This window comes from Phyllobates terribilis, unplaced genomic scaffold (genome assembly GCF_046119375.1).
Source record: "Phyllobates terribilis strain yellow unplaced genomic scaffold, ASM4611937v1 Scaffold_1__5_contigs__length_1240528914, whole genome shotgun sequence".
NCBI classification, from domain to species: domain Eukaryota; kingdom Metazoa; phylum Chordata; class Amphibia; order Anura; family Dendrobatidae; genus Phyllobates; species Phyllobates terribilis.
Window position 1 is genome coordinate 541,747,176 of NW_027362761.1, and position 144,179 is coordinate 541,891,354.

The window sequence follows — 144,179 nt, forward strand, 5'->3', positions numbered from 1 at the left end:
TGTCGTGCATTTGTGGAGCAATGCATGCTACACTTTAAGGCCTACCCTCTCTATTTTCCTTCCGATTGGGCTAAAGTGGCCTTTATGATTGACTACCTAGCGGGTGATGCCTTGAAATGGGTCACCCCCCTATGGGAAGCATGGGATCCTGTCGTCCTTGACCTGCAGGCCTTCCTGGTGGCCTTTCGTATGGTCTTCGAGGACCCCAACCTTGAAGTCCCTACTGAAGCTTCATCTCCCTGTATCCCGGAGAAGCCCCAATGGGTAATGTGCGTGGGTAGTGCACCAGTTCTCCTGCCCGAAGAGACTTCTGCCCATCCAGACTCCACACAGGAGAACTTCCTGCACCCGGCATCAGATGCTTCACCCACTTTAACTGGTGTGCATGTCCAAGGATGCTCCAAAGCTGTGGTTATCTCAGAGTCTGTGCACCTCTACTACCTGGTGGAGGACCCCCTGTTGCCTCCTGAATCCTCCGGGATACCACTCGATGACAAATGGAGAGAGACTTCTCTACACCCGGTACTCGATACTTTGTCCGCTTCGTCCTGTGAGCCTGACAATGGGTACCCCAAAGTGGTAGTTACCCCCGAGTCTCTACACCCCTCCGACCAGGCGGAGGACCTCCAGTTGTCTCCTGAACCCTTCGGGGTGCTACCTGGTAGCGAAAGGACAGAGACTCTCCTATACTCTGTACCTGATACCTCGCTCGCTTCGTCCAGTGAGTCCAACCTAGTGTACTCCGAAGCAGAGGTTACTCCCGAGTCTCTACACCCCTCCGACCAGGCGGAGGACCTCCAGTTGTCTCCAGAACCCTTCGGGGTGCTACCTGGTAGCGAAAGGACAGAGACTCTCCTATACTCTGTACCTGATACCTCGCTCGCTTCGTCCACTGAGTCCAACCTAGTGTACTCCGAAGCAGTGGTTACTCCCGAGTCTCTACACCCCTCCGACCAGGCGGAGGACCTCCAGTTGTCTCCAGAACCCTTCTGGGTGCCACCTGGTGGTGAATGGACAGAGACTTTCCTATACTCGGTACCCGATACCTCGCCTGCTTCGTCCAGTGAGTCCGACCTAGTGTACTCTGAAGCAGATGTTTTCTCTGAGCCTCTGCACTCTTCTGACCCGGCGGAGGACCTCCAGTTGTTTCCTGAATCCTCCGGGGTACCACCAGATAACAAAGAGACAGTGACTTTTCCTCATTATGTACCTGATAACCCGTCTATTTCTTCCTGTGAGCTTGACAAGATGTACCTCGAAGCAGAGATTACCCCCAAGTCTCTGTCCCCCTCCAACCCGGTGAAGGACTTCCAGTTGTCTCCTGTACCCTCTGGGGTGCCACCTGAAAATATGTGGAGAGAGACTTCCTTGTGTGCTGTTCCTGGTACTCCACCCGTTTCGTCTGTTGCTGAGGATGGCTGGATAGGAGGTAGCATCCTAGCTAACCAGATGAGATCAGTTTTTCCTGTGGACAGTGGAAGTGATCTCCTTGAAGTGAACGACTGGTCCTCGAATTCCCTGCGGAAGATTCTGGCAGGCCTGAAGAAGAGGGGGCGTAAGGGGGGGGTACTGTAACATACCTGGCGGCGTTCTTGCATGGTGGTCCATCTCCCACTGTGCAAGAGCGCGCACTTGATCTCCAGTCCAGAATGTCTCTCTGGCTTCCCTCCATGCTGTCTGTTTGTGTCTGTTTCTGCTGCTTAAGGGCGGCGCCCGATCACTTCCTGCTTTTTGTACCTGCTGTGGGTCACACCCCTTGTGCGTCCTCAGCCTATTGCTGTCTGTCACCTGGTATATAGCTCAGCTGCTCCCATCTATCCCTGCCTGAGCATAGTGTTTCATTCAGTGTGTGCTTGCACTCTGAAGGTGCCAGGTCCCGTTCTTTGTCTCCTGCCTTGCGGTATCAGTTCCCGTGTCTGAGCTGAGTCCTGTCTATGTCTCCTGCCTTGCGGTATCAGTTCCCGTGTCTGAACTGAGTCCTGTCTATGTCTCCTGCCTTGTGGTATCAGTTCCCGTGTCTGAACTGAGTCCTGTCTATGTCTCCTGCCTTGCGGTATCAGTTCCCGTGTCTGAACTGAGTCCTTTCTGTGTTCTCTTGTCTGCCTATCCTGGAGGCTGTATTTCCAGGCCTGTCTGAACTCGCTCCTAGCCTGTTCCTCCCGCCTTCTAGGGGCCGATTACCTAGACCTGTTCCTGTATCTTGTCTGTCCTGTCTGAACACGCTCCTTGCCTGTTCGTCCCGCCTCTCTGGGGGCCGTATTCCCAGACCCGCTCCTGTATCCTGCTGCAGTGTCGGTCTCCTCCGTACACTCAGTTCCAGTCTGAACTCTTTCCTATCCTTTACCTGTTTTGCCTCTATGTCCGTTCCCTTCCTTTTTCTGCAGAGTCTGAACTCGTACCTAACTCCTGCTTGTTGTCTCTGTACTCCCGTTTGTGAGTTTGTGGTCCACTCGCTACTTCACTGCAAGTATCCTGTGGGTATCTGGCTCTGCCTTTCTCTTCCTGTCTGTTCCGTGTGAACAGAGCCCTGTCCCCCCTGCTCTGCCTTGCTTACCGCTCCGGTGGTTCTAGCCTGCTCCTACTCCTTTGTTCACCGCTCTGGCGGTTCTAGCCTGCTCTGACTCCTTTGCTCACCGCTCCGGCGGTTCTAGCCTGCTCTGACTCCTTTGCTCACCGCTCCGGCGGTTCTAGCCTGCTCTGACTCCTTTGCTCACCGCTCCGGCGGTTCTAGCCTGCTCGGACTCCTTTGCTCGCTGCTCCGGCAGCCTTGCTCCGCTCGGACCCTTTTGCTCGCTGCTCCGGCAGTCTCGCTCCGCTCTTATCCTTTTGCTCACTGCTCCGGCAGTCTTGCTCCACTCTTGCTCACCGCTCCAGGCGGCCTCGTCCTGCTTTACTCTTGCTCACTGCTCCGGCAGTCTCGCTCAGCTCTGACCCTTTGTTCACCGCTCCTGGCGGCCTTGTCCTGCTCTACTCTTGCTCACCGCTCCAGGCGGCCTTGTCCTGCCCTGTTCTCGCTCACCTCTCTGGGCGGCCTCACTCTGCTCTGTTTGTCCGCCACATCTGTGGTTCTGTTCCTGAGTCCCAGTGTGTACTGGGTCCTATCCCGCCAGTGTCCCTACCTGCTAGTGCCTCCCTGTCTGCACTCTAGCTGTGCTTGCCTGTACCCCTCTGCCTGTATTGTTCCTGAGTCCCAGTGTGTACTGGGTCCTATCCCGCCTGTGTTCCTACCTGCTAGTGCCTCCCTGTCTGCACTCTAGCTGTGCTTGCCTGTACCCGCCTGCCTGCATACCAGTCGTGCCTGCCTATACCCACCAGTCTGTGTGCCAGCCTACCAGTCTGTTCCTGTATTCCCCTGTGTGGGTCAACAGCCGTGTCCGGGGTCTGTCCTGGAGTAGCACCTGGTCCCTCTGCTCGGTTCCTCCTTGGTGCACTGGCGTCGTATGCCGTCGTGCGACCCTGGTCGGATCGGGTGAATACCTAGTTACCCCCCTCCAGGCATTCACTCTCCGGCACGGTCCAGTGGAATCACTACAATCACACGCACACGTCGCTCAGCCCGGGCGTGTGCATTACAATGAGTTTCACTTTTTGTATTGAAGAACTGAAATAAATAAACTTTTTGATGGTATTCTAATTTAGTGAGATGCACCTGTATATAACTATGTGAACATAGCCTTAGATATAATTTGGATTGCCATTATAATAGGAAGGAAGATACTTTGCCCCCGGGTATGAGAGAAGCTTTGTGACCATAACAATAAGATATTACCTTGTCTGGCAGAACAAGCAATAAGAAAACCCATCATTCTTTATTTTAAATCCTGTTGCTTAGCAACCAACTGAGCCTTTTCCCATTGTGTCAAATGATTTAATAAAAGATCTAAATTTTTCTTGATAAATATTTTAAAGGTGATGTACTGACCCTATCCTGACTGAACAAGATTCTGGCTGCCACCCTTATGCGGGATGTTGGAAGGATGAGGCTCTTTGTAAGTGGGTTATTGTGTCGGCCCGCAGGTGATTTATCATCAACTTATCGGAAGATACATCTGAATGGAGTTGTTTCTGCAGTATCTGTGTGGCTTCCTGCAAACACCATATAGATGAATGGGACAGAAGCAGAAATCTCTGCCAGAAATCTGATGCATATACATTCAGCTAATGAGAAACACACAATGCAGAGCACAGTAACCAATGAGTAATATAAAATGTGGCCGTCAATAACATAATAAACTACAAAATGTGACGCATCAGTGGCGGATCTCATGATCGCTCACCAATAAGGCGCCGCTGCCATCACATCCTTCATTGCTGACCCAGATTTGCAGAAGCATCCCATTCATTTTGTTGATTGGTACTGTAGGTCGGAAAGGTTGGACCTCAGATGATCGAAGAATAATGTTAAAGTCCCAGAAAACCTCTTTAACCTCTAAAGAACTCTTCTTTAGGTTTTTTTTTTAAAAAAAATCTGTTTTCAGGAGCAGTTTGTTTAAAAAATAAAGTCCTTTTTCACCCTCCCTGGGTCCAGCATGGCTACTTGTGTGTTATTGTCTGCCGGGCTGACACCACCATCAAACGGTCGAAACGTTGTAATCTGGCTGAATAAACTACAATTTTGATACCTTGAACACCCTGGATTGGACGCTGTTTTTCCTTTTATATGCTGCAATTTTGCCAAGTTGGTTCCTTGGAGTTAACGGGTGTTTGTTTTGCTGACTGCTGTCGGTTCCTTCTCCAATGGACGCCACAGCGCTGCAGGCAATCAGTGAGCACAATGGCTCTTGCTGTTTACTCGGGCAGATTCGCTGAGCTCACCGATTGGCTGCGGCACTGTCAACCTGACATTAGCGTTGTAGACAATAACTGTCCCCAGGAGCAGCAGAACAAGAGAAAAGCACATTTCATTATTTTTTTTTTTTTTCAAAAAACTATGTCTGTCCACAGGGGTTTTCTGAAAAAGGAAACCCCTTATAAAGGACCTGTTTTTTTTTTTCTTGCTCATCCTTGCATTTCAGGAGCAATAACTTTATTATGTTTTCATCAAAGTACAGTAGATATAGTATAAGCAAGCATGTTTTTTTTCTTTTGCAGGATAAATTGTATTTTTCAATTACATAATTTTAAGGTACATATAATTTATTGAAGGGAGCCTGAACCACAAGCAGCGCGCGTCAGAGACCGGTTCCATGATTATGAATATCCATATTTTAATCTGAAATGCTCCAGCTTTAAAAAAAAAAATTAAACAAAAAAAACCTACAATTTTAACAAGGAGCTAGTAACAACGTGACTGAGATCACTATTCATGGCTTCTTACCACCTGCCTCTGCTTGACTGTCAGGTCACTCCCTATATACGTATAGAGCCAGGGAGAAGTTAACAAGGACCATCCTCCATGACGGGTCCACTTTTTTAGCTTGTTCCCAGCTCCCTGGTAAAAGTTTTTGTTTCCCCTTCTCACTTTTATAGATGTAACAACCATAACTTTTCATGTAATTCGGATTTGTAAGTCTCCTAAGGGTTGTTACGATTACAGGAATATAAAGTATATGCATGTTTATGGTTTGTGACTTTTATTAAAAAAAAGTGAATTACAAAAATGTGACTATTAATTGATTTTCTGCCCAAATCTCTGGCTTTTACTTTTTATCCATAAATAGTCAAGTGTGTAATAAACATGTGCTGATATATAGAAATACAGTGGTGTGAAAAAGTGTTTGCCCCCTTCCTGATTTCTTATTCTTTTGCATGTTTGTCACATTTAAATGTTTCAGATCACAAAACAAATTAAAATATTAGACAAAGATAACACAAATAAGCACAAAATGCAGTTTTTAAATGAAGGTCTTTATTATTAAGGGAAAAAGAAATCCAAACCTACAGGGTCCTGTGTGAAAAAAGAGTTGCTGCCCCCCCCCTAAAACATAAATTATCTGCGGTTTATCACATCTTTGGGAAGCTGAGTTCAAGCCACACACAGGCCTGTTTACTGCCACACATGTTCTCCATCAAGACATCACTTAAATAGGACCTGCCTGACAAAGTGAAGTAGACCAAAAGATCCTCAAAAGCTAGACATCATACTGCGATCCAATGAGACACAAAGTAATTGAGATATATCAGTCTGGAAAAGGTTATAAAGTCACAGTGAGAGCCATTATCCACAAATGGCGAAAACATAGAACAGTGGTGAACCTTCCCAGGCGTGGCCGGACAACCAAAATTACCTCAAGAGTGCAGCGACTACTCATCCAAGAGGTTACAAAAGAGCCCACGACAACATCCAAAGAACTGCAGGCCTCATTTGCCTCAGTTAAGATCACTGTTGATGACTCCACCATAAGAAAAAGACTGGGCAAAAATGGCATGCTTGGCAGAGTTTCAAGACGAAAACCACTGCTGAGCAAAAAGAACATAAAGGCTCGTCTCAGTTTTGCCAGGAAACATCTTGATGATCTCCAAGATTTTTGGGAGAATACTCTGTGGACTGACGAGACAAAAGTTGAACCCTTTGGAAGGTGTATGTCCCATTACATCTGGTGTAGAAGTAACACAGCATTTCAGAAAAGGAATATCATACCAACAGGTAAACATTGTGGTGGCAGTGTTATGGTCTGGGGCTGTTTTGCTGCTTCAGGACCCAGAAAACTTGCTGTGGTAAATGGAACCATGAATTCTGCTGTCTACCAAAAAATCCTGAAGGAGAATGTTCGGCCATCTGTTCATGACCTCAAGCTGAAGCAGCTTGACAATGCAGCAGGACAATGATCCAAAACACACCAGCAAGTCCACCTCTGAATGGCTCAAGAAAAACAAAATTAAGACTTTGAGTGGCCTAGTCAAAGTCCTGCCCTTAATTGGAATGAGATGCTATGGCATGACCTTAAAACGCGATTCATGCTCGGAAACCCTCCAATGTGGCTGAATTACAACAATTTAGAAAGTTTCACAATTTGAATTTTTATGCCCTTAGACCAGAGTTATGTTGCACAAAATAGTTAATAAATAAGATTTCCCACATGTCTACTTTACATCAGTGTAATTTTTGAATCATAATTTTTTTTTGTTAGGAAGAAAAAATTAAAATTTTACTTTTTCCAACAAAAATAATGCCCCAAATTTTTCATTTTCACAAGGGCAACAAGAGAAAATGGACCATACAATTTGTTGTGTAATTTCTCCTAGGTACACTGATACGTCACATTGGCAGAGCCCCTGAGGTGCCAGAACAGCGGAACCCCCCATACGTGATCCTATTTTACAGACTACACCTCTCAATGAATTCATCTAGGGGTGCAGTGAGCAGGTTTACACCACATGTGCCTCACAGAATTTTATACCACTGGGCGATGAAGAAATAATAATTACATTTTTACCACTACTATGTTGTTTTAACTCCAAATTTTTATAAGGGCTAATAGGAAAAATGGACCTCACAGTTGTTGTGCAATTTCTCCTGAGTACGCCAGTGCATTGTAGTGCCCGTAAATTATGCCCAGCTCGTGCTTCTGGAGACATGCACCCAAAAATTAAGCAGGCTCTCATTGCTACAGAATGCCAAACATGTGCATGATAAATGAAGTTTAGGCACACTGGGGCTCAGAAAGGAGGGAAGGACATTTGGATTTGGAAGCACAAAATTTGGTGGATTTCTTTTGAGGGGTGAGGAGCCATAGCGCATTTCCAGCGCCTTTGTGTTACCAGTAACGTGGAAACCCCTATATTTCCACTGACATATGATGGACCTGAGTGGAGATTATTTTTATGGATTGAGTTGAAGCTTTTATTGGGAACATTTTACATAACATTTTGGATCACATTTATCCTGTGGCGGACCACGCTTTTATGTACGCTTAAAAAGACGGACACTGCCGAATCACAGGCCAGACGGTGTCCACAGTGCCTCCATCTGACTCATTATTGGGAGTCTCCTGCTGGGGGTTCCGTTTGAACCACGTATTTCAGATATTTACACAGAAACCCCGGTGCAAGCGCTCAGTGCAGGATAAATGTGCGCCGAGCCATACTGCAATGTTTGGGAGGCAGAATGAACAAATCAACAGCAGGTGAAGAATTGGTTTTATTTATTTTTTACGCCGTTCCTCATGCAGTATAAGTGATTAGATGACTTTATTCTTCGGGTCGGTGCGATTACAGCGATACCAGATGTATATCGGGTTTTATGTTTGGCAGCTGTCACACACTAAAAGACACTTTTTTTTGCAAAAACTAGTCTTTGCATCACCATATTTTGATGGCTTTAATTTTTCTATATTTCGGCCGACTGTCATGTGAGGGCTTGTGTTTTGCGGAATGAGTCGTTTTTCTTGGTATCATTTTCGGGCACATAATATTTTTTGATCGCTTTCTATTCTGACTTTTGGGAGGCAGAATAAACAAAAACCAGCAATTCAGGAATTGTTTATTTTATACCATTCACTGTGTGGTAAAAGTGATAAGGCAACTTTATTCTTCAGTATGATTACAGTGATACCATATTCATATAATTTTTTTTTATGTTTTGGTGCTTTTATAGATTAAAAACAATTTTATATAAAAAAAGAATTGTTTTTGCATCGCTGTATTCTGACAACTGTAGCTTTTTTTATTTCTCTGCTGACTGAGCTGGAACCAGTAAGCAAAAAACGGATCAGTTACAAATTAAAGAAAAACGGATGGCTGATTAACGGATTCATTTTCCATAGACTTCAATGTTAAGGAAACGGATCCAGCAGAGATCAGTTATTTAAAAATGGACTAAAAAGTTGTGTCTGCTCAATTTTTTTGCCAACAGATTGCTGCTGGATCTGTTCAGATCACTACTGGACATGTGAACATAGCCTAAGAAATATCCAAATATATGTGCGCTGTTCAGTCTGGTTTCTGGGCAATCCACTCCTCTGTGCACAGATAAGGCTTGTGAGGTATCAAGCAGCTCTGTTCAAAGTGATGATAAAGGTTTTTTCTATCCAGAAAAGCAAATCAAAAGCAAAAATTAATTTATTTTAATTAGTAGCATGGGCATATAATAATATGTAACGCGTTTTGTGTCTAGCTGACTCTTAATAAAGTATTTATCTTTAAGTACTTTACGATTAAGAATCAGCTAGGCACGAAACGTGTCAGTATTTTTTCTATGCTTGTGCTACTATTTTAATGGAGTCACAATAAAAAAATGTTTGCTTTTAATTCGCTGTGCTGGATTGAAAAGTCTTTATCATCACTTTGAATAGCGCAATACCGTATTAATAATAATATTTTTATTGATATAGCGCCAACATATTCCGCAGCGCGTTACAATTCAGACAATTTTACAGACATTATCCGCACTGTCCCCATTGGGGCTCACAATCTACATTCCCTATCAGTAAGTCTTTGGAGTGTGGAGGGAAACCGGAGAACCCGGAGGAAACCCACGCAAACACGGGGAGAACATACAAACTCCTTGCATATGTTATCCTTGGTGGGATTTGAATCCGGTACCCCAGCACTGCAAGGCTGCAATGCTAACCACTGAGCCACCGTGCTGCCCATGGTATATGGAACAAGTGAGCAAATGATTACAGGTTAATGTCCACTATGGAGACTAAAAATAAAAAATGACAAAAAATATAAAAATAAATAAATAAAATAAAATAAAAATTCAAATCACCCTACTTTTTCTCATCTAAAATATAAGGAAATAATAAAAAATACCCTAACTAGTATTGCTACATTTGCAAAAGTCTGACCTACCAAAATATAAAATGAATTAAAGGGATTGTCCGGCTACAAGTCGGCAGTCACTCTATGTGATTGCAGACTTGTGAATTCTCACGTCATGCACACTGTGTACTGTGAGGATTCTCCGGTGCTGGTGGCGCGAGTGTGTGACCCCAAGTATGTGATTTGCATACATGCAGTCAAGTGCCGCCTACATGGATGCGGTCTCGCTCAATGCAAGTGTATTGAGCGAGGCTGGACACAGTCTAGTCAGAATGTGGCCGACAGTAGGCACACCAGTCACACGACCGTCCCGCACCCTTTGTGCATGACGTGAGGGTTCACAAGTGTGCAATCACATGCAGTGACTGCTGACTTTAAGCCTAAGGCCGGACAACCCCTTTAACCCATATGGTAAATGTCGGAACACACAAAAAAAAATCAGAGCCAGAATTGCCTTTTTTTTTAGTTGCCGCACCCAGCCCCAAAAATGCAATAGAAAGCTATCAAAATGTATGTTCCTCAAAATGGTCAGCTCGCCACATAAAATAACACCCCATCACACATCTCCATCCACAGGAAAAAAAAAAAAGGTACGTACCTTGGAAACTGGCAACACAAACCAAAAAAAAACAAAACTGATTTTGTTTTTTTTACCAGTTTCTGAATTTTTTTTTCACAACTTAAAAGTGTTGTCCAGGCTTGAAGCTCAAGTCTGAAGTCACTCTATGTCGGAATTCTCAGGGTCGGGCAGTCATGTGACCGCAAGGATGCTATTTGCATACTTCCAGCCAGATGTGTGCAGCCTTGCTCAATTCTTTTGTATTGCATGTCTAGTTGGCAGGTGACCGTATATATGCAAATCACATACTTGGGGTCACACGCCTGCTTGATCACAGCACCGGAGTCCTGACAGTGCATGTGATGTGAGGATTCACAAGTCTCGTCACATAGAGAGACTGCACACGAGCCCCAAACTTGGACAACCCCTTAACGTAAAAAATCTATACGTTTGGTATGGCAGTGACCTGAAGCATCATGTTTAGGGTCACTTTTGCTACACATTCAATGCCGTGAAAACAAACCTCCGAAAAACAATAGTGAAATTGCCTATTTTTTTTCCATTTTACCACACTTGGAATCTGTTTCTAGTTTGTCAGTGCATTGTATGATAAAGTGAATGCTGTAATTCAAAACGACAACTTGTCCCCCAAAAAACAAGCCCTCATGCAGCCATGTGGTGGAAAGATAAAAAAAAGATACAAAGAGGAGGAATAACAGGCAAGTGCGGCACTGCGTATATTATAGTTTACATTTACATGACTATTTATACTCCTAAAACAAGGAAATCCCTTCACATAGTCAGTCTGGGTGAACTAAAAGTCCCAGCACACTGAACTAGTCAGCCAGGACGTGCTGGGACCTCTGGTTCCACTGCAGGAGGAGGAGCATAGCATTGTGTTGTGCAGGGACACAAAGGGAGGAGGCAGACACTCTCCTTTATCACTCTCAGGCCGGCTCCCTGCACGGTCACCCCTAGCAACCAGCACAGCGCATTGCTGACGTCATCAGGACGCGCCTACCCCCTTCCCTCAGTGGAGACACAGATAGGAAGGGGCGGAGCGCTGTTTTCTTGTTGGTGAGGGGAGGGTGAGGACGTGGAGGCCCGGGCTCGGTGAGTAATACTCGGGGATCGGTAGTGTTGTCTGGCTATAGGGCGGTTGTCGCATGAGGATGACGTCACGGCGGGGAAAGATGTCGGCGCTGCCGGGTGACGCTGGGGGAGGAGTCAGGTGACGGCGCCCGTTGCTGCTGCTGCTTTGTGAGGCGCATTGTGCTGCAGGTAAGAGGCGGAGGCGACGGAGGGGGACGGCAAGTAACCGGGGACGTCGTGTACGGGGTCAGCTGTCAGTGATCTCATCGCCGGGCACCGTGCTTACCGAGTCCGCGCTCTCCCGATATTCTCCCGGTAATACCGGGCCCCGGGCTGCACCGGTGGGGGGCGCATTATGTGAGGCCCGCAGTGGGGTGGGTGGTCTGCGGCCTAGTGATGGCGGCGGCTCCTCCCTCTCCGGTCACTGGACAAAGAGAGCAGGCCGGGCCGGCGCCGTGTGGTCTCCGGAGGGTGGGGAGCCCCGCATTGTGCCGCAGTCCTGCCCGCCGGCTTCATGGCCCTGATCGAGGGGAGAAGACCCCTGTACAGTGCACGGGGCCCCGGAATGTGAGCCGGCTTACTGCAGGGGCCCCAGGTCACCGGGCAGGGGGCCGCCTTGTACCCCAGGTCACCGGGCAGGGGGCCCTAATATTGCGCAGGGGCCACATTATAGCCAAGGTCACTATAGGGTGGTCCCTCGTAAATTTCACCAGGGTCTTCTCTGCTTTGTATATGAAGCCACTGGTAATTCTCCGCTTAATGGTGTCCTCTTTATAGGGGCCCCATAAGCGTTGTGTAGCTAGTAAGTAGGAGCCCCTTAATTATTTCACACACAAGTATATGGAGCCCCTATTTATCTGTGTGTAACCGTTATTGGGGCCCTATATTTACTGGTGTCTTATTACATCGTTACCACTGTTACTGATGACTCCCAGATTGGGTTTTGTGTAATGATTGAATCCTATAAGAGCCCATGTTCTAATGCCCACACGGCTCCTGTAAGGGCTTTTTACAGAGGCCCCTGAGGTAATTATATCTCACAATCTTAATTCAATCATAGCAGAGGGCGGCCCCTTGTAACTTTATACCCAGGTACAAGGACCCCCAGGAAAGAGTGCCATGTAAAGCACATTTTCGTACACAGCTTGGTGTTAGAGAGTTTATTCGGCGCCATCCAGAGCCGCTTTTATCTTAGGAGGGAGTAATGACGATCACGTTACAACCTGCACACCTGCCGAAATACGTACACGATTGTCTGGAGTCGTGCGGGCATCATGTTAGCTAGAATAGGGCGGCTGGTAAAGTGAGCAGCTCTGGATGACACCGGATAAATACTTTAAAGGGTTGTTCCCAAGATAGGCATTTGATAGGGGGGGGAGACCCTCGGCGATCCTGGAACCCAGGAAACGAGCTCTGCATGGAGAGGCAGTACGCATGCTCTACCTCCCCTCCATTCATTGTCTATAGTACTGCCAGAAATAGCAGAGCGCTGCACTCGGTTATGGATAGAGGATAGCTTACTATCTTGCGGATAACCATTTAAAGGGGTTGTCCACTACTTGGACAACTTCTTGTTAAACAAATCAGTGCCCCATGTAGAATAAAAACAAATCAGTGCCCCATGTAGAATAAAAACGACATACTCGCCTCTCTGACCGACATCGCTAGAAGGGCGCTGGTCCGGGAAGTGAGTATATGCTGTTTAATTTAAAGACAGCCAGTCATGTAAAATAATGCTATTAACCTGCAGATATGGGGTTAATCTGCAGGTTAATAGCGTTTTGACACCATGCGGCGCCCGCACTGAGAGCCCTGCTGCTGGTAGGAAATCAACTTTAGTCCCCCCAGGCAGCCTTGCTCTTTCAGGCACAGGGGTGGCACCGGCACGTTTCAGTCATCGCTCAGTGTATAGAGAGCAGTGGCTGTTACCGCGCCCTCAGCACTGACTGACAGCAGCTCAGCATTAGAGCTGGCTGTCAGTCAGTGCAGGGGTGCGGTGACTGAACGCCGAACACTGTCGGGGGAATAAAGTTAATTTCCTACCTGCAGTGGGGCTGTCGGTACAGGCGCTGCACAGTGTCACAACGTTACTAACCTGTAGATTAACCCCATATCTGCGGAATAACAGCATTATTTTACATGACAGGTTCCCTTTAAAAAATTGTTCATGTAATAGTTGTCCACCTCTTTAAGATAAAAAAAATAATAATAATTAACTTCTATACTCTTGGTAAATGCCCTGTCGCCCCAATTTTCTCATTGATCTTGTTGACTTGTCCTGCTGAGATGTGTGGACCATGAGCACACGTGACCGCTGCAGCCAATCGCTGGTCTTAGCAGTACTGAACATGCAGTCATCACTTTACAACGGAGGCCAGTGAGTGATGTGCTGACTATGCACACACCAGGACAAGTCTACAAGACCAGAGGCACCCCGGGGTCTGCAAGGGGGAACGATCAGGGGAGTATAATTTTATTTCTTACAGTGGAAAGCAAGAAATGTTGCAAGGTAAGGCTATATGCAAACAACATCTTTTTAAGGTGAATTCCACCTGAGAAAGCACTATTAAAAAGAATTAGCATATGCACTGCAATGTCAAAACCTCTTGCTGTGTTGTGTTCTGTCTTTTTGAGCTTCTTTTAACTGCTTCAGGCTTCGAAAGCTGTGTAGCTGCTAAAGAAAGGACCTGACTGTTCTTCGGGCGACTTCCACTTGGAATCAGCTCACTAGTTTATATATACAGTTAAAAGATGCTGCAGAAACTGCGAACAGACGTCAACGAAGATGATGCTTCAAAAATAACACCGGCGTTTTCCTGTAACATCTACAAAAACTAAATGGGTACACTGGTGTCTAAATGATGCTGTGTGCACATACCTTAAAGTGATTTTCTAGGCTAAACCCACATTTTTGCAGTGCTTCTCTTGCGCTGTAGATTAGTGTATTTTGATAGTGTGCAGCATTGTCACCTTCAGGATTCTGCTCTGTTGGCAACTTGAGCGTTTGTCACAGAAGACCGAAAAGATAGTTGAGATGATAACGCAAGTATGCAAATTGCATACTACCTGCAGTCATGTGATGACCGCTGGAGCAGGCAGCAAAGCTAAATCATGATAATGTGCATATTGCACACTGTCAACATCGATCAGTCAGAAGTGCCATAGATGTACTACAGAAATGTAGGTTTAGCTGGAAAAAATAAATCCCCTTTCCATTACTTTGATTGGCTTAAGGTCACTTCTTAGCACCACCTTTCCCTTGCTCATTCCACCGCCATGAATGGAGAGAGGTTGACTTCAGTTCTATGGGAATTCTGAAAATAGCCGTTGTGCTGGGCTGGACTATTTATGGAACTCCCATAGAGATATCCACCCTTCGCGGCCGTTCACGGTGGCATAAGACAAAACCGTTCTGGAGATGGATGCAGGGCCGAGACCTGCATCTTTCAGACAATCGTGGCTATTCCATAATTGTCTCAGATGCGAATACCTCTGTAACCATCACATGTCCTTTTGGTGTTACCTGTAGCCCAGGAGTGCACAACGTTTCCTGATTTCAGTGGCCACTTTTTAGATCATACCACTCAAGGGTCGCAATAAAATTGGACATATTCCCATCTCAGACATGCACAGCAAATCAAAGGTATATGCTGTAAAACCTGATAGGTAGGAGCCTCAAAAATGACCCCTACCTGTTTGGAGAATGGGGTGGGCTTGCGGAGTTACTTGTTCAGCATGGCATCAGACTTCCTCTTAGGGCTCATTCAGATGTCCGTTATAATAGGTGTGCGCTCGGACTGCAATGCACAGACTGGCCGCGGGTCTCCAGACCCAAACTCTGCAACTTCATATATGGCTATAAGGCTGCTGGGTTCGGGTCAGGGGACCTGAAAGCCAGTCCGAGCGCCGACTGTTGTTTTTTACGGACATCTGAATAAGCTCCTTATAAAGAGAGGTTTGGTTACTGCTGAGCCAGAATAGGCGGTGTACAGAGCATAATTACACAGCAATCCACACACGTCTGATAAGTGCTAGTCATGCTGTGCTCTACTGCCCACCAACATTGCCAAGCCTGATGTTTGGCGGGCTGAACGCAATGGCTCTGCGGGCTGCAGGATGTGCACTTTTCCAATGTTAGTATATCTTTAACTTTAGTTGAAGGAATACTAAAAGGGGTTGTAATCCACGGAAAAAAAATGATAAATGTTCGTTTGATGGATCAGACTACAAAGACCACCTCTGAATCCAGAGAGACAACTCTTTTTATCAGTGATAATCTGTCTCATCCTCTGTCCTACTGACAGTTGTGTTAGCCACAATTACATTTTAAGGTGGTGTTCTGGCCAGAAGCATCTACCCCCTATGACCCGGATAGATGGTAAATGACAGATCAGTGGGGGTCCCTCAGACTTTGAATGGAGCAGCATTGAACTTCTAGTCGTGGTCTTGTAGATGGGGGGGATGATCGATGGGGGGAGGCCCTTTGTACTACCGTTATTACCTACCCAGTGGATAGGCTATAGATGCTTCTTTCTAGAACACCGCTTTAAAGGGAATGTGTCCCGCCCCCCCCCCCCCCCGATATTAGACCTCTACCATAGAAAAGTAAATCTATACCTGTATAGTCTGTTTTCCAGAGGCTTGGCATCCAGGGGACGCCAAGCAAACCCCTCCTATCTGCTTACTATTCCCCTAAATTGCCGCCCCTGTGCTAAATTCATGTATTACATCAGTGGTCTTCAAGCTGCGGCTCACCAGCTTTCGCAAAACTGCCACTACCCGCATGCACGGACTTTCAGGGGATATTGGGCTTTGTAGTCTTGTTTTTGTTCATTGTAATAGCTACATTGAGTCCTCTAAGGGGACCTCTCTCCTATGTCTATATACACTAAAAAGGCAATAAAAAAAGATGTCTCTGTAATGTTTTCCCCCTACACGCTCTTAATTATGCACGTTATGTAGTGCAAATGTATTAAAATACTTAGTGATTGCTGGTCTCCAGCGCAGCTCCGGTTCTCCTCGTGACAGGTCTTCAGATTTGGCGGCACTTCTTTTCAAATGTAAGTCTATGAGAACCAAAACAAACATTATAGACTTACAATAAAGTGCACTCTGGGACTTTAAAAGAAAAAATAAGTGTTCCTAAGCACTAACAGGGATCTAGTTGCTAACAGAGGCAACTACCTGCCTGTTGTACCACTCCTGCCAGAGATTCTGCAGCTCCCTGTCAACAGAGCAGTGTTTTTTCAGGGTGAGACAGCCGGCGCCGTGCCTGCTTTCCCCAATTAGGGAGCCGGCTGTCAATCAGCATGACTCCAGTAGTCCTGCCCTGTCAGCAGGAAAATAATTCGCTGCTCTATTGATGTGACGTCAGCAGAAGTCTGTGAATGCTTTGTGCCGGCGGAGAATGGCGCTGGGCACAATAGGCAGGTAGGTAGCAACCACCTACCTGTTAGTACTTAGGCACTTTTTTTTTTTTTTTTCCTTTTTAAGAAAGCGATTTCTGCTCCACATACAAAACCCTGCGTGAGCCGCCTTGTCTGTGTTCAGGTCACGTGGGCTACAAGTGGACTTGTGCTGCGCTGGAAACTAGGGAAGTCTGCGATCGCCAAGTATTTTAATACTCTTGCACTACATCACGTACATAATTAGGAGAGTTTACGGGGGAAAAAAGTTTACTGCAACTTCCTGAAGCTTGTTGGATGCCCAAAAGAGAATAGTAAAGTTTCTGCAATTATCTTGTACTTTTTCATCTTGGTAACGTACCCCTCTTCCATAAACAGAATGTCACCTCGGCTGCTGGCTGCTGTGGTAATGTCACAACACTTTGGACATTGTCATTGGGTCAGAGTGAGGCTTACACTTTTTTTCTTGTGTGTAAATTTCTGAAAATACCCATAATGTGTGCACATCTCATCTATATAGCCTTAGCTATGTAATGTTGTAGCTGATCTTTTATCATATTTCACAATATAAACTGCATACATTGATGTTAGACCCGATGAGGCTGATGCACTGACACTAAAAATCCACCCCAGAATTACTGCATAATCCATTATTAAAGTTTACACCCTGTCTCCCTCCACCTAGCCTGATTGACAGCTCCTCAGGGTCCCTTCTCCCTCCTGCTGCTGAGATCTCTCACTGCTTAGTACAAGCTGCACCGGTCAGTCATGCTTAGACTGAATGCACTTGGACACATGAGCTCTCCCTCTCTTTATATGGTCATTTTAATATCCGGATTACGCAGTCATTTTGACATGAATTTTCAAAGTAAGTACACCAGCCTTATCAGATCTAGGAGACCTGTGTAATAATCTATGCAGTATTTATTGTGAAATCTGTTATCAGTTAAATCTACTATTAAAAAAACATCTGCTGCACCAGTTCCGACGCTTTACTGATGTACTACTGACACATTAAAAAGCACCATTCGACCAATCGTTGGCCATAGTGATGACCTGTCTCAGGCAGTGATTGGCTGCAGCTGATCATAAGTCCCTTTGTCATGTCATTCTGATTCTCTTGAAAAAATGTTTTTTTTTTAAGTAGACCGCCCCTTTTGTTATAATTACTTCACTGCAAATCAGTGTGGTGCCATGTGAATGCCCCCCCCCCCCCACCTGTAGCTCAGATGCGATGGTTGATAGGGCTGGGGATCCCTGTACATCTGGGGAGAGGCCTGTCAATTTCAGAGAGCGGGGCAGTCATCCCAGTCACCACTTCCTTGTCCCCTTTTTTAAAGTATCGAACGTGGTCTCTGATTCATGCTTCTCATGGTTCAGGCGCATGAATCATCGGTCGAGTTGACTATAAGCACGTTGGTGCATTTTCTGTAAAGGTTTGGCTTATATTTCTGACTTTGTTGCTGTAATCAATTTGAGTTGCTCCCAGTAGTAGCTTACATTCTTGTCATCAGTGGTGTGGGCAGGGTTATACGGAGCTAAGCATTCAGAGCACTGCTAGATCTGCAGCAGAGAAAACCGGGATTTTATCACAACTACAGCATGCAGCCCAGTAAGTGATACATATCTGGAATCGGGGTCTCTGACCCTACATTATTCTGCTCTCTTAAACCTAGTGACAGATTCCCTTTAAGGATAGGTCATGAATACCAGATCAGTGTCTGTCTCCCCCCATTGAACAGCTGTTCTTGATGCTGGGGTCGACCGGACGTTAGCAGGTGCTGAACAGCTCAGCAACTCTATGTAGCGGCCACTACCGTTACTGCAGAACTGCCCCTGTTCGAAGGAATGGACCTGCAGTACCCGGCAGCAGCTGCTACATAATTGACGGAGCTGTGCAGTTCATGTCAGCAACTGCTAACATCCAGCCCGCGATGGCACCGAGAACAGGTCGTTGGTGGAAGCGGTAGGTGTCGGACCCCCACCAATCTGATATCGATGACCTAACGTTAGGATGGGTCAGCAATGTAAAAGTATTAGGGCAAGCTTTTAATTGAGAATCCGTTAATGAGCTTGTTTTCTACAGAGTGTATAACCCTTGGTTTTTAGGCCGGATTCACACACTTGACTGCGATGCACAGACCATTCGAGGGTCCACTGACCCAAAATATCCAGCCTTCACTATGGTCCGAACATGGCAATTAGAGTCGGGAGACCCCTGCATGCTGGCCACATACTCCGATCCAGGCACTGACCATGTGAAACTGGACTAAGGCCACGGCCCCACTATCAGTATTCGATCAGTATTTTTTCTCAGGAGTGGGAGCAAAAACCAGGTGAGGAATAATCAGAGGAAAGGTATAATAGAAACAAGTCACCAATTTTGCATTTATCAGCCACTCCTGGTTTTGGCTCCCACTTCTGAGAAAAAATACTGACCAAATACTGATAGTGGGGCCATGGCCTAAAAGTTAAACTGTTGCGACACAACAAGCTCACTGACTCATTCTCTGGAAACTCGCTCTACATCCAACTATCGACTAAAGAAGACAAACAGCTCAAAACTTATTGTAAAAAAAAAACCCCTGTATTTAGCAAAAAATAGCCTAGCCCCGATGTCTTCAAGCGCACTTTAAAAACCCATCTCTTTAAACAAGCCTACCATCTCAAATACCCAGTAAACTAACTTTCCCCCGTTCCCTCCTGAATACTACTCAGAATCTGCCCCCTACTGTTCATCTGTTTCTACACCCTCCATGCACACGATAACTGCACTCGGTAATTGAGTATTGCACTTTAACATACAGGCTGATGACCGGATCATACAGCTTTATATGATAATCCCAACTTATTATAATTGCCTGACCTGAAATAACAAGCACTTTCCACCTATTGTGTCCACCCATTTCCTTGTAGAATGTAAGCTTGCGAGCAGGGACCTCACTCCTGATGTAACTGTTAAACTGTCTCACCTTGTATTGAATTTATTGTTTGTACATGTCCCTGCTTAATTGTAAAGTGCTGCGGAATATGTTGGCGCTATATAAATAAAAATTATTATTATTATTATTAAAGAAAATAAATTGCCCCTTCCCCAAAGATGTATATATCATGTAACATATTTAGACAATTGTTTCCCCTGATTAGTATGTATATGTTTACAATCGTTGGAGGGGAATGATCCCCTGGGACAAAGAATTGGGCACGTAAAATCCATCATGGCTGGTCCTTCATTCCCCCAGCGTCCACCATTGGAGGAGAATTTGGCACCTCCTTAAAGAAACACTCCTCCCATCAAAGTTTTTATCTTCTTAATCTATTGCAGTCATCTTATTTTAGAGCACCGCGTGTGTACTATTGCTCATTCTGCCTTTCTACTCAGATAATTCTCTGCTCTGTGTAGAAACAGGAAGTCTCTTATCCCTGCAGGACTCTTTCCCAGCTGCTCCCTCCTCCCCCTGCCATACACTTTTGCAGTGACTCTTGACTTGTGCAGAGAAAATTGACCTCATGTTTCTACATAGAGCTTAGGATTTTAGGATTCAGCTAGTCAGTTTTGTTTTTTTTTAATTAAGAAAACTTTTATTAAAAGCAATTGTCAAACATTAACAGCCGAATAGTTGGTAATAACTGTTAATTTGCAATACGCACAAATGAATTACACAGAGAAAAAGAATCCGCTGATCACAAACAAATTTGGAGGTGAAGTTGATGTAAACGCTCTGCCGAGGATCCTAAATATATGATCACAAGCCAGATGCAGTATGGATGCGGTTTTATTTTGTCAACGCGTTTCAAAGTAATCATACAAACCACAACTTGCAAAACATGTGGGATTAAGTAGACAACACATTAAAAAAAAAAATAGGCATGTCCAGGTTTCTAAAGGAGTCCAGTATCCAGTCCAAAAAAACCTATAAACCAGAAGTCAAAATTCTTTCAACTTATTCCAACATAAACTCTCAAGGTTCATTCTCTTCCAGTATTTCTATCTTGCCAAATCTGCCGCTCATGAGTCTAGCCATCTAAGCACATCCTTCTGAGAATCAAAAATGCTGTAGTGCACAGAGCCACCACTCTCAATTTAGCTGGAAAAATCATGGAATATTGTAATCCCATCGCTCTCATTCTTCTTTTAATGTCCAAGAATATAGCCCTTTTGCGTTGAACATCCGCTGGGAAAAAAGGACCCCTTTTGCCCACCAAGCCTAATGCCATGTTTCTCCCGGGCTTTCCTTAGTATAATGTCCCGGTCCTTGTAGTGAAGGAATATAATCAACATGGGTTTGGGAGGTCTGCCTGTCGGCCCTGGCCTCAAAGGAACTGTGTGCCCTCTCTACTGCAACAAAGGCATGAGAGATTCTTTACTAAAGGTGTCTAGGAGTCATTTCTCAAAGAAGCTGTCTGGGTCTCCACCTTCTCCGGTACTCCGACCCAGGGCTGTGGAGTCGGTAAGCCAAACCTCCGACTAGTCAATTTCCATGACACTGACTCCATGACTCGACTCCCTCATACATGGTTCATATTTAAGTGATAAATTTACTGTAGTACAATGGTAAAATTAGACTTTTAATCATTATGATACAATAATCAAGCCCTTTAGATAGAACATAAAATATATTTGTGAGCTAAGAGGAAAAACAAACTAAAACATCAAGCGTACAGAGACAACATATACTGGACTATTGATTTATGCACAGTTTATTGAAAGTTTAGATATGCTTTAAGAAGTACTTACCTTAATCCTGCTTTCCTGTTCACTCCAGCAGTTCTGAGATGAGTGCAGGCATTCCTTTGTTTGTTTATTCTCTTTATCTGTAGAGGAGGAGCTTCACTACTTATCATGTACATAAACTGCAGCACAGATTCATCTCAGCTGAAGGTCTAGACCCTTAGATCAGAAATAGGACAGACATTTATAGGACATTTCTTATCTTTCCCAAATTCTTATGAAAAAAAATTCCCCCAAACTGTATTGAACTACTGTACCCAATTTATTATATATTTTTGGAGTCGGTCCATTTTATTCAGACTCCACCAAAATGGACACAGACTCCACGACTCCGACTCCACAGCTCTGTTACAGAGACTGACAAGCGGCTGCTCTAGGACCCAGGGGAGCACTCACTGTTACACTGGACTCCGGCTGAGAAACTTATAAGCCAATGCTTCGAACGGACCACCAACCCTGAGGCGTCTGACGCAGGAGGATGTGCAGCACTGCCGCTAAGTATGTTCTCCACACACCTGGTCTGTGCCTCTATACTCGGTGTCAGAGCGCCCAAGATGGCTGCCTCCTCCTCATACAGCGTGCGACAGGCCGAGTTCTTCCCGCTCTTTCCGGAGAGACCACAGGCACCACAACAGCCCCAAACAAACAATGTAGGCTTCTCTCACCACGGAGGAAGCAAAATAGGTTTTTTGAAGGACAATTTCTCAGGATTCCAGGAGCTCAACACAAACAGGTCCTCTCATCACACAAGCATGGATAAGCCCCCCCCCCCCCCAGCTAGTATTTAACCACGTGGTGTCATAGATCTAATGGAAAAGAGAATTATCTGGGTAGAAAGGCAAAATGAGCAATTGTAAGTACACAGTGCTGTATAATATGATGACTGCATTATATTAAGAGGATGAAAACTTAGATGGGAGGAGGAGGAGAGCTTCTTTAAATATATTATATGTTCAGCTGGTGCTGCTGAAATTGGTGTTTTTGTTTCCCTTTTATCTGTGTAGAGCCACCTACTGTATTAGGGAGAAGTACAACAACCGCTTTGTGTCCATCTTGTGACAAGTTTTTGGTGTCTTTTCTTCAGCTGTATTTTTTGTTTGTCTGCTGTTTTATGTACTTTTCTGCTATTGTCCAGTAATGGAGAATACTTAAAGGGGTTGTCTGGGACTTTAACATTGATGGCCCATCATTAGGATAGGTCATCAATGTGTGATCGGTGGGAGTGCGCCGTACTTGGCTGCTACTCCTCAACTGAGCATTTCCATCCGCCGCCAACATTGGGAACAGTTGATCGGCGGAAGGGCCGGGTGTCACACCCCCACCAATCAGACATTGATGACCTATTCTAAGGAGAGGCCATCAAAGTTAAAGTCCCAGACAACCCCTTTAATAATCCGGTTCTTGTTCAGCCCCATGAATACCAGGACCTTCACAGGTGTCTTGGTATAGTTGAGTATACTTTGATTTTGCAGGCTCACGTCATCGTTCCATGGGTAGATGGACCGACATGACTTCATGTGTCTGACAAGTATTTATTGAGATTTTCTTCCCTGATAATTATCTGCGGTGGGACGAGTCTACTAACGGATAAATTCTGATGACAGTGTCATGGTTTTGACAGTGACCTGGATGTGTATGAGAAGTAAGTTAGAAATGAGTTTTATAAAGACCAGTGTAAGTACGTTATCACCTATCCGCTGTTAGAACGGTCTGGGTGCCGCTACTGATCATTTCGCCAGCAGCTATCTAAAGTGTTTGGGGCTTTTAAACTGGAATGACCCTTTAAATGGGTTGTGCCCTGAACAAATTGTAATGTATGGACACCTCCCTATAGACTTGCAGTATACATGTAGCACCCAGTATAAACGTCTAGTGCGTCTTCAGATCTTGCATTGTTGGCGCAGAGCTCACGTTGCAGGACGGCTCGTGTCTATTGCAGCAGGCCCAAACAAAGGGAATTCCAGGATCCAGATTTGTGAGGGCCCCACTTCCCTGTGTTCTGCCCCACTTCCCACCTCACTGATAATGGATTAACCTGCACTTATGCCATGCATTGTGCTGTAATTTGTTGCTCATGTGGGGGGATTGAGATCAGCCTAGGTGGGGAAAACAGCTGCTGCTTTTAGAGGAGAAATTAGAGCTGAGCGGCAGCAGCGAGGAGGACTTTTTTCCGTTTAAACATATGTGAACAGTCACTTATGAAACCCACGCTCAGATTTCTGCCTTCCGGGTAGGTGGGGGGGTTGGGTATTCCCTGCTTTTTAGAGGAACTACAGTCCCATGTGCAATGAGGTATGTTCCCTCTTCCCAAACTGACTGTATTACTGTTTGTGCACAGTTTTTTTCCCGTAACAAGTGTTCTAGTGGAGATCGCTTTAAGGAGTGCTCGTTTTTTCTTCTTGAGTTTCTGAAAGCTTTTTTTTTTTCTGAAGCGGTATATTTGCAGCTTTCTAAATGCGTAGTTTGGTAGTCGTTTCCATGCACTTTTTTTTTCTCCCTCCAGGCTTTTTTTTTTTTGAACCTCAAGCGGGGAAAAAAAACGCTTAAAAAACCAAACATGAGCAACAAACTGTTTTTGCAATAGAAATAAATAGGAAGGGCCTATTAAACTGTTTTTGACAATTTTTCAGGTGATCTTTGGCGTGAACCCGCTCCAAAAAATAAAACAACAACAAAAAAATCTTGGTGTGCACGTACCCTTAGAAACCTGAATGTACAATACATGATTTTTATGTCCGGTGCTGTAGCGTGGTGCCGGACAAATGCAGCTTTTGGAAGTAGTAGAATTGCCTGCTAATGTCTACAGCATTGTCTTCCTCCTGCCTTCAAGTTTACTCCCCCCCCCACACCCCAGCACCAAGGGTGGTCTCTTATAAACTTCCCATTACCATCTCCAAATGTGCTGGGGAGGAGGGGCATCAATACAAGTGAATGGTAAAACCAAGCCTTGCTGCAGACCAGGTCCATGTATTTGGTCAGTATTTTCCATCCGTATTTGTAAGCCAAAACCAGGAGTGGAACAATCGGAGGAAAAGTATAATAGAAACATGTCACCACTTCTGTATTTATCACCCTCCTGGTTTTGACTTACAAATACTGATGTAAAAGACTGTCAAGAGACCGGTCAATCACCTAGAGCAGCGAAGGGAGAAGCTGGCCAGGGCCACCGCCGGACTAGTCTAGTCTCTGCCTGTGGTGCCCGGCCTGATCCTCTCTATATATTTTATATAATCTATACCCTAACCCGCTGCTTGGGCAGCATGAATTGGCTGACCGTTTCCTTTCCTACAGAAACAGCACCACCACTGATTATGGGTTGTGTCTGGTATTACGTCTCAAACCCATTAAAGTGTATGTAGCGGAACTGCAATGCCTCATATAACCTCTGGTCAATGGTGGGGCTGTTTCTGTTTTTCTATTCCTGGACCACCCCTTATTAAAGCCATTGATTTATTCTGAGACTCTTTGATGTTACCGGATGCTGGCACATTTGCCAATGACGGCTGTGGTGATGGATACCGGACCCTCTCCCCTGTGCACCAGTTATGTTTGCATTATTTCTGGGCACACTTGGCGCTAGGCTACATTTCAAAGTTGGTCTATGGCACTGCCAGAAGAAAAATGCTTCTTAAGTACCGATTTATTTTCCCCTTTAAGCAGTGAATATCATAAGAGCCAGGGCCGTCCTTTAGTTCAGAGACTGCCGGCTCAACGCTCAGGGCTTGGGATGTGCAAGGACCCTCTTGGTACATTTACCGGAGACCTATAAAAACTGTGAGGTCAAAAAAGCACATTTCAAAACTGCATCTGGAAATGACCGATGTAAATTCCCCTTTATGATACATGACTATGATTACCAGCCAATTGTCCTGGAGAAATTACGGGCCGTGCTTTAGAGCTATTGATTTGGAAAAAAAAAAAGCTGTGCCTGGATGGGAGTCATGTGTGCACCCGGCTGCATCTGTGCCGGTTGTAGGAAGCCATTGGGTGGGTTATTTTGGGATGTCTCCTGCGTGACACTGATCCGAGCCTTTCATTTCCTGCCTGTGCTGGGGACAGAGGATCTGAGCAGCCGGCAGTCACGTGTCACCCCGGAGAATGTGTGGTTTACGCTGGTTATATACTTTTCTAGAGAAATGCACAGTGTGCTTATAAATCGTTGCAATGTTTTGGCTTTGTATCATATATATATATTTTTTTAATGGCAAAGTTTGCCAGCGCTTCTAGCAATCTTTAGTGATTTAGGCTATGCTTTTTTTTTTTTTTTTCAACAGACAAAACCTGATCTCTTGGCAAAAAAAAAAATACACTGTTGCAAATGTAAAACCAGCGGGGGGAGTTGAATCTGTCGGGCATAGTTTACTTAACACATTGGCAGAATAAACTGGTAGGGCATTGAGTTGGTCGGGCATTGTTTGCTCTCACACTTTTGATGAATGTAATTAATCTGTTCTAACACTTACTGCCTGGCTCATGTGAGGATACCAACACCATATGGTTTAAATGTGGTTAAATCACAAAATCAATGGGTTTCACATCCTGCTGTACCTGCGTTTTCTTAACCAAAAACACAGTAAACATTGATGGCAACGTTTTTCTGCTTTTTTGCACTTGCGCATCACTTACTGTGGGTGAAAAAGACGCTGCTTTTTTCCAGGGGAAAAAAGGTGTATCAAAAATGCATAGTTTAGCAGTTTTTCAATGTCCCCATGGCCAGGAGCTTTCATGAAATCGCATCCACTTAAAGCAGCAGATTTTCTGCCCACAAAAAATGCAGCTGAAAAAACGCAGAATTTACACCACGTGGGAACATGGGCTGATAGAATTGACATGCTGTATTTTTTTTTTTTTAATTTCTTTTTGCGCTGCATTGACCACAGGTCAAAAAATGCAGAAGAAAAAGATTTAAGTTTTGCTACTACTGATGTGCATAAAAAAAAATAAACGCTGTGTGTGAACAAGCCCTTAAACATATGATGTGTATATATGTAAAATATTTATTCTAGCTTTCACCCTATCACCATGTTCACACAATACTTAGCCCACTAATTGTAATTTAGCAGCAGTTCTTCTGTCTGCCGCTCTGGCCCCCTGTTCACACCCTTCTCTCGGTGTCCTCAGCAGCCTTCTCCCCTTCTGTTGTCTGGATGATTTCTGCGCCCTCCCTCTGTTTGGTTATTGACTCCCATGTTGTCAGGATGGAGCGGTTGATGAAATGTGATCCCGGTGTTGCGTTGTGGCCGCTCACCTGATTTCCCTGGCTGAGATTAGTAAGAGGAGGGTGGTGTCTCAGGCTTTCGTTTGCCATGCTGAGGGTCTGTCAGTGAGTGATGCAGTCGCGATGATCTGCTCTGTGGCCTATGGAGATCTGCATGGTGTAGAGCTCAGACAGCCGGACTGATGACTCTGGTATCGATACTGTGAAGGTCTTACTGGGGCCAGAGAAATCAAGACAGTTGCCCAATGCTTCCAAAAAAAAACTGTCTTTGTATCACTGCGTTCTGGCAGCCATAACTTTTTTTTTTCCTTTCTACTCTCCTGCTCTTGTCGCTATATGATGTCCCTTTTTTGCAGGATGATCTGTAGTTTCTACTACTTTTGGGCATGTGGACTCAAGTTGTTCCTTTTTTTTTGGAGGATGATACAGGAAAAATCACTTATTCAAACTTCATTTGCATAAGGTGAACCGGCGTTCATAAAAATGTTCGTTAATTTTAATAATCAGCCTATGTAAACATGATACCAATGAATGAGAGAAATGCTCATTCACAGACTCATTGATTGTATCTTACATATGTGTCGTGCCGTTTGGGTACAGAATAAATGATATCAACCATCGGTCTGTCCCATAAGGTCCACCGTACACTAATGTTGGCTGAACCCACCGATATCGACGGGTTTGGACGACTGTCTATTGTGTATGGGGAAGCCGGCTGTGTCGATCGTGTGTGTCTGATTTTGGACTGGTGAGCACTTTGTTATTCTGGAGACCAGATTTCCCATAGAGCACACAAAAACCCTCGGCTGAGCGAGCACTATGGGAGAGTCGGCTGAGATGTCTTTTGGCCAATCGCTTGGCCGACAGACATCTATTGTGTATGGTCGGCTTTAGAGTATTTTTACAAGAACCTTTTCGATGTGGATTTTCCTTGTTGTATAACCAATATGTAGGAATGTTTGGGCTGAAATCTCTGGACTCCCAGTGGTCCGGCCGGGTCGTGTTTCACGGATGTGTGACAGCGGCCTCAGAGTTCTGCATCTTTGTAAGATTGCTTTACGCTGCGTTTTTGTTACTGATCCTTAGGATAATGTTCCGCCTTATTCTTTCTTGCAGATTTTCTATTTTGTACATACATTGTTTTGTATATACTGTATATGATGACTTCGGTGGGAAATGAACGCACCCGGGGCACTCGGGAAAAAACACAGATAACAACTCCACAGACACAACCACAGAAACAGGTACAGGTAAGTGTCCTCTGTCACATGGGTTAATTTCTGTTTTTGTTTTTTCCATTAGTTTATTCTTTAACATTCTTTAATCCGGCTTCATTGGGACTGCTCAATATTATACATTTTCAGACCATTATTTAAAAAAGAAAAAAATTATGGCTCCAAAACACCAAACCAGTTGTCTTCCGCTAATTTCATATTTTAATTTGGCGAAAGGTAGTGCAAAAGTAGAAAAATATATTCTAACTTGATCTTTGCAACACTGGCCATGGTCCCTGCTACTCTTTTAGAGGTCATGTGACCACTACAGCTAATCAATAACCAATATTTTGCTTCCATGGTGACATTTCATTGTAGTTGGAAGTGAGTATTAAAAAATTTTTAGTGGACAACCCCTTTAATTCCTGATCTGGTGTCTGTATATGGAGCGGGCTCCATACACGGAGGGTTCCTACTGTGTTTTACAGTCGGCACCTGCTTCTTACAGCAGCAACCGAAGCTGGCTCTGATCAGTGCTGTTTAACCGCTTAGATGCCGCTGACAATCGGACAGTGGCATTTAAATGTTTTGCCTGGTCACTTTTTGTTACCCCTCCCATGATACAACCGATGGGGGGAGGGGGGGGGGCTTCATACGAAATTGTTGATTTTTCTATATATTGCAGTACTGAAGAGTTGCAATATATAAGACAAGAGTCCATTGATTGCAGGTTCAAGTTTCCTTGGGTGACTAGAAGTTTTGTATTTTTTTTTTTTTTTTTGTTTGTTTGTTCTTTTTTTTAATTATGAAAATGGGCTCTCATACAAATCCATGGATGGAAAAAATAAAGTTGTGGGACTCAAAAAAAGGGGGGGGGAGTGAGACTGTAACCAATTTTTTTTTTTTTTTTATTATTATTAATGTACTGATTAAAAAAAATATTTTATATATATATATATATATATATATATATATATATATATATATATATATATATATATATATATATATATATATATATATATATATAATCTCTGTAATCATTTTGACTTATAGAATCACATTGCCTGGTAAATTTTATTGGATAATTAATGCTGTTATTCGTCCACAAAAAAAAAATCTCATTTGATTATGTAGATGGAAAAGTAAGAAATTTATGGGCATTGGAGGAAGACAGGAAATTGGTGCAAAAATGAGAAATTGCTGCATTAAAAATGAATTAAGAAGGAGCCTGAGATTGGAAATCGGCTTTTAGTCTTCTGGTCTGATTCCACATTACGTTATGTTGGATCTTTGGAGGCCACTTTAGAACAATTTCATTAATAATCATGAATGGATAATGTAATATTTCTTCTTATTTTCTCTTCTGTAATGTTACTTTCACAGCTGTCCGGCCGGCGTGGTGCGGCAGCAGTGTGACCGTGCGTCTGCCACACATTATACAGTTTTCTATCTTTAGCCGCTATACTGAAGCTCTATAACGTGCCCCTGTTGACTTCTCTGTCCCATTCCTGCTGACAGCTGAGATATTTCCGGCCTGTTGTGGCGTCAGCCATGCTTGTAGAGAGGCTGCTAATCTTCCTTCGCCTTCGGGGTAACTTTGCACGTTTTCTGTTTTGCAGGCAACAGCTGAGCAGATACGCCTCGCACAGATGATCTACGACAAAAACGATGCAGACTTTGAGGATAAGGTGAAACAAGTACGTTGAGTGGTTTCTTCACTTGTAGACCCATTTTAGGAAGAGAAGGTTTGTCCAGCTGAACAGACCTACTTGGACGGCAGGTGGTGATCTGCATGTGTCAGGCTGCATGGCTGGGCGGAGAACAGCTGCCCGGGCTTTATGGAAGGAGCCGTGTAAGCTGTCCTCTCTCCCTACAGCTAAAAAATTGGTCATGTCAGTCTGAAACCATGTGCTCTGACGTAAGGTTGGCCTCCAGGGGCTCCAGCACGCTGCTCATAAGGTGTCATTCAGACGTACGTGTTAGTTTTTTGATGGATAGTACACATATATATATTATCTATGGTTCTATTCAAACACCCATGTTTTTTCACTGGGACATGCCCATTTTTCTCCAGTATCATGGATGAAAAGTGCCAATACAGGTCCGTGAAAAACACGTACAGTGGCATCAATGTACAGTTCGTGTGCTGCCCATATTTAAAGGGTTTAGCCAGGACTTTTTTTTCCTCCTTCTTTAACATTGACTTAAAAGCTAGCGAGCAGGTAGTTGTTCATTGATCGCTTCTGCCGGCGATTCAGCTGCGCAGCATCGACAGAGCAGCTTTTCTTTCTGCCGACTTGGCGTGACTGCCGACGTCCTGCGGATTGACAGCTGGTTTCCCGCAGTTAGGCAGCGGGGAGCCGGCCGTCAAATCAGGATGACATCAGCACTTACGCCCCATCAGCAGAGCGGGAAGGAAACCTCTGAAATGCTGGCAGTAGGGGTCTGTGAGCACTCTGTGCTGGCAGAAAGTGGTGCTGGCCACAACTACCTACCTATAATATAATATTATTATTATAACTACCTACCTGGCTGTCAATTTTTAGGCCCATAGTAAAAAAAAAGTCTTGGTTAGGTCTCAGTCATGACTTTTCAAAAGGATTTCACAATGGGTCGGGTACAAAATGTATCACATTAAATAGTAGATTTAGTCTTTGCTAAAACTTGTTTTCCTGTTCTTGCAGCTAATGGAAGTGACAGGAAAGAACCAGGATGAGTGTATAGTGGCGCTTCATGACTGCAATGGAGACGTGAACAGGGCCATTAATATACTTCTGGAAGGAAACTCTGACACGGTGAGACAACCGCCTTTTATATTGGCTGACTGTACTCTGGATTGTTGCATCAATTATGGCAGTGAATAAAACAAGTCTGTGTACGGTGCTAGCACTTTCCTGTGTGGTTGGTTGGTCTGAGAGTGGTTGTCCTGTGTTTGTCACCATAGACTTCCTGGGAGACCGTCGGCGGCAAAAAGAAGAGCATTGGAAAAGAGAGCTCTGAAAACAAAGAGAACCGGGAGAAGAGGGGAGACAGAGAAACAAGTCGTGGCCGTGGCACTACCAACAGACGTGGCCGAGGAGGAAGCCGTGGTAGAGAGTGTAAGCCGCCTGTTATGGTCGTTCTGTACGGTATGGTGGAACTGTAGATAAAGTCTCACGAGGTTTTCTTTTATGCAGTTAGAGTAGAAGAAAATGGAGTAGACAATGGCCCTGGGGACAGACCTGCTGACCGTGGAAGACGGGGACGTGGAAGAGGTGCTGTAATTTTTGTTTGCTGATGTCAGTGGAAATCCAATTGATTATTTCGTGCAAAATAATAATGCAACCCTTAGGGCAGAATCTGCTACCGTACAGAATTGTCTGGGTCACGTGCCACCATTGTAGGCTGGAGGGGATTCTGGTGCCGTCATTTTAAAATGGAAATACTCCGCTCCAAGCAACCAATATTAAAAAAATATATAATTGTCACTTATTGGATTGATACAACCACAGCTTATTTGCCATGCAGGCCCCTCTAGTTGTCCATGCGTTTGTTTAGCCAAAAGCTTTTTTGTTTGGTTTCCAGGATTTGGAGGCCGTGGACGAGGGAGAGGAGCAGGAAGGTTTTCAGCACAGGGCATGGGGTAGGTAATGGACACACACCTTGTGATGTGAACGGCTGCCATTGGCGTTGATGATTTGCTGAGAACAATTTTATTCCTTGTTGCAGGACGTTCAACCCTGCAGACTACACCGAGCCCAGCACTAATGATGGCTTCGGTGTAAAAGCAGAGGTGTGGGAGACGGGGCAGAGCGATGGAGACGACGGGACTGGTAGCGTTTTGTTTAATCTCGGGGTTTTCTCTGGTTAATATCTTGTTGCCATCAATTAATTTCAACACTTCAACGTTTTGTATTAGCAGAGATATTTTTTACGTCACTTTTTAAATGTGAGATTAGCAGGAGGCGACGGATCTTTTCGTCTTGTGTTTTCTGCATTTTAGATTTGAGATTTGTCTTTGTGCTTTCCTTTATTTTTTTTTTCTCCTGTTTGAAAATGTTATTAGTCCCTAAATGTATCATACGTTACTTAGGACTTTCATTTACTGCTTTTTACAAGGAGCATGGAGAAATTCAATTGAAGAGTGGACAGCCGAAGACTGGAATGAAGATGTGAGTGCTGCATGTATTGCTATGGTTTGAGGGGCTCTGATTTATATATATTATATTTGTAGGCCTTAAAATCCCTACAGATCGGTGGTTGGAATCTGGGCCACAAGACCAAACCAATAGTTCAGTAAACTGCTAAGAAGTGCAAGCAGGAGAGTGTCGCCGAGGGGTAGGGGTGGGCCTGAGTGTCGCCGGGGGAAGGGTGGTGGGCAGGTTCCTGAGTGTCGTCGGGGTGGTGGTCCTGACTGTCGCCGGGGGATGGGGGGGGGGGGGGTGTTTGTGTGTGTGTTCTCCTGAGTGTTTGGTTGGGCCTGAGTGTCACCGGGGAGGAGGGGTGGGGTGGGCCTGATTTGCGCTGGCGATAGGTCTTGTAGTCCAATCAGGCAGGAGCTGAGAGCTGGCTCCTGAGCTACACCCTTTTGAGCTATTGGTCTCAAGACTTGGACCCCCACCAATTTGCAAGTAATTTTAAAGGTCTGCAAAATGCTCCAAAGTTAAATTTTGCTTTAAGGGGTACATTCACGGGCAGTTAACAAAAATTTAGGACTTGTCCCTGCAGATCTGCCACTTATTTGCAGGTTGGACACAAACCCCAGTGACTTACTATCTACCGTGTAGAAAATCACAAGTGGAAACTGCTTCAATAAAGTGAGATAAACGGCAATGTGAGCTTCAGTTACAAACAATAAAAATACTTTTTTGGGGCAGATTTTGGCAGAGAGTTTATCCCAAAACACGTGAAAAAAAAAAAGTTTGATGGTATAAACTACTTTAATAATTCCATATTTCTGGCTAGTCCAGCTCCAGTCTGCACAGTCCAGAGATCACAACTGCGGGCTTCACAGCTGAACTCCCCCAGCATGTCCTGCTCGTTTAGTCTGTGCACAACGCTCGCCCTAATATTCTGAGCGGGTTTAATCTTTAGTAATGAAGGATAAAGTTACGATTAAGGTTTTAGGGGGTTGTCAACAAACTTCCTAATGTTTCTTATAATACACAGCAGAATTGAGAATGCAGCTCTGGATTAGTCTACAACTCTGGATCTTGTATTTACAAAGTAACTCTTTAGGTAAATATCTATTGAAGTTGTATGATAATTTTTGTGTTCTCTTGCAGCTTTCTGAAACAAAGGTCTTCACTGCATCTTCTGTACCCACCGAAAACCACATTACACCCGGGCAGAGGTATGTGACGTAGCAGCTGAGGGTTTTCGCCCCTCATCCACCGGTAGTGATTAGCATTGGACATGAATCTACTAATAACTTCTGTCGTTTTTTATTTGTAGTGTTTTGACTTCTTTACTTTTTGTTTTCAGCATTGACCTGGTAGCCCTGCTCCAGAAACCGCAGCAAAACAATGAGGCCGGTTCTGTAGGGTTTGAGTCTACCCAGCAGCAGAATTTCGGGCAGGCGCTGGTGTTCACGAATTCTCAGCACAGCTCTCAGATCACGCCTGCGGCCACCAGCGCCGGCGCGATCAGCAGCTTCACGCCACCCAGTCTGGTACGTCACATCCCAATCCACTAGTGTGAGAGCAGATGTTGGGGGGAACTCATTTATTGTCCTCTATGAAGCTTTTACCCCAACTTGATCCTTGGCTGCTCCAGCTCGACAGTGTTGGAACCAGTTGGTAAAGGGTTTGAGCATTTGCAACTTTTTAAGAAGTTGCTTTTTATTTTATATTTTTTATATTTAATAGTTATTAGCTAGTCCACAACACAGGGAGGGGGGATACTTTGATACATTATTAACCGCTTGTCAGTCTACTTTTACCTTCTGTCCTTTAATTGTAGCAAGTGTATCCCATAGAAAAGTGGCATCACATATATTCATTCTATGATAAATTCTCCCCTACAGATGTATAATAAAAAAGTTTTTCGGGTTTCGAAAAGTCTTTGTCTATTTGCAGTTTGTTTAAACAAAATGCTGCTCTCGGTGTCTATTATTGCCTGCAGCACTGACATGTCAGCAACACTGCAGCCAATCATTGAGATTGGCGCCTTTGCCCGGGTTGACTGTTAGAGCCGCTGAGTTCACTGACTGCAGACAATTATAGACATCGGGAGCCGCGGCGGAGATTTTGCACTGGACCTGAGGACATTGAGTAAAGCACCGTTTGTGTGTTTGTTTGTTTTTTGTTTAACTGCTTTGGGGGTGAACAGTTTTCTAAGAACCCATTTAACGGTGGTACTGACAGCTTGCGCACCTGTATAACTGTGTTTCTATCTTGACTTTTGTATAGTCCTCTGTCCTCGGATCTGGGTTTGGTGAGATCGGCTCTACAAAACTGACAAATTCTGCTGGGGCCCAGATACTGGAGCAGCTGAAGAACCCGGGTCTGGGGCAATTCCCAACCCCAAGCTCTCAACAGAGTGGCAGTACCACGGCCTCCTCTTCTTGGGACATAAAGCCCGTGCCGCAGCAATCGGTCCTCTCTCAGTTTGGTAAGAGCAACCTCGAAGCTCCGACATATATCCTCTTGTTACCGCCCCCGTTACTGACCGTCAGATATTATTACCACCTGTGAGCTCATGAAGAGATCTGAAAGGCAAGTTAATTGGTGCCCTGTTGTAGTTCTCTTTGGCAATCCTTTACGTTGGGTTCAATACTTTACTCGTACCTGAACATCTTCTGTCTGTGCTTTGATTGACCCTTGCAATCTGCAGCCGTTTTGCTGTTTCATGCAGTCCAGTCCTTCAAGTACTTGCCATCACGGCCATTGTTTAAAGAGGGCTTGTATCATTCGGCTTCTAATACCAGCTGGATAGTAAGGCACTGGTGGTCTACTCAGAACGCAATGATGTCAATTTTTCCAAGCACACGTCTGAACTGTGTCTGAGGAGAACAATAATTCTGAGTGATCTGGATACCACCTTTCGGACGCCATGTCACATGGGTGTGAGTTACAGCCGGTGTTATAATACAGAGCTGCATTCACTTTTCTGTAGTCTTCAGAGCAGGCATCGCCCAGCATACCTTGCTTGTTCAGTGCTTGCTTTGGACATTTGCATTCATCCTTTACATTAGGCAATGTCTGAAAATAACTGTGCTATGTATCGCGGGTGTCTGGTTATTGGAGAGGTCCAAAAATGGCAAACAACATTGCTTACAGCTCTGGAGCATAATGCAGTGTGTAATTCAGGCATGGTGCAAAATATAAGTGCTTCTCACAAAATTAGAATATCATCAAAAAGTTAATTTATTTCAGTTCTTCAATACAAAAAGTGAAACTCGTATATTATATAGAGTCATTACAAACAGAGGGATCTATTTCAAGTGTTTATTTCTGTTAATGTTGATGATTGTGGCTTACAGCCAATGAAAACACAAAAGGCATTTTCTTTATCGCTTCATTGGGGGACACAGGACCATGGGTGTATGCTGTTGTCACTAGGAGGTTGACACTAGGCAAAAAAGAAAAAAAAGCTCCTCCTCCGCAGTATGCACCCGCCTACAGGCATCAAGCTCACCAGTTTAAGCTTAGTGTCTGTAGGAGGTAGACCTGGATCTTCTCAGATCCACCCCTGTTGTGTTTATTAACATTTCTTCTTTATTTTTCAGATACAGCTCTTCAGGCTAACAGGCCACATAGCGTCCCCTGTTAACCCACTAGCGACCGAGAGAGCAGTGTGGCTACCCCCACATCGCCCACTCTCGGACCCGCTGGGTAGGACTTATCCCCTGTCACCTTAGGGTGTCTCAGGGTGATTCTTGGTAGCCAGTCCTTGCCCATTCCCCACCCCAGCACCCTCCTCGGAGCGGCCTGGGAGGGAGACGGTGGTCACTACGGTGACCTTCCCCCAGATTCTGGGGTCGACACAGTCTCCTGCACTGTCCAGGACCGGTCAGTGCGGGAAGGAGGAAAAGCCAGGATCCCCCCTATCCACGGAGGACCTCCTGTGTACATCCTCAGAGGGAAGGAGCAAGAACAGTCATCGGGAAAGGTACAATCCATCCCTGCTGCTCCCTCAGCCCTCTCATCTCAGCTATGCACGGGCCCCACAAATCATGGGTTAATAGGGAAGCTTCTCTTTTCCCCGCCGACACTTACCTACTGCAGCGCTTGGCCACGCCCCCTCTCCTCAGACATCGGATAGACGGACCGAGGGCCTCATACTCAATGGCGTTCCCCAGCATGGTGTCCCTCACAGAACAACAAACCCCCCCCCCGTTTCTCTCTCCCTCTTTTGCGCGGCAATTCTGCCCACGCTTTCTCTCGGGGGGCGGGTTCGGGTGGGCGTTTCTCTTTCGGGCGGGTACACGCCCCTCCTGGAAAACGGCCAATCAGGACTGTGGAGCGTTATGACGCTTCCGTCACACCCACTTTTATCCCGGGGGCCTTTCAGCGGCCAAGTTCTTAAGCCCGCCCCCATCTCCTCTACGTATCAGAGCTTTAGCTCGCTCAGAACAACACGGCTCCGCCCCTCTATGCTGCTCTCGGTCTGGCTCCGGCAGCAGCATTCTATCTCCCTGCCTCATCACCGCAGCCCCGCTCCTGTCTCCGCGGCTCCGGACTTTCTGACGGGGGATACAGGACCGTGCACATTCCAGACCGGGTAGGACCTACTCTGGCACCACACAGGCTCCCTCCTCTGCAGTATTTCTGGTCAGGCACATATGCTCAAACCCAGGGAGCTTTCTGTCCGTCCCACTCACACAGTCACATATTACGCCTGTGCTCTTTGCAGTACTAAGTGGCCCGCGGGTCTGACAACGGCTTTCTGCTCGACCTGCAAGCCTCCCACCATGCTGGCACCCCAAGACCCCCCTGCTGCCCAGGACGAGGTAACTCCCCCTCCTCCGGAGTGGGCTGTTGCTATGTCCCAGTCTGTCTCTGACCTCACCAAGGTATCTCAATCTCTGGTGCAGGTCCTAGAACGTTTGCCCATGCTATCCACGGCCACCAGTGCTCCGAACGTTCCAACGGACGATTCGCAGGCACCCCTGCCCCCTCCATCTAAGGGCAGACCGAGGGCACGTTCTCAGAAACGGACTCACACAAGCTCATCCTCCAGCTCTCCAGACTCCAAATTGCTCCCTGCATCTCACACCTCTTCCCAAGAGGCCGCTCCGGGATCTGACACTGAATCAGATTCTGACTCTGGATCCGACACCGTCCAATATTCTAAAGTCCAGGACATGGTTGACGGCCTTATATCGGCCGTCAATCACACTCTGCATGTTAAAGAGGACGAGAGCCCTTCTCAGGACTACGCCGTTTCCTTCAAGAGAATTAAGCACCCGGTATGCATCTTCTCTAACCATTCAGAATTTGACGGTGTCTTTCAAAAACAATGGGAGCATCCAGAGAAACGCTTCACTGGAAAGAAGCAGTTAGACATGCTATACCCATTTAACCATGACCTCGTCAGCAAATGGACGGAGTCCCCTTCTGTGGATCCTCCTGTCTGTCATCTTTCGGCTAAGACGGTACTGTCCCTCCCAGATGGTTCTTCCCCCAAGGACACTACAGATAGACAGGTTGAGGCCTTGGCTAAGTCAGCCTTCGAGGCTGCTGGCACCTCCTTTTGTCCTTCCTTCGCCTCAACTTTGGTATTAAAGGCAGTCTCCGCATGGGCCAAACAGCTTAGGCAGGGCATCCTTTCCGGGGCTTCCCCAGACGATCTGGCTGACCTAGCGGATCAGATTGCCCATGCAGGGAAATATCTCCTCACGGCATCCCCCGACGCCGCTACCTGTTCAGCACGCGTCTCCAGCAATATCATCGCTATACGTAGGATTCTTTGGCTGAAGGCTTGGAACGCCTACCCGGCTTCCAAGAAATCACTAACAAATCTCCCTTTTCATGGCTCCAGACTGTTTGGGTCTAAATTAGACCAGATCATCTCTGATGCCACTGGGGGCAAGAGCACTTCCCTTCCTCAGCCGAGACCTAATCGCCCTTTTCCTAGAAAACGTTACCTTCAGTTCCGGTCCTTTCGTCGGTTCTCTCAACCAGGACCCTCCTCTCAACAGGACCGTACCCCAGCACAGCAAGACAAACGTAAGCCTACCTTTAGGCCCACTCCCAGCTGGCGCGCAAAGGGTCGCTCTGCCAAGTCCTCTGGATCCCGATCTCAATCCAACAGGTTTTCCTCAGCATGACGGGTCACTCCCAGCTGGGATTTCTCCCAGGGTGGGCGGCCGTCTTCTTCTGTTCCGAGACCCCTGGGTATCGGCAATAGAGGATGCCTGGGTCAAGGAGATAGTGACCTCAGGCTACAAAATCGAGTTCAACACCATGCCAAGAACACGATTTCTCAGGTCCCGCCACCCGCATTCATCTCTACTTCCCGGTTTCCTTCAGGCCATTGCCTCCCTTCTGCACTCAGGAGTTATAGTTCCAGTCCCCCTTCAAGAAAGGTGTTCAGGTTTCTACTCAAATGTTTTCGTCGTTCCAAAAAAGGACGGCTCACTACTTCCGATCCTAGACTTCAAACAACTAAACCGACAGGTACGCGTACAGCACTTCAGAATGGAGTCCCTCAGGTCGGTAATCGCCTCGATGGAGGCCGGGGAATACCTATGTTCAGTGGATATTCAGGATGCATATCTTCACATTCCAATTTACGCACCACATCAGAAGTTCCTTCGATTTGCCTCCCAGAACACACATTACCAATTCACTTCTCTCCCCTTCGGGCTTACCTCCGCCCCGAGGGTTTTCACAAAGGTAATGGCGACGGTCATGGCCATTCTACGAGCCAGGGGGATTGTAATTATCCCCTACCTCGACGACCTAATGATCAAGGGTCCCACGTTCAGGGACTGTCTCCACAGTCTCCAGATCACCCTGGACACGCTTTCTCGGTTAGGCTGGTTGATCAACACAGACAAATCCTCCCTGGTCCCATCTCAGCGCTTAACCTTTCTAGGGATGCAGTTTGACACGACCCATGCCCGGGTCCTTCTCCCAAGGGAGAAGATAGACTCTATCCGTCGGGGGATTCACCTTCTCTCCGACCCGAGTCCACGCCGCCTTCGCCTGTGCATGAGTGTCTTGTGAAAAATGGTGGCAGCCATGGAAGCAGTCCCGTTTGCCTAGTTCCATACCCGGCCTCTTCAACTGGCCCTTCTGTCGGCATGGGACAAGAACCCGTCGTCTCTAGATCGACGCATCAGGTTACCTCCTCATGTCAGATGGTCACTAATATGGTGGACTCGTCCTTCTTCCTTCAGACCCGGGAGGTCATTCCTGCTGCTTCGCTGGCAGGTAGTCACAACTGATGCCAGCCTCATAGGTTGGGGGGCAGTCTTCCTCCACCACACAGTGCAGGGCCGTTGGAGTCTCCACGAAGTCTCCCTGCCGATCAATATATTGGAGATAAGGGCAGGACATTCTTGCAGGATTCCCAGTCCGCGTACAATCGGACAACGCCACGGCGGTGGCGTACATAAACCGTCAGGGAGGAGCACGCAGCAAATCCGTCTTCAAAGAGGTGGCAAGAGTGCTAGTTTGGGCCGAGAACACTGTTCCGGCAATCTCTGCAGTGCACATTCCGGGGGTCGACAATTGGGCGGCCGACTTACTCAGTCGGCAGGGCCTTGCCTCAGGAGAATGGTTTCTCCATCCCGAGGTGTTCCATCAGATATGCTTACGATGGGGCAAGCCGGACGTCGACCTCATGGCATCTCGCTTAAACCACAAGGTTTCATCCTTCGTAGCCCGGTCCCGCGATCCCCTTGCGATCGCTCAAGACGTGCTAGTCATCTCATGGTCTCAGTTCCAGCTCCCTTATCTTTTTCCCCCTCTACCATTGATCCCTCGGGTCGTCAAAAAGATCAAGACAGATGGAGTACCGGTAATTCTAAGAGCCCCGGATTGGCCAAGATGCATCTGGTACGCAGATCTGGTAAACCTGCTCGTCGACTCCCCCTGGAGACTGCCGGACCGTCCAGACCTCCTCTCTCAGGGACCTATTCTTCATCAGAGTTCTCGGTCTCTGAATTTAATGGCATGGCTATTGAGGCCGCAGTGTTAAGGAAAGCTGGTTTTGCGGACAACGTTATCCAGACCCTAATTAGTGCCAAGAAACCCGCAACCTCGCGCATATACCACAGAACCTGGAGAGCTTTCTTTCGTCACTGTGAAAAGGATCAGCTAGCTCCCATGTCCTTTTCGCTACCGGTCATTTTGGCCTTCCTTCAGTCTGGCCTGGAAGCGGGACTCTCTAAGCACTCTCAAAGGCCAAGTTTCGGCCTTGTCTATTCTATACCAGCGAAACTTTGCTTTCCGTCCTCGGGTCAAGACGTTTCTGCAAGGGGTGGCTCACCTAGCGCCGCCTTATCGCCCCCCGGTGGTTCCATGGGACCTTAATATGGTCCTGAGCGTCCTTCAACAGCCCCCATTTGAACCCATTCAGGACATCTCAGCCTCTCTTCTCTCCTGGAAGGTGGCTTTTCTGGTGACTATTACCTCTATTAGGAGGGTTGCAGAACTTGCAGCCCTCTCTTGTCGGTCACCTTTTCTGGTATTCCATCAAGACAAGGTAGTGCTCAGGCCGGTGCCTTCCTTTTTGCCAAAAGTAGTCTCCTCTTTCCACATCAATGAGGACATTGTTTTGCCTTCCTTCTGCCCGGCCCCAGTGCACCCTCGGGAGAAATCCCTGCACAAACTAGATCTGGTCAGAGCTCTGCGTGTGTACCTTTCTAGAACGGCTCCCCTTCGGCGTTCGGACGCCCTGTTTGTCGTTCCTGAGGGGTTTCGCAAAGGTCTCCCTGCTTCCAAGTCAACAATCGCCCGTTGGATACGTTCTACCATTTTGGAAGCATATCGCGTCTCGGACAAATCTCCCCCTCCGGGGGTAAGGGCTCACTCCACCCGGGCGGTGGGGGCCTCTTGGGCTGTTCGCCATCAGGCTTCAGCTTCTCAGGTTTGTAAGGCCGCAACATGGTCTTCACTCCACACCTTTTCAAGGTTTTACAAGGTCCACACTTATTCCTCGGCTGATGCCAGTCTTGGACGGAAGGTTCTGCAGGCAGCAATTGCCGGCAGTCAGACCTAGTCTGTGGCTACCTTTTTCTGTTCTCCCACCCTAGGGACTGCTTTAGGACGTCCCATGGTCCTGTGTCCCCCAATGAAGCGATAAAGAAAGAGGGATTTTTGGTACCGTAAAATCTTTCTTGGAGCCTTTATTGGGGGACACAGCACCCTCCCTGATTTTGGGCATAGCTACAGTGGGCCCTGTCGGGCATCTAATATAGTTTCGCGGTTGTGCCACGTTGGGCATTGCATAGTTAATTGTTTAAGTTCCTCCTACTGCTTTAGCCACTAACTGGTGAGCTTGATGCCTGTAGGCGGGTGTATACTGCGGAGGAGGAGCTCTTTTCTTTTTTGCCTAGTGTCAGCCTCCTAGTGACAACAGCATACACCCATGGTCCTGTGTCCCCCAATGAAGGCTCCAAGAAAGAGATTTTACGGTGAGTACCAAAAATCCCTCTATCTCAGTAAATTAGAATAATTAACAAAAAACACCTGCAAAGGCTTCCTAAACGTTTAAAAAGGTCCCTTAGTCTGTTTCAGTAGGCTCCACAATCATGGAGAAGACTGCTGACTTGACAGATGTCCAGAAGGCAGTCATTGACACACTCCACAAGGAGGGTAAGCCACAAAAGGTCATTGCTAAAGAAGCTGGCTGTTCAGAGTGCTGTATCCAAGCATATTAATGTAAAGTTGAGTGGAAGGAAAAAGTGTGGTAGAAAAAGGTGCACAAGCAACCGGGATAACCGCAGCCTTGAATGGATTGTTAAGAAAAGGCCATTCAAAAATTTGGGGGAGATTCACAAGGAGTGGACTGCTGCTGGAGTCATTGCTTCAAGAGCCACCACACGCAGACGTATCCAGGACATGGGCTACAAGTGTCGTATTCCTTGTGTCAAGCCACTCATGACCAATAGACAACGCCAGAAGTGTCTTACCTGGGCCAAGGAGAAAAAGACCTGGACTGTGGCTCAGTGGTCCAAGGTGTTGTTTTCAGATGAAAGTAAATTTTGCATTTCATTTGGAAATCAAGGTCCTAGAGTCTGGAGGGAGAGTGGAGAGGCCACAATCCAAGCTGCTGGAGGTCTCGTGTGAAGTTTCCACAATCAGTGATGGTTTGGGGAGCCATGTCATCTGCTGGTGTAGGTCCACTGTGTTTTATCAAGACCAAAGTCAGCACAGCCGTCTACCAGGAAATTTTAGAGCACTTCATGCTTCTCTCTGCTGAAAGGCTTTTTGTAGATGGAAATGTCATTCTCCAGCAGGACTTGGCCCCTGTCCACACTGCCAAAAGTACCAATACCTGGTTTACACACAACAGTATCACTGTGCTTCATTAGCAGCAAACTCGCCTGACCTTAATCCCATAGAGAATCTATTATAGAGAATCTATGGGGTATTGTCAAGAGGAAGATGAGCGACATCAGACCCAACAATGCAGACGAGCTGAAGGCTGCTATCAAAGCCACCAGGGCTTCCATAACACCTCAGCAGTGCCACAGGCTGATCGCCTCCATGCCACATTGCCGCATTGATGCAGTAATTGATGCGAAGGAGCCCCGACCAAGTATTGAGTGCATTTACTGAACGTACATTTCAGATTTAAAAAACAGTTTTCAAGCTGTTATAAAGTATTCTAATTTACTGAGATAATGACTTTTGTGTTTTCATTGGCTGTAAGCCATAATCATCAACATTAACAGAAATAAACACTTGAAATAGATCACTGTGTTTGTAATGACTCTCTATAATATGAGTTTCACTTTTTGTATTGAAGAACTGAAATAAATTAACGTGTTGATGATATTCTTATTTAGTGAGATGCACCTGTAAGTAATAGTGTTTTTTAACTAAAGTAGTGGCAATGAGTCTCTGCAATAAACCATGTCAACACCGGACTACTAATACCAAGAAGCTGTGTGACTGCTGGTTACAGTCTGTGGTCATAAAGGCCACATTATTTCTTACGGCTGATCTATTCAGGTATGACAAGTATTCCTTTCACACTATAATACAATGTGTTACCCTTAGGTTTTTTCTAAGAGTATCTGTACCATTTCTGCATCTCTTGACAGGAAAACTCAGCCTCAAAAATGTTGCGTTTTTGCCACATTTCTTTGCCTGTGTTTTTTTTCAGTGCATCCAATGGGTGAAAAACGCAGAGAATTGATATTCTGCAGATTATTTTCTGCACCAAATCTACAAGTCAAAAATGCTCAACGTGTGCATGAGACTTCAGGTTCCTCATTCACTTTGCTGACATCAGGTTTTGCTAGCAAATCTGCAATGTGTGCACACAGCCTAGCGCTTCTCCTATAAGCCTGTTCTTCATGTACACAGCGGAGGAATCGTGTTGCGATGGGAAGGATTGTCTGAGATTATCCCTCATGAAGGAGTGTTTTTTGCGTCATTCGTCCAGTCAGACGACTATATTAATGGGACCACATTGCACAGACTGACCGGCGGTTCGATGAAGCTGTCGCTCAGTCTACACATTGGAGCCTGACCTTGGTCTGATTTATACGGTCGTCTGACTGCGCCCTTAGTGGTGCTGTCTGCTTAGAACACTTGAAGATTGATATCAGAGAAAGACCACACGGATGTATTTTTCATTTTTCCTTTTTATCTTTGGATAGATTAGTTTGGCAACCACATCTACTGGAAGTTTTACTCCCAAGCACACACCACACCTTCTGTAAGATTATATCCTGTTCTCCCCTATTCGACTCATTACAGATTTTATGTAAACTTTTAACATATTTAAAGGGGTTGTCCACTACTGGAATAACCCCTTCTTGATCTAAATGTTCGGCCCCGATAAAATAAAACCACTTATACTCGCCTCCCATGCCGGCGTCGTTCCAGCAGTGTTGGCATTCGCGGTCCCGGGGCTCCTCTGCGGCTGTTGTGACACGAAAGCCAGGAGCCCAATCAGTGCCGGCGTCACACTCTCCGCCTTCTGTCAAATTGTACATTAAGAGGGAGTCCGGGGCCAGTGACACCAGCGCTGATTGGCTGCCCGGCTCACGTGTCACAACAGCCACACAGGAGCCCCGGGACCACGAGTGCCGACACCGCGGGAATAGTGCCTGCACGGTAGGGGAGTATAAGCTTTTAGTATTTTATCGAGGCCTAGCGTGGGGGATGAGAAGGAGTTGTCCAAGTAGTGGATCACTTCTTTAAATGCGTATTCCTAACATTATCACCTGTCCAACATCCGACTGCTGGGACCCCCACTAACCCTGAGAAAAGGACCCCTTAGCTCTGTTCATTACCTATGGCGTTGCCTAAGAGAGTTGTGTACTACATCGGTTGTTCAGCAGACTATGGATAGGACTGTGCGGAGCACACATGCCACCACCAAGTCATTCCCACAGAGAATTTGAGTTAGTCCCGTTAAAGTATGGATAGAATCCCCCTTAAAGCGACTGTTAATAAGACCCTCAGAGCTGCATATGTTGGCATGTGCAGGTCTTTGAAATGTAAACCCATCAACACCTGTTTATGTCTTCTTTATGTTGCTGCCTTCCCGAGAAATTAGCGTTTTCAGTTATATGCAAATGAGGCATGAAGTGCTGTGGGCGTGGCAGAGCAATTAACAAGCCTCTGTTTTACAAGATTGTTTCCTGCTCGGCATCAGTCTCCTTAGCTCGATGGCTCACGATCGGAATTCCTTGCTTGACTTTGCACAGAGCGTTGCGCTATCAATCAAGCTGAAGAGCCTGGTAATATGTGGGGAATCCAGCACAGGAGGCATGGACGTGCTCTGTCACACCCAGAGCACTTATCGTCTCGTTTTGCATAAAACACTGATTTCTCGGGAATACAGCAGCAGATAAAAGATTGAAAGGTGCTGATGGTTTCCTGCGTTCTCATATGTGTGGTTTCGGGTGGAAGGATTTGATCTTACTGACAGTTTCTGTTGTGCTTTGTGGGTTTTTCTTTTATTTCCCAAGTGCATGTGAAGCTAGCGTTTTAAACTTTCTTCCTCTCTCAATTCAGACTTCAAATCGCAGCCGGAGCCGTCCCCCGTTCTGAGTCAGCTCGCACAGCGGCAGCAGCATCAAGTACAGCCGGTCACAGCGCCTCCTCCTGGCCTGGAGACCTTCTCACAGGCGAAACTGCGGGAGACGTCTCCAGTGGACACCTCCTCCAACGTCAGCAAAATGATTCAGCTCCCCAACCTGTCCCTGGACTCCCCCCAGGCGATGTCTGTACAGCAGACCCAGCAGCAGAAACACATCAAACCCCAGAAACGGAGGATACCCCCCACCTCAAAGGTCAGCATCCTGAAGAGCACTCCTTTATATTCATTGGTCAGCGCATGGTTTATAACTTTTATTTTATTTTCCATTTTTGTACACTTTTTAGTTAAAAAATGTTTCTCCAATAAGATATCATTAGTTATGTCCAGTTTTCTACGTTTCCAGGGTCTTAGCAGAGCACAATGATGATCGTTTTTCCAAGCACACGACTGAATTCTGTTTGTGAAGAGCAACAAATCTGAGTGATCTGTTAGACTGCATTTTATTATGGGATTATTCCATTGTATACAATTTGTGGCTTTGGGCCTGGATGATGCATAACTACGGCCATGTTCCCACTTGTACCGGCCTGTCCTCAGACTTGTCCCATCCTCTGTTAGGCCACGTTCAGTATTTGTAAGCCAAAACTAGGAGTGGAACAATCAGAGGAAAAGTGTATAATAGAAACACGTCACCACTTCTGTATTTATCACCCACTCCTGGGTTTGTCTTACAAATACTGATGTAAAATACTGACCAAATACTGAACGTGTGAATGTGGCCTCACACTCAGATTTCTCACTTGATGGGAGTTTGGGTGCTTGCCTATGACAAATGGTGCAGAACTCCCTACTCCCATCCAACTTTTAGCAAAAGGGGTTTTCTTCTTTCCGGAAAGTGGACCACCAGCACTCAAAAAAAATAAGAGCAGATACTCTGCCTCCCGGGTTTAGCACTGTTTACCCACCACTGCTTGGCTGCTGACATCTCGTGGACAGCGCTTATCATCTCTGTAGCCAATTACTGAGCTCAGCTGCACTTTCCGTCTTCCTCGGCACGGCCGCCGAGCTCAGTGATCGCCTACAACGGTGATGTGCGCTGTCGAAGTGACGTCACCGCTGCAGCCAAGACCCGTGTTGCAGCGGGGAGCTGTTGCTGAACCCCGGGTGGGTGAGTACCTACTGTATTAATTTTAGGTATTTTAAAGCATTTGGGGTCCAGTCTTCTGAAAGTGCCAAAGCCCTTTTTAATTATAGACAGATCCACTAATCTAGTTTTAATGCCATGCAGACCACGCTTTCTGAAATCTCTTTAATAAGTGTCATGGAGATTAACACTGCGCAGCCAGCATGCCATCCTAAATGCTTTTGCAACAGCTCTGGGGTGTCTTTTTCCCTCTTGCCAGCTTTACTCTGGAACATGGTAAGCATGGTCTGTTGGCGATGAGACAGAACATTTTAGGAGGAGGTCTCCTGTAAGGAATGATCTTGAGGAGTGAATTTCTTGGCTACACACAGTGCTGACCCACTGTTGCCCTCAGGATTAATGCATGCGATTTCCCCTCAGATCCCCTCATCTGCAGTCGAGATGCCAGGATCAGCCGACGTCACAGGATTAAATGTTCAGTTTGGAGCCCTGGAGTTCGGATCAGAGCCATCCTTACCGGAGTTCGGCTCTAACACAAGTCCTGATATTGCAAGCCAGACACCAAACAACTTGTATTCAAAAAGTACAAGGTGAGGAAAATGTCTCCAGCTCCACCGCATCTCAATCTGCCCCTATTACTCATAAGAATTAAGACCCCCATCAAATGGGCTTGGTGCAATACCCCTTTATTTAGAATCTGAATTTTGGCAGCATAAAATTCTTACAAATTTTCCACTGTGGATATTCGGCAGCGCCTCTTCAAAATCCAAATGTCTTACAATATGGATTTAAATATGTAAATATTCACTTCAGAGCAGGCAAGGAATAGAACTCTAGCACTACCTATTCGATGTAGCAATCCTAAAAGTCTATATTAACTTTTACCAAGCTTTGCCACATGACTTGGGCTAAAAAGCCAAACCAGACACTCCTTTTTGTAGGCACATGTTTCGGGGTGTTTGCCCCTGATCAGTGCAAAGCGGGAGGTCTGATTTGGCTAGGTGAGTCCTCTGACATTGTGTTTTGGGGGATTGTTTCTCCTTTTATCCTAAGTCATGTGGCACAGCTCGTTAAAGGGTCAATATTGACTTTCAGGGTTGCTACAAACAATAGGTATCACTAGAGTTCCTGTCCTCTTCCTCACTGAAGAGGATATTTGCATATTAAAATTCCCAGAGGAGCATTGCATGGCCTATGAGTCTCATTACGCCAGCTCGGCACTTTCCACTAGAAGAAACATTTCCCCTTAGACCCCATGTCAGAGGCCTCTCCCACAACTAAATCAGACTTCCTGCTTTGTACTGATGAGGCATGCGCCCTGAAACACGTGTCTGCAAATGGAGTGTCTGGTCTTGCTTTTTAGTAGATTGGCTGGAGAAAAAATAGCGCAATAGTGTCTTATCCGATAAACATTCAGAATTAAGAATAGCAGATTCTAACCGGATGCATAGAATTGTGCGTTTTAGACTGTTGTTCAGCTGCTGCAGATACACGGGTCGTCAAACCAATTGCAATAGAAACCATGGAGGATTTGTGGACTTGTTAGTGCTGCTGATTATTAAGGGGGCCAATTTCAGAAAATGATTTGATGTATGGTTTTCTTCTACGCATTTAATACACTTCTTCCTCAGGAGAAAAAAAAGCATACAGGAAGACATGGACAGCTTTTACATCTGTAAATTTTAAACAAAAGGCGCAAAAGCAGCTTAATATAATAATTTTTTTTTTATAATGTATTTTCAATACAAATTGTGAAATTTTGCTTTTAAGTGAAATAAGTGTTATCTTTCTAGTGACTCCCTGAATACCTCTCTGCCAATATCCAGTACTGTGCAGGAGCCCAGCTACACCTCTCCAGTAATCACCACGTCCAGCCACAGCAGCTCCACGCAGAGCCCCAGTCCGGTCACCATCTCCTCTTCCTCCTCCTCTTCTTACGACCAGACGTCTGTGCACAACAGAATAGGATACCAAAGCTCCATGTCAGCCTCTGAGGTGGTACCTGTCACTGTAAGCTCCTAATTTATACATTTAGGGAGAATTTCTGATGAGCCCCAAAAAACTTGACGCTGCAAAAAATTGTTATTGAAGCTCGTTGTCCTGGAACCAAGCCCTAGATTAATACCTGACACTTCAGTGTTCCCCAGCAACACCTACCAGTGTATGGGTCCTATTTTGATATTGTGCTGTAGTATGGGATTATAATAAATTACAGGGTTTATACCAAAATTGAAAGTTATACCCTGGATAAGGGAAACTTTCGTGCTTATTTGGAGGACCCCCACCAATCCAGAGAACAGGGTTCTGTAGGCGGAGGTCCATCATGCGCACCACTGTTCATTCTCAATGGGAGTGCTGGAGATCGCTGTATGAATGGAGTGGAGGTGCGCACGATGGACCTCTGCTAAAGTCAGACGTGGCTCTTCATGGTCCTGTTATCTGGATCAGGCAGTAGTTGCAGCATTCAGGACATTAACCCCAATCTTGTGGGGCTGGGGGCGGGCTGGAAATGTATTTAAAAGGTAAAACCATTACTCGCCTATTGCCGTGCTGGCGCTTGAACGATAGTTTAGGTGAGCGTTCCAGCCGATCGCCATCCTCAGCAGTGACACTTGCATGTACGGCATGTGATTAGCTGCATAAGTCGTATAAATCATCAGTATTGGGGGACTGAATAGATGAGTAATTTTATAAGTATTTTATAATTTAACCTGGTTATTATATATTTTTTTAATATATATCTGAAGAGAACCTGACAAAAGATTCAAGCTGCCTGAACCAGACACTGGCTGCATTATTAGTCCGCATTGGACCATGCAGCATCTACCATGCGGCATCTACCATTCCCTCTCCCCAGAAGTGACAGGTCTCTCCTTATGTGTACGTTTAGGAGCGACCGGTCAGTCTAGGGGGGCATGGAGTGGCATGCTTCCCGGACGGCTTTTAAAAGTGTTTTCTTTGAATTTTCTGAATAAAAACTGCACAGCTGCAGTAACACAGCCAGTGTCTGACTATTGAATCTTGTTAATTCCCTGACAACCCAGTTAGGCTGGTTCCCTCAGTTGATCAGCATGCACATTACCTCCCCCTATACGTATTGATCACACACAGACTTGGGGATCTGACGTTGTGTTGAGCTCTTATTTTTTGTCTCTATTCTAGAACGGACACAATGGGATTCGGGCACAAGTGTCGTTGAACAGTAAGTACCTGCTTAGTGACCATCACAGACTTGTTTCCTCCTGAATACATGCAACATAACAAGGCAATGATGGATCTTTCCAAGCACACGTCCTAATTATTGTGCGGACATCAACTTACTGAGTCTTGTGCCCATCCTCACTGACATTATCGTCTCCTAATCCTTAGCAGTCTTTGTTATATTAGTCTTCAGCCCGCAGCTGGCACATGTCATTGGAGACTCGGCCAAGTTCTTAATTTCTTAATTCATTTTTTTTTACACCCTGGTACTCTGAACATGCCCCAGAATAGAGACTGTTTGTTATAAGCAGGGATGTCTTAAGAAACGCACCTTTTATGTAGAGACTGGGAATCTGACTCGGACATAACTGAAGATCTTCTAAATCATTTTCTGAACTGTGTTTTCTCTTGAGTTCCCGTAGTTGAGGACATTGCTTTTCAGGCTCATCTGTGATAAGTTATCCCTTCATTCTCTAGTGACCTTAGGGCTCGCCTAGGCAAACGTGAAGAAAAGGAATCACCCGAACTGGGAGCTTTGTCTGAGATCCACCGCCCGTGAGCGGGGAGACCTGACCTGGCACGTCCCCAGCTAATGTCATACTTTTGCGTGAAGCATCTCCTCTTCCACATTGTGGTGGTATCAGGTTCCTAGTTACACCTGGAGCTGTTACCATAGCCATACTTTCACTGTACCGTCATTTTGTCTACTCCTTAATCTACTTTCCAAATGGTTGCAGGGAAGCAAACCACCGAAGAGTTTTCAGTACATATTACCAGGTGTTTATCAGCCTGGATTATGTTTTTTTTTTTGTTCTGCATTCAATTTTAGTAGCCATGCAAAACCCTGAATAGTATAGTAAGCTCCGCTCCCTAGGACGCATTGCTATTAGTATTTGGTTTCTTACCCCACTTCCTATTGACCGTTATCATTCAGGATACATTACTGAGAAGTGAAGTCATTAAATGCCGTAGGTAATGGTAATGAGTCCCTTTTATTCCAGAATTTTAAAAAAATAATAATAATTATTTACCTGTAGGCACAGAGGTAATCTGCAGGTTTGGCTGTCTAACCAGAAGAGCGGCTGCAGGCAGAAAATGTAGTTTTTTTTCTCCCTCGCACGCTGCACATTCTCACCCCGGGAAGCCGCGACATTCTGACCACCAGTACTAGGATTCTGCAGCCAATCAGTGGCCGCAGCATTCAGGTGACTGGTGGTCTGGACATCATTTGCAATCTGGCAGAGATCATCGGACTGCCAGAGCCAAATCGGATTTCTGGAGCAAGTATAGAGTGTTTTTTTTCTTATCTGGACAGCTCCCTAATGCAACATTTTAAAGAAGGCTGGAAAACTCCTTAAAAAAGGAGCCAAGCGGGTAAAAAAAAAAAAAAAAAAAAAAGGAGATTTGTGTGTACTCACCGTAAAATCTCTTTCTCTTAGCCTCTAATTGGGAGACACAGGACCTTGGATGTTATGCTGCTGTCCACTAGGAGGCGACACTATGCTTATCTGAAAAAGATTAAGCGTGGCTCCTCCTCTGCAGTATACACCCCCGGACGCCATCAGCCTACTCCAGTTTTTGCTTAGTGTCGCAAGGAGGCACACCTCAGACCTTCACTCGTCCCTCGCTTCAGCACGGTATTACAGATGAAGAAAAGAGGGTCTCTTAAGAGACCCCCAGCATGGCTCCTTCCTCTGCTCCCTACTATGGGGTGCACAGTTGAAGTTGAGATGGCGTAGCCACCATGCTGCTCCTTCTCCTGCCCCTCGAAGTTGAGAACCCCCCTCCTTCCCCAATTTCCTCGGTCTTGGTCCGAAGTTGAGGCGAGGACAAAGCCCCCTGACAGGTGACAGCGGCACCCTCCCTAATCCTCCCTGGGGGTATTAGGTTGAGACACCATCAGGTAGGGCCTGGACGGCAGCATCTGCAGCTCTCACCAGCCAGCACACTGCAGCCGAGGACCAGCAGCAATACAGGAACCCCAGTCTGTCTGTGGGACCCTGTAGGAGCCGGGGGGAGTGCAGGCAACCATGGCACATACAGGCACAGGCCCTGCACATGCGGCAGCTTTTCATCTTAAGCGCCTAAGGGGGACTCTATTCAGAGACCCCCTTCCACTTATGTCCCCACCGCCATTCCGCCTTTCAATCCGGGGGGGGGGGGGTCCTTTTCTGATCCGACACCCCCCCCCGGACTACCGCGCTGGCCTGGAGCCCTTTTGGGCATAGAAAATAGCCGAAGCCGCCGCCCATTTTCCCATTTTCCACCCCCGGCCCGCCCCCCGGATGACTATTTTTACTCTCTGCGGTGTCACACAGGGGGCGGATCTAGGCTGCAGGGCGCGCATCTCCTTAGCAACTGCCGCCCTTGCAGCGTTCCGCCCCCCTTCTCCTTCATCTCTGCAAGCAGGAGAAGAGCTACAGCGGCCATCATAAGCTGCAGGACGCATACAGGCCTGCCAAGTCTCCAGGGAGGCACAGGACCAGGCTCTTTCAGCGCTGTTCACAGGGGCACATTGCTGGGGTAAGTTCACAGTCTGAGTTACCCCTCAGCTGTGAACTTTATTACACTGTATCCTCCTCTGCACAGATAGCCCCCTGCATAGCCACTCCAGGTGCACTATGCCGGGCTCAAAGTCTAAGAAAACCAGGCAGGACTGCTTTTACGCTTTCTGTACAGCCTGCAGTAATGCTCTTCCCAGCGGCAGCACATATCCGCATTGCAAGGATTGTACTCAGACTACTGTGCCGGAGTCCCAAGCAGCCCCTACCAACCCTTCAGTGTCTAATCCTACGCCTGAATGGGTCACTCAAATGTCACAATCTATGACACAGTCCATAGATAACATGACCTCCAAATTGCTTCAGGTTCTGCAAAGCCATACCTCGACTATGAATGCTACCCAACAAAGGGAAAGCCGGACTCAGTCACATACTGACCCAAGCACATCCATGTCAGGGTCAGGACGCAAGCACACCCATAGGTCATGCTCATCTGCGTCATCCCTGTCTAGGGAGAGATACCGTAGTCACAGGTCATCTACACAGTCCCCTACCAGGGACAGACATGATATTTCTCCGCACCAATCTCCGTCCAGAGAAATCCCTCATTCTGGGTCACCTACGACACACCTTAGTGATACACAGGAGTCAGAAGGCGTCTGCGATTCTGACTCACACAAGGAAACTGATGGATCCCTAACTCCAATCCCACCTAGCAATGCAGCGCTAGTTGAGGACATAATCTCGTCCACACATCGGGTGCTGGACATCTCTGATCCGATCCCGGACGCACCACAAAATAAGATTTCATTTGAAGGAGCTCTGAAACCACCTAAGGTTTTCTTGGATCATCCAGAATTTAAATCTATCCTCTCTAAACAATTCTCACCGCCTCACAAGAAGCTTAACAATCGCAAGTTTCTGGAGGCCCGTTACTCCTTTCCAAAGGAAACCACCAAAGAATGGGCCGACCCACCAGCAGTGGACCCCCCAGTCTCCAGGCTGGCAGCACAGACATTTCTTTCACTGCCAGATAGTTCAACCCTTAGGGATTCAGCAGACCGGCAGGTAGAAAGTATGGCTCGCTCAATTTGCGAAACCACAGGGGCCTCCCTAGCCCCCGCGTTCACGTCAGTCTGTGCAGCCAAGGCCATACTGGCTTGGGCAAAAAATCTACAAACTGGCCTCCAAGCTTCTGCCCCTGAGCTGTCGGACCAAGCAGTTCAGATAGCAGTTGTGGCAGATTACATGCTTCATGAAGCTCTGGATTCTGCAAGGGGTGCAGCGGGCACAATTTCACACGCCATCACAATTCGGCGTATCCTTTGGCTGCGTGAATGGAAAGCGGACGCAGCCTCAAAGAAGTCCCTCACGCACCTTCCATACCTCAGCGGTCGACTTTTCGGTGAAAGCTTGGACACGATGATATCCAATGCCACAGGGGGTAAGAGTATCTCTCTTCCCCAACTGAAACCTAGGCGCAATTATAACAAGCGTAACCAAGCTCGCTTCCGATCCCTTCGGAACTCTTCCGGCTGGTCCGTTTCACGGCCACCACAAAATAACAGCCGCTTCACACGCAGGGAAGACTCGAGGCCGACACAAAAGTCGGACAAATCCTAGCAGTCAAAGGCAGGCCACTCAAAATCAAAAGGAGGAAAATCTAAGAATTTCTCCTCATCATGACTCAGGAAGACACTCCACCTGTAGGAGGCCGACTTTTACTCTTTCATCAAGTCTGGCTACCTATTACAGAAGACAAGTGGGTCAGGGAACTAGTGTCTTCAGGATACAAAATAGAGTTCACTTCCAACCCACCAAACAGACTCCTTATATCTGTTCTCCCAAAATCGCCAGTAAAAGCTCGCGCCTTCCACCAAGCGGTCTCATCGCTTGTTCAAGCGCGAGTCATAATACCTGTTCCCGCAGCCGAGCGCTTCCAGGGGTTCTACTCCAATCTTTTCGTAGTCCCCAAGAAAGGAGGGGTACGCCCCATACTAGACCTAAAACAACTCAACAAATATGTACGAGTACGTCACTTCCGTATGGAGTCCCTCCAGTCAATCATTGCATCCATGGAAAAAGGAGAATATCTCGCCTCCATAGACATACAAGATGCATACCTGCATAGACCGATTGCACCTGCCCATCAGAGATTTCTCAGGTTCGCAATCGACCAGGACCACTACCAGTTCGTGGCTCTCCCGTTCGGACTCGCCACGGCTCCCAGAGTGTTTACCAAAGTCATGGCAGCCACCATGCACGTCCTACACTCCAGAGGCATAGTAGTCTTTCCATACCTGGACGATCTTCTCGTCAAGGCTTCTACCTTCAAGGACTGCGAGCTCAGTGTCTCAATCACAATCGACACCCTGAGTCGCCGGGGTTGGTTAGTCAACCTACAAAAGTCATCACCAACCCCAAACCAGTCTCTGACATTCCTGGGAATGCTATTCAATAACTCCAAGGGCCTAGTGCTTCTCCTCAAAGACAAGGCACTGCCTCTCCGTCTAGGAGTTCGCACCCTTCTCAGCAAACCCCCCTCGATCTCTCCGGTTTGCAATGAGAGTCCTTGGCAGGATGGTGGCGGCAATAGAAGGGGTTCCATTTGCCCAGTTTCACCTCAGGCCTCTCCAACTAGACGTTCTCAAGTCATGGGACAGGAACCCTTCTTCTCTCGACAGGAAGTTCCAGCTGATGTCGTCAACCAGGAAGTCCCTTCACTGGTGGCTCAACCGGACCTCTCTAACAAAAGGGAAATCTTTTCTCACAGGTCAATGGAAGGTCTTGACCACCGACGCTAGCCTAACGGGTTGGGGTGCAGTACACCTACACCACAGAGCACAGGGCAAGTGGTCCCCAGCGGAAGCAACCTTGCCCATCAACATCCTGGAGATTCGTGCCATCCTCCTGGCGTTGAGAGCCTTCCATCACTTACTGGCAGCCTCTCACATCAGAGTACAATCGGACAATGCCACAGCCGTGGCATATGTCAATCACCAAGGGGGAACCCGCAGTGCCAGAGCGATGCTAGAGGTGACACGCATCCTTCACTGGGCGGAGAAAACGAGCGCCATTATCTCTGCGGTCCTCATTCCGGGTGTAGACAACTGGGAAGCAGACTTTCTCAGCCGACAAGGAATAGACTCGGGAGAGTGGGCTCTCCATCCCGAAATCTTCCAACAAATCTGCCATCATTGGGGCACTCCGGACATGGACATAATGGCGTCTCACCTCAATGCCAAAGTCTCCAACTTCATGGCCAGAACACGCGACCCGAGAGCTCTAGCGGCGGACGCCCTGGTTCAGGACTGGACCCAGTTCCAGCTCCTGTACATTTTTCCACCTCTCCCCCTGATTTCCAGAGTGGTGAGAAAGATCAAACAGGAGGGAGTTCCAACCATCCTAATCGCACCGGACTGGCCCAGGCGTACATGGTACGCCGACATCGTACGACTCACAGCAGACGTTCCCTGGCGTCTTCCCGACCGCCCGGATCTTCTGTCACAAGGCCCGTTCTACCACCAGAACTTAGAGGCCCTCAATTTGACGGCGTGGCCATTGAGACCTGGGTTCTAACCCAGGCAGGGTTTTCGCCAGACGTCATTAAAACCATGATCAGAGCACGAAAACCAACCTCTGCCAAGATTTACTACCGTACCTGGAAAACTTTCTTTACCTGGTGCGAATCTCGTAACCAGACCCCACTCCCTTATTCCCTACCCAGGGTACTCGGTTTTCTCCAATCGGGTCTGGAAGCCAGACTATCCCTGGCCTCCCTTAAGAGTCAGGTGTCAGCTCTTTCAGTGCTTTTTCAAAAATGTATTGCTCATAAACCGCAAGTAAGAACATTTCTCCAGGGGGTTTCCCGATTGGTTCCCCCCTACAGACGACCTCTAGATGCGTGGGACCTCAACCTGGTGCTGACAGCATTACAGGAAACACCATTTCAACCCCTTAGGGAAGTCCCACTCCGTCTTCTATCCCAGAAAGTGGTTTTCCTCGTGGCAATCACTTCGCTACGCAGGGTGTCTGAACTCTCACAGCACTCTCCTGCACACAGCCTTTCCTGATTTTTTTTCCAGGACAAGGTAGTCCTTCGTACGGTTCCATCCTTCCTTCCGAAGGTTGTATCCAGCTTTCATCTCAATGAAGAAATTTCACTACCATCCCTCTGTCCGGTTCCGGTTCATAGAGTGGAAAAGGCTTTGCATACGCTTGACCTTGTCAGGGCATTGCGTATCTATGTGTCTAGGACTACGCCCTTCCAGAAGTCTGATTCTCTTTTCCTTCTTCTGGAAGGCGGCCGCAAGTGTCTACCAGCTTCCAAAGCTACCCTTGCCAGGTGGATCAAATCCACCATACAAGAGGCTTACCGCCTCAAAAATTCTCCTATTCCAGCAGGTATTACGGCACATTCTACACGTGCGGTAGGGGCCTCCTGGGCCCTTCGGCACCAGGCTTCAGCACAACAAGTGTGTAAGGCAGCCACCTGGACTAGCCTACACACGTTTACAAAACACTACAACGTTCATACCCAGTCCTCAGCAGATGCGAGCCTGGGCAGAAGTGTTCTGCAGGCGGCGGTGCCCCAATTGTAGGGACCCGTCTACACAATATTCGTCCATTGCTTCCCACCCAGGGACTGCTTTGGGACGTCCCAAGGTCCTGTGTCCCCCAATGAGGCGACAGAGTAAAGGAGATTTTTGTGTACTCACCGTAAAATCTTTCTCTTAGCCTCTAATTGGGGGACACAGCACCCACCCTTTGCCCGTTCCGGGCTGTTAAGTTGAGTTCTCATATTGGTTTTCCTTTGAGTTCTTACATAGTTGCCTTCTTATAGGCATGGTTATGTTATCTATGTTACGTTCCTTCTACTGCTTTTGCACAAAACTGGAGTAGGCTGATGGCGTCCGGGGGTGTATACTGCAGAGGAGGAGCCACGCTTAATCTTTTTCAGATAAGCATAGTGTCGCCTCCTAGTGGACAGCAGCATAACACCCAAGGTCCTGTGTCCCCCAATTAGAGGCTATGAGAGAGATTTTACGGTGAGTACACACATCTCCTTTTTTTTTTATTATTTTTACCTGCTCGGCCCCTTTTTTAAGGAGTTTTCCAGCCTTCTTTAAAATGTTGCATTAGGGAGCTGTCCAGATAAGAAAGAAACACTCTATACTTGCTCCAGAAATCCGATTTGGCTCTGGCAGTCCGATGATCTCTGCCAGATTGCAAATGATGTCCAGACCACCAGTCACCTGAATGCTGCGGCCACTGATTGGCTGCAGAATCCTAGTACTGGTGGTCAGAACGTCGCGGCTTCCCGGGGTGAGTATAACCAACTTTCTTTTAACTGGATGGCGCTTGTATGTAAATGTAAAATTTCCCATATGCCTGGGAGGGATTAGCTGTCTGGATAAATAAAGCCGCCATCTTAAGTGTGTCCTCTTGTTGCAGCAACTTCTTCTGTGCCATCCTTGAAGTCTGAGAACTCGCAGAGCTTGTCTTCTGTAGTGTCTCTGTCCAGTCCGGCCTCCACCGCCTCCTCTCTCCTTCCAGCAGTGTCTCAGCAGCACACGTCGGCTGTGTCGCTCTCCAGCTTACCGCAGCCCAGCGACCTGTCAAGCAGCTCTCTATCCCAACTCAACAGGTATGAGACCCAATAAGCTCGTCCGGCAGTAAGAGCAGCAGACGGTGATGGTAACCAAGCACACATCTGACCTTGCATTTGGAGATCTTTATGACTGAGTCTTGCACAAACTGTTCACTTGACGCTTTTCACTGCTGCAGTTTGTCATTGTAACACGGTGTCTATAATTCTCCCCTTAGCACTTTGTCCGGGCACCAGAACAGCCTTCCAGCAGCGTCTGTATTGTCCGCGGCCGTTTCCCACACAGTACGGTCTCTCATTTTCTCACATTTTCAGTGACATTGCTGTGTAATTATTCCAGTAATATAAACTTTCTACACTTTACAGCATACAAGTGTGGAGAACACAGTGTCGCTCCAGCCCAGCACAACGTTCTCTACGGCCCCCACATCTGCGACGAGCACCACTTCTTCTGTCGTCAGCCTGGCCAGTAGTATGAACACTACAAACAGCTTGGGCCTGAGTGTCCCCAGTGTCAGTGTGCCAGCGGCCGCCGCCAGCGCCAGAACTGCTCCCCTCGTCTCTTCAGGTAAGAAGCTGTGGCCTTGTACAATAGAGTGCACCCCCACCTGCCACTGCCGTAGCGTGCACCCCCACCTGCCACTGCCGTAGCGTGCACCCCCACCTGCCACTGCCGTAGCGTGCACCCCCACCTGCCACTGCCGTAGCGTGCACCCCCACCTGCCACTGCCGTAGCGTGCACCTGCCACTGCTGTAGCGTGCACCCCCCACCTGCCACTGCTGTAGCGTGCACCCCCCACCTGCCACTGCTGTAGCGTGCACCCCCCACCTGCCACTGCTGTAGCGTGCACCCCCCACCTGCCACTGCTGTAGTGTGCACCCCCCACCTGCCACTGCTGTAGTGTGCACCCCCCACCTGCCACTGCCGTAGCGTGCACCCCCCACCTGTCACTGCCGTAGCGTGCACCCCCCACCTGCCACTTTGACCTGCTACCTGCCCAACAAAGCAATATCAATCAATATGGTATTAGGGTTGTGGTTGGTGCAGACACTGCGTACAGTGTCAGTGCAGAAAGAAGCAGCTAGGGTGACTACATGAGTCTTGCATCATGATGCACCACGTCTTCAGCTCAACCTTCTTGCCGTTGCAATGAACCTCATCTTTATCAGATGTCAAGACACTTTCCAGCAAGGAATTGTATCTGTGTGAGTACCGGGACATGTAAACTGCAATGGAAATTGCATCCATTAAAATGCTCATTGGTTCTACATGTTTATAGAAGTCAGTAGACATTTCAAGTCCTTGTTTTGTAGAGGTTTCATCACACATGACATCAGCTACTATTGCAATAGATATTCCAAATTATATATATATTTTTTTTCTTTACCAGGAAAAGCTCCCCCCAACCTGCCACAGGGTGTGCCCCCTTTGTTACACAATCAGTACATAGTAGGACCTGGAGGTCTCCTGCCTGCGTACCCAGTAAGCCCAGTCGTTGTGTGTCGTGATGAGAAGTTTACTGTTGTGGCACAGATGTCGTACTTTTTGGGATGTGATGGATGTAGATGCCGTATGTGTGCTTGTGCTTTGTCTTTTTTGTTTCTCATATCCAACTTCTGTGCCTAAAAAAACAAACAAAAAATAAAACAGGGTTGTGGAGTCGGTAAGCCAAACCTCCGACTCCTCAATTTCCATGACACCGACTCCAACTCCGACTCCCTCATACACGGCTCATGTTTAAGTGATAAATTTACTGTAACACAGATTAATCTCAGCTAAAAGTCTAGACCCTTAGATCAGGAATAGGACAGAGATTTATAGGACATTTCACAACTTTCCCAAATTCTTATCAAAAAAATATTCCCCACAAACTGCATTGAACTACTGTACCCAATTGATTATATATTTTAGGAGTTGGAGTTGGTCCATTTTATACCGACTCCGATTCCACCAAAATGGACACAGACTCCGACTCTGACTCCACAGCCCTGGAAAAAAATCCAAATCTTTGTGTTTTATTTTTTTTTCTTCGTTAAATGACTTGTCGCCCCCATTATTCCCACTCTTGATGATAATCCTTTCCTGTTACCTTTAAGCAGATCTATGGATATGATGATCTCCAGATGCTTCAATCCAGATTGCCAATGGTGAGTAGTGCTGTCGAGTGTGGTGCCGTCCACATAACATTTATATAAAAGTAATGGAGGTCCTACAAGGACACCTCTTACCCATATGCTCTTTTAGGGAAAAGTACAGACTTGAGACCTTTTGCTGACTATGTTGGAGAGCTGCATAGAAGAGCGCTTTCCTAGTGTAAGGTTGTCTGATGGAGCACTCCTTTAAATACTCTACACTTGTCCTGTTTCCTGTAGGACTACTACGGAATCACATTCCCTGCCCCTGCAACACTTACTGGTAGAGATGGAGGACTCGCAAGCAACCCATACTCAGGTTGGTTGGCAGCAAAAAATGAGAATCCGCTCTCACCTTCCTCTACGTGCTGCCTCTCACCATTGTACAGTTCCTCAACCTTTTGTCCTTTGTCGTAAACTTGGAAGCATGTAATTATTCAGAGTGAGGGCTTCATGCAATGAAATCCACTGAATTTTCTTGGTGTTCTTTCATTGTCGGCCAGAATCCTGACAAAATTGGTACATGTCAGGGATCACCACAGGTACGATGCCGGGAAGATAACGCAATATCTCACCGTTGCCGTCACTCTGTCAGCATTTCGTCCGGAATCGCGAGCACACGATCCAGACTACTCACTCCTTGGGCATCGTCAAGCTCGCAGAAAGCGTATGGTGTCACACCTCCAAATTCCAGCTCCAGGAACATGTGTATTCGCCCCGTACGGTTGCTGCCGGCTGCACGATATCCCTATTATTATTATTCTCTGCCACCACCGTCCAGCTTTGAAATATAATACAGGCCTGGGCAAACGCCTGCATTTTGGTAGCATATATGGCTTCGGGGAAGGGAACGATTACAGGACAAAAGAAACAGAACTATTAAATTTTATATTTAATCCAAAAGGGAGTCAGTGTTTAGGAAAAATATATACAAGGATGTTACAAAGAAGACCTTAAATATAAAGCAGTTACACAAATAAAACGATTAAAGAAGAAAATTTACGCTATACAGTTTGCAATGACGAATCAGCATGGATGGAGAAGGGGCTCCCCAGTTGGATTTGAACGTTATTAAATGTGACCCATTTCTTATAGTCCTTATACCCCCCTGGTAATGAGTGCTCCTCTATTCTCCATGGGTTCTCTTATACCTAAGGGGAGATCTGTCCACACACCCCTTGTGGTGACATCATGTGGGCTGGTCTCCAGCCTGCACACTTTTATTAAAAACACAAACTTCTGCGATAACTCATCACTCGTTGATTGCAGAAGCTTGCAAACGATGCCATTTTTTGCGTTATGATTTTATCTGCATTTAGAGACCACACATCGCATAGTTGCAGTCTGCTAATCTGGTGTTTTTGCAATACAGCTCCCTGATCTTGCTTACAGCTATGAAAAACTATGGATACATTCGTGGGCTGATTCTGCCACTAAAAATATAGGTCCCATTATTGCCGGACATATGGAACTCACAATACTTCATATTTCATATCGGAGTCGGCGTGTCTGTAGATTTCTTCTTCGAAGCTTGGGAAGCAAGCTCACAGTTGCACGCAAATTATTGCAATCCTGCCACTAATTACCCCCTGCGTCTTTCAGGGACAAGATGCTCGCAGTCTAAGTAGCTTGGTGGCATCTCTTGGCTGCCATTTGTTTGTGTAAGCTCTTAAGGCCCCATCACACTAAGCGAGATCACTAGCGAGATCGCTGCCGAGTCACAAATTTTGTGACGCAACAGCGACCTCAGTAGCGATCTCGCTACGTTTGACACTTGGCAGCGACCAGGCCCCTGCTGTGAGATCGCTGGTCGTGTCGGAATGGTCTGGACATTTTCTCTTTCGCTTCATTGGGGGACACAGGACCATGGGTGTATGCTGCTGTCGCTAGGAGGTTGACACTAGGCAAAAAAAGGAAAATAGCTCCTCCTCCGCAGTATACACCCGCCTACAGGCATCAAGCTCACCAGTTTAAGCTTAGTGTCTGTAGGAGGCAGACCTGGATCTTCACAGATCCAACCTTGTTGTGTTTAGTAATCCTTGTTTTTTCTCTTTCAGATGCAGCTCTTCAGGCTAACAGGGAACACTGCGTCCCCTGTTAACCCACATGCGACCAAGAGCGCAGTGTGGCTACCCCCACATCGCCCACTCTCGGACCGGCTGGGCAGGACTTATCCCCTGTCACCTTAGGGTGTCTCAGGGTGATTTCGGTGGCCAGTCCTAGCCTGTTCCCCACCCCAGCCCCCTCCTCGGAGCGGCCTGGGAGGGAGACGGTGGTCCCTGCGGGTGATGCCGCGCTTTTTTCCGTCGGGGATCGTGGGTTGTACTTCCTCCTTCTTCTTCATTATGTATGCGAGGCAAATCTGCCGCGCTTTTCTCCGTTGGGGGGCGTGTCCGGTGGGCGGTACGACTCCGACAGCTATACGCCCCCTCCTATTTAACCAACCAGGGCCGAGGAACATAGTGACGCTTCAGTCACGCCCTCGAGCCCTCCGCGGACCTATCAAGGGGGTCTTTCAAGCCACGCCCCCCTTCCCATCCGCCTATCGGAGCCTTGACGCGCTCCGTCATCAACGCAGCGTCCCCTGCTCCTCCCCCTACACCATCACTCTGCCGCACGCAGCTCCCTACTCCGTCGGCACCTACTGTGACCCGCTCCAGCCTAACCTTCGGAGTCTGTCACGGGGACTTGGGACCGCTTCTCTGCAGGATCGGGTAGGCTCTGTCCTGACACCGACCCCCACCCTTCCCTGCCCACAACGCCCTCCTCTGCAGTATCCCTGGTCAGGCACATATGCCCAAACCCAGGGAGCTCTCAGTCCGTTCACATTGTCACATACTACGCCTGTGCTCTTTGCGGTACTAAGTGGCCCGCGGGTCTCACTACGGCCTTCTGCTCGACCTGCAAACCTCCCGCCATGCTGGCACCCTAAGATCCCCCCGCCGCTCAGGGCGTGGTAACCCCCTCCCCTCCGGAGTGGGCTGTTGCTATGTCACAGTCTGTCTCTGACCTCACCAAGGTTTCTCAATCTCTGGTGCAGGTCTTAGAACGCTTACCAGAACGCTTGCCTATGTTATCCACGGCCACCAGCGCTCCGAACGTCCCCGCAGACGAGACGATTCGCAGGCACTCCTGCCCCCTCCTCACAGGGGCAGACTGACGGCACGTTCTCAGAAACGGACTCGCACAAGCTCATCCTCCAGCTCTCCAGACTCCAAGGTGCTCCCTGCGTCTCACACCTCTTCCCCGGAGGTCGCCCCGGGATCTGACACAGCATCAGATTCAGACTCTGGTTCTGACACAGACCAGTATTCCAAGATCCAGGACATGATAGACAGCCTTATAACGGCTGTCAATCAGACTCTGCATGTTACAGAAGACGAGAGCCCTTCCCGGGACTATTCAGTTTCCTTCAAAAAGATTAAGCGTCCTGCACTCACTTTTTCTAACCATGCAGAATTTGACAGTGTTTTTCAGAAGCAGTGGGAGCATCCAGAAAAGCGCTTTACAGGAAAGAAACAGTTAAACGTCCTATACCCCTTTAACCATGACCTTGTCCGCAAATGGACGGAGTCCCCATCTGTGGACCCTCCCGTCTCTCGCCTTTCCGCCAAGACGGTACTGTCTCTTCCGGACGGTTCCTCTCTTAACCCTTTCGCAACCTTGGGTTTTGTCGTTTTTGCTTTTTTGTTTTTTGATCCCCTTGTTCCCAGAGCCATAGCGTTTTTATTTTTTGGACAATATGGCCGTGTGAGGGATTATTTTTTGCGGGACGAGTTGTACTTTTCAACGCCATTACTAGTTTTACCATATCGTGTACGGGAAAAAAAATTCCAAGTGCGGTAAAATTGCAAAAAAATGTGCAATACCACAGTTGTTTATTTTTTTTTTTTACCACATTCACTGAATGCTAAAACTGACCTGCCATTCTTATTCTCCAGGTCATTACGAGTTCATAGACACCAAACATGTATAGGTTCTTTTATATTTAAGTGGTGAAAAAAAAATCCAAAATTTGGTAAAAAAAAAAAAAATAGCGCCATTTTCCGTGATCTGGGGCTGGGTGAGGGCTTATTTTTTGCGCGCCGGGCTGACGTTTTTATTGATAACATTTTGGGGTAGATCCGATATTTTGATCGCCCGTTATTGCATTTTATTGCAATTTTGCGGCGACCAAAAAACGTAGTTCTGGCGTTTAGAATTTTTTTTCCTCGTTACACCGTTTACCGATCGGATTAATTCTTTTTTTAGATTGATAGATCGGGCGATTCTGAACGCGGCGATACCAAATATGTCTATGTAGGAGTTTTTTTTTAATATTTTATTTTGAATGGGGTGAAAGGGGGGTGATTTAAACTTTTATATTTTTTTTATATTTTTAAAAACTTTTTTTTTTCACTTACTGCATGCTTCAATAGTCTTCATAGGTGACTAGAAGCAGCAGTTGTCTGATCGGCTCTGCTACATACAGGGGACCAGCAGATCCCCTGCATGCAGCAGAAATGGCCTGTGCTATGAGTGCCGACCACTAGGTGGCCCTCATAGCGACTAGATCATGACAAACACAGGCGTCTGCTGCAGGCCCTGGGTTGTCATGCCCACCCATCGGTGACCCGCGATCACGTGACGGGGTCGCCGATGGGTGGGGCTCATGACGCGCAACCCGGAAGCGCACGTTAAATGCCGCTGTCGGAGATTGACAGCTGCATTTAACATGTTAGCAGCCACGGGTGGATCGCGATTCCACCCGTGGCTGTTGCGGGCACATGTCGGCTGTAAGAATCAGCTGACATGTGCTCGGTTCAGTGAGGGCTCAGCGCAGCAGCCCTCACTGAACGGGGGGTACGCAAATGTGCGTACTAAGACGTCATGGGTTGTAAAGGGGTTAAGGATACCACGGATAGACAGGTTGAGGCCCTCACTAAGTCAGCCTTTGAGGCTGCGGGCACCTCCCTTTGCCCTTCCTTCGCCTCAACTTGGGTATCAAAAGCGGTGTCTGCATGGGCCAAACTGCTCACACAGGGCATCCTAGCAGGGGCCTCCCCGGACGATCTGGCCGACTTAGCTGATCAAATCGGCCACGCTGGAAAATATTTACTTGCGGCGTCCCTCGACTCCGCTGCATGCTCAGCCCAGGTTTCCAGCAATCTCGTTGCCTTACGTAGAATTCTTTGGCTTAAAGCCTGGAACGCCGACCCGGCTTCCAAAAGATCTCTAACTAATCTTCCTTTTCAAGGTTCCAGGCTGTTTGGATCCAAGCTAGACCAGATCATCTCTGATGCTACTAGGGGTAAGAGTACCTCTCTCCCCCAGCCCAGACCCAAACGCCCTTTTTCCTAGGAGACGTCCCCTTCAGTTCCGGTCCTTTCGTCAGATCGCTCAGAACCCCTCCTCTCAACAGGACCGTACTCCAGCACAGCGGGACAGTCGTAAGCCCTCCTTTAGGCCCACGCCTAACTGGCGCCCAAAGAGTCGCTCCTCCAACTCCTCTGGATCACGATCTCGATCAACAGGTTTTCCTCAGCATGACGGGTCACTCCCACCTAGGACTCCCCCAGGGTGGGCGGCTGTCTCCTTCTGTTCACAGATTCTTGGCTCTTGGCAATAGAAGCTGCCTGGGTCAAAGAAATCGTGACTTCCGGCTACAAAATCGAGTTTGATTCCAGTCCACGATCACGTTTTCTCAAGTCGCGCCCCCGCAACCATCTCTGCTTCCCGGTTTCCTTCAAGCCATCACCTCCCTTCTGCACTCAGGAGTCATAGTCCCGGTTCCCTTTCAGGAAAGGTTTTCCGGTTTTTACTCCAATATTTTCGTCGTCCCTAAAAAGGACGGCTTACTTATGGCCATTCTTCGAACAAGGGGAATTGTAACATCGGTTGGGGGGGCAGTTTTTTTCTACAACACACGGTCCAGGGCCGGTGGAGTCCCCACGAAGTCTCCCTTACCATCAAGATTCTGGAGATGAGGGCGATTTACCTGGCATTGCGTCACTAGCTGAAGATCCTGCCAGGGTTCCCAGTCCGTGTACAATCGGACAATGCCACGGCCGTGGCATACATAAACCATCAGGGAGAAACTCGCAGCAAGCCCGTTTTAAAAGAGGTGACAAGAGTGCTACTTTGGGCCGAGAAGACAGTCCCGGCAATCTCAGCAGTCCACATCCCAGGGGTCGACAATTGGGCGGCCGACTTCCTCAGTCGGCAGGGCCTCGCCTCAGGAGAATGGTCTCTCCATCCCGAGGTGTTTCACCAAATCTGCTTACGGTGGGGCACGCCGGACGTCGACCTCATGGCGTCCTGGTTAAACCACAAGGTTCCATCCTTTGTAGCTCGGTCCCGCGATCATGGTCACGGTTCCAACTGCCCTATCTCTTTCCACCTCTACCTTTGATCCCTAGAATCATCAAAAGGGTCAAGACAGAGGGAGTACCAGTTCTCCTAGTAGCCCCAGATTGGCCCAGACGAGTCTGGTACGCAGATCTGGTAAATCTGCTTGTCAACTCCCCCTGGAGACTACCAGACCGCCCGGACCTCCTCTCTCAGGATCCTATTCTTCATCAGAGTTCGAGTTCTCTAAATTTAATGGTATAGTCGTTGAAGACGGCGAGCTTTTGTGACAATGTCATTCAGACCCTAATTAACCCCAGAAAACCCGCTACCTCGAGCATATACCACAGAACTTGGAGAGCCTTTTTTCGTCACTGCGAACAGGATCAGCTAACTCCTATGTCCTTTTCTTTGCCAGTCATTTTGGCTTTTCTTTAGTCTGGCCTAGAGGCGGGACTCTCTCTCAGCACTCTCAAGGGCCAAGTTTCGGCCTTGTCCATTGTATTCCAACGTAACTTAGCTGGTCGTCCTCAGGTCAGGACGTTTCTACAAGGGGTGGCCCATCTAGCGCCCCCCTATCGCCCTCCAGTGGAACCATGTGACCTTAATATGGTCCTAAGGCTGCGTGCCCACGATGCGTTTTTCATGCTTTTCCGCTGCGCAATTTCCGCAGCGGAAACGCATCAAAAACGCATGGTAATCTGCACCCCATGGTCCCCAATGGCATTCCGCAATGTCAATGCACATGCTGCGGATTTTTCCGCAGCGTTTCTGCAGCGCTTATAAATCTGCAGCATGTTCATTAATTTTGCGGAAGCGCAGCGGAAGCGCCGCCATTGACTTGCATTGAGATGCATAATATCCGTGTCTGTACATTTGTACACGCGGATAATATGCGTTTCTATGTGCGGATGGTACCCAGTTCTGGAGGAGAGGAGACTCTCCTCCAGACCTGGGTACCATTGTACCTGTAAAAAAAAAAATAAAATAATAAATAAAGTTTATATTCACCTGTCCAGCGGCCCCTGCAGCGCTTCTCCTTCCAGGACCTGAGATGACGTCGCGGTCATGTGACCGCAGGCTGTCTCGCGATGTGCCGGCAACCCGGAAGAAGCCCGGACGAGTGCGACAGCACACGCGGCAGCATCGGAGGTAAGTATAGCTTTATTTTTTAATTTTTACGGTCACACTATATAAATCCATGCTGTTTGCATGGATTTATACAGTGTGACCTAGTTGTCAAGCACTTTCCAAGTGATGCTATAGCCTGGAAAGTGCTTGTGAGTCCACATGCGGAAACACATGCGTTAATGCATGTGAATCCGCATGTATTCTGCAGGAAAAACGCATGCACAATCTGCATGCTTTTTTTCTGCCAGGGAGATGCAGAAATGCTGCAGAAATTTTCTGCATCGTGGGCACATAGCCTAAGTGTCCTACAACAGCCTCCGTTTGAACGCATTCAGGACATTCCAGCCTCTTTCCTTTCCTGGAAGGTGGCTTTTCTGGTGGCTGTTACCTCTATTAGAAGGGTCGCAGAACTCGCAGCCCTCTCTTGTCGGTCGCCTTTTCTGGTATTCCATCAAGACAAAGTAGTGCTCAGGCCGGTTGCTTTCCTTCTTGCCAAAGGTGTTTTCCGCTTTTCACATTAATGAGGACATCGTTTTGCCTTCCTTTTGCCCTGCTCCTGTGCATCCATGGGAGAAGTCCCCGCACAAACTGGAGCTGGTCAGAGCTCTACGTGTGTACCTTTCTAGAACGGCCTCCCTTCAGCGCTCTGATGCCCTTTTTGTCATCCCTGAGGGGCACCGCAAGGGTCTCCCTGCTTCCAAGTCAACCATCGCCCGTTGGATACGTTCGACCATTTTGGAGGCACATCGCATCTCGGGCAAATCTCCCCCTCCCGGAGTAAGGGCTCACTCCACCAGGGCAGTGGGGGCCTTTTAGGCGGTCCGCCATCAGGCTTTGGCCTCTCAAATCTGTAAGGCCGCAACGTGGTCTTCTCTACTCACCTTTTCAAGGTTTTACAAGGTCCACACTTATTCTTCTGCTGATGCCAGTCTTGGACGGAAGGTTCTGCAGGCGGCAGTTGCCGCAGTCTGACCTACTCTGTGACTATCTTCGGTTCTCCCACCCAGGGGACTGCTTTGGGACGTCCCATGGTCCTGTGTCCCCCAATGAAGCGATAAAGAAAGAGGGATTTTTGGTACCGTAAAATCTTTCTTGGAGCCTTTATTGGGGGACACAGCACCCTCCCTGATTTTGGGCATAGCTACAGTGGGCCCTGTCGGGCATCTAATATAGTTTCGCGGTTGTGCCACGTTGGGCATTGCATAGTTAATTGTTTAAGTTCCTCCACCGTAAAATCTTTCTTGGAGCCTTCATATGTCCAGTTGGCCCTGTTGGGCATCTCAGTTGGCGCTGTTGGGCATCTCATTTAGTTTTCATGGTTGTGCCCCGTTGGGCATTGCATAGTGGTTATTTTATGCTTCTCCTACTGCTCTAGCCACTAACTGGTGAGCTTGGTGCATGTAGGCGGGTGCATACTGCGGAGGAGGAGCTATTTTCCTTTTTTTGCCTAGTGTCAACCTCCTAGCGACAGCAGCATACACCCATGGTCCTGTGTCCCCCAATGAAGGCTCTAAGAAAGAGATTTTACGGTGAGTACCAAAAATCCCTCTTCTTTGATCATTGAGGTCCCGCTGGGTAGCATGCATCGCTGTGTTTGACACCTTACCAACAACCTTGTTGACGACTCAGACACAGAAACACATAGGCGTGCATCGTTATGCAGATCGTTACGGGTCGCCGCATCGTTGGGAAGATCTGACTGTTTGACATCTCACCAGCGACCACATAGCGACGCAGCAACGATCCCTGACAGGTCGTATCGTTGTCGGGATCTCTGTAGCGTCGCTTAGTGTGACCGGACCTTTACTCATGGCTGTGTTAATTGGGGCTTTGTGCTGAGATTTTTATGGAGACAGCTTTGTACTGACCAAAAGGGGAATAAGGGAGAATTGGTCATTATCTATGACAGACTTTCAATATTCCTCAATATTTCCCTGACAGTACAAGTAATTATACTTTTTTTGATCGCCTGGACCATGAGAAGGGGGCTGTGAAGTGCCGTGTTGGCCGTGCGTGCACACCATTATTCCTCATTTCATGCGCTATGGGACCAGCAGTCCCATGGACAATGAATAGAGCGCATGCTTCATTCACACAGGACACTTAAGGACCTTCCCCTTGTTGGAATCGGTGATTGTCCCAGCAATAGCAATTTATCACCTATTCTGTGGATAAGTGATAACTTGTAAGTTGGGACTACTCCTTTTAAGATCTCTTCTATTGATACAGTGTTGCATGTATGGATTTCCTTTACGACATATTCTCTGTACTTTAGGGGTCCGCTGATGGTACATCAGGTGCTACTACCCAGCTCCCACTTCTCTTCACATTAATTACTACCCAAACTATTTAAGATTCAGTGGGAAGATCCTTTCTTCAGTATGTGCCTTGATAATTCTGATACCGTGCATTATTATTTTATTTTTTTTTTAATTGCAGGTGATGTAGCAAAGTTTGGCCGAGCTGACTCCGCTTCTCCTGCGCCTGCAACAACGTTAGCCCAACCTCAACAAAATCAGACGCAAACGCACCACACGGCCCAGCAGCCGTTCCTGAACCCCACGCTCCCACCTGGCTACAGCTACACAGGATTACCTTATTACGCCGGCGTACCAGGAGTGCCGAGTGCTTTCCAGTACGGCCCCACCATGTTTGTAAGTATCGGCATAAGTTGTGGACACAGTGCACCTTTTGATTGATGAGCTAGGGAGGCATGGGGTGCTAATACGCTTTTTTTTTTCCGTCATTTTGTCTTCCTTAGGTGCCTCCTGCATCAGCCAAGCAACATGGGGTTAATCTAAACACAGCGTCCACGCCTTTTCAACAGGCCGGAGGGTACGGTCAACACAGCTACAGTGCAGGTAATGATCAATCGGTCGTCCGGCCCAGGCTTGTGTTTCTTACTGATCCTTACACATTATGTGTATGTGATTAGTCCATTTTCCAACAGGTTATGACGACCTGGCCCAGGGAACGACAGCCGGAGATTACAGCAAAGGTGGTTACAGTGCGTCAGCGCAAGCACAAAGCAAGGCTGCAGGAGCTGGCCCAGGAAAAGGTTAGTAACTCTTTGCAGAGGAGTAAGAAGGGGTATTCCCCGCTCCATAATCCTATCCCAATATGTAGTAGGTGTAATAATATTAGCAAATATTTCAAATTAAAATGTAGTATAGTTCTTCTGATTAACTCATGTGCAGGGCATTGCAGTAGCTTAGATGTACATGGTTACGACCACTCATGGTGACAATTTGCGGTTAGTGGTTGTAACCATGGATACCTAAGCTACTGCAATGCCCTGCACATGGGTTAAGCGACATATAGCGAATCAGAAGCACTACAATACATTTTTAATTTGATTTATTTGCAAATATTATTATTACACCTACATATTGGGATAGGATGTTGGAGATGTGAATACCCCTTTATAGGCTATGTACAGGGGAAAATCTGCTAAAAATTACTGATTAACTCATCCTTGCGTTATGGTCTAAGTGCGGTCCACGATTCGTGGACTGGCCGTGGATCCCCGGACACAAACTTAGCAGCCTCATACATGCCTATGAAGCTGTAGAGTTTGGGTCTGTAGACCTGCAGACCTTCCATGAATTACCGATGTGTGAATGCGGCATAACACAAGGAGCTTGCATTACCGGATACAGCCTCTGGGTGTTTGTCAGAGAGAAGCTAAATGGGCCCCGGCCCTTACTTAGTACAGGGGCCTCGTGTGTTCTAGGTATTTGGGGTCTCTGAGGTCAGATAGGTCATTGACCAGTGATGCGCCAGCATTAACCATTTTGCTCTCTGATGCAGGTGTCTCTGTGAGCTCCAGTAACAGCGGCGTGCCCGATATCAGCGGCTCTGTCTATAACAAGACTCAGGTGAGTGTCTGTCAGTCTCTCGGACTCGTGCTTGTGGGGTACGGACACTATTGACCACACTTTGTATTTCACAGACGTTTGACAAGCAGGGATTCCATGCAGCCACACCACCTCCCTTCAGTCTCCCGTCTGCTCTTGGATCAACTGGGCCCTTAAACCCTGGAGCCGCTGCAGGTTACGCGCCAGCCCCTTTCCTGCATATTCTCCCTGCTCATCAACAGCCGCACTCCCAGCTGCTCCATCACCACCTCCAGCAGGATGGACAGGTGAGAAGTCCTCCCAGCAGTTACCAGATCCTGTTGTCTCAGAACGCTCCGGTACGTGCTGCTCCCCACACATGCTCCTTTTGTTAAAAAAATGGGAAAAAAATCATCTGCATTTAACAGCAGTTCAAGCAAAATGATGCGATTTCATGAAAACTCATGCCCTTTGCGTTTAGAGATGCGACCGAACTGCAGTGTTTTTTGGTACATGCCTGAAAAAAGCATGTAGTATCGCAGTTGCATCTTTGAATACAAAATTGCGCTTAAATGTTAAAATAAAAAAAATTGCTTGAAAACTGCCACAAAATTGTTTTTAATCAGCAGATTGCAATTGTATCTTTTGTGCCGGACACCTGCGGGGAGGGATTGGGGGGAATGCAGCATTTTCACTCTATTTTCTGGTGCAGATGAGACCTTGACACCCCTACATAGTGCAAATATTAATCATAAAGTCATTATATGTAAATTCTAAGACTCTTCTTGCAATACATACCATGTATGGGGGGGGGGGGGGGCACCTAATTATCCTCACCAGGGGAGATGGCCAAGCTAATTAACCTGAACCATCCATGGCCAGATTGTGGACCTAGTTTGACGGGAGACATAGTACAGATTTAGCCCCGGCTTCTGCTTGCATGTCTCACTAAATGTCTGCTTTGACTGCTTTGTGATCTTCGAGGGGATGAAACATTGTCTGTGTGTATATAGTTGTATTATACGTTATTGTTATTACTTATATCCACCAGGGTGGGTCTGGCCAACGCAGCCAACCAAACTCCATGCAGCAGAAGACTCAGGCAAACAAGACGGCCTACACCAGTTCCCCATACTGGACAAACTGACGCGTTTCACGGCAGCCCAGAGGAAGAGTATGCTACTGCGCATTCCTGGACCCCACCATTAATTTGAATACTTTACAGAAAAGACAACTGTGATCAGCCCAAATACCTGTGCGGGAGCGGTCCGCGAACACGTCCGTAGTGCGACACTTACCCGCTTTATTTTTGGTTTGCTGGTGTATGTAATATATTTATGTATGTATTTGTAAATGTAATAGAGCCTAAATGTGGTTTTCTGCATTTTGCAGTCGTCCTTTTTTTTTTTTTTTTTTTTTTTTTTTTTTCTCTCCTTTCTTTTTTAGGGGGCATTCAATTAACATCTGCATCTGTGCAAAAAATCTATAATATAATATATATCTATTTTTTGTTTTGTTTTGTTTTAAGCTCATTGGTTTGTAAGAAAAGTGCCATTTTTAAAAGAAAAAAAAAACTGAACGGCCCCCACTTATTTAAGTCTGATAAATGTTATTGTTCTGACGAAAAAGACGAATCTCTACGTTTCTGTCTCATATTTCCATTTCCCTCTGCCACTCTTGAGATTTTGTTTTTTTTTAATTATTATTCATCTTTCATCAGCTAAAAAAACAATTCGGAACCATGTTTATATTAAAAAAAAAAAAAATGGTGGACTCCATACAGTTCTGTTGGTTATCACTATCATGACATCTTATTATTTTTTTATTTTAATAAAACCTAAGCATCATCTGCAGCTCCTCTGTACGTCTTAATGTTGGTGCCGATCTCTGCATGAACTTTGCACTTTGTTGTTTATAGACGAGGCAACGCTGTTCCCCCTACCCAGACGTTTTTTTTTTTTTTTAGGTCATTATCGTCACCCCGCCGTCCTTTTTTTTTTTTTTTTTAAGGGCCCCTTACATTGTCTTGTTTTAATGTATTTTTTTAATGTATTTATTTTTATCAACCCCCCCCTTAACACCCAAACTGTAAAATAATGATCCGGAATACACAGTCAAGCAAAAGTAGAAAGATCCCAGATAGCGGCAAGAAAAAAACAACAAAAACATTTGTATAAGTTTTACAACTTTCTTCTGTCACAACAGAACCGGAGTTTACTGTCTAGAGGACTTGTTATTAGAAGTTTCGACTGTATATCAGTTTCTTAAATAAAGTCTATGCTGTGTCTTGCACCTCTACCCTCCTGTTCTTACATAGGCGAGCCAGCAGTGTCTGATTGTAAAAATTGGTGAAGCTGAAGCGGACAAGTGAGAACGCTTAATAACCATGCAGGTATTAAGCCAAAGTGACCCCATCCACCACTGTCCCTATAGACTGGCTGTGTTATCGCAAAAGCTCTTTAATGGGCTGCATAGGTTTATTCCCTCATTAATCTATCAAGGAGGTAAAAGGTCTGGAGCTGATTCCAGATATGGCATTTGCATTTGGAAGCTGTTGCTGTGAACCCACAACACGCAGTCAAAGGAGCTCTCAATTGAAGAGAAACTCAATCATTAGGCTGAAAAAAAGCGCACTGATGAGCTTGGGAACTCAAAAAGGCTTAAATTTCCATGGAATACAACAGTGGTGGATGATCGCAGAATCCTTTCCAAGAAAAACCCCTTCACAACATCCACCCAAATGAAGAACACTCTCCAGGAAGTATGTATTTCAGTATCTAAGTCATAAAGAGTAGACTTCAGGAGAGCAAATACAGAGGGTTCACCACAAGGTGCAAACCATTAATCAGCCTTAAAAATAGGTCAGATTGGATTTTGCCAAAAATAATCTAAAGATCCCAGCCCAGTTCTGGAAAAGCATTCACAGGATAGATGAGACAAAGATCAACCTGTACCAGAATGATGTGAAGAAGAAAGTATGGAGAAGGCTTGGAACGGCTCATGATCCTCGGCACAGCACATCCTCTGTAACACATGGTGGAGGCAGTGTGATGGTGCAGATATGCTTGGCTTCCAATGGCACTGATCACTAGTGTTTATTGATGATGTGACTAAAGACAAGCAGCTGGATGAATTCTGAAGTGTACAGGACGATACTTTCTGCTTAATTTAACCTAATGCTGCAAGGATGATTGGACGACGCTTCACAGTACAGATGGACATTGACCCAAAACTTAGTGCGAAAGCAAAGAAGTGGAATATTCTGCAATGGCCGAGTCAATCATCAGATCTCAACTTAAGGCAAAAAGACCCCACAAACAAGCAACAACTGAAGTCACTGCAGTAAAGGCGGCAAAGCATCATAAAGGAGGAAACCCAGCTTTTGGTGACATCAATGCCTTCCAGACTTCAGGCAGTCATTGCCTGCACAGGATTCTCTACAAAGTGTTAAAAATGAACATTTTATTTATAGTAAAATTAATTTGTCCACTTACTTTTAAGCCCCTAAAATGGGGAGGCTTTGTACAAAAATGGTTGCTATTCCTAAACGTTTCACAGGATATTTTCGTTGAATCCCTTAAGGACCAAGCCACTTTGTACGTTGATGACAGCACCTCATTTTTAAATCTAATCAGTGTCACTTTATGAGGTGTAAGGCAGCACTAGTCATCATAATGGGGGATACTCGCTGCACCGGGTAAATCAAAGCACACCAGCAATGTCCTTCCGGTATTTCACAATGCTGCAGTTTATTGCACTTCATAAACCACAGTTCACCGGGTCCAACTCAGTGGCATGCCGACACATATATATATATATATATATATATATATATATATATATATATGTAATGTTAACGAGCCAAGTGGCAGACCGGCCCACTTGCTCCAGGTACAGCCTTCAGCAAGGTAATAACATAGCAATGTCCATATTAATGTCCATATAACACAGTGTATTACCTTTACCGGGTTTAGCTGCTGCAGTCCATTAGGCTTGCCACCACTGTGGCTTTGCGGCTTCCCAGGTGGGGGTCTCCAGCCGTCGTTCCCTCAAAGGCCACTGACATCCACACAGGATCCAGGCTCTGCCTTTCAGGACTCTTCATCAAGCCTCTGCCTTCCAAGGCCACTAGCATCCACACAGGATCCAGTCTCGACCTTTCAGGCACCAGGCCTCACACGGTCGGTGTCCCACACACACGGGAACAGGCCTTACGCCTCTCTCACTGAACACCTGTCTCCCATCAAGCAGGGTTTATATATGCATCCCGTGCGCGCACACACACACACTCTGACAGGACCTTGCTGATGTCACAGTCATGTGATCAGACAGACATTCTGTGCGCGCAGGACCTGTGCTATGTCACAGTCATGTGACCAGTCACCTGAGGGGGAAGGTACATGGTCAGGAAAAACACATCCTGGACCATTACCGTAATGCCAGCAAGTCGCTGCATTACAGAGGTAATCACTCTGGAACGCTTCAACATCCCACTGATTCTGAGATTTTTTAGTGACACATTGTACTTCATGTTAGTGGAAAATTTTGGTAGATATGATTTACATTTATGAAAATATCAAAAATTTGACATTTAGAAAATTTTGCAATTTTGAAACATTTACATTTTTTGCCCTTAAATCAGATAATTCTATAACACAAAATAAGTAAAAAATAACATTTCATATAGCTCTACATCAGCATCATTTTTTAAATATAATTTTTTTGTTAGAAAGTTAGAAGGGTTAAAAGTTTATCGTCATTTTTTCATCACGTACAAAGTGACTTTGTGAAGCCTATGTGGCAGAAAATACCCAAAAGTGACACCATTCTAAAAACTTCATCCTTCAAAGTGCTCAAAACCATATTCAAGAAGTTTATTAACCCTTTAGGTGCTTCATAGGAATTAAAGCACTTTGAAAGGAGAAAATGAAAAATTTTCCCACAAAAATGTTGCTTTTTCACAAGGGTAACAGGAGAAAATGGATCCCAAAATTTTTTTGCAATGTCTCCGTAGTACACAGATACTCCATATGTGGTGGAAAACTACTGTTTGGGTGCATGGTAGGGCTTGAAGAGGAAAAAGTGCAAAAGTGTCTGAAATAGTCACGTTTGCTGAGCCCCTGATATACCTAATCATTAGAAACCCTCCACTAGTAATCCCATTTTGTAAACTACTCCCCTAAAGAGGTGTACTGAGCATTTTAAATCAATAGTTATTTCACAGAAAATGTGAAAATGCCCACTAAAATGTTGTTTTAGCCCATATGTGGTCGGAACCTACTTTTCAGCCACAGTGCAAAGCAAAGACTGGAAGAAGCGCCATATTGGAGTGCAGATTTGACTGGAATGGTTTGTGGGTGCTATGTCACATTGGCAGAACTTCTGAGGTGTCAGGACAGCAGAACCTCCATAAGAGACCCCATTTTACAAACTACATCTCTTAATGAAATCATCTAGTGGTGCAGTGAGCATGTTGACACCACATGTGTTCCACAAAATGTTATACCACTGGGTGGTGAAAAAAAGACAATTACATTTTTTTCCATTAAAATGTTGTTTTAGCCCCCGGGAAAATAGGTAAAATTGATCAGGAACGTAGCAATACCTCACATGCGGCTGTACAGTACTGATGGCCACACAGCAAGACTCTGGAGGGAAGGAGCGCTATTTGCCTCCTGGAGCGCAGATTTTTCTAGAATAGTTTGTGGACTCCATATACAGAGACCCTTAAGTGCCAGAAGAGCAGAAGCCCCCCTCAAGTGACCCCAATTTGGAAACTATACCCCTCTGGGAATTCATCTACAAGTGTAGTGACAATTTTGGGTGTTTTCCCAGAAACAACCCGCAATGGATGTTTCAAACTGAAAAAAAAGGCAAACCTGCCATTGTAATGCCCGTACGTTGTGCCCACCATGTGACTGGAGATAAATTAAGTGGGCTCTTCTCACTACAGCAATGTCAAACCTGGAAGCTAACTGTGGTTTAGACACACCATGGGACTCAGAAGGAAGGATTTGGGAGCAGATTTAGCTGGATTTCTTTTGGTGGGAGCCACGTCCCTTTTCCAGAGCCTTTGTGCTACCAGTCATGTGGAAACCCCCTATATTTACAGTTATATGAAAAAGTTTGGGCACCCCTATTAATCTTAAGCTTAATGTTTTATAAAAATTGGTGTTTTTGCAACAGCTATTTCAGTTTGATATATGTAATAACTGTTGGACACAGTAATGTTTCTGCCTTGAAATGAGGTTTATTGTACTAACAGAAAATGTGCAATCTGCATTCAAACAAAATTTGATAGGTGCATAAGTATGGGCACCTCACCAGAAAAGTGACATTAATATTTAGTAGATCCTCCTTTTGCAAAAATAACAGCCTCTAGTCGCTTCCTGTAGCTTTTTTAATGATTTCCTGGATCCTGGATGAAGGTATTTTTGACCATTCCTCTTTACAAAACAATTCCAGTTCAGTTAAGTTTGATGGTCGCCGAGCATGGACAGCCCTCTTCAAATGATCCCACAGATGTTCAATGATATTCAGGTCTGGGGACTGGGATGGCCATTCCAGAACATTGTAATTGTTCCTCTGCATGAATGCCTGAGTAGATTTGGAGCGGTGTTTTGGATCATTGTCTTGCTGAAAGATCCATCCCCTGCGTAACTTCAACTTTGTCACTGATTCTTTAACATTATTGTCAAGAATCTGCTGATACTGAGTGGAATCCATGCGTCCCTCAACTTTAACAAGATTCCCGGTGCCGGCATTGGCCACACAGCCCCAAAGCATGATGGAGCCTCCACCAAATTTTACTGTGGGTAGCAAGTGTTTTTCTTGGAATGCTGTGTTTTTTTGCCGCCATGCATAACACCTTTTTGTATGACCAAACAACTTAATCTTGGTTTCATCAGTCCACAGGACCTTCTTCCAAAAAGAAATTGGCTTCTCTAAATGTGCTTTTGCATACCTCAGCCGACTCTGTTTGTGGCGTGCTTGCAGAAACGGCTTCTTTCGCATCACTCTCCCATACAGCTTCTCCTTGTGCAAAGTGCATTGTATAGTTGACCGATGCACAGTGACACCATCTGCAGCAAGTTGATGCTGCAGCTCTCTGGAGGTGGTCTGAGGATTGTCCTTGACTGATCTCACCATTCTTCTTCTCTGCCTTTCTGATGTTTTTCTTGGCCTGCCACTTCTGGCCTTAACAAGAACTGTCCCTGTGTTCTTCCATTTCCTTACTATGTTCCTCACAATGGAAACTGACAGGTTAAATCTCTGAGACAGCTTTTTGTATCCTTCCCCTGAACAACTATGTTGAATAATCTTTGTTTTCAGATCATTTGACAGTTGTTTTGAGGAGCCCATGATGCCACTCTTCAGATGAGATTCAAACAGGAGAACAACTTGCAAGTGGCCACTTTAAGTAGCTTTTCTCATGATTGCATACACCTGACTATGAAGTTCAAAGCTCAATGAGGTTACAAAACCAAAAAAAGTGCTTTAGTAAGTCAGTAAAAAGTAGGTAGGAGTATTTAAAACAAGAAAATGATAAGGGTGCCCATACTTATGCACCTGTCAAATTTTGTTTGAATGCAGATTGCACATTTTCTGTTAGTAAAATAAACCTCATTTCAAGGCAGAAACATTACCGTGTCCAACAGTTATTACATATATCAAACTGAAATAGCTGGTGCAAAAACACCAATTTTTATAAAACATTAAGCTTAAGATTAATAGGGGTGCCCAAACTTTTTCATATAACTGTATATTAACAGATGACGGACCTGAGTGGGGACTTGTATTTTGTGGATTAAATAGAAGCTTTTATTGCTGTCATTTTGGGGTACAGAACATTTTGTATCAGTTCACTTTTCTCCTGCACTCTATGATCAGCGCTTACTTAGGGTTTCCATCTAAATCTACAAAATATGTGATTCACATGAAACCCCCAAGTGATCCATTCACTAATAAGGCAGCAAAGTTACTCTGGACTATGTGTGAGTTCTGTTTGGCTGTATCCGGCTTTTAAGAGATGCACGAAATTGTGGCTGACCACACTTTTATGCACACCTAAAAAGATAGACACTGCCAGATCAAAGGCCAGACGGCATCCACAGCGCCTCCATCTGCCTCATAATAGGGAATCTTCCGCCGGTGGTTCCATCTGAACCACGTATTTAATATATCTACACGGAAACCCCGGTGTAAGCACTCAGCGTGGAGCGCAGGATAAAGGTGCGCCGAACCATACTGCAATCTTTGTGAGGCAGAATGAACAAATCAACAGCCGGTGAAGAATTGGTTTTATTGATTTTTTTACGCCATTCCTTGTGCGGTATAAGTAATTAGACGACTTCAGGTCGGTGTGATACCAGATTTATATATAGTTTTTTTTATGTTTTGCTGCTGTCACACACTAAAAGACACTTATTTTTATTCCAAAAAAAGTTTTGCATCACCTTTGAGCGCTATAATTTTTCTATATTTCTGCCGACAGTCATGTGAGGGCTTGTTTTTTGCAGGACAAATTGACGTTTTAATTGGTACCACTTTTCAAGCACAAGATTTCGCTTTCTATTCAGATTTTTGGGAGTCAGAACAGAATGAACAAAAATCAGCAATGCTGAATTTTAGTTTTTAATGCCGTTCCGCGTGTGGTAAAATTGATTAGACAGCTTTATTCTTCATGTCAGTACAATTACAGCTATACCATATTTATATAGTTTTTTCTGTTTTGCCGCTTTTACACAATAAAATTTTTTTACAGAAAAAAATCATTTTTGCATCGCTATATTCTGAGAGCTATAACTTTTTTATTTTTCTACTGATGGAGCTATATGTGACTTGTTTTTTGCGGCACATGATGTTTTCAGCGATACCATCTTTATTTACATTTGTCTTTTTGATCGCATTTTATTCGACTTGTTTCAGCAGTATGATGACAAAGCATAATTTTTTCACCACTTTTTTTTTTTTTTACGGTGTTCACCGAAGGGGTTAAATATTGTGACAGTTTTAAGGATCAGGTCGTTCTGGGTGTGATGATACCAAATATGTGTAATTTATATATGTTTTTACATAAATAAGCGTTTTTCTTTGTGTAATATTTTTTGTTCTTTATTTTTTTGATAATTCTTGCAATTTTTTTCAGACCCCTTTTTTACTTTTACACTTAGTCCGTCTATGGGACTTTAACTTTTAACCCTCGGGTGGCATGACAACCATCAGCTCACCGTGATTTTGTCAAGGTGGTGCCAATGGGAATGAGAGAGGGAGCCCCCTCCCTCTCACAACCATCTAAATGCCGCGATCACTATCGATTGCTGCATCTGGAGGATTACTCAGCCAGGTGCGGTGATCGTGCAAGGAAGTGCTGATATTTCACGCTGTAACTGGTCCCGCATCCCTAGCCGTGCCAGTCAGCTGTTTGTGACTGCCGAGGAGCTGTCGCTGCGTGTTTTTACACAGTAACAGTTTAAATCCATGATGGGTATAGCAGGAACTGACACCTTCTTATGACGTACTATGATTTGGTCACAGTCCAAATTTTTTGAGCCTAACTGTATGTATGTGTCACGGGTGTGTCAGATGTGACAGACAGTCGCCCTGCAGTTGGTTGATGAAGATCTCTTCGTTTGGCATTACAGACACCTTCTTAGATACTGTATGTCTCACTCTAGGACCCAGCGGCTACCTACCTCCTGCTACTTGACACCCAGGCCTGGGTGATTAAATACTTTGTTTGCTACAGGGATGTGCCGGTGATATTCACATGTTCCCTTGTGAAGGCTTGGAGCTATTGCAGTCTGCTTACTTCCTCACTGGTGCTAAGAAAACGTGTTGTGTAATCTCTCTGAAGTCAGCTCAGACTAAGTTACTTTCCCCCGTGTTTGTCTCCCTTGTTGTCTTTAATTGTTAGTGCTCATCCCCCCTTCCCTACCCAAGATCAAGCTCTACGGAAATACAGGGGTTAGGTTCCTGTGGATTGATGAGGAAGCAATATAGGGACGATAGTTGAGACAGGGTGATATCAGATCAGCCTAGGAGGTCTCATCATCCCCCCCGTTCCCTAGTGTCTGGGCTCCCTTCCTCTCTTCCCTTCGTGTTGCACTTAATCTTTCCTACACCTCACGTGACATCACCAGCCGTGTACATTTAGAAAAAAAAAACCTGACACCTGGGTTTGTTATTTTTTTTCGGGCGTGTTTTTTTTTTTCTTGTGGTATGGGTTCAGTTGCAGAGCTCACAGAGCAGCTGCACTTTCTGTCTCTGGAGGTGACTGACCTCTGCTGTGAGGTTCAGCAATAACATCAGCGGCTACAGGTCGCTAATGTGGGGGTCTCTGCAGGTAGGCACATCCAGGTTGCCCTCCCGGACAGGTTTTCAGGAGGTAGGGACAAATTTTTTGTGTTCAAGAAGGCCTGCAAACTGTACTTTAAACTTCGTCCTTACTCGTCCGGAAGTGAGGAGCAACGGGTGGGAATTGTGATCTCACTGCTGCTGGGAGACCCTCAATCCTGGGCGTTTTCTTTACCGCAGGATTCGGTTTGTCTCCAGTCTGTGGAGGTTTTTTATAGTGACCCTGACCGAGTCGCCTTGGCTGAGTCTAGGCTACATTTCCTTCATCAGGGAAATCGGCCAGTGGAGACGTACAGCTCTGAATTCCGTAGATGGGCGACGGATTCAAACAGGAATGACTCTGCTCTTAGAAGCCAATTTTGTGAGGGGATTACTGAAAGGTTGAAAGATGCTTTGTCAGTATATGAAACCCCTGAGTCCTTGGAGGCTGCCATGTCAGTGGCTATACGTCTTGATAGACGCCTTCAGGATAGGTGGGTGAGACCACCTTCCCCGGGGCCTTCTTGTCGGGGTTATGCACCTTCGCCGGGGGAGCGGTCTGGCGATGAACCACTGCTGGGGAGGTGGAGGAACCCATACAGTTAGGGGGTACCTATGCATCATACATTTCCCCGGAGATTCACAAGAAAAAAGGTGTATGCTTGTTTTTTTTGTTTGAAAAAGGGATATTTTATTGGGGCTTGTCCTTCGATTCCTAAGCAAAAGGAAACTCTATTAACCCTTGGTAGTCTGGAGTTGGATAAGCAAGGAGTGCATTTTTCACCAACCTGTAGTTCCCAGTTTGTCCTAACAGCAGAGGTGGTGCTAGAGAGCAAAACCGAGAAAATTTCTGTGTTTGTTGACAGTGGAGCTGGAGTCAGCATGGTTAATGCTGAGTTGGTGAAAACTCATGGTCTTGCTTGCTGTACTTTAGCTAAGCCTATTGCCATCTTCGCCATCGACTCAGCGCCACTTGCACAGAAAGCACTAACTCAGATTGTACATAATGCAAAACTGAGGGTGGGGTCGGTTCATTGTAAGATAATCCCTTGCTATGTCCTGGACAGTCTTCCCATCCCAATTGTTTCGGGTCTTCCCTGCAGTGGCGTACCGCCAATGGCGGCAGACCACGCCACTGCTATGGGGCCCGTGGCCGGAGGGGGCCCGTGAGGGCCCCAAGCAGCGTGGGAACGAGGAGGATAGATGAGTAAGAGGTTGCGGCGGGCGGCAGAGGAGCGGGTTGCGGCAGTGCAGGAGCGGGGCACACGCTGTAGCCTCTGCTGCAGCTATCACGTGTCCCCGCTGCTAAAGGGACATGAATATTCCCTCTTCTCCACTCCCATGGGCGTGGAGAAGACGGAATATTCATTCTCTTTAGTAGCGGGCACGGAGGAGCGCTGAGCCCCGGCTCCTGCTGTCAGTGCAGAGGAGTGAATGTGCCGGCAGCAGCTCACCTCTGTGTCTGAGAGCGCCCGCAGCTCAGATGCCGACATGAGCTGCTGCAGACAGGACTCAGCTCTGGAGCAGAGGTGAGGAAGGAAGGTGAGCATAAGTGTTTATTGTTTTATGTGTGCAGTGATTGGGGGGATGAGGAAGCCACACATACCAGGAATGGGGGATTGAGAAGGCCACACATACCAGGAATGGGGGATTGAGGAGGCCACACATACCAGGAATGGGGGATTGTGGAGGCCACACATACCAGGAATGGGGGATTGAGGAGGCCACACGTACCAGGAATGGGGGATTGTGGAGGCCACACATACCAGGAATGGGGGATTGAGAAGGCCACACATACCAGGAATGGGGGATTGAGGAGGCCACACATACCAGGAATGGGGGATTGTGGAGGCCACACATACCAGGAATGGGGGATTGAGGAGGCCACACGTACCAGGAATGGGGGATTGTGGAGGCCACACATACCAGGAATGGGGGATTGTGGAGGCCACACATACCAGGAATGGGGGATTGAGGAGGCCACACATACCAGGAATGGGGGATTGTGGAGGCCACACGTACCAGGAATGGGGGATTGAGGAGGCCACACGTACCAGGAATGGGGGATTGTGGAGGCCACACATACCAGGAATGGGGGATTGTGGAGGCCACACATACCAGGAATGGGGGATTGAGGAGGCCACACATACCAGGAATGGGGGATTGAGGAGGCCACACGTACCAGGATTGGGGGATTGAGGAGGCCACACGTACCAGGATTTGGGGATTGAGGAGGCCACACGTACCAGGATTTGGGGATTGAGGAGGCCACACGTACCAGGATTTGGGGATTGAGGAGGCCACACGTACCAGGATTTGGGGATTGAGGAGGCCACACGTACCAGGATTGTGGGATTGAGGAGGCCACACGTACCAGGATTGGGGGATTGAGGAGGCCACACGTACCAGGATTGGGGGATTGAGGAGGCCACACGTACCAGGATTGGGGGATCGAGGAGGCCACACGTACCAGGATTTGGGGATCGAGGAGGCCACACGTACCAGGATTTGGGGATCGAGGAGGCCACACGTACCAGGATTTGGGGATCGAGGAGGCCACACGTACCAGGATTTGGGGATCGAGGAGGCCACACGTACCAGGATTGGGGGATCGAGGAGGCCACACGTACCAGGATTGGGGGATCGAGGAGGCCACACGTACCAGGATTGGGGGATCGAGGAGGCCACACGTACCAGGAATGGGGGATTGTGGAGGCCACACGTACCAGGAATGGGGGATTGAGGAGGCCACACATACCAGGAATGGGGGATTGTGGAGGCCACACGTACCAGGAATGGGGGATTGAGGAGGCCACACGTACCAGGAATGGGGGATTGTGGAGGCCACACATACCAGGAATGGGGGATTGTGGAGGCCACACGTACCAGGAATGGGGGATTGAGGAGGCCACACGTACCAGGAATGGGGGATCGAGGAGGCCACACATACCAGGATTGGGGGATCGAGGAGGCCACACGTACCAGGATTGGGGGATCGAGGAGGCCACACGTACCAGGATTGGGGGATTGAGGAGGCCACACGTGCCAGGGATTGGGGGATTGAGGAGGCCACACGTGCCAGGGATTGGGGGATTGAGGAGGCCACACGTGCCAGGGATTGGGGGATTGAGGAGGCCACACGTACCAGGATTGGGGGATTGAGGAGGCCACACGTACCAGGATTTGGGGATTGAGGAGGCCACACGTACCAGGATTGGGGGATTGAGGAGGCCACACGTGCCAGGGATTGGGGGATTGAGGAGGCCACACGTGCCAGGGATTGGGGGATTGAGGAGGCCACACGTGCCAGGGATTGGGGGATTGAGGAGGCCACACGTACCAGGATTGGGGGATTGAGGAGGCCACACGTACCAGGATTGGGGGATTGTGGGATTGAGGAGGCCACACATACCAGGGATTGTGGGATTGAGGGGGCCACACATACCAGGGATTGTGGGGGGCACACATACTAGGGATTGTGGGGGCCACACATACAAGGGATTGAGGAGGCTACACATACCAGGGATTGTGGGGGCCACACATACCAGGGATTGTGGGATTGAGGGGGCCACACATACGAGGATGGGGAAATTTACCAGTAGCTGCTGCATTTCCCACCCTAGGCTTATACTCAAGTCAATAGGTTTTCCCATTTTTATGTGGTAAAATTAGGGGCCTCGGCTTATATTCGGGTCGGCTTATTTAATATATACTGTATTTTAAAATCAGTGAGTACGTGGTGCCCATAATACTGCAGGACTGTGGCGTGCATTATACTATATGGGGGCTGCATTTTACCCTATGGGGTGTGTAATATACTGTATGGAGGACTATGGGGAGTGCATTATATTCTATGGAGGACCATGGGAAGTTCATCATACTATATGGAGGATTATGGGGGCGCATTATACTATATGGAAGATTATTGGTGGTGCATTATACTATATGGAAGGCTATGGGGGGGGCCATTATAATATTTTGAGGGCTATGTGGGGGGCCATTATACTGTATGAAAGCAATTATACAGTGTGAAGGTTTGTGTGGGTCATTATACTGTTTGGAGGGCTATGTGGGGGCCATTATACTGTTTGGAGGGCTGTGTGGGGGCCATGAGAGTGTATGGAGGGCTCTGTGGGTTTCACAGTTGGGGGATTATACTGTGTTAGGGTCACCATACTTTGCCGTGGGAGTTGAAGTGGGGTACAATAGGGTCATTATACTGTGCATGTGGAGGAATGCACCATAGGAGTATCATACTGTTTGAGGGGGGAACTTTTGTTGGCATCATACTTTATGGGGGCAATGAAGGAGGAATCTACGACTTCAGAAGGAGGAAAATTACTATGTAAAGGCTGGAAAGTTATGAGATCTGCTCTTCTGTGACACAGACAAATATTTATTTTTTGTAGGAGGGGGGCCCAATTAGAGCTTCTGCTATGGGGCCCCATGGCTTCTATGTACGCCCCTGCTCCCCTGGTTGGTGAAACATAATCCGTTGGTGGATTGGCAAGCCAGGGAGATCATTGAATGGGGAGATTACTACCTTGAGAACTGTTTAGATATTCCCCTTGCTACAGTCTCTACGGAAATTTTACCTGCTTTTCTGTCTGTTTTTGAGGACGTTTTTTCTGTGAGGGAGTGTCAGGATTTGCTTCCTCATCGTGCTCATGACTGTCCTATTAACCTGACCCCCGGAGCTAAACTACCAAAGTCCAGACTGTATAATCTTTCTGGCCCTGAGAGACAAGCCATGAAGGATTTCATGGCGGAAAGTTTGGAGAAGGGACATAACATCTTTGCCCAAGGCGGCAGGCTTCTTCTCCATTAAGAAAAAAGATGGCTGTCTACGTCCCTGTTTAGATTTCCGGGAATTAAATCAAATTACCATCCGAGATCCATACCCTCTTCCTCTGATTCCAGATTTGTTCAGCCAGGTTGTTGGATCTAAGGTATTCTCCGAGTTGGATTTAAGGGGAGCCTACAATCTGGTTAGTATCAGAGAAGGGGATGAATAGAAAACAGCGTTTAATACCCCTGAAGGGCATTTCAAGAGTCTGGTTATGCCTTTCGGTTTGACCAATGCACCTGCGGTATTCCAGCATTTTATAAATGATATTTTCCATCATTTGGTGGGGAGGTTTGTGGTGGTCTATCTGGACGATATTTTGGTTTACTCACCTAATATTGAGACACATCGGGGGCATGTTAAACAGGTGCTCCAGATATTAAGAGATAACAAACTATATGCCAAACTAGAAAAATGTGTTTTCGCCGTTTTGGAGGTGCAGTTTTTGGGGTACTTTTTGTCATCTTCGGGTTTTCGGATGGATCTGGAGAAAATCCGTGCAGTCCTTGATTGGGACCGTCCCGAGAACCTGAAGGGTCTACAACGTTTTCTGGGCTTTACTAATTTTTACTGGAAATTCATCCAAAATTACTCAGTAATCGTGAAACTCCTCACTGACATGACCAGGAAGGGGTCTGATTTTTCCAAATGGTCGGATGCCTCCCTCCAGGCTTTTTCTTCCTTAAATAATTATTTTGCCTCAGCACCCATACTCAGTCAACCTGATGTTTCCCAACCCTTTATTGTGGAAGTTGATACATCGGATATGGGGGGTAGGGGCTGTGTTGTCTCAGGGTTCGTCCTCTGGTAAATAGCGTCTATGCGCCTTCTTTTCTAAAAAAATTGTCTTTGGCTGAGAGAAATTATGACGTGGGTAATAGGGAACGTTTGGCGACCAAATTGACGTTCGAAGAATGGCAACATTGGTTGGAGGGGGCTGTCCATCCTATTACTGTTATTACTAACCATAAGAACCTGTCATATTTCCAGTCAGCTAAAAGTCTCACCCTAGGCAAGCCAAATGGTCCCTGTTTTTTACTAGGTTAAATTTTGTTGTCACTTTTCGTCCAGGGGTCAAAAATGTCAAGGCTGATGCTTTTTCCTGGAGCTTCCCTGGAGGCGGTGACAATGAGAATCCTGCCCCAATATTACAGAAGGGGATAGTCATTTCGGCATTGTATCCTAACCTGAAGGGAGAGGTGTTGGAGGCTCAGGGGGATGCCCCTGCCTCCTGCCCTTCAGGAAGGTTATTTGTACCATCTAATCTGCGCCACAAAGTAATTAAGGAACATCATAACTCTGTGCTTGCTGGTCATCCAGGTGGTAAGGCAGCCACGGGCCTCCTCTCTCGTCGTTTTTGTGGCCGGGGTTGCATGGGGATGTGATTGAACACGTGTCTGCTTGTAGTATTTGCGCGCGTTCTAAGGTTTTGCATACCCGTCCGTCTGGTACTCTTCTTCCACTGCCTATCCCTAGTAGGCCATGGACACACTTGTCCATGGATTTTATTACTGACCTGCCAGTTTCTGCAGGCAAAACGGTGGTTTTGGTGGTTGTAGATAGGTTCAGTAAAATGATTCACTTCATCGCATTACCTGCACTTCCAAATGCCAAGACACTAGCTCAGGTGTTTATAAATGAGATTGTGAAGCTTCACGGGGTTCCTTCCGATGTGGTGTCAGATCGGAGGAGCCAGTTTGTTTCCAAGTTCTGGAAGGCATTCTGTTCTCTACTGGGGGAGCAGCTGTCCTTTTCCTCTGCCTTCCACCATTTGTCGAATGGACAAACCGAGCGTGTCAATCAGAATTTGGAGACCTACCTCAGGTGGTTCGTCTCCGAAAATAAGGAGGATTGAGCATCCTACTTACCGCTGGCTGAATTTGCCATTAATAATCATCGTCAAGAATCCGCTGGCAGGTCACCGTTCTTTGGTGCATACGGTTACTGTAACATCCCTGGTGGCGTGCTGACATGGCTTACCACCTCCCACCATGCAAGACCGCCATCTTACCTATCAGTCCAGGCTGCACACTTTGCTCCAGTACCTGCTGTGTCTCTTGTCTGATTGCTTAGGGCGGCGGTGCGGTTACTGCCTGATTCTTATAGTTACTGTGTGCGCACTCCTAATGCCTCCCCAGCCTATTGCTGTGAGTCACTGGATACTAAAAACCCCCTCCACCCAGTAGGAGGTGCCTGAGAAACACTTTCTTACAGTTTTTTCTGTGCAACTGAGTTGCCAGGTCCTGTCCTGTATCTTGACTGTTTCTGCCACCCTGGGGGCTGTATACCCAGGCCTGTTACCTGTATCTGTGACTTCTAGTCTGTTCCGCCACCGTGGGGGCTGTATACCCAGGCCTGTTGCCTGTATCTGTGACTTCTAGTCTGTTCCCAGGATCGTTCCTGTTTCTTGTTCCTGGTTCAGTCCCCGTCTGAACTGTGTCCTAGCCCATTACCTGTTTGTCTCTATGTCAGAACCTTCCCTTTTCCTGCAGTGTCTGAACCTGCACCTAACTCCAACTCATTGTCTCTGTACTTCTGTTTGTGAGTTTTGTGTCCACTCGCTACTTCATAGTAAGTACCTTGTGTGTATCTGGTTCTGCTTGTCCCGTTTTCCTGCCTCCGTATCTACCTCCTGTGTTCTAACTATCCTATTTATGTATTTTCCAGTCTGTTCCATGTGAACAGAGCCCTGTCCTGTCTGCCTGCACCTTCTGCTCTGTTCTGCTCTGCTTGTCCACCGCATCTGTGGTTTCGCTCTGCTCTGCTTGTTCACCGTACCTGCGGTTTCGCTCTGTTCTGCTTGTTCACCGCACCTGCGGTTTCACTCTGCTCTGCTTGTTCACCGCACCTGCGGTTTCGCTCTGCTGTGCTTGTCCACCGCACCTGCGGTTTTGTTCTGCTCTGCCCCGCTTGTCCTCTGCGCCTGTGGTTCTGCTCTGCTAGTCCACCGCACCCGCGGCTCTGTTCCTGTATCCCAGTCTGTACTGGTCCCTATCCAGCCTGCGTTCATACCTGCCAGTATCTGCCTGTCTGCATACCAGCCGTGCCTGTCAGCACCCGCCTGTCTATATACCAGCCGTGCCTGCCAGTACCCGCCTGTCTGCATACCAGCTGTGCCTGCCCGTTCCTGCTTTCCCCGATGTGGGTCAACAGCTGTGACCGGGGTCTGACCTGGAGTAGCACCTGGTCCCTCTGCTCGGTTCCTCCCTGGTTCACGGAGTCGACTGAGCCGCTGTGCGACCTTGGTCGGACCCGAGTTGATACTTAGTCACGCCCCTCCTGGCACTCCTCGGTTCATAGTCCAGTGGGATCACTAACCACGCTCACGCCAGTCAGTCCGGACGTGAGCGTAACAGTTTGCTCAGGCCATGGTCCCCGTTGAGCCCCACGGCCCTTCGCTCTCGGAGACATTTGTATCCTTGTCTGGCGAATACATGCACCAAGGAAAAAAAATTCTCAAGCTGAAATCCAGGCGATTTACGCAACAGCCCAAATGGAACTATTAGCACTCGTCCCTGCGGATCCACCACGGTACTATGGGGATCCAAAACAAAGCCGTGCATTTGTGGAACAATGCATGCTGCATTACAAATTCTATGCTCACTATTTTCCCACTGATCGGGTTAAAATAGCATTTCTGATGTCCTACCTAGCGGGTGATGCCTTGAATTGGATCACCCCCCTATGGGAAGCATGGGATCCTATCGTCTCTGACCTGCAGGCCTTCCTGGTGGCCTTTCTAATGGTTTCGATGACCCTAACCCTGAAGCTTCTGCTAAAGCTTCCCTTCCTAATATCCTGGAGCAGTCCCAATGGGTGATGCGTATAAGTAGCCCACCAGTTCACCAGCCAGAAGAGGCTGTTCCCCACACAGAATCCACAAAGGATGACAATGCTCCACAGAATACTTCTCTTCCCAACCTCAAGAGGCAGTCCAGACGTGTAAGGCGTAGAGGTAAACCGTCACGCCATGTTCTGTCCTCCCAAAGACCTCCTGTTCCCCAGCCTGTAAAGTCAGCTACCCGCACAGAATCCATGAAGGATGATCATGTTCGTCAGGCAAAGCAGAGGCCGGAACTCAGTCACAAAATCGGATTGCGGTCCCGCTGCGGTTGTTTGGGACACCCTGACGGTCTTTGTCCAGCGAAGGTTGGAGAATCCCAAGACATTAGGCCTGTAGGAGAGGCTGCCCTTGGCGTTAGTGTTTTCTCTCCACAGATGACCATGACTGTCTCCGTGGCAAGTGAAGGCCTCGGATTAACCGGAAGTTTCGGGCATAAAGCCTTGAAGAGTCGGTGCTGATTCCCGTCCGACAACTCCAGAATCCGGTTTGGGCATTGTCAGCGGAAGGACGAGCCCTACTCAGAAACAGTCAAAATATGTCTGTACAAATTAAGCTCCAGATTGGAGCATTACACATGAAGAAGTTCACATTCCTGGTGCTGTCTGGTTTACCCACAGGTCATCCAGAGCCGAGAGATCTAGTGCCCCTCTCAGGTCTGGAGATCCTGCATGGTGTTTCCTGGGGGACTGCTAAGGTACAAGGGATGTCCAGTCCCCATATCTTCAGGACAATCAGCAGTGTCTTCTTCACCAGATCAGCTAGTCGCTGACTCGCTGTGCGCTGAAGTCTTCGAAGGAAGGGAAGTGGAGACATTGTCCCCACTCAGTCTCGACGATTGTACCAATGATCTGGCTTCAGGTACCACCCCGCCTTGCAGACGTGTCATCTCAGAAACCAGACTGAAGTTGGTCCCTGAGCAAGGATCCTCCATCTCTAATAAATCTGGCAATAAGTCCATCAAGGCGGTGGCTACCTCCGAGTCTCTGCACCCCTCCAACCAGGCGGAGGACCTCCAGTTGTCTCCTGAATCCTCCGGGGTGCTACCTGATAACAAATGGAGAGAGACTTTTCTGCACCCTGTACCTGGTACTTCGCCCACTTCATCCAGTAAGCTTGGCAAAGTGTACGTCAAGGCGGTGGTTACCCCCGAGTCTCTGCACCCCTCCAACCCGGTGGAGGATCCAGTTGTCCCGTGAATCCTTTGGGGTGCTACACGATATTAACAAATGGAGAGAGACTTTCCTGTGTCCTGTTCCTGGTACTTCATTCACTTCATCTGTTGATGAGGATGGCTCAATGGGAGGAAGCATCCCAGTCACCAAGATGGTGAGACCAGTTTCGTTCTCTCTAGTGGACAGAAGAGGTAATCTTCTTGAAGAGAAGGATCGGCCTCCAAATTCTCTGCTCTTGCAGGCTTGAAGAAGAGGGGGCGTAAAGGGGGGGGGTACTGTAACATCCTTGGCGGCGTGCTGGTATGGCTTACCACCTCCCACCATGCAAGACCGCCATCTTACCTATCAGTCCAGGCTGCACACTTTGCTCCAGTACCTGCTGTGTCTCTTGTCTGATTGCTTAGGGCGGCGGCGCGGTTACTGCCTGATTCTTATAGTTACTGTGTGCGCACTCCTAATGCCTCCCCAGCCTATTGCTGTGAGTCACTGGATACTTAAACCCCCTCCACCCAGTAGGAGGTGCCTGAGCAACACTTTCTTACAGTGTGTTCTGTGCAACTGAGTTGCCAGGTCCTGTCCTGTATCTTGTCTGTTTCCGCCACCCTGGGGGCTGTATACCCAGGCCTGTTACCTGTATCTGTGACTTCTAGTCTGTTCCGCCACCCTGGGGGCTGTATACCCAGGCCTGTTGCCTGTATCTGTGACTTCTAGTCTGTTCCGCCACCGTGGGGGCTGAGTTCCCAGGCTCGTTCCTGTATCTTGTTCCTGGTTCAGTTCCTGTCTGAACTGTGTCCTAGCCCATTACCTGTTTGTCTCTATGTCAGAACCTTCCCTTTTCCTGCAGTGTCTGAACCTGCACCTAACTCCAACTCGTTGTCTCTGTACTTCTGTTTGTGAGTTTTGTGTCCACTCGCTACTTCATAGTAAGTACCTTGTGTGTATCTGGTTCTGCTTGTCCCGTTTCCCTGCCTCCGTATCTACCTCCTGTGTTCTAACTATCTTCCTGTATTTTCCAGTCTGTTCCATGTGAACAGAGCCCTGTCCTGTCTGTGTGCAACTTCTGCTCTGTTCTGCTCTGCTTGTCCACCGCATCTGTGGTTTCACTCTGCTCTGCTTGTTCACCGCACCTGCGGTTTCGCTCTGCTCTGCTTGTTCACTGCACCTGCGGTTTCGCTTTGCTCTGCTTGTCCACCGCACCTGCGGTTTTGCTCTGCTCTGCTTGTCCACCGCACCTGCGGTTTCGCTCCTCTCTGCTTGTTCACAGCATCTGCGGTTTCGCTCTGCTCTGCTTGTTCACCGCATCTGCAGTTTCGCTCTGCTCTGCTTGTCCACCGCACCTGCAGTTTCGCTCTGCTCTTCCCCGCTTGTCCTCCGCGCCTGCGGTTCTGCCCTGCTAGTCCACCGCACCCACGGCTCTGTTCCTGTATCCCAGTCTGTACTGGTCCCTATCCAGCCTGCGTTCATACCTGCCAGTATCTGCCTGTCTGCATACCAGCCGTGCCTTTCAGCACCCGCCTGTCTGTATACCAGCCGTGCCTGCCAGCACCCGCCTGTCTGCATACCAGCCGTGCCTGCCAGTACCCGCCTGTCTGCATACCCGCCTGTCTGCATACCAGCCATTCCTGCCAGTACCCACCTGTCTGCATACCAGCTGTGCGCTGCCCGTTCCTGCTTTCTGTGGGTCAACAGCTGTGACCGGGGTCTGACCTGGAGTAGCACCTGGTCCCTCTGCTCGGTTCCTCCCTGGTTCACGGAGTCGACTGAGCCGCCGTGCGACCTTGGTCGGACCGAGTTGATACTTAGTCACGCCCCTCCTGGCTCTCCTCGGTTCATGGTCCAGTGGGACCACTAACCATGCTCACGTCAGTCAGTCCAGGCGTGAGCGTAACAGTTACCATCCACGGTTTGGTAGTGGGGGAGGAGCTTCAGGAGTTCCTAAGGAGGAACGTTTTGCTTCGTCGCTCTCCTCTGTGTGGCTGGGGGTTCTGAGTAATTTAAAGAGAGACAGGTATAAATGTATGGCTGACAGAAAACGCTTGCCAGATCCGGACCTGAATGTGAATGGCTTTGTGTGGTTGTCTACCAGGAATATCAAGTTGAAAGTCCCTTCTTGGGAGCTGGGTTTATTGGTCCCTATAAAATAACCACTGTCATTAACCCAGCAGCATTTTGTCTTGAGCTTCCTCAGGCCCTTAAGGTCCACAATGTTTTCCACAGGTCCTTATTCAAGAAATATGTAGAACCTCTTGAGCCCTCACCTGTACCGCCGCCCCCAATAATGGTTGATGGTAATCTGGAGTTTCAGATTTCAAGGATTATAGATGATCGTCTCCAACATCGTTCTCTACAGTACTTGGTGCACTGGAAGGGTTATGGTCCAGAAGAGAGGATGTGGGTTTCAGCATCAGAGGTGAACGCTCCTAGGTTAGTTGATTCATTCCACACCTCTTATCCTGAGAAACCTGGTCCTGAGCGTCTGGAGGCCACTCGTGGGGGGGTGAGGTGTTGTCACGGGTGTGTCAGATGTTAGAGACAGTCGCCCTGCAGTTGGTTGCAGATGATCTCTTCATTTGGCATTACAGACACCTTCTTAGATCTGTCTCACTCTAGGACCCAGCGGCTACCTCCCTTCTGCTAATTGACACCCAAGCTTGGGTGTTTAAATACTTTGTTTGCTACAGGGAGGTGCCGGTGATATTCACATGTTCCCTTGTGAAGGCTTGGAGCTATTGCAGTCTGCTTACTTCCTCTCTGGTGCTAAGAAAATGTGTTGTGTAATCTCTCTGAAGTCAGCTCAGGCTAAGTTACTTTCCCTCTTGTTTGTCTCCGTTGTTGTCTTTAGTTGTTAGTGGGGACTGACTAGTGCTCATCCCCCCTTCCCTATCCAGGGCCAAGCTCTAGGGAAATACAGGGGTTAGGTGTCTCTGCAGCGATTGGTGAGGAGCCAATATAGGGATGATAGGGGAGACAGGGTGATATCAGATCAGCCTAAGAGGTCTCCACTCCACCGTTCCCTGTTGTCTGGGCTCACTTCCCCTCTTCCCTTTTTGTTGCACTTAGTCTTTCCTACACCTCAACCTCACATGGCAGTATGTATATGTACATGCTTATATCAGATGTTAAGCTTTATTTTTCCAACTTGTTGCAGCAGTCAGTTTTTTACGAGTGATGAAATGCAGTGATATCTGTTAACGTCTCAGAAACTGAAGATCAACTACAATTGTGGGTTCGTCTGGCCTCCGCTTCCTGCACCTCCTCACCTTCTGGGCAAGTGGGTGTTTAGACAGAGTTGTGTCGGGTGTATGTTGATGCTTCTGTGATCTCCTCCCTCTTTCTTGGGGTATAGTGTCCAGGATATGATCTGACAGATGTACCGGGCTCTAATGATGTCACTGGACCTGTGACTGATTACTGGGCTGGGTGCAATAGCATATTCAGTGAAAGGGCGATGCATTTAAATCATGGCTTTTGTTTTCTGTCTGCCACACTCAAATCTGCAAAACATTTGATTTGTTAAAGGATTATTTTCCTTTTTAGTCTGATCCATTGTTTATTTTGTGCTAGTTTCACTAATGATGTGAATTTTTGGCTAGACTTCTGAGCGGAGAAAAAGTACTCCCCAGCCCATATCCTGTGTTTCTCATCTGTGTCATTGGAGGACACAGACTGGGTTATAGCTGCTGCTATAAGGAGGCGAACATCTCCCTCCATCTATTCTATATTCTTCCTGCAGACACTGAGTTTATCGGTTTTAGTTTAGTCACCAGGTTATGTGGCATCGGTAAGTTGAACTTTTATGCCCTGATGATCACAACTAACATTTTGCACACCTGTCTCGATCAACGGTGCACTGGAGTAAGCTATGTGTGGTTCTTAATTAATTTGGTGCATCTTTCTGCATTATATCTCCATGCAATGCTCTGCAGCCTATCAATTTCTGGTATATATTTTTCACTGCTTGTGTGATCTGTCCTGAAAACTGCATTATATCTCCATGCAATGCTCTGCAGCCTATCAATTTCTGGTATATATTTTTTCACTCCTCTAGCTTTTTTATTCCATGATACTTAAAGGTCATCACACTTACTTTAAGAGTTTATGATCCATGCCGAGTTTACTAGTCTGTTTTTTTTTTTTTTTTTTTTTTCCCTGCACTTTATGGTCTCCTGTTGTCTTTTAAGCTAGTGATTGATTGTTAATGAGTTAAATCTGTGCAGATCTAAGCAGATACGTCCCTATATATTGAGACTTAGTTAAGGGGAGGCATTTATGCGGGGGCATTTATGCATATAGCATTTATGCATACTTTATCGAAGTGCCATAATTTAGCAAAGTGCCCTGGCAGTTAGAAAATGGCAGTTGGACAGGGCAGGAGACAGGTAAGACATGCAAGACAATTAAACAAACTTGCTTACAGGTCATCTTTTTGGCAAACAGTATTCACCATTTGTATCTGTGCCATTTATACTCTGGTTGCTACAATCATCCACATTCACCGTTCACCCACAAATGCGGCACACTTCATCCATATTAATCCCTCACTCCTCTCTTCTCCTATGTACAGTTGTCATGCTCTCTTCACAATGTTATACCACGCAGATCCATTCATTCCCACCATACAACGCAGGAAACGCTCTCACAAATCACTCAATCATCTGCTCACTCTCTGTATCTTCCTTCTATTAGTCGCAGGTGATATTTCTCCCAACCCAGGACCCTCCAGTAATAATAACACTAACTCTTTCCCTGTTACATTCAGAAACCCTGCTAATCTCATTAATATTCCCTGCATATCTTCTGTCTCATTCAACTGTGCCCTTTGGAATGCACGCTCAGCTTGTAATAAACTCTCTTACATCCATGACTTTTTCCTCTCTAATTCCCTCAACCTTCTGGCTCTCACTGAAACCTGGATCCAGCAGTCGGACACCACCGCCGCTGCAGCTCTCTCCTATGGTGGCCTACATTTCTCTCATACCCCACGACCTGACAACAGATCAGGTGGAGGTGTTGGTCTGCTTCTTTCAACAAAATGTACTTTTCAGGTTATCCCCCCTGTACCCTCCCTTATCTTCCCGTCCTTTGAGGCCCACACAGTCAGACTCTACCGGCCCTTCTCCCTGCGAGTGGCGGTTGTCTATCGCCCCCCAGGTCCCCCCCGTCAATTCCTGGATCACTTTGCTGCCTGGCTTACAAATTTTCTATCCTGCGACATCCCCACGATAATCATGGGAGACTTTAACATCCCAATTGGCGATCCTCTTTCCCCATCTGCCACGCATCTTTTATCATTAACCTCCTCCTTCGGCCTTTCACAGCTTGCTAATTCTCCTACACATGAGGACGGGAACACATTGGACCTGATCTTCTCCCGGCTTTGCTCAGTACATGACTTTACTAACTCTCCTCTTCCACTCTCTGACCATAATCTTCTTTCATTCTCTGTCAAGAACTGTGACTTTACTCAAGACACTCCCACCGTCCACACTTATAGAAATTTACGCGCCATTAACACCCAGAAATTTATAAAAAGGTTGCAATCATCATTGGCCCCAATCTCCTCCCTCTCATGTCCCGAATCTGCATTGAAGCATTATAACAAAATAATGCTATGCGCCCTGGATGAAGCTGCACCTCCTACACAAAGAACAATTCGGCATAGACGGCGACAACCCTGGCACACGCCTCAAACACGTCTTCTCCAGAGGTACTCCAGGTGCGCTGAACGGCTGTGGAGAAAATCAAATCTGCCCGAAGATTTCCTCCACTATAAATTTATGCTGAAAACATATAACTCTGCCCTTCACCTCTCCAAACAAACCTACTTTAACAACCTCATCATCTCACTTTCCAATAATCCTAAACGACTCTTTGACACGTTTCATTCTCTCCTCAATCAAACAGCACAGGCCCCGACCACCGACCTCAGCGCTGACGATCTGGCTAACTATTTCAAAGAAAAAATTGACCATATCCGACAGGAAATTTTCTCCCAATCCCCAAATGTTATGCATGCTCCCCCCCGCCACATTGTATCTTGCTCATTTTCTGACTTCGAACCAGTCACGGAAGATGAAGTGATCAGGCTCCTTGCATCTTCTCGCCCTACCACCTGCACCAGCGACCCTATTCCCTCACATCTCCTTCAGTCCCTTGCTCCAGCTGTCACCTCTCACCTAACTAAAATTTTCAACCTTTCCCTCTCATCTGGTATCTTTCCCTCTTCTTTTAAACACGCCAGCATACAACCATTACTTAAAAAACCATCCCTCGACCAGAACTGCACGGCCAACTACAGACCTGTTTCCAATCTTCCCTTTATCTCTAAACTCCTGGAACGCCTGGTCCACTCCCGTCTAATCCGCTATCTCTCAGACAACTCTCTTCTTGACCCTTTACAATCTGGTTTCCGCTCTTTACATTCTACTGAAACTGCCCTCACTAAAGTCTCTAATGATCTACTAACAGCTAAATCTAATGGTCACTACTCCCTGCTGATTCTCCTGGATCTCTCTGCAGCATTTGACACTGTGGATCACCAGCTCCTCCTCACTATGCTCCGCACTATTGGCCTCAAGGACACGGTTCTCTCCTGGTTCTCCTCTTATCTCTCTGACCGCTCCTTCTCTGTGTCTTTTGCCGGCTCCTCCTCCTCCCTACTTCCTCTTACTGTCGGGGTTCCTCAAGGATCAGTCCTAGGCCCTCTTCTTTTCTCCTTATACACCGCTCCTATTGGACAAACAATCAGTAGATTCGGTTTTCAGTACCATCTCTATGCTGATGACACCCAATTATACACCTCTGCTCCGGACATCACCCCTGCATTACTACAAAAGACCAGTGATTGTCTTTCTGCTGTGTCTAACATTATGTCCTCCCTCTACCTAAAACTGAATCTGTCAAAAACTGAACTACTCGTCTTTCCTCCCTCCATTAATCTACCTGTGCCCGATATTGCCATCTCCGTTTGTGGCTCAACCATTACTCCCCAGCTACAAGCCCGCTGTCTTGGGGTCATTTTTGATTCAGATCTTTCTTTCACTCCTCACATCAAATCACTCGCTCGTTCATGTCATCTACACCTCAAAAACATCTCAAGAATCAGGACTTTTCTCACCTTTGACTCTGCAAAAACTCTTACTGTTGCTCTTATTCATTCTCGTCTTGACTATTGCAACGCTCTACTAATCGGTCTCCCTCTTACTAAACTCTCCCCTCTCCAATCCGTCCTGAACGCAGCAGCCAGGATCATATTCCTCGCCAGCCGCTACTCAGATGCCTCTTCCCTGTGCCAGTCATTGCATTGGTTGCCCATCCAATATAGAGTTCGTTTTAAACTTATCACGCTTACCCACAAAGCGCTCCATGCTTCAGTACCCCCCTACATCTCCTCCCTTGTCTCAGTCTACCACCCTACACGTGCCCTCCGTTCTGCAAATGACTTGAAACTAAAATCCTCCATAATCCGAACTTCCCACTCCCGTCTCCAAGATTTCTCGCGTGCTGCGCCAATTCTCTGGAATGCACTACCCAGGACAGTTCGATTAATTCCCAATACCCACAGTTTCAAGCGAACCCTAAAAACACATTTCTTTAGACTGGCGTATCACCTAAACACACTCTGTCCATCCCAGCTTTCACCCATATTAAAATCTTCTTCAACTTCGGGTTCAAACCAACCATGCACATAAAAGCCTCTGTCAGGACTGCACACATACTGGCTGGCGACCAGTCCATGTATTATTATTTATCCTATTCAGTATATCAAGGCTGCATTATACAATATATGTACTTTTTACCTTTTGTGTCTCCCCCACTTCCTCATAGACTGTAAGCTCGCGAGCAGGGCCCTCACTCCGTTCGATATGAGATATGCTTATTCTGTATTGTCTGTATAAGTCCCCCCTAAAATTTGTAAAGTGCTGCGGAATATGTTGGCGCTATAAAAATAAACTATTATTATTATTATTATATTATCTTTCAGCTGTCATGTGTCATTGCAAGTAATATATACCAGTCAGGGACTGGAGTACATTCCCATTGTAATTCACAACACTTTGTGGCTTAAAAGGGTTGTCCACTACTCACAACTCCTCCTCAATTGCTATACTCACTCGTATAAAATAAAAACAGCATATACTCACATCCGGTGCTGTTCCTGTGGTGACGGGTATCTTGGGGCTTGCATGAAGTTGTTATGCCTTGTGAGCACTGCGAGCATCCAGTGGCCTCTTCCTTTGGACGAAAATCTCACCTGGAAGAAGTGTTAGTTATGTTCAAAGGAAGTGAGCAGGATGCAACAGCTGATTTGGCTGCAGGGCTCACTTAACATAATGTCACGAGAGCCCTGGGAGACCATACGCTGATGTCACAATGAACAGCACTGGAGATGAGTATAGACTGTTTTTATTTTATAAGGGGGATTATAGCGATTGGGATGGGGTTGTCCAAGTAGTGGACAACCCCTTTCATTATGATAAATTTGCTGACCGTTCTCCTGATGAAGCTATGTTTGTTTTTCAAAAAGTTAGTGAAGCCAGCCAGATCTAGCGTAAAAATGTCAAAAGTCGTTAAATTTTGTGACAATTCAATTTAAGGCTGTGTGCACACGAAGCGTTCTTGATTCTGTGTATTTTCGCTGCGTCATAAACGTAGCGTCTTACAGTCACAGCAAAACGTATGAGATATGTAGAAATATCAAGCCCATTGTGCTTTATTTTACTCAGCATAAACTGACCTGCGGTGCGAGATTCAAATCCATAACATGTCAATTTTTCTTGCGAGTACGATGAATTTTATGGGCCAATTTTTTCAACAGACTTACATTAGATGCGGAAAATCCGAAGATCAAAAACATTACGTGGCAGACGGCTCAATGATGGTCTTTCGTTTCCTTCAAAGGATTGACAGTGTGAAATTGGACACGCCAGATTTTTGAGTCCGTCGCCCCTCCACCTCCGACAATCACCTGTCCAGGGCGGTGGAGGACTTTAGTTTGTCTGGAATCAGTCCACTTTTGGCTCTGAAGAAAGCAGTTCTACTCTTGTTTGGAGCCCTGAGACTCTGCAGGAAATAACAAGCTCTCAGTATAAAAACAAAAGACATTCAAGTCTTGTATCTGATCCCTTCTCTGACAGTCTATGCGTTTGTATTAAAAACAAACAAAAAAAAATTATTTTGCTGTGATCTTCCAAAATCATGGTAAAAACTCTGTAAATGCCACAACATTATCCTTATTCAACTTTATGGAGCAGTGGTTTCCGGAGATTCCTCTTCTGATGGAGATGACAACAGGAATTGTTCCTCAAGTAAATATTTTGAGAACTTATCTAAAATTAGAAAGTCTTTACTGTTTTCCCAATAAGTGCAGTTTATCCTGAACATCCAGTGTTTCTTTTTTCCTGTAAAAATAAAATAAACTGGATGGTTGTAGTTACATACTGTATAATATAATGGGAAAAACGTATGTTAAACTGCCATCTGTTTGACATACATTTGTGCACATAGCGTACCTTTTTTTTTTTTTTTAAACAGAATGCGAAAGTACTGTTTTTTTTTTATCCTATCAGTTTTATAACATTGTAGTTTATAGAAGATGGATCCAAATGTATTGTCTTACATTTGCATCCATTTTTTTTAATATTATATAATGTCACGTGATCTCTTGGCACTCCATCTCAGTTTAAAAAAAAAAATCGGATATTCATGCTCTAAAATGCATCAGTTTGCAGCAGTTTCCCAACTGATCACTTTTCTTTTTGTTTACAATATAAAAATGTGAGGCTATTAAAAAAAAATTTAAAAAATACAAGAGCGTTGTGTGAAACCGGCTTGAAAGGTTTGATTCTGTGGCTAGTCTATCTTGTTGGACCCAGAAGTCATTTCTTGAGAGGTTAATGCACTTTTAAGGTCAGTATTGCAGCGGCTAAGCTAGATTTTCCCTTCTGAAGATTCCTCTGGAAGAAAAGGAGGTATCGCTGATCTTAACAACAGCCACAGTCACCCACTGTCCCAGAACGCCTGCTGATGCGGTCTTTCCGCCAAAGGGAAAAGCACCGAAAGGGGGACACTGCTGGATAAGAGAGTGCCAAGTCAAAGGTATTTATATGAGTATAATACTTTTTTGTATTAATAATAAAAAGTTAGGGGTGAAAAGCTGTAATTTTTTTTCAACTTTTTATTTAGTCAAACAATTAATTATTCTTAATGTGACGGCTGGAACTGCTTCTCTTTGGTGCGGATGTGATGTTAGGTGGTATTGATGATATTGCTACTCACAACTGCTTGTCCAGGTTTGTGTTGATTGGTCTAGAGCGTAATTTTGTGATGGTAAGTTTTGTAAAGAACAGCTCACAGTAGTAAGTCGTACCAAACACAGATGCATATTTCACTGCATGTGTCTTCAATGTGAGATCTGCTGAATACATTACATAGGAGACACTGAGACTGCTGTATATACATCATATAGGAGATACAGAGACTGCTGTATCTCCATCTAATCTAATAGGAGACATCGAGACTGCAATATATATAATATTTTAGGAAACACTAGGACTCTGCTGTATATGCATCACATAAGATACATTGGGACTGGTGTATATACAGTACATCACATAGGATACAGTGAGGAAGGTGTATACACAACACCCTCCTCAGAATACACTGGGAGTCCTGCAGATAAATCACATAAAAAACGCTGCAGCTGCTGCCTTCATCATAGTAGAAGGACAGGAGCACAAAGTGTGCTACCTCTACCCAAAAAGAGTGTCCTGACGCTGGCACTAACCAGTGTCATGCCATAATCCAGCGTTGCATGCACTACAGTGTTCAGTAGTGATTGTTGTGTACGCAGTCTGAGAAAGAATTAAAGGGCTCAAGCACTATAGTCGCCAGAAATCTGCCTGAGACTGGAGGAAGTGACATCAGTCTATGTTGCATTACCATATCAGAACCTCAGGGCGAGACCTCCTATGCAAGTGATGGCGGTAGTACACCACTTTGCATTGTCCTGTAGTGCTCCGTTTCAGTGCGACCAGTCAGAACCCCTCTGCATTAATGGTATGAGTCCCAGGTAGTCTGTCAGCAAACTCCTACATGCAGTTCCCACTGTTCAGCTCCCCCCTCACTGGGCCCCAAACTCATAGTGGGGCCACTCAATGGCGTCTTCTCTAAGGTGTCTAAATCCATCATGAACATGTCTGTCAAATGTTGAAGCAGTGTCCAGTTCGTGAGGATTGTGTGGTAGATCCTGAACACTGATGAGGTCCTCCCGTTCTAGCCAGTCATTGGCATCTGTTATCTCTTTGCCATCTTCCAATACAATGCTCAGATGCTTTGTTCAGAATAGAGGACCACTCCAGGCAGAAATTCCCTAGTTAGACTGACTTGGATAAGGGGGAATAGTGCCGGTTTCTTAGCTGGATCCTTTCCATGTTTTTTATACAAATTTGTTTTCCCCAGGAAGGGCGACTTATTGTGCCCGGTTCTGGTTTTCAATTAGCTCAATCTCCTAGCCGTTGCCCCAGGCATCTTCCTCTTTGGCGAAAAAATCATCTCTGTCAAGGACCGCTCTTCCGCCCAAAATCCCTATTTGTTCCAAGACATCAATTCGAACCTTTTGCAAGGAGTGGCCCATGCAGCTCCGCCTCATGATCATCTACTTTTGAGCTACGGTAATCCACAGCATCTCTTTACTCCTGATCTCTTGGAGGTAACAGCCACTAAGAATGTAACCTTTCATTTCAGAATTGGCAGACTTGTCCTATTAAGTCTACCATTGCACTCTTCCATCAGGATATAGCAGTCTGCCAACCAGTTCAGCATTCAGTCTTACTGAGGACATTGTGCTGCCTTCATTTTGCCTCTTTTTTTTCCCTCCTCAGGGAGAAGCTCATCGATAAAGTGGAGGTAGTCTGCATGTTACACATTTGTCTGTTAAACTGCCTCTATGTGGTCGGACTACCTTTTTTTCTCCTGGAAGGTCTCAGAGCTTGTGCTGTCTGTCCAAAGCCACTGCCCATTGGATCTGGTCATCCATTGATGAGGTCTACCACGCAAAGGGCAAGGTGCTGTGTGACAGCCTATTCTACTAAAGTCTTGAGCTTTTCATAATAAAGACTCTGTTGTACAGACATGTAAAGTGCTCACTTGATCATAGCTTCATATGTTCAACAAATTTTACCGGTTTTACAGGTATCATAATTTTGCATCCACTGAAGGTGCTTTACGATACAGAGCACTAAAGTGGATCGGTAGACCAGACTGAATTTTCCATTGTTGCCCCACCTAGAGGGACTGCTTTGGAGTGTATCAGGGTACTTTCCACAATGCCACAGACAAGAAAATTGGCTTTAAGTTCTTACCTGAAAAAGTATTTGCTGTGTCACCCCCTATGGACGGTACAGGAACCCACTCAATGGTTATCTTTTCCTGCAGTTGAGCTGTTTTCTGCAAGAAGTTCAACATTCTAGAGTTTGATTATGCTGATATTAACATATTTAGTCTCTATATTCTGCTACCTACAAACTGATTAGCTAATTGTTTGTAGTACGGGTATAGGCAGTAAGAGGAGGAAACAATTACTTAGTGTCTGTAAAGAGCTGAGGTTGTGAGTATTAATAATCACCTAGGCAGGTTAACAATGTTACTATTTTTATTCCTTACGTCCATGGTCTAACAGCAACTCTGGGTAGATGACCACAATGCAATGGCTCCAGTCCACAAGATCCTATCCCGATGCCGGTAGTTCCACTGTCCCTGTACCAGGCGATACCCACTGTCTCACAACTTTTACTTGGCCCGCAGCTTTTGTATCTTCCTCCAGTAGTCTGCAGTCACAGCCTATGCTCCTCCAGGCGACGGATACCATGACCGTAGCACGTGTATCCAGCTCCAGCCAACAAAAACAACCCATTCCCTCGTCAGTGTCCTAAATACCCCAAGCGGTATACATAAGATCCAGCCCGCACATCTTCCTCTGCTTAGGGTCACTGAATTTAAACATCGATTCCTGAGGCTGAACACTTTCCAAGAGAGATTTGTGCACCTTAAACTGATGAGCAAGCAAATCTCTAATAAAACACAACAATAAGATTGACGTAACAGGTGCTCCGTGATGGAAAAAGTCCTCACCCCTTAGAGCTGTGGACTCCGCTCTACATCCATCGGTCCAATAGTCTTTAGTCTGTGGCCAGCTCCTCAGTGTCCACCTCCGAGTGCCAGCCAATGGACAATACGAGAGAAGACATTTACAGTATGTGAGAGAAAATAATCCTGGTATCCATCACCAAGTACTTTTAAAAGACATGGACATGAGTACATTACCAAAAGACTGTTGGATTTGCACTCGCAGTCCTATGAGCTCCAATACTATGCCTTATTTAGCCATTCCAGTGACTTTGAAAGAAATGTTCTATTTGAATAATCACACTTTTCCCACTAAGCTAGATAACAACAGAAAAGAGAGAGCTGTAGGTTTGCCTGTAGCTGCATGGGTGACAGAGCCATGGTCGCTGTTTAACAACAGTGGTCTGCCTCTAAGGCTATGTTCACACATCTTGTTTTTTCAGCGTTTTTTTATGCAAATTTGCAGCTGCGTCATACAGTACCAGCAAAGTCTATGAGATTCCAGAAATTTCATGCACACATCTTCCTTTTTTAAATCAGGATTTTGTGCTTCGCATGTTTTTTTTGCAAAAAACAGCATGTCCCTTCTTTTTGCGTCTAGTATGACCATAGCTATCAGGTTTTGCTGCGTTTTTAGTGAAAATAAGCAAGTACAACAGTATGTGAAACACATTTATTTTTGTGATTTTACCATCTTGTCTTGGTCACTGAGATGGTAGTTTGTATTAGGAGAGTTTAATTAAATTAGTGAGGTGTAAACATTGGCTGACCTAGGTGACAGATTGAACAATACCTGTGGCCCAGGGAGGTGTGAAATTGAACAATCTCTGAGCAATTGAATGGCAGACCATAGTGTAAAAGTAAATAGTGTCATACAAACTCAATGAACTGCTGGTGTCTTAAGTAAACTATTCCTAAACAATTCACCTTCAAAGAAAAAGACTGTCCTGTCTGATGTTGTTCCTGAAAAGTAGGACGAGTGTCATGCGAGTACAATGTGATTTTTATCTCGCATAGCGTCCATATGACATCCGTATGCAATGCGTTTTTTTCCTCTGCAACTATTATTCTGCAATCATTTACAGGACCATTTACAGCGTTCTATGCTACAAAATGGTAATGTATCAGTAAAAATCGGATGGTTCGTATGCCGAACGTTTTTTTTCTCGCACCCATTGATTTGCATTGACGAGGCTTGTCCGATATACGCGGCAATACGCAGCATGCTGCGATTTTTTTTCTCAGTCCGATTTCAGCTGAGAAAAAAAAAAAATCGCAGATGAGCTGTAACTCATAGATTAACATGGGTCAGAGTGCAATCCGATTTTTTATCGGATTGCACTCGTCCGTTTTTCTCGCAAATGAGTATGAGCCCTAATGGGTCTGCAACCGACATCACACAGTGTGTAGCGGTCGATGCCGCTCTCAATCCTGAGCTTCACTGTGTAAACGTCACTTTACGAAAATATCAGGTATTACGTCAAATGACGCTCAGTATCAGGAAGAAATGATGGACATATTAAGCACCACCTTGGTGTCTAAATGGATTGCTAGTCTGTACAATGACACTGTTATGGGAGCACCAGAGAGTTTGTACATTGTATGTGGACATCAGGCCTACAAGAGGTGACCCAATAACTTCACAGGGGTCTGCACACTGGCCTTCCTGACCCCATCAACCTTCACAATGCCTCACACCTGGGTAATGTTAAAGCAATCCCTATACACACATTGTACAGACAAGCTGCAGACAACAATCCAAGACCCAATGGTAAGCCTCATCTTGTAGAAATGGGGGTGGCAAATAAGATTGTTAGCAGCATATTGATTTACCCGTTCATAACACCAATGAGCGATAAGCTGGTAGAGGCGAATGATTATTTAGATGACCAGATCTTCCAGGTGCTTGATGTCCTTAATGCATCTAATATTATACAGAAATAGCTAATTGTAGTCACTGACAACACACCATAGTGCTGGACTATCTGACCGCTAAGGAAGGAGGGATGTATCAGATCATCGGTCCTGGATGTTGTCATTACATCAACGTTATGGGAAATCTCCAGGTTAAGACTGATATACATAAGATAGCCGAGATAAGGGATAAATGGTTAAAGGAACATGACGCAAAAAAGGACTCCTGGTGGGGAAAAACATTCTCTTTCCTGAATCCCGCCAATTGGTTCAAAGGTCTCGGTGGGGGGCTCTCAGGGATAATAAATACATGTATGCAATTTTTATAATTCTGCTTGTTGATATATGTAGCCGTAAAAGTGTATTTTATGTTACACCTAAGTCAGTCAGGTCTATTTGTAAGGAAAACGGTGTCACAGAACCCCTGGTTGTATATTATGGACCCAAGACAAGAAAAGATCCATTGTTGTGATACAATTCTAGGTATTTAGGTAGGCAACTGAGGTGTAGCAGGTAAGAAAGTCCTGAAGATGCCACTAGCGTACTCCTATATACCTACCGAGATGCCATAATTGATCACAAAAGGGGAGAAATGTGAGAGAAAGAATCCATTTTGTCTGTGGTATCCATTTAGTCCTATGTAACCTATCTAATGGTCATTAGGTAACACCGATGGTTGGGGAAGTTTCACAATTCTATTCAGGCCCCTAAGGTTACTATTGGTTCATAGGTCAGAGGGAACTTCTCATTTGTCTGTGAACCTATTTAAAGCGCCTACATGTGCTAATAAAGCAGAAGTCTTATCTAGTACACCATACATGGTTGTGCTGTATTGATTTTCTCGAGATCTCAAAAATTTATTTTAATATTTGGAGTTCGGAAGGCAAAGAAGAGAATGTATTTCGCTCACAGAATTTGGTGCCGAAACCCGGGACCTCTCACATCATACTATCCGGATCTAGAGTGAGGAGGATCCTCCAGAAGAGCTTGCATTTCACTCACAAGCATGAAAGAAATGTTTTTTTTGTTTTTTTTACAGTTGGTCTCTATGGGGGATATATGTCATAGCATCCATCCTGTGGCAACTGTTTGATGTATCCGACACCGGTCATAAACACACTGAGGTGCGAGCTGTACAAACAGGAGACATCACTCCTTTATCGCTGAAAGAGAACCTGTAACCTGATTCATGCTGCCCAAACCAGGGATAGTAGGACTCACAGACAGGCTGCGTTATTGCAGCCATGTAGGTTTTACTCTGAAATGCTGAGGAATTTCAGAAAAACTATTATTTTTTTAAATGCTGGCTGGAACCCAAGGGGCTGATTTATTAAGACTGGTGTTGCGAACACCAGCCTTAACCACTTCGCGCCAGAGCCTGTTTTTGCCTTCATGACCGGGTAAATTTTTTCAATTCTGACCACTGTCACTTTATGAAGTAATTACTCTGGAACGCTTCAACGGTTTCCCCTGATTCTGAGATTGTTTTTTCGTGACATATTGTACTTCATGATAGTGGTAAAATTTCTTCGATATCACTTGCATTTATTTGTGAAAAAATCGGAAATTTGGCGAAAATTTTGAAAATTTTGCAATTTTCAAACTTTGAAAATTTTGCAATTTTCAAACTTTGAATTTTCATGCCCTTAAATCAGAGAGATATGCCGCACAAAATAGTTAATAAATAACATTTCCCACATGTCTACTTTACATCAGCACAATTTTGGAACCAAAATTTTTTTTTTGTTAGGAAGCTATAAGGGTTAAAAGTTGACCAGCGATTTCTCATTTTTCCAACAAAATTTACAAAAACATTTTTTTAGGGACCACATCTTATTTGAAGTGACTTTGAGAGGCCTTTATGACAGAAAATACCCAAAAGTGACACCATTCTAAAAACTGCACCCCTCAAGGTGCTCAAAACCACATTCAAGAAGTTTATTAACCCTTCAGGTGTTTCACGGGAATTTTTAGAATGTGGAAGAAAACAATGAACATTTAACTTTTTTTCACAAAAATGTTACTTTAGACCCAATTTTTTTATTTTCACAAGGGTAACAGGAAAAAATGGACTACACAATTTGTAGTGCATTTTCTCATGAGCGTTCTGATACCCCATATGTGAGGGAAAACCACTGTTTGGGCGCACTGCAGGGTTCGGAAGGGAAGGAGCGCCTTTAGACTTTTTGAATGTAAAATTTGTTTGAATAATTAGCGGACGCCATGTTGCGTTTGGAGAGCTCCTGATGTGCCTAAACAGTGGAAACCCCCCACAAGTGACACCATTTTGGAAACTAGACCCCTTGGGGAACTTATCTAGATGTGTGGTGAGCACCTTGAACCCCAACATAGTTACATAGTTAGTAAAGCCGAATAAAGACTTGCGTCCATCAAGTTCGACCTGTTAGTTCTGTAATTGCTAAAGTTGATCCAGAGGAGGGCAAAAACCCCAAATGATTTAGCCAATCTTCACCTGAGGAAAAATTCCCTCCCGACTCTGAAACCAGCAGTCAGAATAAATCCCTGTATCAACCTACTATTTTATTCTATTTTTAAGTATATGCAGAAATCTGCCTGGTATCTAGAAAAGCATCCAGTCCCCGCTTGAACTGGTTTAGTGAATCCGACATTACCGTCTCCTCACTCAGTGAATTCCATATTCTCACTGCTCTTACCGTAAAGAACCCCTTCCTATGCTGGTGCTGAAACCTTTTCTCTTCCAGTCTTAGTGAGTGCCCTCTTGTTACTGTAATATCCCTCCTTTTGAACAAATCCCGGGCAAGGTCTCTATACTGTCCCCTAACATATTTGTACACATTTATTATGTCCCCCCTCAACCTTCTCTTTTCCAGGCTGAATAGTCCTAGTTTTGCCAACCTCTCTGGGTATTGCAGTCCCTCCATTCCCCTTATTAATTTTGTTGCCCTCCTTTGTACCTTTTCAAGCTCATTTATATCCTTTCTATATATTGGGGCCCATAACTGAGCACAGTATTCCAAGTGTGGTCTGACCAGTGCTTTGTACAGTGGAAGAACAATGTTCTCATCCTTTGCAGCTATACCTCTTCTGATACATCCCATTACCCTGTTTGCCCTTACAGCAGCGGCCTGACTTTGGGCACTCCAATTTAGTTTGCTATCAATCAAGATGCCCAAGTCCTTCTCCATCTCTGAATTCCCCAATGATTTCCCATTCAGTGAGTACTGGTGACTTCCATTTTTCCTTCCCATGTGTATGACCTTACATTTCTCCTCGTTAAACCTCATTTGCCATTTAATGCTCCACCTACCCAGCTTATCCAAATCCCTCTGTAGGTCTGCACTGTCCTCTTTTGTATTAATTGTTTTACATAACTTTGTGTCATCTGCAAATATTGATATTTTACTATTTATCCCGTTGACTATGTCGTTAATAAAGATATTAAATAACATTGGGCCTAGTACAGACCCCTGTGGTACCCCACTAGTGACGCTTACCCAATCTGAGTATATTCCATTTATAACCACCCTCTGCCTTCTATCCTTTAGCCAGTTAGCTACCCACTTGCAGACATTTTCCCCCAGCCCCATCATTCTCATTTTGTATACCAACCTATTATGTGGCACGCTATCGAACGCTTTTGAGAAGTCGAGATACACGACATCCACTGGTTCCCCCTGATCTACTCGAGAGCTAACCTCCTCGTAGAAGTCAATCAGGTTTGTTTGGCAGGAGCGATTCCTCATGAATCCATGTTGGTTCGGGGTTAATAGATTATTAGCATCAAGATGCTCCGTAATTGCCTCATTAATAAAGCCTTCAAAAATTTTGCCCACAACGGACGTCAGACTCACCGGCCGATAGTTTCCGGCGTCACTTTTCGCTCCCTTTTTGAATATTGGCACTACATTCGCCTGTCGCCAATCAAGTGGCACAGACCCAGTCTCAACAGAGTCCTTAAATATAAGATATAACGGTCTGTCTATCACATTACTTAGTTCCCTTAGTACCCGTGGGTGTATGCCATCAGGTCCTGGTGATTTGTTTATTTTAATGTTACTGAGGCGTTTCTGTACCCCAGCTTGGGTTAGATTTGTCATACTTAGTGGAGGATTAAGTTTGTCACTTCTCATTTCGCCTGTTAGTTCTTTTTCCTTTGTGAGAGTTGACGAAAAAAATTTATTTAATAGATTAGCTTTATCCTTATCTTTCTCTATGATTTTGCCTTCATCACTTTTTATCGGTTCAATATTATTCGATTTAATCGTTTTACTATTTATATACGTAAAGAACAGTTTGGGATTTGATCTACTTTCCCTAGCAATACGTCTCTCTGTTTCCTCCTTCGCTATTTTTATTTGTTTTTTACAGGTTCTCGTTTTTTCCTTGTAACACATTAGTGCCTCCTTGCTGTTTTCCTGTTTTAATCTCTTGAATGCCTCTTTTTTGCTATTTAACGCCCCTTTTACGTTCTTATTCAACCATATTGGTTTCCTCTTATTTCTGGCCCCAAGGTGCTTCACAGAAGTTTATAATATGGAGCTGTAAAAATAAAATTTTCACATTTTTCATCCCTTAATTTTGCATTATCATAAGGGTAAAAGGAGAAATTGCACCATGAAATTTGTTGTGCAATTTCTCCTGAACACGCTGATACCCCATATGTGGAGGAAAACCACTGTTTGGGCGCACGGCAGGGTTTGGAAGAGAAGGAGCGCCATTTGACTTTTTGAATGTAAAATTTGCTTGAATAATTAGCAGACGCCATGTTGCATTTGGGGAGCCCCTGATGTGCCTAAACAGTGGAAACCCCCCACAAGTGACACCATTTTGGAAACTAGACCCCTTAGGGAACTTATCTAGATGTGTGGTGAGCACCTTGCAACCCCAGGTGCTTCACAGAAGTTTATAATATGGAGCCGTAAAAATAAAATTTTCACATTTTTCCCACAAAAAATGTTTTTCATCCCCTAATTTTGCATTATCATAAGGATAACAGGAGAAATTGCACCATGAAATTTGTTGTACAATTTCTCCTGAGTACGCTGATACCCCATATGTGGGGGAAAACCATTGCTTTGGTGTACGGCAGGGTTCTGAAGAGAAAGGAGCGCCATGTTGGCTGGGATAGGTTGCAGACACCATGTCACATATGAAGAGTCGCTGACATGCCAAAACAGCAGAAACCCCCACAAGTGACCCTATTTTGTAAACTGCACCTCTCAAGGAATTCATCTAGGGAAGTAGTGAGTATTTTTTAATTTATACCTTTGGGCAGTGAAGAAAACATAATTATATTTTTACCACAAAAAAATGTTTTACCCTCAGATTATACATTTTCACACAGGGCAATGGGTAAAAATGGTGCCGAAATGTGTCACACAATTTCTTCTAAAAGTGGCAATACCCCATATGTGGCTGTATCGTACCGCTTAGCCATACGGCGAGATCTGGGAGGGACGGAGCACTATTTGACAATTGGAGAACAAATTATTGTAGAATAGGCATTTGGATTTGGGAGCACAAAATTTTCTGAATTTCTTTTGGGGGGCAAGGGCCATTTTGCTTTTCCAGAGCCTTTCTGCTACCAGTAACTTGGAAGTTCCTTATATTTTTAACAGATAACGGACCTGAGTGGGGACTAGCTTTTTTTGAGGACTGAGTTGAAGCTTTTATTGGGAACATTTTACGTAACATTTATCCAGCGCTCTAGGCTGAGCACTTACATCGGGGTTTCCATCTAAATTTCCAAGTGATGTAATTCAGATGAAACCCCTGCAGGATCCATTCACTGTAATGAGGCAGCAGAGTTACTCTGGACTCCGTCTGGCCTCTGTTTAGCGGTGTCCTTTTTTTCAGAAGTGCACAAAACTGTGGCCAACCGCATTTTTATGCACGCCTAAAAAAATGACACCGTGGGATCACAGGCTAGACAGCGTCCACAGTGGCCTATATCTGCCTCATTACAGGGACTCTTCCGTCATGGGTTCCGTCTGAATCATGTATTTCAGAGATTTACACGGAAACTCTGGTGTAAGCGCTCAGCGCAGAGCGCAGGAGAACTGTGAGCAGAGCCTTACTGCGATCTTTGGGAGACATAATAAATCAGTAGCAGTTGAAGAATTGGTTTTATTTTTTACGCCGTTCCTCGTGCGGTATACGTGATGAGATGACTTTATTCTTCGGGTCGGTGCGATTACAGAGATACCAGATTTATATCGGGTTTTTATGACTGACAGCTGTCATACACTAAAAGACTTTATATTTTGAGAGCTATAATTTTTCCATATTTCAGCTGACAGTCATGTGACGGCTTGTTTTTTGCGGGACGAGTTGACATTTTTATTGGTACTATTTTTGGGTACGTGACATTTTTTGATCGCTTTCTATTCCGTTTTTTGGGAGGTAAAATGAATAAAAGCCAACAATTCAGGAATTGTTTTTTGAGTTTTTTTTTATGCCGTTCTGCGTGTGGTAAAAGTGATCAGGCAGCGTTATTCTTCGGGTCAGTACGTTTACAGCGATACTACACTTACTGTATTTTTTTTTATGTTTTGGCGCTTTTACACAATAAAACAATTTTATAGAAAAAATATTTTTTTGCATCGCTTTATTCTGAAAGCTATAACTTTTTTATTTTTCTGCTGATGGAGCTGTATGGCGGCTTTTTTTTTTGCGAAACAAGATGACGTTTTCAGTGGTACAATTTTTATTTTCATTTTGCTTTTTGATCACATTTTTTTCCACTTTTTGTTTGGCGATATGATGAAAAAGCATAGTTTTTTGCTCCGTTTTTTTATTTCTTTTACGGTGTGCACAGAAGGAGTTAATTAGTGTGACAGTTTTATAGATCGGGTTGTTTCGGACACGGCGATACCAAATATATGTACTTTTTTTGTTTTTGTATAAATATACGGATTTATTGGTTTAATATTTTATTTATTTATTTTTATTTATTGTGATTTTTTTTTAACAGTTTGAAAACATTTTTTTGCCTTTTTTTAACATCTTTACTTAGTCCCTGTATGGGACATTAATTTTTATTTTTCTAATCACTGTTCTCATGCAATGCAATAGACATGTATTGCATTGCATGAGAGCTGTGCTGACAGTTTCACACTGTCTGTCTCCTGCTAGACTTCAGCTGCAGGCTGAGCCTAGCAGGACACCATATATGGCAGATCCGGAGGCAGTCATGTGACCTCCGGCTGCCATGACAACGGCAGGTCCAGTAAGACATCAGGGGGCCGTCGGAGAGGTAAGTGGACGACCCCCTCTCCTCTCACTATCTTCTAAATGCCGTGATCACTATAGATCGCGGCATATAGAAGATAGCAAAGGGTTAACATCATTGGGACCTGACCCAATCAGGTCCCGATGATGTCCCCTGTGAGAGCTGTCACTCTGCACCGCACCCGCAGAGCTTGCAGGACCCTGGGGGTCCTGAGGGCTGCGGGACCACCGACCGTTCATAAATGTCAGCGCTGCACAGAGCCCAGGCAGCGCCGACGTTTATGTACAGTGGGCGGTCTGGAAGCGGTTAATGAACGGCTAGCTGGAGTACAATACACCGAATTCATTGAGAGTCACATGCCACAATGAATTTAGTGCATCTTCTCAGTGGCATGCACCTCGGCAGAAAAGTTACTCCAGTCAGGAACTAGAGTAACCCTTCTGTCATAAAAAATACACTGGCATTTTTGCTGAATTTTATTGCTCGTCCTATTTAGCAGCACTGCTTCAAACTGGCGTGAAAACACCAAAAGTTATTTGCACAGGTGATGGAAATATTATTAAGGCATCAGGAACTGCCACAGGTTCTCTCCCCTGTGCAACACTAAGGAAATCCTGAAAACATGTGTTGGGAGCCAGTGAGGACAGGGTTTGGGAAACACTGATCTAGGGCAATGGAGTGGGGTGGGTTGAATTCACCATGACTCTAACTTGGACTAGCAAGTCAAAACTCTTGGTCAACAGCCAGCCTTTCAGAGTAAGGCTTCCTTCACATGTCTGTTACGTGCCATCAGTAGTGTTGAGCATTCCGATACTGAAATATCGGGTATCGGCCGATATTCGCGGTATCGGAATTCCGATACTTAATTCCAATACTTTTAGAATATCGAATACCGGAATCGGAAGTTCCCATAATGCCTGCGCTCTGCAGTGTCTCTGAAGGATGACAAGCTGGATGGCAGCGCTCAGCTGCGATCCAGCCTGTCATCAGAATGCCATCCCAGCGTGAGAGAATTCTCCTGATTGTTTAAAAGCCGGCGGGCGGTAAAAAGCCGCCGGCTTTTAAACAATCACACAGCCCCATACTGCTTCCCCGCAGTCTCCCACCCCGATCCTCCGCTCCCCCCATCCTGATCGTAAGTTAGGACCGGGCGGGGAGCGCAGCACCAAGGAGAGGGGAGCGAAGGACCCGGGCGGGGAAGCCGGCAGTGAAAAGACTTCACCGCCGGCTTTCCCATTCTGTGCTGCGCTTTCCCGCCGGTTATTTCAAATGAACAGCTGAGGTATCAGGTGATGCCGATCAACTGTTCATTTGAAGTAGCCGCGGTGCCCTCAGAGGGTTCATGTGAGTTCATGCTTGACTGCATGAACTCACATGAACTTTCCCACGGCCACACAGGTCAGCCTCACCTCCCAGACCATCAGACCCATCATGATTAGTGTGTGCGAGGTGTCTGTGCGATGTCTGCGAGTGTGTGCGGGGTGTCTGTGCGATGTCTGCGGGTGTGTGCGGTGTCTGTGCGATGTCTGCGGGTGTGTGCTGTGTCTGTGCGATGTCTGCGGGTGTGTGCGTGCAAGCAGACATAGGCCGATGTGACACTACTACTCCCATCGGCCTATGTCTGTCCCCCGTCCACTCGTGCCAGCAGGATCAGCTCGATGGGAGCAGTAGTTCCCATCAGCCTGATCCTGCTATTTAAACTGCCCCATATGTTATTTTTACCCCTTTAGCTGTTTTATTCTTTTAGGCTCCCATATATATATTTTTTTTGTTTTTGGTCCCCAATAAATTATAAATACATGTCATTGGTGGCCAGTGGTTACCTAAAATAAATTAGTTCATACATTACCTGTCCCCGCCGATCGCCACCTAAAATAGAGTAAAAAATAAAAAACTACACCTATACTCACCTAGACACCTAATTCCCCGAAGCCATCGATCTCCTGTAATAAAATATAAAATAATAAACCACAACCTTATCCTTACCCCTCCGGAGTAGTCCACGAGTGTCCCACGATGATCTCCAGTTTACAGCAGCCACATAAAATGTGACCGCTCTGAACCGCTGCCGCCGCTAGAATGACGGAGCCGTAAAGCAGCCCCATCATTGCATAAGCGGGTTCGCCGGAGTTCAGGCAGCGCTGCTCCGGTTAGCTCCTTTACGGCCCTGCTGTACCGTGAGAAATTCCCACGGTACAGCAGTGCCGTAAAGGAGGTCTCCGGAGCTGCGCTGCCTGAATGCACTCCGGTGACCTCAGTCAGTGGCTCCCGCTGCCGGGAGCGGACGTGTTCCCGGCAGTGTGAGCTTACAGCAGCCATGCACAGCTGTCACCATCTCCAGATGTGACAGCTGTGCATGGGAGATCAGCGCAGGAACGTGGACAGGTAACTATTTTTTTTTAGTAAACTAAGAATTAAATAAAATGGTGTGTTTTATTTCAAATAAATTATTTTTTTCTGGGTGTAGTGTGTGTTTTTTCTTTTTAACACTTTGTAGGTTAGTAATGGGGGTGTCTTATAGATGCCCATCATTACTAACCTGGGCTTCATGGCAACTGGCGCTGACATGAACCCCACCACTATTACCCCCTGCCACCGCACCAGGGCAGCGTGGAAGAGCGAGGCTAAGTGCCAGAATTGGCGCATCCTATGGATGCGCCATTTCTGGGGCGGCTGACGGCTGGTGTTTCTAGCCTGGGAGGGGGCCAATATTCATGGCACCCTTCCTGGGCTATTAATATCAGCCCCCAGCTGTCTGCCTAGCCTTTGCTAGCTATTAAAATAGGGGGGACCCCACGTCATTTTTTTTGGGGGGTCTCCCATTTTAATAGCTAGTAAAGGCTAGGTATTCAGCTGGGGGCTGATATTAGTAGCCTGGGAAGCTCCGTGGGTATTACCCCCTTCCCAGGCTTCAAACATCTGCCCCAGCCGTCTGCTTAACCCCCTCTAGAGACTAAAATTATGGGGGATCCCACGCCAATTTTTTTTTTAATAAATCCTTTATTTTAGCACTAAATGACACTTGAGGGGTTAATAAAGATGCAGTCCCTAAATTATTATTTTTTAAATTAATTTTTCCCAAAAATTTTGACGTGGGCTTTGCCATATTTTTGTATGCCAGCCAGGTACAGCATCCAGGAACGGGCTGCTCCCAACTCCCAGCTGCCTATTTGTACCTGGCCGGACACAACAATATAGGGAAACCCTTTTTTTATTATTAGTTCATGAATTTCATGAAATAAGTAAAAAAAAAAAAAAAAAAAGGTGGGGCTTCGCCCTATTTTTGTGTCCAGCCAGGTACAACTAAGCAGCTGGGGGCTGGAATCCGCAGCGCAGGGTGGCCCAAGCTTTGTGGGCCCCCCCTGCTGCGAACTGCAGTCCGCAGCCACCCCAGAAAATGGCGCGTTCATAGAAGCGCCATCTTCTGGCGCTGTATCCAGCTCATCCAGGGCCCTGGTGCGGTGGCTCACTGGGTAATAAAGGGGTCAGGGCCAGCTTTGTATTATCCGCTGGCCCTAAGCCCGAAATTCATGGGGCCACACCAATATTAGACATGACCGCCATGAATTTCTAGTAAAGTATTTAAAAAAAACACAACACCCAGAATAAAGTCCTTTAATTGAAATAAAAACACAATTCTTTAATGTTCTAAATTAAACCATACTTACCATCACGCCCATTCCAGCTGAAGCCAACGATCTCCTGCAATAAAAGAAAAATAATAAAGCAACATCATCCTTACCTTTTCATGGTTCCCAGGACAGCTTCAGCTCTGCTACATCGAGATGACAGGCTGGATGGCAGCAGAAAGCTGCCATCCAGCCTGTCATCCCGCAGACACTGAGAAGCGCAGGCATGCTTGCGCTCCTCAGTGTCTGGCTGTGACGGCATCCAGATGAGCCGACAATGAACTCAGCTCACCTCATGCATGTCACTGACAGCGTGGTAGAATTCTCCTGCGCATGCGGTGAGCGTGAGAGACTCGGCTCATCGGGATGCCGTCACAGCCTGACACTGAGGAGCGCAAGCATGCCTGCGCTTCTCAGTGTCCGCGGGATGACAGGCTGGATGGCAGCTTTCTGCTGCGATCCAGCCTGTCATCTCGATGTAGCAGAGCTGGAGCTGTCCTGGGAACCATGGAAAGGTAAGGATGATGTTGGTTTTTTATTATTTTTCTTTTATTGCAGGAGATCGTTGGCTTCAGCTGGAATGGGCGTAATGGTAAGTATGGTTTAATTTAGAACAATAAAGAATTGTATGTTTATTTAAATTAAAGGACTTTATTCTGGGTGTTGTGTTTTTTTTAAATACTTTACTAGAAATTCATGGCGGTCATGTCTAATATTGGCGTGACCCCATGAATTTCAGGCTTAGGGCCAGCTGATAATACCAAGCTGGCCCTAACCCCTTTATTACCCAGTGAGCCACCGCACCAGGGCCCTGGATGAGTTGGGTACAGCGCCAGAAGATGGCGCTTCTATGAACGCGCCATTTTCCGGGGTGGCTGCGGACTGCAATTTGCAGCGGGGGGTGGGGGGCAGAAAGCTTGGGCCTCCCTGCGCTGCAGATTCCAGCCCCCAGCTGCCTAGTTGTACCTGGCTGGACACAAAAATAGGGAGAAGCCCCACGTATTTTTTTTTTTTTTTTAATTATTTCATGAAATTCATGAAATAATAAAGAAAAAAAGGGCTTCCCTATATTGTTGTGTCCAACCAGGTACAAATAGGCAGCTGGTGGTTGGGGGCAGCCCGTTCCTGCCTGCTGTACCTGGCTGGACACAAATATAGTGCGAAGCCCCACGTCAATTTTTTTTAAATTATTTCAGGAAATTCATGAAATAATTAAAAAAAATTGATGTGGTGCTTCGCCCTATATTTGTGTCCAGTCAGGTACTGCAGGCAGAAACGGGCTGCTCCCAACCACCAGCTGCCTATTTGTACCTGGTTGGACACAACAATATAGGGAAGCCCTTTTTTCTTAATTATTTCATGAATTTCATGAAATTAAAAAAAAAAAATATGTGGGGCTTCGCCCTATTTTTGTGTCCAGCCAGGTACAACTAGGCAGCTGGGGGCTGGAATCCGCAGCACAGGGAGGCCCAAACTTTCTGGGCCACCCCCGCTGCAAATTGCAGTCCGCAGCCACCCCGGAAAATGGCGCGTTCATAGAAGCGCCATCTTCTGGCGCTGTACCCAACTCATCCAGGGCCCTGGTGCAGTGGCTCACTGGGTAATAAAGGGGTTAGGGCCAGCAATATTAGACATGACCGCCATGAATTTCTAGTAAAGTATTTTAAAAAAAACACAACACCCAGAATAAAGTCCTTTAATTGAAATAAACACACAATTCTTTATTGTTCTAAATTAAGCCATACTTACCATCACGCCCATTCCAACTGAAGCCAACGATCTCCTGCAATAAAAGAAAAATAATAAAGCAACATCATCCTTACCTTTCCATGGTTCCCAGGACAGCTTCAGCTCTGCTACATCGAGATGACAGGCTGGATCGCAGCAGAAAACGGCCATCCAGCCTGTCATCCCGCAGACACTGAGAAGCGCAGGCATGCTTGCGCTCCTCAGTGTCAGGCTGTGACGGCATCCAGATGAGCCGAGGTCATGTCCAATGAACTCAGCTCACCTCATGCACGTCACTGACAGTGTGGGAAAATTCTCCTGCGCTCAGCGCTTCAGCAGGAGAATTCTCTCACGCTCACCGCATGCGCAGAATTCTCCCACGCTGTCAGTGACGTGCATGAGGTGAGCTGAGTTCATTGTCGGCTCATCTGGATGCCGTCACAGCCAGACACGGAGGAGCGCAAGCATGCCTGCGCTTCTCAGTGTCTGCGGGATGACAGGCTGGATGGCAGCGTTCTGCTGCGGTCCAGCCTGTCATCTTGATGTAACTGAGCTGAAGCTGTCCTGGGAACCATGGAAAGGTAAGGATGATGTTGCTTTATTAGTTTTCTTTTATTGCAGGAGATCGTTGGCTTCAGCTGGAATGGACGTGATGGTAAGTATGGTTTAATTTAGAACAATAAAGAATTGTGTGTTTATTTCAATTAAAGGACTTTATTCTGGGTGTTTGTGTTTTTTTTTAACTTTCACTATGGGGTTAGTAATGGGGGTGTCTTATAGACGCCTCTCCATTACTAACCTGGGCTTGATGTCAGCTAGCATTATAAGCGGACATCAACCCCAGCCCTATTACCCCACTGCCACCGCTACAGGGCAGTGGGAAGAGCGAGGCTAAGTGCCAGAATTGGCGCATCCTATGGATGCGCCATTTCTGGGGCGGCTGACGGCTGGTGCTTCTAGCCTGGGAGGGGGCCAATATTCATGGCACCCTTCCTGGGCTATTAATATCAGCCCCCAGCTGTCTGCCTAGCCTTTGCTAGCTATTAAAATAGGGGGGACCCCACGTCATTTTTTTGGGGGAGTCCCCCATTTTAATAGCTAGTAAAGGCTAGGTATTCAGCTGGGGGCTGATATTAGTAGCCTGGGGAGCTCCGTGGGTATTACCCCCTTCCCAGGCTTCAAACATCTGCCCCAGCTGTCTGCTTAACCTCCGCTAGAGACTAAAATTACGGGGAACCCCACGCCAATTTTTTTTTTAATAAATCCTTTATTTTAACACTAAATGACAAGTACAGTAATCAACACTATCACTGTACTTCTTATATATGTGACTGACATGTTTCTATCTATCTAATCTATGTGTGATGCTCTATTCTGTCTGTTATAAATTGTCGGGTACCGCTGCTGAATTGCCGGCCGGCTTTTTTAAAGAGACGGTGCATGAAAATACTAATATTTTTTTTAATAAATCCTTTACACTAAATGACAAGTACAGTAAGCAACACTGTCACTGTACTTCTTATATATGTGACTGACATGTTTCTATCTATCTAATCTATGTGTGAAGCTCTATTCTTTCTGTTCTAAATTGTCGGGTACCGGTGTATGCGCTGATGAATTGCCGGCTTTTCGCGTAATACATTCTACATTATTGTTAGTTGTTTTCCTTCATGTAGAATTAACCTATAAGGAAAGAAAGGGTTTATTTTCATTCCGATATTTGTGTCCCATTGACTTGCATCGGTTTCCGGTATCGGAATCGACGATATCCGATACTTTTTGGGTATCGGCCCGATCCAATACGATCCGATATTTCCGGATATCGGAAGGTATCGCTCAACACTAGCCATAAGTGATTTTTCGGTATTGAAAAATAAATACTAATGCCCCCCCCCCCCCCCCAAAAAAAACTACAACTTACAAAACCGGTACACTTAAATAATCTCATACATATAAAACTGAAAGGGCTATTACTCACCCCATCTTCCCTGCTAGAGGTCCGCTGCTGGGACCTACACAGTTCCCAAAACCGCAGATGCTGTCCTGAATAGAGGGAAAGTGCGCTCTATTCATTGTCTATGGGACTGCTGGAAATAGCCAAACACTGTACTTGATAGTGCTATAGAAAATAAATGTTAGCAGAGAAAATCATGCGTCCCTCTGCTCTATGCAGGATGGGTTTGCAAAGCCCCCTATCATGCCGTCAGACCAAGTGATTAGCAAGTTATTTATTTTTTTATAAGCCTTTTAATTATTGTGTAATAGGCGCCAATTTGTTAAACTGATTTCCTATAAAGGAACACTTTACGTCTGAGTAGTACAGTGGTGGCCAAAAGTATTGGCACCCCTGCAATTCTGTCAGATAATACTCAGTTTCTTCCTGAAAATGATTGCAATCACAAATTCTTTGGTCTTATTATCTTCATTTAATTTGCTTACAAGGAAAAAACACAAAAGAGAATGAAGCAAAAATCAAATCATTGATCATTTCACACAAAACTCCAAAAATGGGCCAGACAAAAGTATTGGCACCCTCAGCCTAATACTTGGTTGCACAGTCTAGATCACGTGAAGTCATTATCGGTCTTTACTCCTCTTTGGTCAGACCTCATCTGGAATACTGTGTACAGTTTTGGGCACCACATTTTAAAAAAGACATCGACAAACTGGAGCAAGTTCAGAGAAGAGCGACCAGAATGGTGACTGGTCTGCAAACCATGTCCTATGAGGAACGGTTGCAGGATTTGGGAATGTTTAGCTTGCAAAAAAGAAGACTGAGAGGAGACTTAATAGCTGTCTACAAATATGTCAAGGGCTGTCACATTGTAGAAGGATCATCTTTATTCTCATTTGCACAAGGAAAGACTAGAAGCAATGGGATGAAACTAAATGGCAGGAGACACAGATTAGATATTAGAAAAAACTTTTTGACAGTTAGGGTGATTAATGAGTGGAACAGGCTGCCACGAGAGGTGGTGAGTTCCCCTTCAATGGACGTCTTCAAACAGAGGCTGGACAGACATCTGTCTGAGATGATCTAGTGAATCCTGCTTTGAGCAGGGGGTTGGACCAGATGACCCAGGAGGTCCCTTCCAACTCTACCATTCTATGATTAACCTTTAGCCAAAATAACTGCGAACAACCACTTCCGGTAACCATCAATGAGTTTCTTACAATGCTCTGCTGGAATTGTAGACCATTCTTCTTTGGCAAACTGCTCCAGGTCCCTGATATTTGAAGGGTGCCTTCTCCAAACTACCATTTTGAGATCTCTCCACAGGTGTTCTATGGGATTCAGGTCTGGACTCATTGCTGGCCACCTTAGAAGTCTCCAGTGCTTTCTCTCAAACCATTTTATAGTGCTTTTGGAAGTGTGTTTTGGGTCATTGTCCTGCTGGAAGACCCATGACCTCTGAGGGAGACCCAGCTTTCTCACACTGGGCCCTACATTATGCTGCAAAATTTGTTGGTAGTCTTCAGACTTCATAATGCCATGCACACGGTCAAGCAGTCCAGTGCCAGAGGCAGCAAAGCAACCCCAAAACATCAGGGAACCTCCACCATGTTTGACTGTAGGGACCGTGTTCTTTTCTTTGAATGCCTCTTTATTTTCCTGTACACTCTCTGTTGATGGTTTTTCCCCAAAAGCTCTACTTTTGTCTCATCTGACCAGAGAACATTCTTCCAAAACGTTTTAGGCATTCTCAGGTAAGTTTTGGCAAACTCCAGCCTGGCTTTTTTATGTCTCGGGGTAAGAAGTGGGGTATTCCTGGGTATCCTACCATACAGTCCCTTTTCATTCAGACGCCGACGGATAGTACGGGTTGACACTGTTGTACCCTCGGACTGCAGGGCAGCTTGAACTTGTTTGGATGTTAGTCGAGGTTCTTTATCCACCATCCGCACAATCTTGCGTTGAAATCTCTCGTCAATTTTTCTTTTCCGTCCACATCTAGGGAGGTTAGCCACAGTGCTATGGGCTTTACACTTCTTGATGACACTGCGCACGGAAGACACAGGAACATTCAGGTCTTTGGAGATGGACTTGTGGCCTTGAGATTGCTCATGCTTCCTCACAATTTGGTTTCTCAAGTCCTCAGACAGTTCTTTGGTCTTCTTTCTTTTCTCCATGCTCAATGTGGTACACACAATGACACAGGACAGAGGTTGAGTCAACTTTAATCCATGTTAACTGGCTGCAAGTGTGATTTTGTTATTGCCAACACCTGTTAGGTGCCACAGGTAAGTTACAGGTGCTGTTAATTACACGAATTAGAGAAGCACCACATGATTTTTCAAACAGTGCCAATACTTTTGTCTACCCCCTTTTTTAGGTTTGGTGTGGAATTATATCCAATTTGGCTTTAGGACAATTCTTTTTTGTATTGAAGATAAATTAAATGAAGATAATAATACCAAAGAATTTGTGATTGCAATCATTTTCAGGAAGAAACTGAGTATTATCTGACAGAATTGCAGGGGTGCCAATACTTTTGGCCACCACTGTATATGATATTAGGCATTTGAGATGTGGGGGGGGGTTTGCATTACATTTCAATAGTAAACCATTAGCACAGGGTCACTCATGTGGCAGACAGACCAGGGACGTATTTTCAAGTTCCTAACGCACACAATGCCCCTAAACATATACGATTCTTATCTATTTTATAAACTTTGTGGGGTTTTTTTTTGCATTTATGCCTTTTTTAAGTCTATTTTGATATTTGCGCACTTGCTTTATGTGCACCATCGTGGGAAAGGTTTGGGGTTTCCAGATGTTTTTGCCATAAATATACGCCGTATTCCCTCCTGGAATAATATTATGTACATCTGAATTATTTTTTTTTGCTAAAATGTAACAAAATATGCATAAACATTACTTTTAGCTCTAAGGTGCAAAAAAAATGAAAAAAAAAAAACTGAGGGCATTTTTTGGGTTTTACACACAATTCATGAACCATGTGTGCCATTTTAAGAAATCTGTCACAAAAAAAAAAAAAAAAAAAAAAAAAGTCAAAAACCACAAGAGTAAAAAAAAAACAACCAAAAAACGCAAATGACTAATTGGGTCCCAGCGTTTAGCTTTTCATTGACTTTTCCTTATGTAGGCACTAGATGGCGATGTAGTGTTACACAGTATGTGTGGATTTTTTTAGTGAATTCTTCTACCCCCTCCACCCCCCACAAAAGCTCAATATAAGCTTCCAGTGGATTTAAATAGGAAACACACAGTGCACAACACCAGTCTGTTCATTTAATTCAAATTTTCAATTCCAGCATGGAAAACTCACTGAATTTGCTCAGTTTCTATATCCGGCTTCCAATGGTGTTTTAAACAAATGGAGGAAAAGAAGAAGAAAAAAATAAATAAATATCTGTGTCAAAAACCCTGCATGAACACATGCTAAGGTGGGTCATATACATATTTTATGTACATGGGGCTTGATGTATTAAAATTAAATTGTAAATTGACACACTTGCCCTCATTATCACTGGGCTGTACATTTTGTGCGCTATTTGTTATTATTTTGTTTGTTTTTAATATATATTTTAACACCTTATGTTTGTTCATGATTTTTTTCATTTTTGACATTTATGACTCTTTTCTGTTGATTTACCTGCAGTTCCTTTTTTGCTCCACACCCTATTTTTTGATCACCCCTTATACGGTATTGGTTGCATGTTTTGGTGAATTATGGACCTACACATGTATACATGAGGATATTGCATGGAGGATTTGAGGATGATGAGTCGGGATGGACATCGGCGGCATTTGCATCAGTTTATATATACTGCTGTCTATACATTATGCATGTTGAACTAGCAATTATATGTGCCTTTTACTTAAAGAGATGTATTTATATTGCCAATATACCTTTTTTTAATGTAGCTCCTTAATTCTCCTCTCCTTCTTGTTTTCCCTTACCCCTCTTTTTTCTCATGATTACCCATACTTCAGCGTTTGATAATGTCTTGTACTGATCCTTTGGATAATCGCACTTTAAAGCAAATTGTTATATCTGTTTTGTTATGCACTCACTGTGGGAGCAGTGTGCGCGTGCCTCTTTTCTCCTCCCCCGTGTGTGTGCCGCTCCCCGGCGTCTTTATGTCGGTCCCGGCGGGCGCGGGTGTCCTTCGGACTCCGGGCCTGCTGTGATTGGCTTGATGGCTGGGGTGGACGAGCCGCATGCGCGGCGATTGACGCATTTGCCGGACGGCTGCTCCTATTGGTTAGTGGGAAACCATGTGACATTGTCACATGGTATAAAGATCCTGCAGGTGATCTTTCTCCTCACTTCCCCTTGAGAAAGCGTGCGGGTGGCACGTGAAACGTGCGTTGGGGCGCAGCATTTTTCAGCCTTTTGCACTCCAGGCTGGGCCAGATTTGTTTCCTAATAATGGGTAAGGTTACTTATTGATGAAGATCTTAGGATTACTTGGGGCATAATTTCTATACTATAAAAAAAACTCTTCATATAAATTTCTATTGATCCTAGATTTACTATTAATGTGACAGTCAAACTTTTGGTCACTGTGGCTTATACCCAGAATGTTTATTACCATTTCTGTCTATTTTTATGTGATTTCAATGTGATTTTTAATCTATTTTCTCTAATAAAAACATGTATATTTTTATTAAAAAAACCAGATACTCCTTATACATATATTTCTCTGTTGGAGTATATAGTTATATATTATATGCACTAATGATCTATAAGGATCTCACTTAGATTAACTAATTATGCCCATGGGATTTTCTTTAGTCATTTAAAATTAAATCTGTATTTTTTTTTCTTTATATATATATATATATATACACATACACACACACACACACACTTGTGTTGGAAGTGCAGTTTGCCATCACGCTGTTTGTGAGCATTGCAAAGTTTAATTTGCCACCAAAAAACAGATATCTATCAGGAGAACAAAATAAGTCAGAAATCCTGAATGCAGAGCATATTGAGAGTTATGTTCCATTTAGAAGACCCCTTTAAACATTGAAATTACCCAATAAAAAGGCAAGATTCTCAGTTAAAACGGGTGACTGGATCGTTCACGCTGGCATAAAAAAACCCCTATTTTCTACGCGTCTTGTGTAAATGGGAAATGTGCAGCCGACAACATGGCGCTGGATGGAAACAGAAGGAACATAACTGATCTGTTTGTTCCCATAGGTTATCGTTGGCTCGAGGGAAAAGGCCAGTAAACAAGCTCTTGTTCTGCCCCAATAGCCTCTGTGAAAACTTTCAGAAGCACCTGTTGGCCTGCCATATACAGTGGCTTGCAAAAGTATTCACCATCCCCCTTGCCTTTGGCTTTTTACCTATTTTGTTACATTACAACCGGTGTTTAAATATTTTTGTAATCAGATTTGTGTGTGAAGCATCAGCACTAAATAGTCCAAGTTGATGAAGTGAGGAAAGTATAGGCATAAATTACATTTATGGGATCAAATAACCACAAATTGGCATGTGCATATGAATTCACCCCTTTTGCTATGAAGCCCCTAACAACTTCTGGTGCAAGCAATTCCCTTCATAAGTCACATGCTTTGTGAAAGGACGTCCCACCTGTGTGCAATGTAAGTGTCAAATGTCTGTCAGTATATACACTTTACCTTTTCTGAAAGGCCTCAGAGGCTGCAATACCATTAACAAGAGGCACCACTAACCAAACACCATGAAGACCAAGGAGATCTACAAACAAGTCAGGAACAAAGTTGTTGAGAAGTACAAGTCAGGGTTGGGTTATGAAAAAATATCCCTATCTGATGATCACCATCAAATCAATTATCAAATAAAAAGAACATGGTACCACAACAACCTGCCGAGAGCGGGCGCCCACCAAAACTCTCAGCCCAGGTAAGGAGGACATTAATCAGAGAGGCAGCACAGAGACCAAAGGTAATCCTGAAGGAGCTGCAGAGTTCCCAAGCAGAAACTGGATCTGTCCATACGACCACAATAAGCCGTACACTCCATAGAGGTGGCCTTAATGGAAGAGTGGGCAGAAAAAAAGTCTTTACTTGCACACAAAAATTGTAAGGCTCGTGTTGAGTTTGCCAAAAAAAAAAGACATGTGGGAGACTCTCCAAATGTATGGAAGAAGGTGCCGTGATCAGAAGAGACCAAAATTGTCTGGCACCAAATCAACACAGCTCATCACCCCAAAAACACCATCCCCAGAGTGAAACATGGTGGTGGCAACATCATGCTGTCGGGATGTTTTTCGTAAGCTGGGACAGGGAAAATAGTCCGAGTCGAGGGGGAAAATGGATGGTGCTAAATACAGGGATATTCTTGAGCAAACCGTGTTTGTATGTCAGTGATTTCAGACTGGGACGGAGGTTCATCTTCCAATCAGACAATGACACAAAGCATACTGCTAAAGCACTCGAGTGGTTTAAGGGGAAACATGTAAATATTTTGGAGTGGCCTCATCCAATTGAGAATCTGTGGTCAGACTTGAAGATGGTTTCCTCTGGTGAACAACAATCTAATGAAGGAGCTGGAGCAGTTTTATCTTGAGGAATGGGCTAAAATCCCAGTAGCCAGATGTGGAAAGCTCATAGGGACTTATCCAAAGAGACCTGTAGCTGTAATTGCCACAAAAGGAGTCTCTACAAAAGTATTGACTTTAGGGGGGGGAAATAGTTATGTACACTGAAGTTTTCAGTTATTTTGACCTATTTATTTGCTTCACAATAAAAAGAAAACCAAATGTTCACAGGTGTAGGCATGTTCTTTACATGAACTGATGCAAACCCTCAAAAAAATAAAAAGCCAGCAAAACACAATATGGCAAGGGGGTGAATACTTTCATAAGCCACTGTATAAATTGTTATGTGGCCAACAGACTCATTGCAAAAAAACCCCCACCATACTAATAGTCATGAGCGAGCATGCTCGTATTCAGATCAGGCATTCTCCGCATGCGTAGCGGCTGTGTATTGCTACACATGCGGCCGCTTGTACATGAGCATTTAAGTCGAGCACACTGGCTACTCTATCCGAACTCGAGCACGCTCAGATAACTCCATAGCCGAGCATGCTCGCTCATCACTACACAGTAACAACTCACATTTATCTGCGCACGGTTCTACAGGATTAAAAAATAACGTCAGTCCCTGGATCATTTCATTTTTTTTTTTTTTCCGCTTTTTAAACTTTATTATTTTGTCCTCTTCTGCTTAACAGTGATAGACACCCACGTACATACATACCACAAGTGCCCCGCAACTGTTGGGATGACATGAGTGCTGGCGATACGCAGGGGAGGGGGGGAAATAAAATTATATTATATAGGCAAAAACAAATTCTAAAAAGTCAATAAGAAACAAAATAAAAACATTTGCAGAGCCATGACCTCTTGCACACAGACATCTCCTGGGTAGCCTAAAGGATGTAGCAACAACACTGTGCTGAAAATGGTGCCGCAAACCAAAAATGCATCTTCTGCTCTATACTTTGCATCTTTTATAGCTTTATATATACAGTATATATATCTATATATTTTATTTTTTTTTCAAACCTTTAAATGACATCACAAAAAGCCATCCGCACAAACAGCAGCAGTACTAGTAGTGAGCGCACTCCGGCTTAGCAGAGACGCCATGGTGGAAATGCAGCCTTATCACAGATTATTTCTTCTTTTTGGGAGGTTGAGACGAGGCATCGTGGGGCGAGGGGTGATGGTCTGGCTGAGGTAAACATAACATGGAACACACATGATCACTGGAGCTAGACCGTGGCATGACCCTTAAGTGAATACTCCAGTCTGGCATAAGGGAGGAGGGTAAAAAGCTACAAAATATATTTAAAAAAAAAATTAAAAATTTAACCCAAAAACCAAAACCAGAGGCCCACTGGACAAAGAAAATTAGCAGAAAAGGGACATTTCTCTGGCTGAAAACTTCCACGGAAGTTAAAACGTGAACCAAACCAGTCAGACTGTCAGTTTTTTTTTTCTCCTTTTGTTTTTTGTGGTTTCTTTATTTTTATAATTTTTTTTTTTTTTTTTTTTTGCCTTTTCCTTATTTCAAATATCGCTTAAAGGTATATAAACAGGAAAGAGAGAAGTGATTTGTAGGAAATTAAAAAGTAAAAGAATAGTTTAGCACCGACACTTGCAGGTCGGCAGCGAGAATTTCAGAGATTCTGTGAGGTGCCATTTATTTTTACATTTTGCTTTGCCATCCGTTTGTATTCACCTTGATAGGTCCATAGAAATGGAGAACGAAAAAAAAAAAAAATCCAAGTGTGCCCCTGCCCTATACGGCAGAAGACTGGTCTCTTTATAATCCTATAGCTCGGGCCCAGCAGGACGCTTGCCAGCCCAACACTACTCCATTTGTGGCCCAAGTTAGCAAGGGAGGAGGGGCAGCAGGAGAGGCCGAGAAACAAGAGCGCAGCAGGGTCTAAGGGTTAGGCCGTGAGAAAGGAAAGAAAACAAGCACACGTGGGTGAGAGCATCATGACTCTTCATTCCCGGAGTCGTCATCATCATAACAGTCGGCATCCTCCTCCTCCTCATCTTCATCGTCTATGTCGTCATCGTACAAGTCGTCGTAAAGCAAGTCTGAGCTGTTGTCACTAGAAGGCACTTTGGTTTTAATGCAATATTCTGCCAAGGTGGTGGGAACTTTCACGCCGTCTTTCTCCGCTTCTGCTTTAGTCGCTGACACTTGTTTCCTGTGCATTAGGACAACAGACACAAATGTTGTAAAACTAAGATATAACACCCATCTCAAATACTTACTGCCCCCATGTACAAGAATAGAACTAATAGGAGCAGTATTATAGTAGTTATATTCTTATACATAGGGAGCAGTATTATAGTAGTTATATTCTTGTACATAGGGGGCAGTATTATAGTAGTTATATTCTTGTACATAGGGGGCAGTGCTATAGTAGTTATATTCTTGTACATGGGAGGCAGTATTATAGTAGTTATATTCTTGTACATAGGAGCAGTATTATAGTAGATATATGTACAAGAATATAACTACTATAATACTGCCCCTATAACTACTCTAATACTGCCCCCATATGTACAAAAATATAACTACTGTAATACTGCCCCATTTTGATAAAAATGTATGGTGATGACAAGTCTCTATACAGATGACAGCCTGCTCCCTACGGGCAGAGAAACAACTCACCTTATGATTTCTGCATATTCCTTGTCTTTTCCTTTACTGTCCCTCCATTTCCTGAACATTACAGAAGCGTCTACATTGGCCGGGGAGAAAGTGTTTGGTTCATTCAGCAGTGAGATCACACTCAGCAAGATAGTCCTGGGAGGAGACACGGTGGGATGACGGTTTTGTATACAGGTGGCATAGTAGTCGTACATACAGACAGTAAGAGGTGGCCACACAACGCCTATGTGAATGAGACCCTATTACATTAAAGCTTACTCATTCTAGAAGTACTTAACACTTACCTGACATTTTGGGTGGGGTTCCACCTCTCTGATGGCAGCTCTCCACTCTGTGGGTCATCTACAGGTGGGTGAAGGATAGAGATGCAGACATCGCCATTCTAAGAAACAGAATAAAGTCAGTAGAGACGCCTCAGGGATTCATTACATCACTCAATCACGAGAATCCCCTTATGGTTTTTATTTTCTGATGACATTCCTTTTAACACGCTTAGCTTCTAAAGTTAATGAATGCCACTGCTCTGTTGGCTCTGTTCTAGTCTGTACGGCAAAGCTAACAGAAACGGGAAGTAAAAGAATGTGGGCTGTGTGATAACTGCAATATTTAAAGGTTTGTTTTGACTCCTGCTGTATCATTTGGTTCATGTCTTACCTCATATATATTGGGATGCCACATCTTTGTTAAGAACCGGAAAGTTGGAGGAGAGTACGGATAGTCTATGGGGAATTTTATGTGAGCCTGTAAAAGAAGAAAAAAAGATTGATTTATAAAAGTTGGGATTTATAATGTTAGACATGGGGCATCCTGAGAATCCATTAAGGATAATGCTAATTTGATAGACGCAGTGCGTGGTAGTGTCCTAATAGGGATCAGCAACTTGCAGTTGTAAAATAACAGGAGTGCTGTGACTCCCTGCAAGGGGAAGGATAGCTGTACGTGTCACCATATGCATCATTACAAACCCTCCTAGATCTCATATCACAGTGCTGTCAGCTCTCACCTTCCTTTCACACTGACTGCTGGGAGATGAAATCAGGAAGGGTTTGTAAATGATACACAACAGCTCTGCTATAACTCTACATAGGAGTGAGATTGTACCTGCAGTAACTAACCTTAGTAATGCAATATATAGAACAAATCAGTCTTCTTCAGAGTACCAATATTTGTGGTTTAGGGGGCTTTAGAAGAACCCCCCCCCCCACCCCAAGCTCCCATCAGCACCACTCGATCTCATTGCGAGTGCATGTCCCTTTCATTTCAGTGTTGCTGTCAGATTGCTGCTCGTTAACCATTTTAAATGCTCCTGTCAATCAGAGCTAGCTGCGGTCACTGCTGTTACAAGCAGGTATGTAACAGTCAGTACCCACCATGTATGGAGAAAGTTAAACTCCAAGCCCGCTCAAATTACAAGCGTGTGATGAAAATATATGTCACAAGTCGTTAAGGCTATGTTCACACTAGTTTTTTTCCTGCAGCAAAACAGGATTTCTTGGCAGGAAAGAAGCGCTGTCAAAAAACACAGGTTTTGATGCGATTTTCAGGATCTCAAAGGTCAGCTTTGCTTCCACCACAGAAGCATGAACACAGGTCACCAATGCAAGACATATGTGAAACTATATTAACCAGAATTACAAATGTAACAGTGGGGCGGGGGGAATTGTTCCGGAATAGTTTTTTTAAGACATTAGCAGTGCATTGAGTTTGTAAGACACCATTTTTCACACTTTGGTCTGCCACATGGGTTGCTCAAAAATTGTTCAATTTTACACCTCTGTGGGCCACAATATCACACCTAGGTCAGCCAGTGTTTACATTGAACACATCACTAAAATTAAACTGTCCTAATCCAAACCGCCATCTCAGGTGACAAGGTGGTAAAAATGACACAAAAATAAATGTTTCACATACTGCTGTACTTGCTTTTTTTCCACTAAAAACGCAGCAAAACCTGATAGCCATGTTCACACTATGCATTTTTTCAGCATTACTTTCAATGGATGAAAAACGCTGAAAAAAAAACTCTGAAATGACATGCTCTATTGTGCAAGAAACCATGCAAAGCACAAAATACTGATAACACAAAAACTAATGTGTGTGCATGAGATTTCTGAAATCTCAGACTTTCCTAGTACTGTAAAAGGCAACTGAAAATTTGCATTAAAAAAAACAAAACAAAAAAAAAAAAACACACCACACGTGATGTGAACATTGCAGATTGGGTATATAGCAGCAATATCAGACCCGACACAGACCCTTTCACTGAAGTTGTGCATAAAGCAGAGCTGCTCCAGCAATCTCAATTACATTCAGCATCCAGGTAATGTGAGATCAGCGACTAGGACCCCTTCATATAAACATGCCTCATGTGCATGAACGCAGCCCATAGGTAACGAAAGGGTTAATCTTGGGGTCATTGAATGGATGAGGCAGAAACAGGCAGATTACTCTAGCGATGGGCTCCCTGCCAGGCTATTTATTGCTTGCAGCTCTGTCAGCACATGGCGACTCAAGACCAACTTTACAAGGCCAGAGCCAAGGCCGCACCGGCACACCATCAACACGGAGGGGTCAGGCCGACTGCTCTATAGGCCTAAAACACATACACATAAGAATGGAAAAAAAAAGTGACGTATTATGGGGAAAATTAAAGGATCCTGCACAGACCTTCCCTTGCACCTGCTGTGTACTGCTGCACTGGAAATAAGCCAGAGGTCACCATGCCACCAGGTTGGTGCTGCCTCATTCGAAAGGAGCACAGACCCCTATTCCAGCGATGTGTCACTTACTGAGCTGCTAGGTGCAGCTTTGGCAAGAAAAAAAAAAACAAAAAAAAAACTGTTTTCTCTGCTGCAGATCTATCAGTTCTCTGAATGCTGAGCTCTGTATAACCCTGCCCACAGCACTGATTGGCAGCATTATATAGACCTCATGAATATGGATGACTACCTGGCAGCAGGTTTACTAGTCCTCTAGTGATAAAATAAGTTTACTCAGCAGGAGGTTATCAAAACTATAGCAAGCAGCACAGTAAGTGACATCACTGGTGTCAGGCAAAAGGTATTTTTGCCCGAGTTTTAAAAAATGAGAGATGTTTTAAAAAAGAAAAAAAAAAAACCACCCCCTATCTGTTTGTAAGTGAAGACATAGAACTCACTTTTGCTTTTCCCCAAACCAGGAATTTTTATGACCCGCCATAAAACCTCAGTCCAGGGCAAGCGCTGGTACAAACCGGAAAATCCCTCCAAAAATTTCCATTTTTTAATTGTACAAATGTTTTATGCCAATTTTAATCACGCACAGGTCTGACAGAAACATCGGAACCACGTTTTTGAATGCTTACCTTTTTCCCATTACAATAGTATAACTTGCATAACTGAGGAATGACCGGGAACTGAGATAATGGATTCTGAGCTTCTGAGCGTCATAGAGGTTTCATATTTAATATCTATCTTCATGAATATTGGTGACGGTCAAGATGATATCTCCCTCTTGGATGTGGGACCCCCCCACACCAAGATATGGAATCTGAAGGATTTTTTAGGTCTTCTGCAGCTGGGTGGGCTCGCAAAGCCGAGCCCCCCTTGTAAGGTAAATAAGGGGTGTTCCCCAGAGTTTTGGCTGCTTGCTAAAAACCAGATCGGCCATTTTTCAAGCCATTCCAACCAGGGACGCAGACGCATGCACTACACGCTGCGTGAAGGAATCAAGTCTAATTTCCAGGGAGCCGTCCCCCCCACAGAATCTGAGACCATCACCTTGTGAAGCAGGTTTTGCTATTACTTATCCCTTTTATTTTAATAACTGTTTATGCATACATGTAAATTGTCTCCTTTATAATATCTTGTATATATTTTGTAAACACTGCCCACCTTTTGGGAGTAAATCATTAATTATTTACCAGTTTCTTTCTTCTTGTCCTATGTCGAGCAAACACGTTCCTCACTCGCTAATTCACGTTACCTACCAGGTACCCGATCCACCTGTTAAGCGATCGGTGGTGGCAGTATACCAGTATTTATGTGATATTGTGGTTTGAGGGTGGCTGGTCGGAGGTATATATACGTTCCTGGAAGGAACTGGTGGTATATATACTTCCTGTCACATCACGTGCCGCAATAGTCGACATAAATTAGAGCAGCTGCACCCGTGCTTATCCTCTGTCAATACCGTGTTTGACCAGCAAGATAAGGGGGCGCCAGAGAGCTGCAAGGTCTGACCCAAGAGTGGGTGTTGTTTTCATGACAACTGGAATCAGGGTCTGTCTTTACATCGTACGGTTATCAGATTAAGTGGCAAAAACCTGGTGGAAAGGTCAAAGGGCCCGATGCAGTACTTTAATCTGCTCTCGTCAGAGTAGAGAAGTACACCTGCAGGAGCGCGATGCTGCGATTATGTTAATGACGTAGGACGCATCATCCACACAAAGCAAGAAGGAGGAAAGCATCAAAAGAATAAGGGAGGCGCCAGACCACCCCCCTGGTGAGTATAATAAAAAGGTCTTCTTGTCTTGTAGGTCGGGTTGGGGGCATATATACAGTATGCTATAATGCTGTATATCAGGCCTGCAAGGTGGTGGGCTTCGCTCATATTGGTCAAACCTGGTGACAGGTTCCCTTTAAGATGGAGGGTGGGGAGGGGGTTGAGAAAATGACAGGCCTGCTCTGAAATTTGAGATTTATCTTGCTAAAATCCACAAGCTCCCCGATTTGGATGCCCTTTTAAGTCTTGTGCTGTGTCACTCAATTGCAGGGATGTTTACATTTGTAGCTAGTGGAGCGCAAGGTGTGAAATTTCTGCATGCGGCCAACTGCGTGTGTCTTCAGAGTCTTCTCTGGTTGCTGTGCGCTTTCACCCGTCCCTCCCAGATGCTGCCAATCACCGCTCAGCAGCTGATCTAGCAGTGTCAGATGTTGCTGAGATGTGATTGGCAGTGTCTGGGAGGGCGGGATGAAAGCGCACAGCAACCAGAGAAGACTCTGAAGAAGAAACACCCACTTGACTGCAAAGCAGAGATTTCACATACTGCACTCCAAAAGCAACAAATGAGAATATCTTGGCAATGGAGTCACACAGCGCAAGATGGAAAACAGCAGCAGAATTAGGAGAGCTCTGGGATTTTTTTTTACTAGGTTTTTAAGCGACAGCTCCTCTTTAAACATATATTCATTAAAACAGATCCCGTATTAATACGAGTGCTGGAAACATTAAGTGGAAGAAAAAGAAACAAACATCCACCTATATCAACAGATTCGGCAGACTAATGTGTGCCGGTGCCTCAACATCTTCCTGCAACTCAACGCTAGCTACGTCCATACTGCAAGCAGCTTACCACAACTGGACGTTCAGTTACAATTCAAGGAGTTGTGCCTGTGTCACCCGCAGTGTGGAGATCGGACCTAGCTCCAACCCCTCAGATGCTGCCATCAATAGTAACATTGGCAACGTGAAGAGTTTGACAGAGGGAGATCACTCCCTCTGTCATCCCATCCGCAGCTCTTCAGAATGATTGCCTGGAGAAGAAAATGTGATCGCTTACCATGAGACCAGTGTCCTGCCAACAGTAAAGCATCCCAAGACCATTTGTGTGGGGGATTCTCACTCATAATTTTGTCCAAGAACACTGCCATGAATAAAGAATGGGATCCAAGCATTCCCCTAGAGAAACTTCTCCCAACCATCCAGGAGCAATGTGGTGATGAACAATGCTTTTTGCAGCATGAAGACCATGGCACAAAGTGATAATTAAGTGACAAAAAAAAAATAAAAAAAGTTTAAAATTTTGGGCCCATTCTCAGGAAACTTTCCAGATCCAAGTCCCATTGTGAACTTGTGATTAATCCTCAAAACAGCAGGAGGACAAAAACCACAACAGAAATTGTGATAAACTCCAAGAACTGATTAGACTAATGGACTGTCAGGACTTGGCTCAGGAGCGGATATCCAGCTGCCAAAACGAAGGGCAGAGGTCTTGAAAAATAAGGGTCAACTCTAATTATTGAGTCTTTCCATATGCAAATTGCCTCTTCAGAGAAAAAGAGGACTTTTACTCTATAGCGCCACCTATTGGAAGTAGCAATTCTACAAGTCACAATCTACCCTTTAACGAGTCGTGCAATATGACTTAAGATAAAAGCCAAATCAGAATCTCAATTTGCAGACACGGTGTTTCGGGCTGTTGGCCCTCGTAAGTGCAAAGTATGAGAATTGATTTGGCTAGGTGAGAGGCTCTGGACTGAGGTCTAAGGGGTAACGTTTCTCCTTATGGAGAGTGACACACCAGCTCTGGCACGTCAAGGTAAGGAGGCTTATTCGCCCTGCAATATTTCCATAAACTTGAAGGGCCCCATTCATCAAGACTGGAGTTATTCTCACCAGTCTTGACGAGCGGGTGTGCTGGAGTCAGACGCTCTCGATTTATGAAAAGGTGCCCGCTTCTCCATGAATCTGAAGCATCTGGTGAGTGTCAGTGCCCTATGCCAGATATCTCTCTCCAGTTAGGTACTGCAGTGAGATTTATGGCTCGTCATGAGTTAAACAGGCTGTGGCATCATACTCCTGTCACATCCCAGCGTCACCCATTTCGGTGGAGCTGAGAAAAGTGGTGTGAAGACACCAAGAGTCACAGTATGTAGATGCAACTCAGAGTTGCACCTAAATTTTGAAACTTTTCAAAGCTTTTACACCAGAATTCTGACGAAAAAGCATTGATGAATCGGGGCCAAAGTATTAACCAATAAAAAGTAGACCAGAAATTGGCAAAGTGCAACCTAGAGACCACATCCAGCAGAGGGATGAGGACAGCCAAGGGCCAGTGGTACACCGCACCACGTTGCTGCCCCCCTCCTTCACCTAGCGTCTCAATTTCAATGGCATCTGCATCCATAGGATATGGATACCAGCAAATTCAGTGATCAGGAAACCTTTGGCTTCCCGATACATAATTCAGCTCTTGTCACTGGTCTCTGGTCAACGGGTGTGACATCCCCAGATCAATCTAGATGTGCGGAGATCCAGTACACTATACGGAGGGAATGGGGTGAGGAGAGTAAATTCTATTCCAGTTATTGGAAGTGTGGGGGCCCATCATACTGTGTGTATGAAGCTGAGAGACTGGCAGCGAGCGTAGGATCTATTGATCAAGGTACATCTACACTTTAGGCTCAATGACAAGAGTATATATGATTTGCAGCATAAAATAAATGTAAAACAAGCAGAATTTATTTTGGCCCTACACAACAGTCAGAGTCTTGTGGCCCCTTGGGAAAATTAGTTGCCAACATAAGCCGTAGAAACATCTGCCTAAAAGATCTAAATACACTGGGGCAAACTTTGTCTCAGAACTTGTTAATTATCGTATAAGTTATAAAAAAAAAAAAAAAAAGAAAAAAAAAAAAAATTATCCACTGAGATAGGACTTCCTTTTATTTGCTTTTCGCAGTCCCCTCAGGGTCGCAATGAGACCCCATTCGCTTGTACTACCATGAAGCAGCGACAGGTGCCACGGCCAAAGTCGCCGTGTAGTCCCAACACAAGGCTGGAGTCCCACGATCGTATGAAGAATCGCTCCGATTTTCAGCCCTGAGAGAAATCTGTTTTTTAGTGCTTGTGTAATGTGAGTGAAATCAGAGTACGAGATTTTTTTCCTCACATGCATGGCGTATACAAGGAGCTAACATGATCTTTTACATACAGTATGTGAAATTAAGCTATTTACCCCAAAGAATTACAGCAATCTTACATAAAGATATAGACATAATGATAAATAGCTAGAATGATTGAGAGATTCCAAAAAATGAAGACAGCACTCCTGTAGAAGTTCCAGTGATTTATTAGCTCAAAAGGAGCTACGGCAATGTTTCGGCTCTGTGTTTGAGCCTCTCAAGCACCCGTTTTAAATTAGTGTGTTTGCTGGTGCTGTTTGGACTTTGTATATCTCTCAATCATTCTAGAAAAAATAATGTCACAAGCTCCATACATAATAAACTTACACCATATTTTATCCTAATAAATAGTTTATTTCTCTCGCTTTTCATGTCTTTCAGGTATCCATTTGTGGACTACAGCGGATTCCCATAGTTTTTTGTTTTTAAATCAGTTGGTGAACCAGGAAATGTGTAGGGGAGTGTTAGTCAAATAAAGTGTGTGTGTGTGTGCGTGCGTGTGTCTGTCTGTCTTTTTAAATACTGGGGGTATCTGATAGACGCCTCTCCATTACTGGGTTTGATGGCAGCTGTGATTTTTGACACTTATCACAGCTCATTTCTCACTGACTTTGATCAGAGCGCCATCAAGTTTCTCCACCTTTTTTCCTTATTACAGTGGCAGAAAAGTGGATGACATTTGGTAAAATCTGTACAAAACTCACATCCCCTAGGGTGGATTTTAATAACCGCAATGTTAATTTATGCATCACCGTATGGAAAGCTTACAAGGAAGTTTACAGTAAATCCACATCCAACAAGGACTTTCATAACTCCATTTTGGATCACGTAAAATCATATTTATGCACTTCTTACATCAAATGAGCAAAACGGTCATTAAACTACCACTGATCGGCAGATAAGTAGCAGATAGATGGTCGTTCAACAACGTAAATCAGGTGGTGTAAACCGGCCTTGAGATAGAAGATCCTATGTAGGGGGCAGATTGTGTTTTAGGACAGGGCTGTAAAAGGAGGTCACTTCTCTGATAGACTCGTCTCCCATAGCAATGAATCGGGGGGAAAAAAAATTAGTGTGGCCTCCTCTCCAGTCACTGCAGGTCGGGCATTAATCAGGATGGATGTGATACTGCCTTTCATCAATCCCTTAAACCAAACTGGTCGCTAAGGGCAACTACTCTATTTTCCCTTCAGCAACAGTTTTAATAATTCTTCCCAAGTGATTTATCAAGATTGTAAGGGAAAAACAAAAACCAAACAAATTAAAAACCCTGGTTGTCCATAGCAACCAATCACATCACTGCTTTTACTTTTTAATGTGTACTGGGAAAATGAAAGCTACCCTGTGATTGGTTGCCACGGACAACAAGGCTCGTGTTGGTAAATAAGGCCTCGTTTACCAGGAACTGAAACTAGCTACCCCTCCTATAATCAGCATTCCCGGAGAGCGAAACTTGCTAAATTGCTGAAAGACGATTTAGTGACCCACCCGCCTCATCACAACGTCACTCTTAAGTAATCCCTCAAACAATTAAGGTCTTAAAAAACAAACCTCACAAAACCCAGCTTCAACTATGGAACAGTGAGAACTATTTGGACAACACCTTCTTAAAGGGCTTGTCCAGTAGTCCAACAACCTCTTCTCCAAGGGCGTAACAAACAAACAGACGGGCCCCATGTGGGAGGAAGCACATTCAGCTGAAACACACTGGGGTGCAGAGACCCGAAGGGTCCCTGCACTGCAATACAAGCTGCCAGCCAGAGGCCAGCATCTGACTTCGGTGTGCCCATGACAGTGATAGCATGCTTGCTGGTCGCTTACACGCTGAGGTCAGATCCCGGCTACAGAAGACGACGCCGTGTGGCGTTGGAACGGGGGCAAGGTGAGTAGAATAGTTTTTTATGCATTAAAGAACAGTGGAAGAATGGGGGTAATACATACTAGGATGGGCCCTGGATGGGGGACATTACTACATAGTGGGGGGGAAGAGGGTAACAAGTATGTCCTTATAGGATTTAGAACACTACAAGGGCCCACATCTGACCAACATGGGGGGCCTCCCAGGTCCAAATTTTTCATTGGGGCTCATCGGACCCACTGCATGCACAGTGATGCTGTGTAGTTACCAGAATCGTCAAATCGCATGCACGACTCCCAGCGTTGCAAAGCTTTACTGCCGGCGTGTCATACTGCGCAAGCGGCCCATAATGTCAGCGCTCGCCGGGAGCGGCACCAGCCCTGACTGATGCGGTGCCGCCCATGACTGAATACGAGGATCACACCCCTATAACTGAATGAGCAGGTATGATTATAAGTATATAAAATGTTACTCATTATAGTTGCACCAAATTTTAATGAAAAAAGCGTTTTAGTGATGCACATTACATCACTAACAACGCAATGGGGGCAGTTTACATAGTAGATAGGACATGACAGGTTTCCTTTAACCAATGCCCATAATCATTGCTGATTCTCCAGTTTTATGGAGTACTTTGCAGCATTAGTATATTTAGCTTTTCTCTACACATTATGCACCATTTTTTTTGACTATTTTTCCTTGACACATTTGCTTAGCCAGATATTTCTAGACAGATTCACAAAATTCTAGATTTTTACCAAATTTTCCTTTTTTTTTCCCTTTTAATCCCTACCTACAGTTATGGAGTCTGGCAAAGTTTTTCAAACTTTAAGATAAAAGTTCATCAAGTAAAAGATGGTCTTCGGCACCAAACTATATGTAGTATAATCCCAAACCCCTTGCAGTAACGGCGTTAAATCATCAGGATTCCGGTGGTGCAGTGTTTAAAGTTATATCAAATATATAAATGAGAGAAGGAAAATGCAGCACTCACCAACTTCCTTAAGAACAGTCCTTTATTGCAAAAAGCAGACATGAGAGTGGCGTGTGCGGGAATCAAAGGACAACGGATTTTTGTTTTGTGTCTTACGGGACCCGTGGAAGTGTTGAGTAAGAGAAATGGCCATCGTCCTTTGATTTCCCCGCACCCTCTGCACGCCGCTCGCATGTCCCGCTAGTTGCAATAAAGGACTTTTCTTAAGGAAGTTGGGAAGTGCTGCATTTTCCTTCTCTCGTCATCTATGCAACCTTTAAAAGGATTTGCAAAAACAAATCAAAAATATTGCTGCAAAGTTCAGAAACATAAGGAATTTTTTTCCCCCACTGTAGATAACTACATAAAGCTGAAGTGTCTCTTAACCAAAAGACATAAGTCCACTTGTTGTGTCAACACGACTGCCCTCATTTCGGAGAATGATCGGTCATCAGCTGACCCCCACCCCACCCGAGGGCCGCTGCCAGGGAATGTGGAACAGAAGGTAAACAGGGCGACCACGTTCACAGCAAACATGCAACATAGATAAGCGGTTATCAGGAGGGCACCAGCATTACAGGGTCAGGTGTCCTGTCATCAACAAATATAATATTTGAAGATATTTTACCCTACACAGAGGCTTGTACACGGATACCTAGTGATTGATCTGATGACCCACATAGCATACATGAACGCCCAGTGCCAGGGCTATGGCACCGGAGAGCTCGGACCTCTGGCACAGATCGTGCTCTCCGTACACCACTCATCTGGTCTCTTATCTACAATTATCCCTCCAAAATCGTGAAGGCTCCATTGTCCCTTAAAACAAAGCTTGATAACACCCCAAAATCTTATTTACATCACCCAGCTTTCCCCACTGATTATTTTCAGAGCACTGGGTGACATCCTACTTAGACCCAGTGATACTACAATGGTGATACTACCCAGCTTTCCCAGACTTTCTGTATACTTGGGTAAGTAGTGGGATGTAGTGCACTTGTGCAATCAGCAGCCATGGCCTGGATCAGAGATGACTCCAATCTGGGTCATTTCACTTCTTTCCATGCTTTGATCAGTATCACCCACATAGAATCTAAGTTGTTGGTCTCAGTCACAACTTCTAAACTGTTTCCAACTTTCCCAGACATCTGAATGGCAAATTTCTGCATTTCATATTCATGGAGCAGAAGCTGAAACCTGGAGGCTTATTTTTTACCTGGGGTCTTTATTAGACAGCACTGCATGCTCTTGCACGTTGAGGAGCAGTATAGGATCAGAGATGTAGAGGAAACCGGCCGTTCGAGATAGACACGCAAGTGTAGCGTCACAAGACATTGCCTGCCGCTGACTCACACGTCAAATCGCTGTTTTATAGACGCCATCAGCTCTGCTGTATCACAAGGCCAGTAAACATGGATGCCAGAGGGTGGGGAAACCCACAGGTAGCAAGTACATAGTATTCCTTCCGTCAAACCCTACCTATTCACAGAATGTAATTCATAGCAGACTTCACCAAAAGAGTCCCCTCCCTAGTAACCCCTCACTCCACAATGGTCGTATTTGCACCCCTAGCTAAGGAGTAGCTTGGTTTGAAGGAGCAATTAGGGTCCCTTTTCTAACTTAGCTAATTGTAGAAGTCTTAGAAAGGTGACCTTAACTTTTTAATTCATATAAACTTTGTTTTCCCACAGCAGTGTAAAGAAAGGTGTTTTTTATTCTTACAGTCATGACTATGTAAAAGGGCCTAAAATGTAAGCTTTAATACAGTCAATATTTATAGAGAATACATAAGAAAAGTGAAGTTTAGTAAGAGGTAGACAAAACTAGAGTCAAGATTTAAATCATTTTAAACATACTTGAAGCCCTCCATACTTTGCACTGCAGGCTGTTTGCAGAGAAGGAAAAAAAAAAAAAAAAATTCCCCCTCTAATCTTCTAGAATGGTTTGGTTACAGGAGCAGGTTTATTACGGTAGGGTAAGTCTCACCTTTTAGTGACAGCGCTGCCAGCTCAGATAGGAGCCTTGTCACAGAGCCGCAGTCAATCTGCAGATTAAGATTATAGACTGAGGCCGGTATCTGGGCACAGCCGGCCCTGCACAAGGACAGCGGGAGATGGAAACCGACACCACCACACTATGGCGGAGACACCACGCACACCAATGATACATGCCCCATGCTAGTGACTGCTGAGATAGATAGGCCTTCCCTTTATCAGCAGTGGGGGGATCCAGCCTGAAAATGAAGGTGCTGAGTCACTGGATTACAGCTGCTCCCCCTTTGAAAGTTTTTTTTCTCTGCACAGCAGCGCAATCAGCTGTAGATCCCTATTCACATGAATGGGTCCACGCTGCAGTTCTCTGCACTGGTGGGATGTCCAGGCACTGCTGTGCAGAGGAAAGAAAATGAATTGGCATCAGTGGGCTCCCAGATATTGCTATCTTACCAGGGGTAAATCCCATCACTTTATAATATGGGAATCACCCCTTAAAAAAGGGAATTTAAAAAAATCCCATGAAAATATTATATACCCAGACAAGTGCGATTTCGTGCAACTGATACAGATGGGCAAATAATTCCCCATTTACCTTTACTTCCCCCAGGCCAATCAGCTCAGATAGAAGAGTGTGTGTGTGTGTGTGCGTATGTGTATATGGGTGCAGCGACGCCCCCTAGATTGGTATAATTAGGAAATGTATAGTACAGACCAGCATGCACACAGCCACGGGACAGAGCCCAGCCACGGGACAGAGCCCAGCCACGGGACAGAGCCCAGCCACGGGACAGAGCCTCAGGGGTTGAATTTTTTGATAGAGCCGTGCAGACAAGGCGATGATCTGATGAGCCCCATACATCAGGAGGAGCGAGCCCCAGGACATAACATCTGCAGTGTGCAGGACTCTCTGAAGCCTGTTCCTACACGCACAGCATGTTCTCCTTACAGCACGGTGTGCACCACCAGCTCTGTCCCCACCATATTACAGGGGGGAGGGGGGCCAAGGATGAAGCATGCTTATATATAAAGGGGAATACACAATAAGATAAAGCTGGTTAATCGATGTGAAGGTGCTTAACAATTGCTTATCTTGCAGGATGCTGCCTGCAGTGTCAAGTATGGAGGTTTTCATCAATAACAAATACACCTTCTCTTTAAGAACTTCAACATTACAAACATTCTGTGCTTCTCAGTCATTCACAAGCCAGACTCGTCTATGGCCGATCAGTAACAATATATCTGAAAAACTGTAACCAAATGCAAGATTTAAAGTATAAAACCACCTTACTTCACACTGCAGCATGGGATTTTTTATTTTATTTTTTTTTTTAAATCAAGTTAGAAGCCTCACGGTTAGTTCACGATATACAGACCTTAAAGTACGTCCACCTGAACGCAGCCTTAGGGCTTGCTCACACGAGTGTATAACACAACCCAAAGTTATACTATGGGGCAGTGCAGATCCGACATTATACCTAATGATCGGATCGCACCAATTCAACTCTATGGGTGCGTATGAAACTCCGGACTGCACTCGGATGTCATTTGAGTGCAGTTCGATTTACTTGCAGAGACAATGGAGAAATTAGGTTCTCCATACCTGTGACACCATTCTCTGACGTGAGAATCGCAGCATGGTAATGTGATGCTCTGACAGAGTTTGAGCAGAGTGTCGTTAGCATAATTTGCCGGATTCTCTCACAAGAGAATATACGCTAGTGTGAGCGAACCCTTACAACCATACTATGGTATAGCCA

The 144,179-nt window shown here is 45.6% G+C and overlaps 2 protein-coding genes and 2 non-coding genes across 17 annotated transcripts in view; 3 read left to right on the top strand and 1 right to left on the bottom strand.

Moving 5' to 3' along the window:
- Window positions 1-11,238: 11,238 nt before the first annotated feature.
- UBAP2 (ubiquitin associated protein 2) lies at window positions 11,239-72,695 on the top strand. Of its 14 annotated transcripts, none has more exons than XM_073680406.1 (28): window positions 11,239-11,377; window positions 27,828-27,961; window positions 29,548-29,625; window positions 30,613-30,723; window positions 30,873-31,026; window positions 31,105-31,182; window positions 31,493-31,550; window positions 31,637-31,740; window positions 32,027-32,079; window positions 33,193-33,260; window positions 33,392-33,578; window positions 34,318-34,519; window positions 45,058-45,335; window positions 46,647-46,816; window positions 48,020-48,236; window positions 49,389-49,428; window positions 57,383-57,575; window positions 57,755-57,821; window positions 57,903-58,104; window positions 58,928-59,019; window positions 59,634-59,684; window positions 59,910-59,988; window positions 69,567-69,781; window positions 69,889-69,988; window positions 70,063-70,185; window positions 70,938-71,005; window positions 71,080-71,322; window positions 72,015-72,695. In XM_073680406.1, exons 2-28 carry the CDS (start codon window positions 27,869-27,871, stop codon window positions 72,108-72,110), a joined length of 3,420 nt encoding a protein of 1,139 aa, XP_073536507.1. In that variant the 5' UTR covers window positions 11,239-11,377; window positions 27,828-27,868; the 3' UTR covers window positions 72,111-72,695. The 14 variants fall into 14 exon arrangements, with proteins under 14 accessions (XP_073536507.1, XP_073536506.1, XP_073536517.1 ...); XM_073680405.1 differs by lacking the exon at window positions 11,239-11,377 and adding an exon at window positions 11,395-11,545; XM_073680416.1 differs by lacking the exon at window positions 11,239-11,377 and adding an exon at window positions 11,395-11,545 and having other exon boundaries at window positions 71,080-71,271.
- LOC141175254 (small nucleolar RNA SNORD121A) lies at window positions 34,861-34,943 on the top strand. The gene has a single exon (XR_012253026.1). It is a non-coding gene; the product is annotated as a small nucleolar RNA SNORD121A (small nucleolar RNA).
- Window positions 45,491-45,573, top strand: LOC141175265 (small nucleolar RNA SNORD121A). The gene has a single exon (XR_012253027.1). It is a non-coding gene; the product is annotated as a small nucleolar RNA SNORD121A (small nucleolar RNA).
- A 55,577-nt stretch (window positions 72,696-128,272) lies between the features above and the next one.
- UBE2R2 (ubiquitin conjugating enzyme E2 R2) overlaps window positions 128,273-144,179 on the bottom strand; it is an 18,302-nt gene continuing 2,395 nt past the window's right edge. Inside the window, exons 2-5 of the mRNA XM_073680420.1 lie at window positions 130,588-130,674; window positions 130,218-130,315; window positions 129,934-130,068; window positions 128,273-129,463 (exon numbers count right to left, since the gene is read on the bottom strand). Of these exons, the coding sequence (XP_073536521.1) occupies window positions 129,244-129,463; window positions 129,934-130,068; window positions 130,218-130,315; window positions 130,588-130,674 (540 nt within the window). The 3' untranslated portion in view covers window positions 128,273-129,243. The remainder of the gene's footprint in view (window positions 129,464-129,933; window positions 130,069-130,217; window positions 130,316-130,587; window positions 130,675-144,179) is intronic.

Excerpts from the sequence above, each read along its gene's own strand:
- UBAP2 (XM_073680406.1), top strand. The coding sequence starts at position 27,869 with ATGATGACTTCGGTGGGAAATGAACGCACCCGGGGCACTCGGGAAAAA. Across the intron at positions 31,183-31,492 it reads AAGACGGGGACGTGGAAGAG|GATTTGGAGGCCGTGGACGA; the intron begins GTGCTGTAATTT and ends TTTGGTTTCCAG. Across the intron at positions 46,817-48,019 it reads TTGTATTCAAAAAGTACAAG|TGACTCCCTGAATACCTCTC; the intron begins GTGAGGAAAATG and ends TTATCTTTCTAG.